The 124916-nt window shown below is 49.2% G+C and overlaps 2 protein-coding genes across 4 annotated transcripts; one reads left to right on the top strand and one right to left on the bottom strand.

Annotated features, from left to right (window-relative positions):
* Positions 1–8596: 8596 nt before the first annotated feature.
* ADORA1 (adenosine A1 receptor) lies at positions 8597–108532 on the bottom strand. Of its 3 annotated transcripts, XM_043500475.1 has the most exons (4): positions 108416–108532; positions 93242–93566; positions 85290–85670; positions 8597–10368 (listed from the first exon to the last, which is right to left on the bottom strand). In XM_043500475.1, exons 3-4 carry the CDS (start codon positions 85628–85630, stop codon positions 9669–9671), a joined length of 1041 nt encoding a protein of 346 aa, XP_043356410.1. In that variant the 5' UTR covers positions 85631–85670; positions 93242–93566; positions 108416–108532; the 3' UTR covers positions 8597–9668. The 3 variants fall into 3 exon arrangements, with proteins under 3 accessions (XP_043356410.1, XP_038235895.1, XP_038235896.1); XM_038379967.2 differs by lacking the exons at positions 93242–93566; positions 108416–108532 and adding an exon at positions 86621–87071 and having other exon boundaries at positions 8872–10368; XM_038379968.2 differs by lacking the exons at positions 93242–93566; positions 108416–108532 and adding an exon at positions 86086–86342 and having other exon boundaries at positions 8872–10368.
* Positions 82927–83297, top strand: LOC119846375 (metallothionein-like). The gene has a single exon (XM_038379969.2). It carries the CDS (start codon positions 82970–82972, stop codon positions 83150–83152), a length of 183 nt encoding a protein of 60 aa, XP_038235897.1. The 5' UTR covers positions 82927–82969; the 3' UTR covers positions 83153–83297.
* Positions 108533–124916: the final 16384 nt, after the last annotated feature.

Here is a 124916-nt window from a genome sequence, read left to right as displayed (position 1 = left end):
TCAGTGGTCACAGCCCTGCAGGCTGTATGTCAAGTCCCGGTTAACAATGGCTTGTGCCAGACACAAATCCCCCAGACAGCAAAGGGTGCATGCCAGTGAAGTGAGCTGTGGCTCGCGAAAGCTTGTGCTCTAATAAATTTGTTAGGCTCTCAGGTGCCATGAGTCCTCCTGTTCTTTTTTGCGGCTGCAGACTGTTACGGCTGCTACTCTGAAATCTTGCTTACAGGAGAGTCACTGAATGCAAGCAGACAAAAACACTGGCCCTTCAGCCTTCTCAGGATAACTAAGGGCTCAGGGAGGGCATCCGCTTGCATTGCCCCTGGTTCCCTGGGGCCTGGACCCTGAACGGGGCTGCTCAGTGTAAATCAGCAGCGTCAGCTGGCCAAACGGGCTCAGATAGTTCAAACAGCATTTGTAGCAAACCTTGGGTATTAGGTAATAATGTGGCAAAGCAGAGGAGCAATGCTCAGCATTTATAGACCACTACACATGTTCTGACATACCGAAGCCGCACCGTGCATCAGACAAGCTGGGTATTCGTTTGCCTTCCGCCTGCTAAAAGATTGTCTTGGTAGCAGGTTTGTACAATGGTGCCAACAACAAATCAAAGATCACCTGTGTAGAGACAGTCTGTCTGAGGCTGACGACAAATCACAAAGCAGCTCCCCCGCCCATCTCGGTCAGTTTTATACCCGTTCAAGGCACACTGCCCCTGCGTGGGCTAGGTCAGCTTTACAAGCTGCTTTAGCATGCACCCTTGCTGCCGTGGTCCCTACAGGCTGCCGCACTGCAGAAGAGCTGGGGTTTAGGCATGTCCCAGCCCGGTCCCCAGCACACCTCCTGCAGGGGATGTGAGGGACAGGTGGCATCAGCTCTGACCCTGGCAGAGAATCCATGCATGCGGGGAATCGCCCAGGGTGGGGGCAACTGGACAGTTGTTTTGGGGTTGCTTGGTGCTGGCATAGCTGCCATGAAGGGGCCGTGTGGCAGTGATGAATTCCCGCATCGGTGGGAGCACTGGGGAATTGGGCTGCAGGCTCTTTCTAATCCTGGGTGTGTGGGAATGGCTGAAAGGCTCAGCCTGAAGAGCTGGAAGATGTGTCTGAACAAGGGCCTTCCCCAGGGGCAAGTGCACTCGGGTGCCAGGTTGCTGGGCTGGACAGCTAGCCCTGACCCTGCCGCTCTGCCCCTGGCCTGCCACTGGAACGTGGCCTCCCCAGCCCCAGCTGCATCCCTGGGATACACACCAGGACAGGGTCACACCTTACAGCTAAGAGGGTCTCCTATTCCACTCCTATAGCCCTGCTGCCCTGGGAAGGGCTCGCAGTGGGACCCCAGCCAGGCAGAGTTGAAGACACCCCTCCCCGCCCCTGTGGTCCATCCCACCGTCCCTGCAGCCCACCCCCGATAGAGGGGACCCCGCCTCTGCTGCCCCTGCCTCCTGCTCCCTCCCCGCTGCCCCATTCCCAATGTCCACAGGCACCCTGGGAGCTGGTAACTAGCAGAGGCAGCCTCCAGCCCGAGCAGCCACCACCTTCACCAGCCCCACCCTGCACGCCCGAGCAGCTTTCACAGGGCAGCGCCCTCACACTATGTCCACCACCAGAGGGCGCCATTGCACCAATTTCCCTGCCCCCATCTCTGCAGGCAGGTGCATGAAGCAGCGGGGATGACTGCCCGCGAGCCGTGCCAGGGGAGCCGGGGGCTGCAGCCACCTGGGTGGCACGTTTGGGGGCCCAGCGCCAAAGGGCATGGAGCGCGCTCCTCTCCCTTGGCCATTTGTGCTCGGCCTCCCATGCTGAACAGGGGAGCCAGGCTGGGGAGAATCTCCCTAGCCCATAGGCACACAGTTCTGGGAGAAAAAAGAAAAGGAGGACTTGTGGCACCATAGAGACTAACAAATTTATTTGAGCATAAGCTTTCATGAGCTACAGCTCACTTCATCGGATGCATTCAGTGGCAAATACAGTGGGGAGATTTATATACACACACAGAGAACATGAAACAATGTATATAAATCTCCCCACTGCATTTTCCACTGAATGCATCCGATGAAGTGAGCTGTAGCTTACGAAAGCTTATGCTCAAATAAATTTGTTAGTCTCTAAGGTGCCACAAGTACTCCTTTTCTTTTTGCGAATACAGACTAACACGGCTGTTGCTCTGAAACCTAGCTCTTAGATGAGATCATTCCTGATGTTACAATTGAGAGCTGGGGGGGGGGGGGCGGAGGGGAATGGGGGTGTTGGATTCAGACTGGCGCCCTGCAGGTGAAAGTCTCACTAGCAACGCCCTGTGTAACCAGCCCCACCCCCGGTGCCTGTGTTGCACCTTCGGGAATGCAGCTCCTTTCGGGGAAAAGCAAGATGATTAATTCACGTCCTGCCCTTTTAGAACTTGCCTGGGCCGGGTCTCTTTTCTCCACTGCCCACGGGCTGCTCTCCATCTCCGGCTGCGGCCTCTTGTTGTTCATGGGGCAGCTCTGTTCAGCACATACAAGCACAGGAAATTCAACAGTAAAACCAGCCCCCTCCTCCCCCCCAGTTCTAAACACAATGTTTTTTACAGTGTAAAATCACCCCAGTAATTACACCAAGGTCTTTACCCTACTTTTGCTACAGGTCAGTATTCCCCATGGCACAGCTGTGTCCACGGATTGCCACTCGCACAAGAAAGAGGTGTACGGTGCTGAGTGTACGGGGCTGTGTGTGTAGGGTCACCAGAGAGCGAGTGTGAAAAATCGGGACGGGGTAATAGGAGCCCATATAAAAAAAGCCCCAAATATTGGGACTGTCCCTATAAAATGGGGACATCTGGTCATCCTAGTCATCATCACACACACCGCCAAAGCCCCCTCACCATCCCCAGGTGTTCAGGAGCTGGGTGACAGCGTATTTTGCATCCCGTCATGGTAGTGTTGCTGGCTCTCACATTGATTTTAGCACAAGTCTCCTGACATTAAAGCCCCAGCTCCTGGAGTCAGGGATTACATGGGAGGCTCAGATTTCAGTTGTAAAACATTTCTAACCCATGTGCCTGGTGGGGGGCGGAGGGGCAGAAAAGCTGGCAATTGTAATCCCAAAAGGCAAAAGAAGAACCCCCAATCGTTACTGTGTTTAATATACCATGATTTTTTTTGAACCAATCTTGTGGTTTTGGGGAGGGAGGGGCTGATTTATGATGTTTGAACATTATAATCCCTAACTTTTATACAGGACCTTTCTTCAGTATCTCTCTAAGCACTTTACCAGAGAGGGCAGTATCATTATTCCCATTTTACAGATGGGAAAACTGAGGCACAGAGAAAGGTGGTGATGCACCCAGGGTCACCCAGCAGCACAGCCAGGGATAGAATCAAGGACTCCTGAGTCCCATTTCACTGCTGTATCCACTGCACCACCCTGCTTCCTCATTGTGCTTTAAAGGCCAATACCACGTTTTACGAGCATAAATTACTATAAATTGCTATTATTGAAACCTGATGGGATGATTCCTATGACTGGTATCTTAAAATCAATGATTGTAACCTATTTGGGAAGGAGTGAGCAGGCAAAAGTGGCACGGGATGCCAAAAATGGCATTATCTGTTTCTGAGTCACTCATAGTTCAGAAAAAGATTATCCTGAATGCTTATGGATCAATGTCCTAAAGCACAAGATGGGATATAAGTTGGTGTTGGTACATGATCATCAAATCACAGTAGGGATCAGGATAACTGGCTCCTTAAGCACCTATCTATAATGTGCAGGGAAAAAAGGGGTACTTCATGGGGGACCTCAATTTGAGTGACATCTGCTGGAGGTCACATGCTGCCAGTACTCGAACAGCCTCGGAATTTCTAAAAATTATAGATGACAAATTTCTAACTCACAAAGTGTTGCATCCAATCTAGGGGGATGGATTATATATATATGGATTATATATTATATTATATTATATTATATATATGGATTATATATTATATATGGATTATGGATGGATTATATATATTATATTTATATTAGACTTCTCTTGACAAGTAAAGAGGAATTGATCACAGAACCAAAAATCAGTGATAGTTTAGGTATGAGCGATCAAGACTTGCTCATATTTATGTGCAAACAGAATAAAGTCCAAATCGGAAATATATATCTATATATATTTAGTGATTTTAAAGGGACAGTTGCAGAAAGTTGAAAATATTTATGAACCAAATCATCTAGGGGGGAAATGTAATAAGAAATATATGAAGGATAATTAGAAATTGTTTAAGATCACTTTACTAGATGCCCCAAAAACCCCAATCCCACAATCAAGGAAGAAGGTTGTACCAGTTTAAAAAAATGACCTGGTTTAGAGGGGAAGTGAAGACAGTTATAAAAAATAATATGTACAAATGGAAAAAAAGAGAAGTTGATGGTAATGATGGGGGACTCTCAAATAGGTGCTACCGCTGCTGGAATCCTATGTGCGGTTCTGGTGTCCACAATTCAAGATGGATGTTGATCAATTGGAGAGGGTTCAGAGACAAGCCAGGAGAATGATTAAAGGATTAGAAATCATGTCTCAGAGTGATAGACTCCAGGAGCTCAATCTATTCAGCTTAAAAGAGAGAAGGTTAAGGGGTATCTTGATCACTGTCTATAAGCACCTACATGGAGAACAAATATTTAATAATGGGCTCTTTAGACTAGCAGACAAAGGTCTAACATGACCCAATGGTTGGAAGTTGAAGTCAGACAAGTTCAGAGAAGAAACAAGGTGTAAATTGTTAACAGGGAGGGTAATTAACCATTGGAACAATTTACTAAGGGTTGAGGTGGATTCTCCATTGCTGACTATTTTTAAATCAAGACTAGATGTCTTTCTGAAAGATCTGCTCTAGGAATGATTATGGGGAAGTTCTCGGGCCTATGTTATGGAGGAGGTCAGACGACAATCAGAGTGGTGCTTTATGGCCTTGGAATCTATGACTATGAAGGGTAACTGGTACTATATGAGTTCGCTGCAATGTGAAGCCATGGGTGAGGGCACTAACCTGCCTCCTCAAATACCGAGTTCTCTCCAGAGGTCACAAAGTGGAAAATTTTTTGCAGAACTCTGCTGAGAACAATCATCAGAGAGGCTTTTAATTTATGAGCCTCCCACCCCAGGGCCTCTGGGCACCTTTGTAAGTCCCAGCTAAACATGTCGATTCCAGGAACCTGGCTGCTTGGCTGAATATGATTCAAAGTGGGAACGAGGCCCCATGATTTACAATGACATCAGCAATAAACTACAAACATCCTAGAGGCTGCCTGATGGAAATACGTCACCCAGGGCAGGTCATGTGCACTCATTCGTGTCACATTTTTGCCAAATTAAAGTCTTGGAAGACAGTTATAGAAGAGAATAAAAAGCGCTTGAGTTGAAACAATATTATCAGCATGGTGTTTTACAAACAAAAAGACGTGAAAATGAAGCGATTCTAAAACCAACCTCAAGTTTAACTCTAATTCTCAGTTTACCCACTTATCCTGAAGAAGAGCATGTTTGTAGTTTGTGTAAGGTTATCATTGAAAGTCAGCCATTTCAAATATTTCTAAAGCTGCAATGGTTTATGCCAGTTAACTCTCCCCCACCAATTAGACAGACAGTGTGCAGGATTATGGGGACAGAGTTAAGGTTAATTAACAAAGACATTTTTTAGGTCTGTGTATTTGTTTGCTTGGTTATAGAGGCTGCATGGACATTGAATGTTCTCCAGGTCACTGGAGATTTTAAAGCAAGTGAGAGCACCGGGAAATAGCACAATATTTGAAGTCTCTGTCAAATACTGTGCTTGTGGAAATGATCACTCCTGGCATCTATGCCAGTGGCGAATGCAGCTTCCATTAGGTCAGGCAAAGCCCATAACTACTTGGGGAGTTCTCCTATGGCTCAAATGGGGTAGGGGAGCAATTACAAGCCTAGGGAAATCTTATGTAACCCGTTGGTTCATGTGTTTTAGAGGTACCACTCTGTGCCGGATCCACAGAGGATGTGAGTTTGTCAGACAGGTTTGACCTTTTAACTCAAGGTGGAGCAGAGCATGCTTTTAGCTCTGGAGGTCCCTGGTGTGTCAGCCAAGATGATGTCACAAAACTGAAAATAACTATGAGCCAAAACAGTTGGGAGAAAAAATTTAAACAGAAAAATGTGAATGATAATTGAGAGCTGGTTAAGAACATTTTACTAAATGCCCCAAAAGCCATAATCTCACAATGGAGAAAGAAGTCTACATTGGTTGAAAAACCAATCTTCCTTAGAGGGGAAGTGAAAGCAACTATAATATCACAGGTTTCAGAGTAGCAGCCGTGTTAGTCTGTATTTGCAAAAAGAAAAGGAGTACTTGTGGCACCTTAGAGACTAACAAATTTATTAGAGCATAAGCTTTCGTGAGCTACAGCTCACTTCATCGGATGCATTACGATGAAGTGAGCTGTAGCTCACGAAAGCTTATGCTCTAATAAATTTGTTAGTCTCTAAGGTGCCACAAGTACTCCTTTTCTTTTTGCAACTATAAAATATTATATATTACGTATATAAACAAATGGAAAAAAGGGGAAGTTGATATATATATTGAATATAAATTAGAAGGAAGGAACTGTATAAAATTGATAAGGGAAGCAAAAAGATGCAAGGAGAAATCTATGGCCAATGGAGTTAAGGACAATAAGGAGTTTTTGAAATATATCAAGAACAAAAGGAATCCTAATCGTGGTACTGGTCCAGTACTAGATGAAAATGGTAGAATTGTTAATAATCATGCAGAAAAGGCATAAGTGTTCAATAAGTATTTCTGTTTTGTATTTGGGAAAAAGACAGAATCAAGTAGTCATATCATATAATGATAATGAAATACTTTCCATCCCAACAGTAACTCAGGAGGATGTTTAACAGCGGTTACTAAAGTTAGACATTTAAAAATCAGCAGGTCTGGATAACTTGAGGCCAAGCATTTTAAGACTTGTTTGAAGACTTCGCTGTAATGTTAATGTTGATTTTTTTCAACTTGTCTTGGAACTCTGGGGAAGTTCCGGAGGAGTAGAAGAAAGCTAGCATTGTGCCAATATTGAAAAAGTATAAATGGGACAACCTGCTTAATTATAGGCCTGTCAGTCTAATATTGATCCCAGGCAAGATAATGGGGTGGCTGATACAGGAGTTAATTAATAAAGAACTAAAGGAGGGGAATATAATTAGTACCAATAACCACGGGCTTATGGAAAACAGAGCCTGACAAAGTAATTGCATATCTTTTTTTCTGATAACATTATAAGTTTGCTGATAAAGGTAATAGTGTTAATGTAATATAATTAGACTTCTGTAAGGCATTTGACTTGGTACTGAATGCAATTTCAATTAAGAAACTAGAATGATACAAAATCAACATGGCACATATTAAATGGATTAAAAACTGACTCACAGCTGGCTCTCAAAATGTAATCGAGAGCAGGGACTCATCACTGAGCAGATCTGTTTCCAGTGGGGGTCCCACAGGGATCGGTTCTTGACCCTACACTATTTAACATCTTTACCAATGACCTGGAAGAAAACTTAATATAATGAGTGATAAAATTTGCACAAGATAAAGTGATAAAGGACAGGTCACTCAAATGGCACAATCTGGACCATCTGGTAAGCTGGGCGCAAGCAACAATGGCCGTGTCTACATTACACACCACCGGCTGTAGCGTGCATGTGGCTGCACGTCACAGTGAAAAGCAGGTTGTGTCCATGCTGCGGTGGGTAGCTACATGTCGGTGGAAGGCTCTAAAATGGTGAATCGTTTCCTGTGGCAGGGGCAAGGTTCCATCAGCGGGACACTACACTGGTAAAAATAGCAGTGTGATCGGAGGCACATCTTGGGTGAGTACAGAGCGTAGGTAACAGGGCCGTCCCTCGGGGGATGCAGAGCCCAGGGAGGAAGTGACTTCCCCCAGCCTCCCCAAACAGCCAGGTGTGGCCCAGTCCACACTCCACCTCCCAGAGCCCTGCTTCGTCAGTGCTGCTGGGTTCCAGGGAGCTGGGGCCATGCCGCCCGCCTTCCTGGGTTGGGGAGGTTGCAGCTCCGGGGCACACGCTTTCCCTCGGGTGGAAGACTTTCTAGGGGAGCTCAGTGTGCAGATCAGTGACTCACAACTCAGAGCATGTGAACAAAGAGGCTGCAGCCCCCATGATACAAGCTTCTACCACAATGGAGTCTGGGGGCAGATGGCTTTTGCTCTGGCCAGTGTCTCTAAAGGGCAGCCTGAATATCTGCCAGTCCAGAGATCATGGCCTGCTATGTCGTTAACCTGGCAGCGCTGGCTAAGGCTGTCTGTGTATTAACATCATTGTGGCATCTACATACAGGCGCCATCTGGCTCCAGAGCTTCCAGAGCAATCAACTCAGGCTAATGAACCTGAGGAAGCCAACCTCACTTACCTCGGGAAGGCCTCTGGCTCTGCAAGCACGCCAAGGCACGAGCGAGAGAAGCTGCAGCTAAAAGTAGCCCTGTGTCCCGTCAGGCTCTGTCTTAGCCTGGTTATGATGCACTGTTAAGGTCTGGGCTAGGCTCCACATCGGAGGCCTGTCTAGAAGCAAGTTGTGGGTTCAGTGTAGACAGAGAGACCACCTATTTGTAGTCCCCAAGGACTCATCCCCAGAGTCCCCGGCTGAGCATCTGCACTGGGAGTTTCAGGTGTCCCAACTCCACCAGTGGAAACTATAGTGCGGGCACGACAGGGTGGCCTCTGACACATTCCCAGAATACTGGGCATAACCCTACTGCCATGACCTGACATGAGCCATTGTGACCTTGCATGCATCATGCATATGAGGTCATTCTGCCGGGGGCAGAGCCATGACTGGTACTGGACAGGGACAAACCTTTCCAAAAAGAGAACAGTCCGGCTAAAATCCGGATGCCTGACCTGCTAGACTTGGGCAAACTTAGCCCTCATGTCATCAACGTAAATCTGGTTGGAAAATAAGGGTTTTTCCCCTCAGAAAATTAACTTTTCAGCAAAATAATTTGGTCAAATTTTGACATGTTTCTATTCAACATGGTGCCACGATGCCTCATGGGAGTAATAGTTTGGGTGCCTTATGCTCCCATTCTCCATTACAGGCTGGACTCCCTGGTAGGACTACATCTCCCATGATGCACCACTCTCCCCCCCTCGGTGTCACAGGAATCCTTATGGGAGATTTAGGAGAGAGGGACATGGGGACATTTACAACCTCATTTACAACACCCATTGTCCCACTCTGTGCCCCTCTCCCGTCTCATATCCCTTTTTGATTTGAGCAGCCTCTGGCTGTCCCAGTTCTAAGAGCGAGCACTGCAGTGAGACCCCGGGAGCGAGAACCCATCCGTAATGCTGCAGAGCTGCTGTCTTTCTTTTTTATTTGAGTTAAAGATAAATCACATCCTTGTCTGTACAATTCCCCTTTGAATACCTAGATACACTTCACCCTAAAAAAAATAAAATAAGAACAGTGCAGGCTACAATATCAGAACAGTACAATGGCTTTGAATAAATAATGCCCTATGCTAGCTCAGGTAAACGTCGGCTTAGTCTGACCATCTCAAGTCTCCTGGGCCATTGCTTCCCCCTTCCCTACCAGTCATTTACAATTGTGTGCATGTGGAAGGGGTGAAGCCAAGTTTGCTCTTTGGACATTAAAGGGACTTTTGTAAATCAAGGTACGGCATATCTGGGACAGTCCCTGCTCTCTCTAGCGGCCAGTTGCCTAGCTCATTGTTGTCCAGGTTGTTAGTGTTCTTATCGGTTTCACAGCAGATGTACTGGTGCCAGATTTGCAGGAACGTGGTCCTGAATTTTTTGATCCGGAAGGCGTAGACGATGGGGTTCATGGCCGAGTTGCCGTGAGTCAGGAAAATAGCGATGTATGTCAGGATGCTGGGAGTCTGGCAGGACGGGCAAAACAAGGTGATGCAGTTGAGCGTGTGCAGTGGGATCCAGCTCAGTGCAAACAGGAAGAGGACCAGTGCCAAGGACTTGGCGATCTTCAGCTCCTTCCCGTAATATTTCTGAGGATCCGATGAGTTGGATGAGACCTTCTTGTCGAGCTGCTTGCGGATCAGTTTGAAGACCTCCAGGTAGATGATGAGCATCAGCAACAAGGGAGGCAGCACCCAGACAAAGAAGTTGAAATAGACCATGTACTCCATGCTGATGACGTTCTCGAACTGGCACCTGATGATGAAAGCCGTGTGGCTGGCGTTCGCCTCCTGAGTCCTCCTCATCTTGTTCAGGTTGTTCCAGCCAAACATGGGGGTCAGTCCCACGAGCAGGGAAACGATCCAGCAGCAAGCAATGGCTGCAGCTGCTCGTTTGGGTGTCATTACACTCTTGTACCTGTGGAGGAGACAGAAAACACCACGCGGAGTTAGGTACAGGTGAAATCACAGCTTGGGTCACTTCTTAGCTCCATGCCCTGCAGCAAAAGGGGATTTTGAGAGAGCAGCTCCCACGGAGTCACCCAAACAAGTGGCCCCATCTGCAGAAGAGCCCATGATGGGCGCATGTGGGATACTGAGCTCTTTGGAAAATCTGGCCTCAGCATCACCCATAGAGTGAATGCCTGAGGAGGTTGGTGGGGGTGCACCGGGAGGGGTGCATGGATCAAGGAGCTGAGATGAAATAGAGAGGCAGAGAGGCACAGGCAGGCTGGTCAGAGGCTGGAGAGGAGAAAGCTCCTGCGCTAAGGGGGTGAGACTTTGTGGGGGCAGAGAAAGGAATGGGGACTTAATCTGGTCTTACAGCAGTTTTACATTGACCACAGAGGCCAGAGACAGTTTTAAGCCCAAAGAGGGTAGGGGGTCAGAGAATTGCTATGGCCCATTCACTTCTAGGTTACCGGTTCACAGTCCAGCCAAGTTAGCAGTGGGTGGAAGCAGAACACGCCCCTACCACCAGTGGGAGCATTTCACACTCACTTTGCACACGTGCAAATGACACACAAGGTGCAGGGCTGGGTCCTGAGATCCTGTGACAAAGTTATCCCCTTCCTGGCAGTCAGGAGGGATTTTAAAGGGCCAGGACTGTCACCACAGCACGATAGCCTGATGTTATTTTGCATCGCTGTGTGGCATAAATATTGGGGGACACTGACACAGCAAAGTCAGCGTGTCCAGCAGAATGACTTTCTGGCTTTCTGGGGCTCTGCCCAAGGGCGCTCTCTAGCTCTGTACGGCTGTGTTCAGCTGGAGTGGAGTGGCCTGGGAAGCCCCACAGAAAAGAGTCCTGACACCGAGACAGCAATCAGCAAAAAGCTTCCTCCCGTACCAGCTGGTGGCTGGAGGAGAAATCGATTCCGCCCCCCCCCACCCCCCACCAGTAAGAGAAGCTTCTGGGCAAGAGCTTTTTCGTTTCCTAATGTGTCAGTTCCTGAGGACCAGGCCTGCCTTCTCTGAGGCCTGAGCTAAGGAGCAGGAGAGACAGAGCATCGTCTAGTCTTAGGTGGTGCTCTGCACTGTTCAACTCTCCAACGCACCCACCTGCCACAGGAAAACCTTCTGGGGTTGTTCCCCTTTGAAAAATATCATCAAGACCAATAAATAAAGCCTGGAAGGTTTTATTTCACCCCCCACCCCCAACAAAAGTTTTACCATCAGAACAGCAAGTCTTACCTTCCCTGCTTTTGCAAAAAAATCTCCAGGGAGGGTGTAGAGGTGAGGAGCAAAAATTTTATTAGCGCTTAACTGAAAGGATGGAGGTGTTGAAACTTTAACCAAGAATGCCTTTCTACCAACTGTTTGTTGGGCATTTCAATTAGATAGGTGTGAACACCAACAAATTGGAATGTAGTAGTCGGACTAAACCTCCCTCCCTCACCTATTGCTCAGGGTTCACTTCTGTGGTGCTGGTGGTATCATAACCCTGCCAGGTCTCCAGAGAGTCTCCCAAGAAAAAACGAGGAGACAAGCTCAGTAGCTCTGATGCAAAAACCAAACCGAAAGGAGCGGTACCACCCCATCACTTCATGGGGTTTTATACACGAGTAAGCAAAGTAAGGGCTCAAACCCATTGCAGGGCACCTTGAATGTCAGCTGTCTGGACTTTTGCTGTCCTAATACGCAGGATGTCAGAGGGTGGAGTGAGCCTACTGGAGTGTGTCATGGTCCCCCAGAGCAGTGTGAGGAAGGGAGGTGCGGAAGGAAAGGCTGCCAAGCTCATTAGAGCACCGAGCATAAATTATTCAGTAACCATAAGCATGCTCTGATGTATCTACCATCAGAGAAGGGTTTGCTGCAGTCAGTCCCCATTTGTTTCCCCTGCTAACCACCTCGTCTGGGAAATGATTCCCATCAACCGGAGGGGCAGGCTGGCTCCCACGGGAAGGACGGCTGGCCTGAGAATTGCTCACTGTTCCCCTTGTGAGCTGAGCCTGTGTTCTGAATTTCTGATTTATACTCCGGAAAGGGAGCAGCCTCTGGGCAGCAGCGGGTGACTCAGGAGAAAGGCGCCGTGTGGCATGAACAGCGAGGCAGGGACCCTGGGAGTAGAGGAGACAAGGAAGGGCTGGCTGGTGGCAAGCACAGGGGAGCTTGGGCGGCATCGCTCTCTACTCGGGGTGGTCCTGTGAATTTGGACAGAACAGGGAAAAGGGGGATATTCCTCACTCGGAGCGATGGGAGGCAGGAACCTCCAGGGCTAGAGAGAACTCTGGAGGATGGGGAGCCCCTGGAAGGGCAATGGACTGGAGGGGCAGTGAAGCTGGGATAGAGAGCTCCTCCAGGGAACTAGACAGGGGGCTGGAAGGGGGAGCCCCTCAGGGGGAGCGGGGTGGGACATGCCCTGTATATGCCACATATTTTACTGATGTTTAAATACTGCCATTGGGCAGTACAATATTTCTTGTACCCCTCCGCCTGTGAAGGCCAGTGCCTTCGCCACCCTAAGTCCAGTGGCGCCAAACTCAGGGGAAAGGGGAATGATAACTGAGCGGTTTCAACCCCACTCACACAGACTTACCTAAAGCCATGCCCATAGGCAGCTATTCTCTCCGGCCCTCGCATGGCTAGGAGCGAGCCACTGGGAACCCCCAGTCCAACGGGCTGCAGCTCCCATTTCTGAATGTTAGTGGATTTGCTGGAAGTGGGGTGCACAGGCTCCCGGTGAGTTGAGTGGGAGCAGAGCAAGCTCCGTACCAATCCTTGGTGCAGGCCCCTCAGAGCAGCGTCACTTTGTGGGGAGGGAATGGTGGGAAGGGGCTGTATCTCATAGCTCAGAGAATGGAGCTGCTTGAATCTGCTGTGGGCATTGGGGGGCTGGAGGTAGTTGGGGAGCTGGGCCAGTGCGGAGAGCGGAGGGCGGGGGGTGGGCAGAGGGCGCGATGCATCCATCGCCTCTGTGTACTGCATTTTACAGCAGGGATTGGTGCTGTCTCGGTCTGAGGAATCTATCTCCAGTGCCCAGAGGCCCCTGGTGAAGAGCCCTTTCTGGGCTCGAGCTGCTCAGACAGCATCTCTGCCCTCTCCTGTTGAGATCCTAGATATTTACAGGTTTCAGAGTAGCAGCCGTGTGAGTCTGTATTCGCAAAAAGAAAAGGAGGACTCGTGGCACCTTAGAGACTAACAAATTTATTTGAGCATAAGCTTTCGTGAGCTACAGCTCACTTCAAGTGAGCTGTAGCTTACGAAAGCTTATGCTCAAATAAATTTGTTAGTCTCTAAGGTGCCACAAGTCCTCCTTTTCTTTTTAGATGTTTACAGCTTGTGCATTTGAACCCCAGCGGAGAGCGTGTCTGTGAAAGGGAGCTTTGGCTGTGTCACACCCACTTTCCACTAACCAGTGGCCATCTGGCGGGCATAGTATCCCAGAGGAGGGAGGGCGTTGCGGGGGCTGCAGGGAACTTGCCTTCCCCACCTGCACCAGGGCACTTCAGCCTGCTGGAAATGATAATCACCCTGCCAAGCTCCAGGGTGTGTGCAAGCCAGCGCTGCCCAGAAGCGATAGGCCTCCACCCCCCCAGAGTCCCCCTTGTAATGGTGAGCACAGCATGCACCCTGGCTGCACGCACAGACACCCACCCCTTCTTACCCCAACACCACCAATCCCCATTCCTTGTGCTCCCTAGTATGTCTGTATCCACTTGGTGTCTTGTCTTCTACTTAGACTGGAAGCTCCTTGTGATGGGGGCTTTTGTTTTGTTCTGTGTTTGAACAGCGCCTGGCACAACGGGGATGGGGCCATGACAGGGAGTTTTTATGGGCTATGGTAATGCAAATAACACCCACCACAGCCCCATGGTCCCCCCTGTACTCCACTACATCCTCCCAGTGCCCGCCCCGCCCCACTTCCCCACACGGCCCAGCCACATCACGCACAGCTTGCTACAACGATCCCCTCCACATCCCACATCCCATGGGCGACACCCTCAGCGCCCTCCCTACCTGGTAACACACATAGATCATACACGGCCTCTCCACCCCCACCAACACAAAGACCCCGCCACGCACACTACCTATGCCCCAGGGAGACACCCCACCATACACCTTCTCCTGCCTGCAGCCCCACACTCACACAGGTCCCTTATAGTCCTTGCACACCATCTCCCCTGACTACACACAGAGTGTACCCATTGCCCCATCACTACCCCCACCCAACCCTCCCAGAATCCTACCTTCAACCCCTCCTCCCACCCCACATACATCCTGTCCTAAAGCCACCATCAGCTCTCCACATAACCTGTCCGATCCGTCTCGGGCATTTGTAATGGCTACGCATCTGCATGTCACCCGCCATCCTGTCTGCTCCTCTGTCTCTGCACTCGCACACAATTCAGTTCCCAGTACTCGACAATTTCACAAGCCATATAGCACCCCTCCCTAAATTACACTGGGGGAGAACAGACCCCTGGCTCAGGGACCCTCAGACAGCTCCTCTCCACGGCCATGTCCAGTGCTTATTGGGCGGGAATACAAAACTGTCAGCAGTGGTCTATGTCAGAGATGGGATCAGACTGTACATGTTTCTGTGTCTGTGTGCACACGTGCATAGGCATGCGCATGCCTGAGCGTCGGTGTTTGTACACGCTTCCCTGCCCTTTGTTACCATTATTGCTTTGTGCCTGAGAATGACATGTTATAGCATGGATAATGGTGAGCATGCCTCCCGAAGAGCATGCAAGAAGAGGCAGGAGGAGTCAGCGACATTGGGAGAAGGGCTTAGAACAGCACTAGTGTGAGGTCACTTGGGAGGCACTACTGTGTGAGGCTGGAGGCAGTACAGGTTTTTTCCCCCATAAGAACGACACACCCCACCCAGGTACCCCCTTCTACCGAACCCCTGACTTATCCGGATAAATAAACAAAGTTAAATAGTGGAATTAATAACACCTAACCAAATCAAAACCAAACATCCTACTCCAAGGATTGATCCTGAAAACAGAGAAGCCTCAGAGATTCCAGAAAGTCCACTAGGGACTTGGCTATTTTACATGGAAGGTGCCCAGATCCTATGGTGATGGGCAGCAGCATAAAACTCTGACGGATAGAAAGGTGTCATCCCCTTTTATGTCATCCCCTCAAGCCCTCTCTGCTCTGCCAATGCCCCCTGGGTACCCCTTTTGTCTTCTTCCATCTCCACGCCACTCCCTCACCTCACTGAAATCCCACCCAACACTCAACTCCAGCCACGGAGCCCATGGAAAGTGAAGGACCATCGGCGTGTGAATGGACCCTCATCCTCCTCTGTCCTTCATCCATATCCAGGACTGTTTTTACCTTCATTTATGTCATGCTGAAATTAGTCCTCCTCAGGGCAGGACTGTGGGTTTATGTGGTACCCAACACTTGTTCAGGTGCTCGAAAAATCACATTAATGGCAAATACATTCATTATTGTTATGCCTCATGTTTAGAAGTGGAGAAAGGCAGAACAAGGAAAGATGGCTGGGAGTTAAAACCAGACTGATTCAAATTAGAAATCAGAGACAATTGTTTAATTGTGAGGATGATTGACCCTTGGAACAAACTCCCCAGGGAAGTGGCAGATTCTCCATCTCTTGATGTCTTCAGATCCAGACTAGAGCCTTTTTAGAAGAGAGACTTTAGCTAGACAGGTTTCAGAGTAGCAGCCGTGTTAGTGTGTATTCGCAAAAAGAAAAGGAGGACTTGTGGCACCTTAGAAACTAACAAATTTATTTGAGCATAAGCTTTCGTGAGTTACAGATCAAATGCATCTGATGAAGTGAGATGTAGCTCACGAAAGCTTATGCTCAAATAAATTTGTTAGTCTCTAAGGTGCCACAAATCCTCCTTCTCTTTTAGCTAGACACATGTTATTGGACTCAATACAGAGATAACTGGGTGAAATTTAATGGCCTGTGTTATGCAGGAAGCAAGACTAGCTGATGTAATGGTCCCTTCTGGCCTCCAACTCTATGAATTTACACTTTTATTACATCCCCCTTCTCTCATCATTGTGCTAATGGAGTTTTCTTCTCTCTTGGTTTTCAGCTCCACCTATCACCATGACAGCGAAGATTCACACTGAAGAGCACAACACTCAAGTTACAATTACAGTATTTTTTCAAAACAATGTCTGCTTTAAAGCTTAGCCTGATTCCATTTCCAGCAGCAGCCTCTTATTGTAAGTCGGAGTTGGTGGCTGAGCGTGGCCCTGTTCACATTAGAGAAATTTGTACTCATGTATTATCTATAATGATTCCATTCTCCAGGGAAAATCACAAATGGAACTAGAAGACATGTAATTTTCATCCAAAAGGGTTTTTTTCTTTTTACAAAAAATGTTTTTTGAGCAGTACAAATGTTTTTACAGAAAACGGCCAGGTCATTTGGAATTTTTCCATTTCATTTGGGTTTAATTTGAAACAAAATATTTTCAGATTTTGGGCCCCTCCCCCTCCTTTTTCCAGTGGAAAAAGGAGGGGGAGGGAGAGATGGGGGGAAATACCCTCAAAACTGCCCCCCCAATTATTCATTTAGATTCAAATCAAAATGAAATGTTTCCCTTTTGTTTGGACAAAAAATTAAAAATTTTGGAGAAAATTTTCACATGAAACAAATGTTTTTGGTTTCTTTGGATTTTTTGTGTGTAGAAAATAGCTATAATTTTCCAAGTAGCCCAAGCAGGTGCGTTGGACTCAAATAAAGTAATTCTTACAATGGTATATCTTATTCCAGTAAGAACCCCAGGGAAATAAATTAGTGAAAAGTTCTCTAATGAAGACAGGGCTCAGCTAATCACATGAAGCTGGACAAAGTGAATGGGGAAGAGAAAGTACAACTGAAATGCAGCTTATCTGAGTTATGATTACACAGAAATAAAAGCCGGAATGGCTTCTGATCTCATGGAAACCCCCCTGACAAAAAAGCTTTGATCCTTGGTAGTTTAGGTTTCTGTTCCTTTTTCCCTTGCCTATCTTTGCTTCAGATCTTGCAGACTCCTGAAGACCGCTGCACAGAGACATGGACTATGAAGAATTGTGAAGAACAGCTGTTTCTCCAGGAAGTGTTTAAAGGACACGTTGTAAAAAAGATAAACGTTTATGAGGCTGAAGCTGGATATTTATTCCCAGTGGCTTGCTCACTGACTGAAGATAATCACTTAACACCAGAGGGAGTCATAAAAGAAACTTGTTAATTTATCACTGTTCTTTATTTCTATGGTGGCAGCCCCCCAAAAGGTTACTGAGTGCAGTCCAAGTACGCTGGAAGTGAGCCCCGGGCCCAGGGCTGTGTCTCATGTTCCTACAAGCTCATGCTTCAAGGTTTCAACCAGCCACTTGCAGGGGTCAGAAAGCGATGTCTCCCCCGCAATGTGTTCTGGTTTTGGTTTTTTAAATCTCCTTCCTCTTAAGCATCTGGGATGGCCCCAGCTGGAGATGGGATGTAGGACCAGGTGCGCCAGGGCTCTGTGGTGGGCACTGAGCAGTTGCTCTCTCAGGTCCTTGGCTGGCTGTTTCTTGCTCACATGCTCCGGGTCTAACTGATCGCCATACGTGGGGTTGGCAAGAAATTTCCCCCCAGGTCAGATCGGCCAGGACCCTGGGTTTTTTTTGCCTTCCTCCACAGCTAAGGTTGCCAACTTTCTAATCACACAAAACCAAACACCTTTGCCCTTCCCCCTCCCTGCCCCTTCTCCGAGCCCCCGCCTCTATTCACTCCATCCCCCCTCCCTCTGTTGTTCGCTCTCCCCCACCCTCACTCGCTTTCACTGGGCTGGGGCAGGGGGTTGGGGTGCAGGAGGTGGTGAGGGCTCCAGCTGGGGATGCGGGCTCTGGGGTGGGACCAGAAACGAGGGGGTCAGCATGCAGGACGGGGCTCCAGGCTGGAGCAGGGGGTTGGGATGTGGGATGGGGTGAGGGTTCCGGCTGGGGGTTCAAGCTCTGGAGTGGGGCTGGGGATGAGGGGTTTGGGGTGCAGGAGAGGGCTCTGGGCTAGAGCCGAGGGGTGCGGGAGCAAGCTCAGGGCTGGGGCAGGAGGGTTGGTGTGCGGGAGGGGGCATGGGCTCTGGCTGGGGATGTGGGCTCTGGGGTGGGGCCGGGGATGAGGGGTTTGGGGTGCAGAAGGGGGGTCAGGGGTGAGGCAGGTGGTTGGGGTGTAGGAGGGGGTGCTGGGTGCTCTGGCTGGGCGGCACTTACCTCAGGTGGTTCCCAGTCGGCGGTGCAGGGACAGGCAGGCGGCTCTGTGCAGTGCGCACTGCCTATCCCTTCAGGCGGCGTCCCCGCAGCTCCCATTGGCCATGGGAGCCATGGCCAGTGGGATCTGCAGAGCCGGCACTCGGGGCGGGGGCAGTGCATGGAGCTTCCCTGATTGCCCCTGCGCCTAGAGGCTGCAGGGACATGCCGGCCACTTCCGGGAGCCATGTGGAACCGGGCAGGGAGCCTGCCTTAGCCCCACTGCGCTACTGACTGGACTTCTAGTCAAAAACCAGATGCCTGGCAACCTTATCTGCAGCATGTGGGGCAGGTCACTTGCCAGGATTATATGAGTCTCTCTCACGTAATCATTTCTCTACCATTGCAGGGGCTTCGGGCACTGGTGCACCTCAGACCCTCCTGTTCTCTGCCTGTGGCCCACAATAGTCTAGTCTCTTATGGGCTGTAAGACTTCGGTCTCATTTCAGTTATGTGGTTTAGTGTGTGGGTGCTGGGTGGGGCTGGTGTCCTGTGATACACGGGAGGGCATGCTGGATGATCTGCTGGTTCCTTCTGGCCTTACTCTGTAACTCCAGAAACCACAGCCCCTGCTCTAGAGAGCTCGTGTGATGGCTGCCATCTTGGCCAGACCCAGGGATTGACTCAGGGACCTTCACAGTTGATGAGCCAGCCCTCTAGCTTAGAGCTGTAACAGACTCGCACCCTCTGGGTCAGGCACTGAGGAGTACACAGCACACACCACCAGAGAGGTCAATACTTCCTCTGGGTCAAGGTCACTCATTTCAAATGTCTGAGAGCAGCAACCATTCTGATCCTGGCTGAAACCCCCTACATGAGAGCGCTCATCACGGCTAGCAGCCAGGGACCTCCAGAGCTAAAAGCACGAGCTGCTACAACTTGAGCTCCAGAGGCTACCTCACCAGGTGGGACTGTAACAGACTCCCAGCCCCTGCAGATCAGACACAGAAGGGGCTCTATAACCAGGGAGTCACCCTTACAGACCTATGGCAGATAACATAGGAAAGAAGAGAACTCAAGCTTGACTGATTCATAGATTCATAGATTCATAGATACTAAGGTCAGAAGGGACCATTCTGATCATCTAGTCTGACCTCCTGCACAATGCAGGCCACAAAATCTCACCCACTCACTCCTACGAAAAACCTCACCTATGTCTGAGCTATTGAAATCCTCAAATTGTGGTTTAAAGACTTCAAGGAGCAGAGAATCCTCCAGCAGTGACCCATGCCAAGTGACCCGTGACCCATGCTACAGAGGACAGTGGCGCAGCTTCATGGGTACAGCTGTGCCACTGTAAGCTCTGTCGTGTAGACACAGTCTTAGAGATCTGATTCTATTCCTGGGCCTACCACAAACTTTTTGTATTATGCTGGTCAAGTTGCTAAGATCATGTCTACAGTACAAGCGCTATAGCAGCCTAGCTATGGCACTGTAGCTATAGCAGCGTAGCTATGGCACTGAGACTGTAACCCTGTAGTGTATACAGAGACTACAGTGATAGAAGGGGTTTTTCCATAGCTGTAAGAACTCCACCTCCCCTAGCAATAGCAGGTATGTCACTGGAAGCATTCTTCTATATCCTAGCTGTGTGTTATCCAGGGATTAGGTTGGCATAGCTACAGGACTCAGGACGGGATGGACAAGACAGTCCAGTTCAGACAGTCTCTGAACTGACACCATTGCCAAGAAGGGTGGGAAGAGTTCCAACTTCTCTAACAGACAGGCTGCAAAAACACAACCCACAGAACTCTGCATAAACTCAGTCACAGAGTCCAGCACCTCCCGCTGTTTTCTCACTTTGTAGAGAAGATCTGTTACATCGGGGACAGCTGCATGGGCCACCGAGAGCAAGACCAGACGCACAGCACCCTCCTCTGAAGCATTCATCCCGGTCACGCAATGAGTCCTGGATGTACTGATGGCAACCCAGACCACAAGCTATGACGCTGACCCCAGGCATGTCTGCGTGGTATGGAGAACAGAGAATAGCTGGGACCCTGCCTCTAAAGAACCGTCAGCATCTTCCATGAGTGGAATCTACCACCTACGCTACAGCATGTGGAAACCTCACCTTAGACTTTGCAAATACCCGCGTCTAGGCTCCCTCTTCTAAGCAAGCTTATTGAAATCTAGCAAACAGTCTGCAGTGCTAACTGCCAATATCCTGGTTTCAGAGTAGCAGCCGTGTTAGTCTGTATTCGCAAAAAGAAAAGGAGTACGTGTGGCACCTTAGAGACTAACAAATTTATTAGAGCATAAGCTTTCGTGAGCTACAGCTCACTTCATCGGATGCATTTGGTGGAAAAAGCAGAGGAGAGATTTATATACACACACACACAGAGAACATGAAACAATGGGTTTATCATACACACTGTAAGGAGAGTGATCACTTAAGATGAGCCATCACCAGCAGCAGGGGGGGGAAGGAGGAAAACCTTTCATGGTGACAAGCAGGTAGGCTAATTCCAGCAGTTAACAAGAATATCAGAGGAACAGTGGGGGGTGGGGTGGGAGGGAGAAATACCATGGGGAAATAGTTTTACTTTGTGTAATGACTCATCCATTCCCAGTCTCTATTCAAGCCTAAGTTAATTGTATCCAGTTTGCAAATTAATTCCAATTCAGCAGTCTCTCGTTGGAGTCTGTTTTTGAAGCTTTTTTGTTGAAGTATAGCCACTCTTAGGTCTGTGATCGAGTGACCAGAGAGATTGAAGTGTTCTCCAACTGGTTTTTGAATGTTATAATTCTTGACGTCTGATTTGTGTCCATTCATTCTTTTACGTAGAGACTGTCCAGTTTGGCCAATGTACATGGCAGAGGGGCATTGCTGGCACATGATGGCATATATCACATTGGTAGATGCGCAGGTGAACGAGCCTCTGATGGTGTGGCTGATGTGATTAGGCCCTATGATGGTATCCCCTGAATAGATATGTGGACAGAGTTGGCAACGGGCTTTGTTGCAAGGATAGGTTCCTGGGTTAGTGGTTCTGTTGTGTGGTGTGTGGTTGCTGGTGAGTATTTGCTTCAGATTGGGGGGCTGTCTGTAAGCAAGGACTGGTCTGTCTCCCAAGATCTGAGAGAGCGATGGCTCGTCCTTCAGGATAGGTTGTAGATCCTCTCCAACGCATCATCAAGGATCTACAACCTATCCTGAAGGACGAGCCATCGCTCTCTCAGATCTTGGGAGACAGACCAGTCCTTGCTTACAGACAGCCCCCCAATCTGAAGCAAATACTCACCAGCAACCACACACCACACAACAGAACCACTAACCCAGGAACCTATCCTTGCAACAAAGCCCGTTGCCAACTCTGTCCACATATCTATTCAGGGGATACCATCATAGGGCCTAATCACATCAGCCACACTATCAGAGGCTCGTTCACCTGCGCATCTACCAATGTGATATATGCCATCATGTGCCAGCAATGCCCCTCTGCCATGTACATTGGCCAAACTGGACAGTCTCTACGTAAAAGAATGAATGGACACAAATCAGACGTCAAGAATTATAACATTCAAAAACCAGTTGGAGAACACTTCAATCTCTCTGGTCACTCGATCACAGACCTAAGAGTGGCTATACTTCAACAAAAAAGCTTCAAAAACAGACTCCAACGAGAGACTGCTGAATTGGAATTAATTTGCAAACTGGATACAATTAACTTAGGCTTGAATAGAGACTGGGAATGGATGAGTCATTACACAAAGTAAAACTATTTCCCCATGGTATTTCTCCCTCCCACCCCACCCCCCACTGTTCCTCTGATATTCTTGTTAACTGCTGGAATTAGCCTACCTGCTTGTCACCATGAAAGGTTTTCCTCCTTCCCCCCCCTGCTGCTGGTGATGGCTCATCTTAAGTGATCACTCTCCTTACAGTGTGTATGATAAACCCATTGTTTCATGTTCTCTGTGTGTGTGTGTATATAAATCTCTCCTCTGCTTTTTCCACCAAATGCATCCGATGAAGTGAGCTGTAGCTCACGAAAGCTTATGCTCTAATAAATTTGTTAGTCTCTAAGGTGCCACACGTACTCCTTTTCTTTTTGCCAATATCCTGGATCTCTGCCAGGCTTCAGGTCAGGGGATGGTATTGAGACAGCACCTGTTGCTCTGGTGGGTGGCCTCCTCCTGGCCGTAGGCATGGGATGTCTATCCACACCCATCCTGCTGAGCCCCTCTGCAGCTTTTGATTCTAAATCCTCCTGTCTCACCTGTGGAATGGAAACTCCCGGAAATGGCTCAGGTCCTTCTCTCAGGGTGAACCCGGACAGTGTAAGCGCTGCACAAGGTCCAGGGTGGTGAGCAGGGCTCAGTGGCGTGACTGGCAGTGGGAGTAACACAACTAAGTGGATAGCTCCCAGGCAGTCAAGTCAGCGCCACGGGGAAGCAGAAACATCCACAGATACAATTAGAGGTGTCGTTTCTTTTGTGTAAATGCCACAGTGCCTTTTTTTTCAAGGCCTGATCCAAAGCCCGTTGAAGGTAACGGGAGTCTGTGTATTGGGCCAGTAATGTGCACTGACCTCCCGGTGCAACCTGCGATAGAAAAGCGATGGGGTTAGCTGGTCACGGAAACTGCTCTTCTCCGCAGAAAGTCTCCCGTCAGCCTCCACCTGCCAGGAACCTTCGGTGTTATCCAGGGTCCACCCAATGTACCTGTGTGCAGGAGCCCCCTGGCTGCCACGGCTTCTCTGCTCCAAAGCAAAACATTTGCTTCTGAATTTGACCCATTCCCAGCAGCTCCAAGTAGCTGGTCTGAAGGGCTATGAACAAACAGGGCCGTTCTAGATACTGTTGTGACTGGAACTCCATCATGCCTGAGAGCGCTGTGAAAGGGCCACTGGTGGTTAAAGCACCTGGCACAGCAGGCTCCTGTTTCAGCCTCAGATGACTTGTGTGACTATGGGCAAGTCATTCAAACACCACTTGGGTCTTAGCCCTTGTTTGTTTCATCGCGGTGGGTGACGAGGCTAGGAAAGGACCCGGCACACGCACATACAATGTTTCTTCTCCTGCCTTTTTTGTACCTTAGGCCTGGCCTACACTCGAAAGGGCAACTGGGAGAACGCTGTCAGTTAGCGTGTGATTTTATTGACCAGTCTTGTCATGCCAGGACCAAGTCTACTATGGACGCAGTTACACCAGTGCCTTATCCTAGTACATGTGCCCTTCCCCTGCAGAACTGCTATACCAGTATAAAGCTTCTTTAGAAGTGAGCTCACACTAGGATGTAGGGGTGGGTGGTGGTACTACTTTAGCTATACCATGAGAGTTAACACAGTACAACTTACTAGCATAGACAAGGCCGTAGCGGTGCCAGGAAGGTCAGCCTGACCGTCCCCACTCTGTTGGATATGGAGGGGCTCCTGGCTGTTTAATCTTAAACACAAAAGCTTTCCCTTCAGCGCTTTATTCAGGCGTTTGAGCACTAACAAAAGCAACCTGAAATCACAGGCCCTGACCTCGGGCTGCATCCGAGCAGCTCCGGGGGGCTGCAGCAAAGGTGGCTTTCAGTTCTTTTGCAGCTCCTTGATTTGTGGGCTGTCCAGGGCCCAACTTGCTCCCTGATGTAAGCCAGAGCAGTCGAGGGGGAAAGGGCTCACCTGGTTTCTCTTACCTTAACCCCATCTCTGTTGCACAGAGTGTGCGAGGCTCTTTGAGATCCCCAGAGAGAAAAGCTCTCCGGCCTTGTCTACGCACAAGGGAGCAGTGCTGCTGTCTTTCAGGATCTCTGGGCATGTGCTCAAGTGGCTAGTCCAGGCTGCCATAGCTTCCCTTCTCCTACAAACTAGCCAGATTAAAGCTACCTCGAGTACATCTACCCATGCAGGGGCAGCCAGTGGAGAAGAATGCCCTGTGGTTGCTACTAAATATGAATCGTGAACACAGCAAATTGATAGCAGCCTGCCCTCTGTACCCAAGCCGCCATCTGCACATTGCTGCTATCACACCTTTAACTGCAGTGTAAACCTGGACACCAAGCAACATCCTGCCTCCTAGTCCTGCACTGCCCACTGATGCTGCACTGGCTTTACAGACACAAGCTGAACTAATTGAAAGCAACTGGAAACCAGGATTTTGTGTGTCCACCCTGGGTTTATTCTGGTTTAAATAAATTGTTTTTAAACCGATTCTAGCAAAGCCAATCCAAGTTTGGTGCATCTCCAGGGCCAGGAGTATAGCGTGTTATATTAACAAAGACACTCTGATCTTTACTGGTAGCTCTGCTGGCAGCAGTGCTCACGAGCCCCAGAAGTCACTGATGGCCAGTTTTGGTGGAAATGTCCTAGTGACAGCGATGAAGAGGAATACAAGGAGGAAAGAAATCAGGTTGCAGAAATTGACAAGTCCTTACTTTTCCTTTCAGCTTGTCATCTTGCTGATTGTGTGTTTTCTTAGGTTTCAGAGTAGCAGCCGTGTAAGTCTGTATTCGCAAAAAGAAAAGGAGTACTTGTGGCACCTTAGAGACTAACAAATTTATTAGAGCATAAGCTTTCGTGAGCTACAGCTCACTTCATCGGATGCATTTGGTGGATGCATTTGGCTGCATTTGTTTTTTTCCACCAAATGCATCCGATGAAGTGAGCTGTAGCTCACGAAAGCTTATGCGCTAATAAATTTGTTAGTCTCTAAGGTGCCACAAGTACTCCTTTTCTTTTTGTGTTTTCTTAGTGTTTCAATGAGTGGAGTCCGATCTGACTAGCATCATTGTTAGAAAAGCACTAAACGTTGGATAAACAACAAACAATGGCAAAAAATAAAAAATCAGCAGAAATGTGATGGGTTCTGTGCTTCCAGCCCTGCCAAAGTGAGGGGGAGAAGCTGGGTCCAGGGAAAGCAAAGTGCAAATGTGACGGCTGCATTTGCTTAGGCCTGACAATTGAAGGAGAATGACCCTTCAGGACACCTGTATGGAAATGACTATGCCCAGGGGAGGAGGAAAAGGCAGGTGTGAGAGGGAGAGAATTTATAGAGCAATTAAAGGCAGATGGGCCAAGACAGCTGAAGAATAAATCGGTACATGAATCTGTCCCTACTGTAGTGAGAGCAGGCAACGTAAGATGAGCAAGAAAATTACAGTTTTGCAGAAAGCGCCCAGTCAGGGTAAATTGGATGGCATAATGGGTAACATTTTCAAAGCATCTTGCCTACACATAGAAGTTATATCCCTTAACTATACCTGTACAGTAAAAGCTGGACAGCTTCCCTGGGGCGGATGAAGTTATCTGGGTATAAAAGCACTGACACCAGTGTAGATGATTCCCCTACAGGATGATCACATTTACACTAGCCAACACTAGGGGTTGTAACAGTGCCACTATATTGATAAAAAGTCACACACACACACGCACACTGACACTGATACAATATCTGTGTGTAGTCCTGGCCTGATTGAATCCCAGCTGGATTCTCAAACTACGTGTTCCCCACCTATCTCACTTGTGGGGCCCAAGCCAGCAGTAATGCTCAGAGCAAGCCTACTGGAGTTGGGTCCTGCACCAAAGGCTGCACAGGGGGACCAGGTCAGGAGTTTTTCGGTGTTGATTGCTCTGTATGTCCCATTATACCCGATAGTCCAGTGTTCTACCAAAAGCTGCACAAAATCCAGGAAAACAGGATACTTCAGAACTCATATTCCATACAAGAAGCCATTCCTACAATATTTAAGGTACATGCCCAAACTGCTCCAGCTTTCAGGCTTCAGGGGTCTGATTTTTCACCAGCTTTGCACCTTGTGTGTCATTTACAGGGTATGCTTACACTTCGAGCTGGAGATGTTGTTTCTCCCTCGTCTGGTACTGTGACAAAATCAGATGTGCTTTTGTCCAGAGTTAGGAGGGCGACACCATTTTTAAGAGCGCACCGCTCTTTCTCCTCTGGCATGACCTGGAAAGGACTATCTGTGTGAGGTCATGCTGCTGGGGGCTGGGCAGTGCGCTCTGAAAGATGGTGCCCCGCTCCGGTGGCATGTCGTCACACGCACTGTGCGTACGAGTCACGCCCGCGGGGGTGAAGCAGTGCACTCCTCAAAATGGCATCCCTTGTGGGGCGTGACCTCATACGCTCTGTGCATAAGAGGTCACGCCGGCGAGGGCCGGCCCACTCTGCTTCCGGAAGTAATGTCCGGTGTTCTGGGAATGTGTGTGAGGCTGCCATAGTGTAGATGTGTCCACAATGGTGCAAACCTTTCTGTTCTGATTTGGGTGCACTTCATATTCCGTTTGCACAGCTGTCAATGACATATGGCTCAGAGCAGGGTTGTCCCAGGCTCAATTGCCCAGGGAGGTTCAGCTGGACCTACTCTAGGACCTTCAGTCTCCAGCAGAGGCTTTCAAGTCAGCACTGAACCATGTATTAAGGTCCTTAATACAGAAAGCCTATTTCCTCATCCCCTGTATGGCTCAGAGTGGAGAGCCCTAGGAATTAGGACACACACACTGCCCTCATAGCCTGGATGGAGAGGAACCTGCCAGGCCTTCTCCTTGTTCCTTACATAGTTACACCTGCCCAGCTCTGGGCTCGGAGAGTGACAAGGACCAACGCAGGGACTCTGGCCCCTTGTACGGGCCTGTTGCCAAAGAAGAGCTTGCTGAGGATGTTAGAAAGTTCTCCTGGCTGTCTTTGCATTGCTGCCCGCACGGATATACGGCATTGATTCAAAGCCAGACCAAGCAGAACAAGGTCGAGCAAATCGAGGTGAATCCCATCATGCAAGGCCAACAGTCTCCCCTGATGGATAAATGAGAGCGACAACAAACAGGGAACCATCGACACGAATTCACTTTGTTCAACACTTGCTCCATCACTTTGCCTAAGGCTTGAAGATGAAGGGGATGAGAACGCTGCTCCCAGTGTTATCACAGCACAGAGTGTGTCATTTGCAAAGAGCAAGGCTGCCCGCAGGTGAAACGGAACCAGTGGGACTGTATGAAACCCTGTGCACTGTTCTATCCGTGTGGCTGAGCTGCTTCCAGTCGAACTCATCCGGTTCCTGGTGCATCTGGTGTCCCCACTTCCCCAGTAACAGGCCCTCCAGGGAACACGAGCCCTCTGACTCCAGTTCCACCGACACAGCCTCAGTGCAGGGACTGGGGAGAAATGGGTCAAACTGTCTGGGAAAAAATTCTGGGGCCAGGTCATGTTGTCAGTTGGGAACACTCCACTTGCAGCGTGACAGGGCCCAGGTTTAACTGGCTAGTCCAGAGTAGCCACATCCATGGCCTGGCTTGGCTTGGTTTCCTCTCCACACTGTGACTGGGGGTGCAGACACTTGTGTGGTAGAAAGGTGCCCCACTATATATCTGGAGGGTGTTTTACAACACCTGGCCTCCCTGTGTACAGAGTCACCGGACTCGTACAGAGTTGACACTGCTCCCTGATTGGTTAACTGGAGTTGTTCAATCCGCTAGGACAATGAATGAGTAGTGAATACAGATTGGGGACCACTCTGTGCAAACAAAAGCTCAGATGTCAACAAATAGAAACTAACAAGGGATATTGGCATAGTTAGACTGCACACCTGTTTGGATGCTGAACGGGCATTCACAAGTAGAGTGACTGCAGGCTCAGGCCAGTTCTAACGCATATTAAGTAGAAGACACATTTAGCCCAGAACCTTCATAGATTCCAAGGCCAGAAGGGACCAGTGTGATCATCTAGCTTGACCTCCTGCATAGCACAGGCCAGAGACCTGCCCTGAGTTAATTCCTGTTGGAACTAGAGCAGATCTTCTAGAAAAACACCCAGTCTTGATTTAAAATTTTCCAGCGATGGCAAATCCACCTCAGCCCTTGGCAAGTTGTTCCAATGATTAATTATCATTTGTTTAAAAACTGCATCTTACTTCTTGTCTAAACCAGTCCAGCCATTGGAACTTGTTATACCTTTTGTCTGCTAAACTGAAGAGCCCTCCCTTCGTACATTGCTATTCCTCAGGACCTTAGAAATTGTCACAACGATACTCTGATTGGGACGTGCTAATTGAGAGTTGATATTAGGCTCAATGTAGGGAAATAACTGGGTGGAATTCTATGGCCGGTGTTATATATGTAGTGCCCTACCAAATTCACAGCCATGAAAAATGTGTCACAGACTGTGGAATCTGGTCTTTTGTGTGCTTTTACCCTCTACTATACAGATTTCACAGGGGAGACCAGTGTTTCTCAAACTGGGGGTCCTGACCCAAAAGGGAGTTGTGTGGGGGGGTCACAAGGTTATTTTAGGGGTTGGGCATGGTATGGCCACCCTTACATGTGTGCTGCCTTCAGATCTGGGCAGCTGGAGAACGGTGGTTGCTGACAGTGGTGGCTGCTGACAGCTCTGCAGGCAGCAGTGCAGAAGTAAGGGTGGCAATCCCATACCAGGCCGTCCTTACTTCTGCACCGCTGCTGGCGGTGGCTCTGCCTTCAGGGTTGGGCTCCCAGCCAGCAGCCGCCACTCTCCGGCTGCCCAGCTCTGATGACAGCATCACCATCAGCAGCAGTACAGAAGTAAGGGAAGCAGTCCCACAACCCCCCCACAATAACCTTGCAACCCCCCCCCCCAGTCCTTTTTGGGTCAGGACCCCTACAATTACAATAACATGAAATTTCAGATTTAAATAGCTGAAATCATGAAATGTGCTCTTTTTAAAATACTATGACTGTGAAATTGACCAAAATGGACCATGAATTTGGGAGGGCCCTATATATAGGAAGTCAAACTAGATGATCTGATGGACTCTTTTGGCTTTAATCTAGGAATTTATGAAGAAAGGTTCACATTCCACCCTCCAGAAGCAAGCCACAGACTTCCAGGAATCTACAGATGCCCTGGTCGGTGCCCTGCCCTCATCCAATAAAACAACAAAGTAACATTAGCACTACAGACAACTTCCTACTCCCTGTGACAATTGAATGGAACAAACCAGCGAAAACAGAGAATAAAGAAGAAGTGCTGCAAATTAGCGAGGCCTTTAGGAAATAACTGCTGGAATGTGGGAAGTAAGGAGTAGGTGGGATTGCTATGTAAGATGTGTGGCATGCATGGCGACCTCACACCCCTTCTGCGTCCTTCATACCACACGGCATTGCACAGGATGTAATGGATGTTGTCCAAAGAAGGCAAAGAAATGGAACTCACCAGTGATGAGTGTGCGGTATGTTCACATTCTCACATATTTCATGAAGTGTCCTTCAGCCAAGCAGTAAAAAGAGTGATTTAATGTACACAAAGTTGATCCTCATCCTCTGTGAATGTTTTACCCACTGACTGACCCTCTTTGATTTGTAGCATTCACTCTGTTCCCAATGGGTTTAAAATAAACTCTCAAGATACAAGCAATGATACCTCATGAGGGCTGGGCTTACCATTGCCGACACGCAGCGCTTGGGTGCTGTGAGGCGCGGTTCCAAACAGAATGGGGACATTATCTCCGAGATATAATGTTTTTATTTAACAACGTGGATGTTGCAAATGAAACCCAGAAGGTCAGAAACGTACGGCTGGCATCAAGAAAGTGCCGTGTGCTTTTCAAACAGCCTGTTTGCAATCAAAACTATTATTATTATTATTACTACTAATTATTTTGTTTTAGTCCCGCAGCTCCTAGGAGCCACTGTTATGGACCGGGACTATGGGGTGAAAGGCACTGTACAACACACAGCAAAATGATGGTCCCTGGCTCAAAGAGCTTTTGTTGAACCCATCCACTCAAGCAAAACCATGCTAGGAGGCAGCAGGGGCCCCTTCTACCAAAGCCAGCTGCTGGTTTGGCATCAGCGGGAGGTCCCTAAACCCACGGGTTTGATCTGTTATGTCAGGCTGTGTCCAGACTTGGGCAGATGGCTCTGCATGGCTTCCAAAGAGACCTCTGGGGAAACAGCTAGGGACACGGTGTCACTGCCATGTGATTGTTCATGCAAATATTTTAGTGATCTAATTTGCATAGATGCATACACTGCATGTTTGCATCTGACCATAAACTTTAGTTTTAAAACACTGTGTCACGGATTTAAGGCAGGTGAAAGGTCTTGGATTGATATCCCTGGTGTTATACATTATCCATTTATCTACAGGGCAGCAGTAGGGGAAGCTACCCACATCTATGGCCCTGCCAGCAGGCATCAACCCTGATCTGGGGGATTCCTCAGAGATAGCTCAGTCTTTATGTCCCCTTCTAGTCTTGGCCTCTCTGCTGAGCCCACTCATTAGTGAATGCCTGCCTGGGTCAGAGCACTCCACGCTGCAGCATTTGTTCCCTGGAGTTTCAGGGTGCTGCACTGGCTTCTTCTGCCCCGAGACCACAAGACCTTGGCAAGGGACAATATCATCATATTGCCAACCCAGAGCATTCACAACTAATAGATGAGCCATGAAACAATGCAATTGGCTTAAAAATCTTAAAACAGTGAAAAATAAAAGCTGGGTTTTTTGTTTGTTTTCTGGTTTCTGAGACTTTGGGTTCCATCCCAGTCACATTTGCAAGCAATTATCTGCAACCACAAGGGTTAGAAACGTGCTTTCTTTAAAATGAAAGCTGAGGTTCTCACATAATAACATGACCCCAGGAGCTGGAGCGTTAAATAAAACACCAAATATCATGAGACTAGCAATTGGCTACACTGATTTTTCTCACCTAGCCCTTGTGCATTACAAGACAAAAGAAAATATCAAGATATTTATAAAAGCCATTTCCATCCTCACAACTGAACATTTGCTGTTTTGGTAAAGAATAGCACATTTTACTTACACTTTTGAGACTACAGACCAATATAGTGATGATCAGCCACCCTTCCTAGATTAAATCCGGACATGGGATGTTTTCTTTAAAATCTGTACTAAGGATGAATTGGGGAAGGTGACTCTCCTATGATCTCACTCAAGTCAAGCTTTTCATCACAGCCATGAAGGCTAAAAACATAATTTTTTAAACCGAAAACTGACATTCTGTTACCACCTCCTGACACCAGGATCTGGGACTAGAAACATCCCAGTGTTGCCAACTCTCACGGCTTTATCACAAGTCCCGTGAAACACTGCACTTTTCTTGAAGCCTCATCTCCTGGCTTCACGCGATTAGAGAAGAATCTCAGCTTTCCTTTAAGAAAGAAGGAAAGTTCCCAGCCCCCCTGGTTGTGGAGAAGAGCTGGAAAATGTGGCTTCTAACGATTCAGGACCCAGAAAACGAAGGACAAGAAGCCAACACTTATTATTTTTATAATCTCATGATTTATAAGTCAATTTTACCATTTTTTGGGAGGGTGACTCGTGATTGTGAATGTTTGCGAATGGTACAGCTGTATTTTCTAGGTTTAACACTAGTGAGGGGTCTGGTAAACTCCAACCTGAACATTGCTGTCACAGTTCCTGGGTGACCTACCCCTCCGACCCCCGCCTGCTCTCACCAAGAGCACCTTCATTCTCAGGTGTCTCCGGATGAACTCACGATTCTTCCACTCTCAGACTGGCTGGGACTCTACAGTCCCCTGGTCCTAACCCGAATTACCTCCACGGGGCTGACCTGGCTCAGAACCTGCAGTTGCGTTCCCTTCTCTTAGAGCAGTGCCAGAGTCTAGCAGGGACCAAAAAGCCTTCTTCGCGCAAAGTATTACTGATCAGACCCATACGCTCCTTCTGCAGTGTCTTCCTCTGTGTCAGCCTTTCAGAGTAGCAGCCGTGTTAGTCTGTATTCGCAAAAAGAAAAGGAGGACTTGTGGCACCTTAGAGACTAACAAATTTATTAGAGCATAAGCATTCGTGAGTTACAGCTGCATCCGATGAAGTGAGCTGTAGCTCACAAAAGCTTACGCTCTAATAAATTTGTTAGTCTCTAAGGTGCCACAAGTCCTCCTTTTCTTTTTGTGTCAGCCTGTCTCCCGAGCCAGCAGCTGACCCCTTTCCACTCCTGATAACAGTTGGTTAACCCTGGGGTGCCCTTTTGATCTCCAAGCTCCCAGCATTGGCAACACTTGCAGCTTGTTGAAGATAAGATACAGGCTCCTTAATACACTATCTTTCAAGTGTGTACTGGGGTGTCCTTATCTAAACCGTTTGTGTGGCTTTCCTGTTGCTATTTCCCTATAAAATCAAATGCCTACATTGATAGAGGACATTCTAATCACCCACCGACATTATACAATAACATGGCCTTGCTAGCCAGATCATAATAGTCATGCCAATATGACATAGATTAATACATAAGAGCTCCTTGTCTCTCACGTAATGATTAACTGGTAGATGATGACACCGGCATATCTCATCAGCCAATCCAACCACTCGACATTCAGCAACAAATTGTATAATAAGGGGAAATGTAGTTCTGTGACCAGGAAATACTAGACACCAGGGGTGAGATCAGGTGCTCTGAGTTACCCCAGTGTAAACCCACTGACTGCAGGGGAATTGCTCTGGATAATGGAGAGCAGAATCTTAGACCCCAAAGTGAGCGCAATGGGCTCCGGTGATTGAATGACGTTGTGTCATTCACTGTAAGCCATCCGCCTATTGATGATGCTGGCAATGAGCCCTGGACAAGGAACAATGGATGGACTAGACCTACAGGGGAAGGATTTCCTCCGAGATGTAGCTGCTGCCCCACACATTTCCCTGTGATGCTCACAGGGCTGCCAGGGCTGCAGGCAAAAGAAGACCTGAAGCAGGGCTGGTCTACAGGTAGAAATGGCACAACATTACTATATGGGTATAATCATACAGCTATAGAATAAGAGTGACCCCAGCAGGAGCAATACAAGTATAACCATAGCTGTCTAGTTATCCTGCAAGAGTAATGCCAGGGCATTTCCCTGTGTAGACCAGTTCTAAATCTGCTAGGGCTGCTCTTCACACTGCTGCTTCTGGACTGTGGGAAGGGAACATGTGGGGAAAAGCAGCAGGAAGAGGGGGAGGGCCACAGAGGTGTCCAGATAGTGATGGAGAAGAGGCGCAATGGGAGACAATAGGGCTGCCAATTCTCAACCCCTCCCGTTGTGGAAGCACTCCCACTGCTGCCACCACGCCGAGGAGAGAGAAAAGCAGGCGACGGCCCCTGGCACCGCTGGGCACCTGCCTCTGAACGCTGCCACTCATTCACCGGCAATGTTGATCCAAACCGAAGGCAGCGAGCAAGTCCTTGGGCAGATTCTCCAGCACCGGTCAGGCTGGTATCGGAGCAGAAAACCAACACTACGGAAATAAAACCAGTGCCAAAATGGTTCTGAAGTGTCTGCTCTGGAGAGAGCACAGGACAGGGCTGGGACTCCCAGGGACACAGGTGAGTCTCCACAGAGCCAGGACAGCTCTCCTCCGTCTCACTAGAGTACTGCTCTCTGGCAGCAAGGCGTTCGCTCAGACAGAGCTATCATCGGCGCAGATTGGGTCTGGTGCTGCACAGGTAACCAGCATGGGGAAAGGATATGGGGACAGGCATAGCATGCCCAGACTCTGAGCACTAGAACGTGATAGCCCCCCCATATGTGGGCCAGACAAAGAGACTCCTCAAGCTGGTGAAGCAGGGCTGGCCTGGGAAGAGTGCCCTCGAAGCCCCATTCACTCTGGTCCATGCCAGCCTTAGACACAAGGCGCTTCTCCTCTGTCCTGTGCTTTGGGTGGTGAGTCACATCAGGGCAGGGCAAGGGCTGGGTCAATAGGGGTAGGTACAATGGACTGTTCTGCCTGGGGAAGATTTTGCTCCAGATCACCCAACAAATCAAGATGAATCAAACCACAAGAATTCGTCTTACGTGACTCACTAGCATCTTCCTGGTTTAAATGCTCAGCCCACAAAATAGTCACAGTTTCTCCTTGAAGGAAAAGCAGATGTTGGCGCGGGCAAATATTCTCTCCCCAGAGCAGGCGCCAAAGAAGAATGCAAACAACAGTGAGAATCCTCACCGAAGCTGCACCCAGCTGGGAGCCCTGCAGGACACTTCTCCTTCACCACCTCTGTAGCTTCTATGCTCATTTAACCAAGATGACTTCAAAGCTCCCACTCAACCCACCATCACAATCCGTTGCCAAAACAGCCCGTATCTGCTCTGGTAATGCCAAAGAAAGGCTCTTTGTACAAGATTTGGAGTCACATGGGTGAAATTCACCCCTGAGCCAAGGTCTGCGCATTAGTGAAGGGCGTTTGCTGGCCCTCTGCATGGAGAGAATTCCACCCACACTAAACACTCTCTTTCTTTAATCTCTCCTCCTGTCACATTCACTAGTAAGTTTTGCTGCCCTTCTCAGACCTTTCCTCTTTCTGCTCGATCATGGATAAGATGAGGTCTCCAGTAGTTAGGCCGGATTGCCCAATGGCAAGAGCACTAGCCTAGGATTTGGAAGACCTGTGTTCAAATTCCTGCTCTACCAGACTTCCCGTGTGACCTTGGGCACATCACTTAGCCTCCCTAAAGTTCAGTTGCCATGTATCAGTCAGGGATAATAGCACTGCCTGGCCTCATGAGGGTGTGGTGAGGGTCAATCCATTGAAGACTGTGAGGTGCTTGGACAAAATGATAGGTGAGTACCTTAGACAGCAGTGGGGTCAGGTGCACCATTTGCTCTAGACTGACAGTGGCATTACCGTGCAGGCAAGCTACATATTTGCCCTGTGTATTTTTCTGTTCCAGTCAGGGTGTCACATCACACTCATTCCCTTGGTAGCTGAGCACATGTCTGTCTGGATCTTGCAGTTTACAGCTAGGAAGTCAACTTCGCCTGACAGCAGGAGACGCGGTTGGGGAAGATGGCTTTGGTTATCCTGAGAATAGACAGCAGCAGCCAGGGGGAGACTGGGGAAGAGGAGGTGACAACTTCAGAGAGTCAGGAGGAAGAGGAGGGGGTGGGCTTGTAGAGGAACAGGTGGTAGCTGAGGAGAAGCAGGAGACAGTGTAAACGTTTGAACTGGAGAACAAAAGCACTGCTCTGTGAGCTAAAGAACAAACTCCGTTAGCTGGTAGCAGTAGAAGGCTGTTGTACTCTCCTGGCCAGACACTAGAGGCAGACACAACACATGTTGCCTATGCTTTGCTGCAGCTCAAGATACTATGGGAAGATAGGTAGGAAGAGACAGGCCTGGGAGAGGAACTAGTTCCAGAAGAGCAGGGCTGGTGGGTGGGGCTCCAGTTAACGTTAGGCTAGAGAGAAGGCAATTTCCGCTGTTCATTCATTTATGCTGCAGGCTTCTCAAACCGGTGAATGCAGGGCATGTTAATGAGCACGGATTCACGGGCTGTGGGAATTTTCCACCTCCTTCTCCTGCTCCTATTTGCATAAAGATTTTCATTAAAATAATCAAAAGTGCCAGCCAGCTACAAAGAAACCGGCGCTGGGTGCAGCATGACCCACTTCTGTTAGCGGAGAGAATTGGGGCTCTTGTTTCACAGCTCACACCCTGGGAAACAAAAACTAAGGGAGAGAAAAGCGAAGAGGAAGAGCTGGTGGGAGGCAGGACAGATGCAGCAAGATGTCTGCATCTCGCATCACTACTAAGGATCCTGACCCCAAAGGCAAAAGTCCCATTAATTTCAATGGAATCAGGATTTCACCCTACATGTACTGTGCCATTGCAATTTCGTATACCTCTAAGGAGAAATCCGCTCCCATGCCAATGGCCAGAACCCAAAGCCACTCAAATCCCACCACTAGAGTCCCCTCCACTAAAATGGCACATAAGTAAGGCAACGAACCTGTCACGGATTCTGTGATTTTACGAGAACTCTGTGACTTCTTGAGAATTCCAGTAACTCAGCCCTGGGGAGCAGGGTTCAGGCTTGGGCCCCAATAAATCTGTGATTTATTATTGCCCCTATCCTGTCCTTTGCCAAAACTGTAGCCACACACATAAGTGATGCACGGACCATCTCTGCGCAAGGGAAATTTTTACTTCCTATGAGTGCATTTCAGCTCAGTGCCGATGATTTTGTTTTTAACCAGGATGCTGTCAGTTCAAAGCTGGCACTAGTATCTGAACACGGCTACGTGCCCCCAAGCAGGCGAAGGAGGGGGGTGGATGGGCTGGCTGGCTGGCTAGCATGGTGCAATTGGCTCACAGCTGCTTAGGAAGGGACCCTGAGTGCTGTGTGGCTCTTTGTGATTGCTCTGGACTTTGTCAATCGTTCTTTCTTGTGATCAGGTGTCTTGTGTGAGAGCCCGGGGCTCGCCAGAAACAGCTTGGAAGAGTCACCTTCCCTGCCAGCACCCAACAAGGATGCTCTGCACAATTAGCACGCTTGTTTCCAACCAGCTAGCCTCCTACTTTGGAACTCCGGTCCAAGTGATGCTCATCTCTGAGCACAGAGAAGGGAGTGGGCCGGGTGATAAGAAGACTCCAATTCAGTTAAAAGCCCATGTACCTTAGAAACCAGCCTGGGTGTACAGGGCGGTCTCCCGATCATCCTTCCTCAACTACAGTGCACCCCTCCCCACCCACATCCTCTCCACCTTGCTCCTCTTCAATTTATCCAATGAAATGTCAAGTTCCCCTCCCCCAAGCAGGATCCCTGGGGGTGCGGGGGGAAGACAACAGCTGTTTTCAGGGATAAATTGCTACTGTTGGTAGCAGCTCTGCTGTGCTGGCTGTCATTCCCACTGGAGATGCCATTCACTCCTGGGGATTTATCAGTGTTTAACCTCTCAGATTGTCCCATCATCTCTCTCACTCCAACACAGCTTGCTCTTTGCTACCTCTAATGAGTTACCCTGGGGGCGATGGTTCCCCAAGCATCCTCTGTGGTGAACGCTCATGCACGGTGCTCATTAAGCTGCTCTGCAATTGCTTTGACAGCCCTTTCACTCCCTGCCTGTCTAGTGGCTTTGATGTTTCTCCACTGGGATTCCTCCTTCTTACTGATCAGTTTTCAAAGGTTACAGTATTTGTCTTTTTACCTGATGTATCTACACAACAGACAAGAGTGGCTGTCATCCTGCTTCCTGTGAACTGCGCCTTTAAAAGCAGAGAAATTCCCCTGCTATGCTGTAGCTCATTTCAGATGCAGATTGTTACAGAGTGAATCACCCTGTGCTCTCTCTCAACCATAAGACATTATAGTGGTTCTTTCTTTCTCTGTGGTTTTCCTTAATTTGAACTAAAGGTCACCTCGAGTGACAGACACGTGATTTGCTCTTTGGGCATTGAAAAGACCGATTTTAAAAAAAAAAGCCTGGAAAAGCTATAATCCTTCAAGCTTCTAGGCAGAAAGCAAAGTTTCATTAGGCAGAAGCTTCCCCTGTAGGCAGGTTATTCCATAATTCCCACTAGGGGGTTCTTGTCTTGCACCTTCCCCGGGCCACTGCTGGAGGCAGTATACGTTGCTCTGATCTGTTATGGCAATTCCTATGATCCTAAGTTATACTGGTGTGAAGCAGGAGTAACTCCACCGCTCTCAGTTCACACTAGTGTACCTTCGATCAGCAGTTCTCAAACTGTGGGTCGCAACCCCAAAGTGGGTTGCAACCCCATTCTGGTGAGGTCACCAGGGCTGAGGTTAAACTGGCTGGGGGCGGAAGGGCCCAGGTTACAGGCCCCCCAGCCGGGGATGAAGCCCTTGGGCTTCGGCTTTGGCCCCCCATGCCCAAGGTGGTGGGGCTTGGGCGGGCTCAGGCTTCTGTCGCTTCCCCTCCTCCCCCCCCCCCAGAGCCATAGTAATTTTTCTTGTCAGAAGGGGGTGGCCATGCAATGAAGTTTGAGAACCGCTGCCTTACAGCAAGATCTGTCCATTTGTCCCTTATATTTCCTCATACAGCCACTTTGGCTGTCTCCATTTCTCAGGGCAGAGTTTCGTTTCCATTCCCATAAGCTGCACCGACAGAGTGCGCTCACTGCTGGGGCACCCTTGGCGGCTGGGCTGGCACAGCGGGAACTTCTCCTCTAGCGCCCCGTCGGAGTCAGTCCATTGAGCGTGTGACAATATCCTTTGCCTTTTGCTTTTGCTCTCATAACCCGCACTCCATTCCTGCTGCTCTGTGCATAATGCCAGGGCCATCCCTGCAGCGCTGTGGTTGGGCCAACCTGCCATATTTCTGACTTTCAGCCACTTTGCATTTGTCTCCGTTGATGCTCGTGTTAGTGCTCACTGTCGTACTAGGATTTTATGTTTTATGTATTTTGTAGAATTTAGAATGAAGGATAAAGAATAATGATGCAGCATGTATTAAATGTATTGAATAATTTGACCATATTCTGCCAGACACCCTTTCTGAAAGCAGAAGGGAATGGCCTCGTGTGCCATTGGTAAAGATGCATCAGCCAGAATCTTGTGTCTGAAGCTGATTTCAAGGCAGTAATAGACCTTTAGGATCACCGCTTTGTTGTAGGTTTAAAATTAGCATTTTGAAATAAGTAAAAGAATGCAATGATTGTTTTCTTCTCCATTGCAATTTAATGTTCCTGTTCAAATGTTGTACGTAAATCAATCAATGTTTTGTGCGTTCATGAGGAATGTGTATATTAGAAGATAAGTGTGAAGGCCATCACCGGACCAGATGTTCTAGGGAGGAACCAAGGACAGACGTAAAGACGCCAGGATTTTGCAACATGCCCCACTGAGATGTCAAAGGAGGGTAGATTGATGACTCTAAAAATGAGGGAGGCATCTATCAGTTGGGACAAGATAGCTGTGATTAAAACCAGCATGGGATAACTCCCCAAGAGACTGATGAAGGAACAAGATAGAGGATGAGAAAAACAATTTAAGAAAACAAGCACTCATCAAACAGCAATTGTTTACAACATGATGGTGCAAAACTCATTGGTCCCAAAGGAGGAAGATCACTATATAAACAGGGTGCCTTGCCATGAAACTTTGGGCTCGTCCTGCCAAGACTTCCCTGAAGCATCGTGTCGTGAGCAACAGAACCCGGCTCCTCCCTACCCGTGATCAACCTAGCTGGGCACTAGATTGCTCCGGACTCTGGACTGGTAACTATAAAATCGACTGGTGGGACAGTGCGTGTGTGTGTGTGTGATTGAATGCATATGCTAATTGCTGTATCTCCAATAAATGTGGTGTATTGCCTTTTCCCCTGAAAATGATCCCATGTGCTTCTTATGAGCATAACATCACTCACCAGCATCCTAATCTCAGTGAGTTTTCTTCTGCCTCAGTCTTCTTCTTCTGCAGGAGTTGCTAACAGAGCTAGTTGAAAATTTTCCAACAACACTTCTTCCCTGTTGGGAAATCCTGTTTCATCAAAACCAAACTGTTTCAGGGGAACATGTTGGTTTTGAGGGAAATTTGGTTGGGAAAAGGAAGTCGGGATGTCCAGAATATCCCAGTGGACGGAGCACTCCCCTGGGATAGGAAAGACAGGTTCAAGTCCCTACACTGCCTGCTTCAGTTATGTGGAATAGGGACTGGAACCCGGGTCTCCCCCATCCCACTGGGCTAATAGATATTCAAGCAGGAGGGGTCTCTCTCTGCATTCTGACAAGGGACAAAACAAAAGTCAAAATTTGTCGGAAAACAAAACTTTGGCTCTTCGGCCAGCCCTAGTTGCGAACCCTCCCAGCTCTCTATGACCTGGGTCATTGTCAGTCCCTCCTGGTAATTAACAGCCACATGAAACTGCCTTTGTTCTACCGTATTTCACACCTTTAATAATTAAACAGCTGCAATCAGCTCTTAACCGATTCCGTCCCTGTCTGACATTAGCCTAGGCGAGCCCCGATGCTGCAAGGGACCCGTACAAGGTGTCAAACTGCTTTTGAAAGAAACAAGATGCTTCTCGAGTTCCCATTGTCTAATGTCAAGTTTGACAGAGAAGCGACTGCAACGGGTTCGTTCCTCACATGCTCAGGCAGGTGGTGGTTTCACCTCACCCTTATTTTACAAGTGAGCTGCACTAAGACTTTTAAAACTATAATTCGTCAGAGGAGGAGCTGGCAAAGCCCCGGGGGATCCTGCTCTCTTGGCCAGCTGCCTTGGCTGCAGGACTGATTCATGGATGCGTGGCGCTGTTCTGATGGAAAGGGTTCTATACATGTGTCCAGGCTCATTTAAACTCTCCGGGCACTCAAGTTAACAGCACTTCACTTGAACTGAAGTCACAGACTGAGCTATGGTTTCTGGCATCACCTGCCTTTCCCCAGTCTCCAAGGGTTGCTCAGAGGAGACAGTGGCTGGTTCCTTCCCCACACCCAGGAGTGTTTCATTCTGCCAACTGATTCCAAAGGGTCAATTTGGCCCAGCAAGGAAGGGCTCTTGGAAAACACCACAGACCTAATTCTCTCCTGCTCACTATACTTGGGACTTATCACCAAAGGATCCAGGCACCTCCATGTGATGTATTTACCCTCACAATGTCCATGGGGATCCAGGCCCAGAGAGGCTAAGTGACTTGCCCCAGGTCATACAGAGAATCTGTGGCAGAGCAGGGACTTGAACCCACGTGTCCATAGACCAGGCTAGCTCCCTAACCCCTGGGCTACCTTCCTTTCAGCTGGTATGCCATGTGCAGAGTGTGTGTCCCATGCTGCCCCACATGAGTGGGAAATGTGGACATGGAGCACTTTACACCCACATTGCGCTGTCCTGTGGGGTGCCCCCACAGAACAGATTGTCCCAAAGGCCTCAGTGGCCTGCTATTGGCTTTGCTTTCCCCCATTGTGCTACAGGCCCACACCCAGTCCTAACGGGATTCAGGACCAGGATACGGTCCTAAGTGAACAGCTGCCAGCAGCTCCTTTTCCCGTCTTCCTTCAAACAAAGAGCCCTGAAAACTTCTTTCATGGATGCTCAGGCCTATTTATTATGCCACGTAGAACAGTGTATGAAAATAAAGTATAAAGTTACTGGGAAAGAGCTCTTGTGGGCTGTACAGTTATGGGTGAGCTGCGCTTTGCACCTAAACTCGGCAAGACGCTCAGATGCTGCGGGGACGAGTGCAGCATAAAAACCTATGTAGACTAGAACAGAGCAGGGATCCAAGCCCTCTGCTTTGTACATGTATATACAGGCTGATTACTTTTAACCACTTGTGCCTACAAGTTTACTGCCCCTTAGGGTTAACAGATATCAGTAGTGCAGAACAGAGCTGAGAGAATCGTTGATTTCTCAGTTCAGGGGCTGAATCACAAACTCTGAAAATAAAACCAAAGCTGATTTATTTTTTATAACCAAATTTGGGGGAGAGGGAAGGGGGAAGAAAAATTTCATTTCAACTCAAACAAAACGTATTGTTTAACCCAAAACATTTTTTTTCTTTTCATTTTTTGATTTATTTTGGGCCATTTTTCCGGGCGTTTTTCCACCTTTCTGTGATTGTGTGTGTGCACTTTAAAAAAAAATAAAATGAAAATTTGAAATGAAATGCTGTTTTGAAGCAAAAAATCAAAACATTTGAAGTGGCAGAAACAAAATGGTTCTAAATGAAAAACTGAAACAAAACATTTTGACTTTATATATATTTGTTTTGCTGAAACTATTTGCCATATTCAACTCCAGTTCACAAACAGTTTCTGTGCTCCGAAAAATGCATTTTCCAGTTAATTTACTAGTCAATGAAAAATTTCCTCTCTGCTTTGGTGCAGAATGAACTCTCTGGAAGTGGACCTTGCCTGGGAGTTCAGGCGTTGACTAAAGTAGGCAACGATTTCAGGGTAGCGTGCTAACTAAAGCTACTTCGGACTTCAAAACCCTGAACAGTTCGACAGAGAAAGCTTCAGACTCTGCCGGCATGAATGATCCAATATCTCCGCAGATTAATATTCTGGGGGCTGCTGTTTAATACCTATTAAAACAGGCTGATTTCAACATTAAAATTAATGAGAAATGCCAGTTCAGTGCAGAGTATGTTAAATTGCATTTCTGCCTAGATTTCCTTAGGTGCAGAAAATATTGTGTATTATTAATAATATAACAAAAGAAGGCTAATGCTTTCAGAAATGTCCCAGCTCTGCCACTGACCTGCAGGGTGCAAGTTACTTGGGCAGTTACTTCCCATCTCTGTGCCTCAGTTTCCCAATCTGTAAAATGGGGATAATGACACTGACCACCTTTGTAGAGCACTTGAAGATCTATGGATGGGAAGCACTGTGGCAAGGTATTATCATCTCACAGTATGCCCGATGAGTTATTTATAACCCAGTCTCATTGTCAAAGTATGACTCACATTGGGTTTCTCTGGGATTTGTCCCCTTTCTGGGTCTGACTGGGCCACTCTTACTTACACCGGGGAGCAGTTCCTTGTATGAGTGGTCGCACTGTGCCCAAGTCTCCTCTGTCAGAAGTCAGTGAGACACACTTAAGGGCTCTGCAACTGGACAGTCTGTGCCCCAGGACGGAAGTCACGCAAGCACAGTCGTGGGGTGCCCGCGGCTTCCATTGTGGGCAAACACCAAAGCAAGCGTTATGTAAGAGATGCGTCAGCGAGATGCAAACTCAGCACTGCTTTCCTGGGAGTCTCCAGCTCCTTGTAAAGGGTTTGGGCTGGTTCTGCTCTTCCTCCCTGACAGACACTGTTCAACAGCTGCAAAACCATAGACACTCTTCCACTGCCAGCGAGGCTCCTTGAAAGCTGGCCTTCAACGCTGGGCACACCAAGCCCTTCTTAAACACGACAACAACGTGAAAGTCACCCCACTTTCGGAGCACCCCTACTACACGCCCTTTGCACCAACTCCTGGGCTCTGCCGAGCCGTTCCTGTTCCCAGCTCTTTTAGCCAAGCCCACGGCTGTAGCTGTGAAGCCCTTTTCCCCAGCAGGTTCCCCCTGCCACCCCTCCTCCCCGGCAGCCTTTTCCAGGGGCCACCCTACTTCCTGTTCTCCCTCTCAAAGGAGGGCCCTGCTCTCTGTAGGAAACACCTGTTTCCTTCTGCATCTGATTAACTACCAGGGCAAGCTGGCCCCAGGCTCCAGGCCCTTGAACAGGGGCTGGGAGTTTGTGCTTTTGGCTTTCCCTGACTCCTCCTGTTTTCTTGCATCACTTTTCTGCTGGACAATCTCTTCCCAAATTCCAAGGAGCTTCCAGCTGGTTTTACTCCACAAACTCTTAGGAACCGGCATCTCCCACCCGCAAAATTACAGTGACCCCCTCGCTGTCCTTTTGTCCCTGCAAGGCCCATTACATCCCCTCTCAACAATCGTCACACACACAGTGGCTGCGGGTTTGGTGGCTTCATTTCTTTATAGGAGCACCAGGACTCCACAACTGACCGTCGCTTAGCGCGGGGCTGGATTTGCCACATGAGCTCTGCGCCCAACCTGCTGAGCGCTTTGGAAACCATGGCCCAGAGCGACCATGCTGGTGCTGACACTATTCCTGTCTGAGGCGTCTTACAGCTTCCTCTGAACCTTGCAGTGTATTTTCATAAGCATAGAAAAATGAATTTTCATGATCCCTCGGTCCTCGCGGATCATGCACCAGGCTGACAACGAGGGCTCGTTCCCTGGGACGGACTGATTTGGATTCACAGGTCAAAGCAGAGAACGTGACTCTTGCTGCAAAAAGCATAATCAGGAACACATTGATTCAATGATGTCTGATCTGCCTCTCATCTCTGAACTCTGCCAGACAGGTGACCCTGGACCCTGTGCTCCTGAGGAAATCTCCATTCCACCTCTAGCTCTCGGCTCCTCCTTGCTACCAAGCAGGGTTGGCATCTCGAACTTTGAAATCGGGACCGGGGCTCAGCCTGGCAGCTGTTTCCAAACACACCTCAGGCACATCCTGTCTTTGCCAACTCTCTTTTCGAGACCTCTGTGGGGCTTGAACTAAAAACAGGAACATTCTCCTCCTCCAACTCCTCTTTAAGGGCCTGAGCCAGCTTCCATTGAATTCAATGGGCCTTAACCCCACACAGATGGAAGTTTCGGTTTGTCCTCATGGCCAGAGCGTGCCCTCATGCCAGGATGTGGCATTGCAGGGGTACGTCTGGTCTACCACTCCCAGCTGTCAGACGTTTCCTCCCATCCCAGTGGGTCACTTTTCAGTTCCGTCCCTTCCAGGGGAACAGAAAAACCCAAAGTCTAATGGCCTTTATGTCATGCTGTTGGACCACCCTCTCAGACATGCCAGTCTCTGCCTCTTTGAGGGCTGAGACTTGTGTTTCCCATCATGCGGAAAACCCAGGTCTGCCTTCTCCCCTGGGTCCCAGCCCAAGGACTGTGTTGGGCAGCTAAGGACTGCGCTTTACACTCCCTCACCCCTTCCCTGGGCTGCTCCTACCCTTCCTGTTTGTGGCATCTCACAGCCCTGGTCTACACTAGGCGTTGAGGTCGAATTTAGCAGCATTAAATGGATGTAACCCTGCACCCATCCACTTGACGAAGCCCTTTTTTTTAAACTTAAAGGGCTCTTAAAATCGATTTCCTTACTCCACCCCCAGCAAGGGGATTAGCGCTGAAATCGGTTTTGCTGGGTCAAATTTGGAGTACTGTGGACGCAATTAGATGGTATTGGCCTCCGGGAGCTATCCCAGAGTGCTCCATTGTGACCGCTCTGGACAGTATTCTCAACTCAGATGCACCGACCAGGTAGACAGGAAAAGGCCCGCAAACTTTTGAATTTCAATTTCCTGTTTGGCCAGTGTGGCAAGCTGCAGGTGACCATACAGAGCTCATCAGCAGAGGTGACCATGAAGAGCTCATCAGCAGAGGTGACCATGATGTAGTCCCAGAATCGCAAAAGAGCTCCAGCATGGACCAAACGGCAGGTACGGGATCTGATCGCTGTATGGGGAGAGGAATCCGTGCTATCAGAACTACATTCCAGTTTTCGAAATGCCAAAACATTTGTGAAAATCTCCCAGGGCATGAAGGACAGAGGCCATAACAGGGATCCAAAGCAGTGCCATGTGAGACTTAAGGAGCTGAGGCAAGCCTACCAGAAAACCAGAGAGGCGAACGGCCGCTCCGGGTCAGAGCCCCAAACATGCCACTTCTATGATGAGCTGCATGCCATTTTAGGGGGTTCAGCCACCATTACCCCAGCCATGTTGTTTGACTCCTTCAATGGAGATGGAGGCAACATGGAAGCAGGTTTTGGGGACGAGGAAGAGGATGATGAGGAGGCTCTAGATAGCTCACAGCAAACAAGCAGAGAAACCGGTTTTCCCAACAGCCAGGAACTGTTTCTCACCCTGGACCTGGAGCCAGTAACCCCTCGAACCCACCCAAGGCTGCCTCCCGGACCCACCAGGTGGAGAAGGGACCTCTGGTGAGTGAACCTTTTAAAATACTATAGAAGGTTTAAAAGCCAGCATGTTTAATGATTAATTTGCCCTGGCATTCATGGCTCTCCTGGATATACTCCCAAAGCCTTTGAAAAAAAGTTTCTGGGGAGGGCAGCCTTATTCCATCCACCATGGTAGGACACTTTACCACTCCAGGCCAATAGCACATACTTGGGAATCATTGTAGAACAAAGCATTGCAGTATATGTTTGCTGGCGTTCAAACAACATCCATTCTTTATCTCTCTGTGTTATCCTCAGGAGAGTGATATCATTCATGGTCATCTGGTTGAAATAGGGTGCTTTTCTTAAGGGGACATTCAGAGGTGCCCGTTCCTGCTGGGTTGTTTGCCTATGGCTGAACAGAAATGTTCCCCGCTGTTAGCCACGCGACCTTGTAATGAAAGCACATGTACTATGTATGTAATGTTAACAGCAAGGTTTACCGTGAAAGAGAGGGTACCCATTGTTCTATAAAAATGTGTCTTTTTAAATACCACTGTCCTTTTTTTTTCTCCACCAGCTGTATGTGTTTCAAGGATCACAGGATCTTCTCCTTCCCAGAGGCTAGCGAAGATTAGAAGGCGAAAAAAATGCACTCGCGATGAAATGTTCTCTGAGCTCATGCTGTCCTCCCACACTGACAGAGCACAGACGAATGCATGGAGGCAGACAATGTCAGAGTGCAGGAAAGCACAAAATGACCGGGAGGAGAGGTGGCGGGCTGAAGGGAGTAAGTGGCAGGCTGAAGAGAGGGCTGAAGCTGAAAGGCGGTGGCAGCGTGATGAGAGGAGGCAGGATGCAATGCTGAGGCTGCTGGAGGATCAAAATAATATGCTCCAGCATATGGTTGAGCTGCAGGAAAGGCAGCAGGAGCACAGACCACTGCTACAGCCCCTGTGTAACCAACCACCCTCCTCCCCAAATTCCATAGCCTCCTCACCCAGATGCTTAAGAATGCAGTGGGAGGCCTCTGGCCACCCAGCCACTCCATCCCAGAGGATTGCCCAAGTAACAGAAGGCTGGCATTCAATAAGTTTTAAACTTTTAAAGTGCTGTGTGGCCTTGTCCTTCCCTCCTCCAAAACCCCTCCTGGGCTACCTTGGTAATTATCCCCCTATTTGTGTGATGAATTAATAAAGAATGCATGAATGTGAAGCAACAATACCTGGACTACAGGTATTGAAGGGTATGTGCTCTTTAGGAAAGACAGAAACAAAGGTAAAGGGGGTGGAGTAGCATTGTATATCAATGATGAGGTAGAATGTAAAGAAATAAGAAGCGATGCAATGGATAAGACAGAGTCCGTCTGGGCAAAAATTACATTGGGGAAGAAAACTAGTAAAGCCTCTCCTACGATAGTGCTTGGGGTGTGCTATAGACCTCCGGGATCTAATTTGGATATGGATAGAGCCCTTTTTAATGTCTTTAATAAAGTAAATACTAATGGAAACTGCGTGATCATGGGAGACTTTAACTTCCCAGATATAGACTGGAGGACCAGTGCTAGTAATAATAATAGGGCTCAGATTTTCCTAGATGCGATAGCTGATGGATTCCTTCATCAAGTAGTTGCTGAACCGACTAGAGGGGATGCCATTTTAGATTTAATTTTGGTGAGTAGCGAGGACCTCATAGAAGAAATGGTTGTAGGGGACAATCTTGGCTCAAGTGATCATGAGCTAATTCAGTTCAAACGAAATGGAAGGATTAACAAAAATAAATCTGCAAATAGGGTTTTTGATTTCAAAAGGGCTGACTTTCAAAAATTAAGGAAATTAGTTAGGGAAGTGGATTGGACTGAAGAACTTGTGGATCTAAAGGTAGAGGAGGCCTGGGATTACTTTAAATCAAAACTGCAGAAGCTATCAGAAGCCTGTATCCCAAGAAAGGGGAAAAAATTCATAGGAAGAAGTTGTAGACCAAGCTGGATGAGCAAGCATCTTAGAGAGGTGATTATGAAGAAGCAGAAAGCATACAGGGAGTGGAAGATGGGAGGGATCAGCAAGGAAAGCTACCTAATTGAGGTCAGAACATGTAGGGGTAAAGTGAGACGGGCTAAAAGTCGAGTAGAGTTGGACCTTGCAAAGGGAATTAAAACCAATAGTAAAAGGTTCTATAGCCATATAAATAAGAAGAAAACTAAGAAAGAAGAAGTGGGGCCGCTAAATACTGAGGATGGAGTGGAGGTTAAAGATAATCTAGGCATGGCCCAATATCTAAACAAATACTTTGCCTCAGTCTTTAATAAGGCTAAAGAGGATCTTGGGGATAATGGTAGCATGACAAATGGGAAGGAGGATATAGAGGTAGATATTACCATATCTGAGGTAGAAGCAAAACTGAAACAGCTTAATGGGACTAAATCGGGGGGCCCAGATAATCTTCATCCAAGAATATTAAAGGAATTGGCACCTGAAATTGCAAGCCCATTAGCAAGAATTTTTAATGAATCTGTAAACTCAGGAGTAGTACCGAATGATTGGAGAATTGCTAATATAGTTCCTATTTTTAAGAAAGGAAAAAAAAGTGATCCGGGTAACTACAGGCCAGTTAGTTTGACATCTATAGTATGCAAGATCCTGGAAAAATTTTTGAAAGAGAAATTAGTTAAGGACATTGAAGTCAATGGTAAATGGGACAAAATACAACATGGTTTTACAAAAGGTAGATCGTGCCAAACCAACCTAATCTCCTTTTTTGAAAAAGTAACAGATTTTTTAGATAAAGGAAATGCAGTTGATCTAATTTACCTAGATTTCAGTAAGGCATTTGATACCGTGCCACATGGGGAATTATTAGTTAAATTGGAGAAGATGGGGATCAATATGAACACCAAAAGATGGATAAGGAATTGGTTAAAGGGGAGACTGCAACGGGTCCTACTGAAAGGCGAACTGTCAGGCTGGAGGGAGGTTACCAGTGGAGTTCCTCAGGGATCGGTTTTGGGACCAATCTTATTTAATCTTTTTATTACTGACCTTGGCACAAAAAATGGGAGTGTGCTAATAAAGTTTGCAGATGATACAAAGCTGGGAGGTATTGCCAATTCGCAGAAGGATCGGGATATTATACAGGAGGATCTGGATGACCTTGTAAACTGGAGTAATAGTAATAGGATGAAATTTAATAGTGAGAAGTGTAAGGTTATGCATTTAGGGATTAATAACAAGAATTTTAGTTATAAATTGGGGACGCATCAATTAGAAGTAACGGAAGAGGAGAAGGACCTTGGAGTATTGGTTGATCATAGGATGACTATGAGCTGCCAATGTGATATGGCTGTGAAAAAAGCTAATGCGGTTTTGGGATGCATCAGGAGAGGCATTTCCAGTAGGGATAAGGAGGTTTTAGTACCATTATACAAGGCACTGGTGAGACCTCACCTAGAATACTGTGTGCAGTTCTGGTCTCCCATGTTTAAAAAGGATGAATTCAAGCTGGAGCAGGTGCAGAGAAGGGCTACTAGGATGATCCGAGGAATGGAAAACTTGTCTTATGAAAGGAGACTTAAGGAGCTTGGCTTGTTTAGCCTAACTAAAAGAAGGTTGAGGGGAGATATGATTGCTCTCTCTAAATATATCAGAGGGATAAATGCAGGAGAGGGAGAGGAATTATTTCAGCTCAGCACCAATGTGGACACAAGAACAAATGGGTATAAACTGGCCACCAGGAAGTTTAGACTTGAAATCAGACGAAGGTTTTTAACCATCAGAGGAGTGAAGTTTTGGAATAGCCTTCCAAGGGAAGCAGTGGGGGCAAAAGATCTATCTGGTTTTAAGATTCTACTTGATAAGTTTATGGAGGAGATGGTATGATGGGATAATGGGATTTTGGTAAGCAATTGATCTTTAAATATTCAGGGTAAATAGGTCAAATCCCCTGAGATGGGATATTAGATGGATGGGATCTGAGTTACCCAGGAAAGAATTTTCTGCAGTATGTGGCTGGTGAATCTTGCCCATATGCTCAGGGTTTAGCTGATTGCCATATTTGGGGTCGGGAAGGAATTTTCCTCCAGGGCAGATTGGAGAAGTCCTGGAGGTTTTTCACCTTCCTCTGTGGCATGGGGCATGGTTGACTTGAGGGAGGCTTCTCTGCTCCTTGAAGTCTTTAAACCATGATTTAAGGACTTCAATAGCTCAGACATGGGTGAGGTTTTCCATAGGAGTGGGTGGGTGAGATTCTGTGGCCTGCACTGTGCAGGAGGTCGGACTAGATGATCAGAATGGTCCCTTCTGACCTTAGTATCTATGAATCTATGAATCTATGAACAATGACTTTATTGCCTCTGCAAGCGGTGATCGAAGGGAGGTGGGGAGGGTGGTTAGCTTACAGGGAAGTAGAGTGAATCAAGGGGCGGGGGATTTCATCAAGGAAAAACAAACAGAACTTTCACACCATAGCCTGGCCAATCATGAAACTGGTTTTCAAAGCTTCTCTGATGCGCACCGCACCCTCCTGTGCTCTTCTAACTGCCCTGATATCTGGCTGTGCGTAACCAGCAGCCAGGCGATTTGCCTCAACCTCCCACCCCACCATAAACATCTCCCCCTTACTCTCACAGATATTGTGGAGCACACAGCAAGCAGTAATAACAGTGGGAATATTGGTTTTGCTGAGGTCTAACCGAGTCAGTAAACTGCGCCAGCGCGCTTTTAAACGTCCAAATGCACATTCTACCACCATTCTGCACTTGCTCAGCCTGTAGTTGAACAGCTCCTGACTACTCTACAGGGTGCCTATGTATGGCTTCATGAGGCATGGCATTAAGGGGTAGGCTGGGTCCCCAAGGATAACTATAGGCATTTCAACATCCCCAACGGTTATTTTCTGGTCTGGGAAGAAAGTCCCTTCCTGCAGCTTTTGAAACAGACCAGAGTTCCTGAAGATGCGAGCGTCATGTACCTTTCCCGGCCATCCCACATTGATGTTGGTGAAACGTCCCTTGTGATCCACCAGTGCTTGCAGCACTATTGAAAAGTATCCCTTGCAGTTTATGTACTCGCTGGCTTGGTGCTGCGGTGCCAAGATAGAGATATGGGTTCCGTCTATGGCCCCACCACAGTTAGGGAATCCCATTGCAGCAAAGCCATCCACTATGACCTGCACATTTCCCAGGGTCACTACCCTTGATATCAGCAGATCTTTGATTGCGTTGGCTACTTGCATCACAGTAGCCCCCACAATAGATTTGCCCACTCCAAATTGATTCCCGACTGACCGGTAGCTGTCTGGCGGTGCAAGCTTCCACAGGGTTATTGCCACTCGCCTCTCAACTGTGAGGGCTGCTCTCATCTTGGTATTCTTGCGCCTCAGGGCAGGGGAAAGCAAGTCACAAAGTTCCATGAAAGTGCCATTGTGCATGCAAAAGTTTCGCAGCCACTGGGAATCATCCCAGACCTGCAACACTATGCGGTCCCACCACTCTGTGCTTGTTTCCCGGGCCCAGAATCGGCATTCCACCGCATGAGCCTGCCCCATTAGCACCATGATGCCTACATTGGCAGGGCCCGTGCTTTGAGAGAAGTCTGTGTCCATGTACTCATCACTCTCATCACCACGCTGATGTCACCTACTCACCCGGTTTTGCTTTGCCAGGTTCTGGTGCTGCATATACTGCTGGATAATACATGTGGTGTTTAACGTGCTCCTAATTGCCAAAGTGATCTGAGCAGGCTCCATGCTTGCCGTGGTATGGTGTCTGCACAGAAAAAAGGCGTGGAACGATTGTCTGCTGTTGCCCTGACGGAGGGAGGGGCGACTGACGACATGGCTTACAGGGTTGGCTTACAGGGAATTAAAATCAACAAAGGGGATGGCTTTGCGAGAAACTGAATGGCCGCTTCAAGGATAGAACTGAAAACCTCAAGGATAGAACTCAAAACTGGTTTAGCAGGCCGTCGATTTCACAGAGGGAGGGAGGAGAAAATGAATACAAAACAAATCTGGTCTATTTCTTGTTTTGAGCCACTTCATCTATCTTTATACATCATGCTGGCAGCAGACTGTGCAGTACGACCACTAGTCATTTTCACCTCCTGGGTGTTCGGCAGAAGACGGTGCAGTATTACTATTGGCTATTGTCATCTGCTGGCTGCAAATTAAAAGACAGTGCACTGCCGATAGGACTCAGTCGCCATGAGACGAAACAAGGGAAATGACCTGGCTGAGTCACTCCCATGTTTGCCCAGGCGCCCGGTTAAAAGAGCACCCAAGACTACGTCGACGACGGCTACCAGTCATACTGCACTGTCTGCTGCCAAAAGGCAATAAACTGCTGCTGCGTAGCAATGCAATACCACGTCCGCCAGCACCCAGGAGACATACGGTGACGGTTAGCTGAGCGGGCTCGATGCTTGCCGTGGTATGGTGTCTGCACAGGTAACTCAAGAAAAAAGGTGCAAAACGATTGTCTGCCCTTGCTTTTACGGAGGGAGGGAGGGAGGGAATGGGGGCCTGATTATATGTATCCAGAACCACCGGCGACAATGTTTTAGCCCCATCAGGCACTGGGATTTCTACCCAGAATTCAAATGGGCGGTGAACTGTGGGATAGCTACCCACAGTGCAAAGCTCTGGAAGTCGACTGTTGCCTCAGTACCGTGGACACAGTCCACCGACTACATGCACTTAGAGCATTTGTGCACTTAGAGCTTTCTTTCGGAATGGCTCTCTCTGTTCGCCTGGATTTAGGGCTGATTGTTTGTGGGTGACTTTTCAACCTTAGAAACCGGCAGAAATTTCAGACACAACCGATGTTACAGTCCATATTCTTTATGGAAATATGCTTATGATATGGATTTGACAAAACTGAGATGTACTTTATGCACGGTGGTTCATGTAAGATATCATTGGACAGGTTCTGATTTACTGAATGCGGTTATCCAGTTTGTATGCCTGTATCACTTCTGTATCTGAAGTTAGGAATATTGGCCAGATATCTGTATTTCAAATGGGTTACTTTGAGTGTCACCCCCAACCAGCCCTTCAGCTACAACAATCATAGAATCATAGAATATCAGGGTTGGAAGGGACCTCAGGAGGTCATCTAGTCCAACCCCCTGCTCAAAGCAGGACCAACCCCAACTAAATCATCCCAGTCAGGGCTTTGTCAAGCCTGACCTTAAAAACCTCTCAGGATGGAGAGTCCACCACCTCCCTAGGTAACCATCCAGTGCTTCACCACCCTCCTAGTGAAATAGTGTTTCCTAATATCCAACCTAAACCTTCCCCACTGCAACTTGAGACCATTGCACCTTGTTCTGTCATCTGGTACCACTGAGAACAGTCTAGATCCATCCTCTTTGGAACCCCCTTTCAGGTAGTTGAAAGTAGCTATCAAATCCCCCCTCATTCTTCTCTTCTGCAGACTAAACAATCCCAGTTCCCTCAGCCTCTCATAAGTCATGTGTTCCAGACCCCTAATAATTTTTGTTGCCCTCCGCTGGACGTTTTCCAATTTTTCCACATCCTTCTTATAGTGTGGGGCCAAAAACTGGACACAGTACTCCAAATGAGGCCTCACCAATGCCGAATAGAGGGGAACAATCACGTCCCTCAATCTGCTGGCAGTGCCCCTAGTTATACAGCCCAAAATGCCGTTAGCCTTCTTGGCAACAAGGGCTCACTGTTGACTCAACGAGAAAGCCAGACAGTGCTAATGGGCCAGTAGCAGAGACAATGGTCTGTAAAAGAGCTTAGTCTTCCTGTGGATGCTCGAGACAGCCAACGAGCAATGGCTGCCACAGCCCTGCAAAGACACGGGTCCAAGTCACCAGGTACTGGACACCCCTCCTCCCCTTCTGGAATGGCAGAGCAGGTGGGCTTAGTGGTATCTCAGCACATCAGGTGGTATCTTCACCTGCCACAATAACAATGAAAATCTTTCCAATGAAATCTTCCCCCACTGTGCAACCTGAGGGGAATGGGGAGCAGAGCATTGTGCAAAGAGAGATTGTTAATGACTCACATGACCCTGAATGTGCAGAAGGGCGTAACCTCCCTCCCCCCCACTAGCAGGCCTCAGGAGGAGAATGACCCTAGGTGGACTTTATCCATAATTGCTTCGGCAGAGTTTCTGACGCCACCCTCTGCAGCTGGTGGGATCAGCCACTGTCAGCAAGAGGAGTCTGGTAAGGTGAGTCGCTGCTCTGAGCCACTCTGTCAGTGGGTACGTGGCTCAGGTCAAGGGGGCGAGCTGCGCCTGGTGCTGCAAATTGCCTCGTTTCCACAACCCTGTCTACTCTCTCTCGCCTGAGCACACTGTCTGCATTACGCTGTCATCCTGCCACCCTTGCTGATGCTTCACACAGGCTGCAGCCACCGTGAGCACCTCATGCACGGGGCTCTAGAGGCACAGCTCCTGTGCCTCGACACTCCTGCAAATGCCAGGAAGCCCCTTTATACCCCTCTGGGGAATGAGCAAGATTCAGGGCCCTTCCCCCTCCTTATTGCTGGGATGAAGTGCCCTGTTACCTGCCCTTGTGGGGGAAGAGGGGGCTTATGGACCCCCCCCTCACCCTGCTTCCATCACAGGGAGGGTTGCTGATGTCATGGGAAATCCAGGCACTTGCAACAGGGATATGGCAGCAGACACGCTGATAAGAGCCCAGGTTAATCCCTTTCTGACTGGCTTGGTGGATGCGTGGCTCATTGAAGTGACCTGATTGTGTATGTGATTGTTAACCAAAGACCCATGGCGGCGGAGTGGCAGCTGTGCGCCCTCCGAGAGTAGAATGTGTCGTGTAATCCAGATTTCCGCCTGCCCTACCAAGGGAAACCCCCTGCTGCCCAGAGCTAGCTTTGATATCTGGCTTAATGAACACGGAGCTAGGGAACGTCTGACTGGATCGCGATAGCCACACTTAGGGCTTGTTTACATGTGGAAATTTACTGGCAATACCATACCTATGTAGACAAACCTGGGACCCCAAGACACCTGTCCTCGTCAAAGGGCTTTGAATGAGTCCTCGACACTGATTCAGAGCAAACACTGTCTGTCATAAATAAAGGGAAAGGTAACCACCTTTCTGTATACAGTCCTATAAAATCCCTCCTGGCCAGAGGCAACATCCTGTTACCTGGAAAGGGTTAAGAAGCTCAGCTAACCTGGCTGGCACCTGACCCAAAGGACCAATAAGGGAACAAGATACTTTCAAATCTTGGGGGGGAAAGTCTTTTGTTTGTGCTCTTTGTTTACATGTTTGTTCTCTCTTGGGACTGAGAGAGGCCAGACAGAAATCCATCTTCTCCAACCCATCCCAATCCAAGTCTCCAAAATTGCAACCAGTATAGGTAAGCCAGGCAAGGCGGATTAGTTTATCTTTTGTTTTATGTGAATTTCCCCTGTGCTAAGAGGGAGGTTTATTCCTGTCTTCTGTAATTTTAAGGTTTTGTCCAGAGGGAGATACTCTGTATTTTGAATCTGAATACCCTGTAAAGTATTTTCCATTCTGATTTTACAGAGGTGATTCCTTCACCTTTTCTTTAATTAAAATTCTTCTTTTAAGAACCTGATTGATTTTTCATTGTTCTTAACATCCAAGGGTTTGGGTCTGTGTTCACCTGTACAAATTGGTGAGGATTATTATCAAGCCTTCCCCAGGAAAGGGGGTGTAGGGTTTGGGAGGATATTTTGGGGGAAGATGTCTCCAAGTGGGCTTTTTCCCTGTTCTTTGTTTAAAATGCTTGGTGGTGGCAGCATACGGTTCAAGGCCAAGGCAAAGTTTGTACCTTGGGGAAGTTTTTAACCTAAGCTGGTAAGAATAAGCTCAGGGGGTCTTTCATGCAAGTCCCCACATCTGTACCTTAGAGTTCAGAGTGGGGAAGGAACCCTGACACTGTCTAAATAAGCTTTCTCCTGAACTCTCGGGAGCAGAGTTGGATGAATTATTTGGGTGAATAGATTTTTCTCCAGAAAAATGCATTTTTTCAGGGCTCCAAAATTACTTGTGAATTCACATAGAATTCGGCATATCGTTTTGGCTGAAAAATACCACATTTTTTTTTATTTTCAATGTTTTTTTTCAACTATTTTGTTTTCAAAAACCAAATACAAAAAGAGGGTGAAAATGGCTGAATCTTAACCAAAATCTTGACCACAAAATTGTTTTGAGCCAACCAAAATGTTTTGGTCAATTCTGAACAAATTGAAAACCTGAAAAATATTTGTTGCTAACCAACCCAAAATGTTCAGGTCAATTTGAAACAAAATCTTTTTGATTTGATGAAAAATAATAAAAACAAGGTTTCAGTTTGAATCAAAACAGTTCTTGTACTGAAAAATACATTATTCACTCAACTCTGCTTCTGAGTCCCCTCTCATCCTCAAGTCCCGTCCCTGCTTCCTGAACTGGGATACAATCAGCTTCTTTTCCCTGGTGCCACCCATCAAGCACAGTGAGCTCACAGTGAGCCTAACATGGGGAAGCTCAGAGGGTCTGTCTACACTGCAGTGTAAGCCCAGGGGTAGTAGAACTCGAGTTAGCAGAGCGTCTACACTCGTTTGTAACCCCAGGTTGAAAATCATTGAACCCTGGGTCCCGATGTGGGGCTCCAGTATCTACACTGCATTATGTGGGTCCGAGTCCAACTTCCCAGTACCCCAGATTTCCTAGCTCCCTCCCAAAATGTGGCTGCTCTCGCCCTTCGTTCGAGGTGCAGTGTGGGAAAACATGACTGCTCAGAGGATGAAGAAAGCAGGCCTGGGGGATTGTGGGATACTTTTGTCTGATTCCTGGAGCACAAGTCCAGTGGGATTGTGTCTACACTGCAAAGCAACAGGATTTGAACCCTGGGTCCGGCTTGGACCCCACAACGTGGTGCGGTCTTGGAACCCTGGTCTGAGCCCCGGGTTAGCTTGATTTGTGTGTAAATAGAAGAGGGGTTAGGCTTGAGCCTGAGTTTGAACCCTTGGTTTACACTGCAATGTTGACATACCCTAGGAGACAAGGACGTGGCTGTAATAGAGAGAGAGAGAGAGAGTCTGGAGCACTGGGCCAAGTGCAAGCTTGAGGCCTTAACCAAAGTTAGCAAAAGCCATGCTCTGAGCAGAAGTCAGGCCCTGTCAGAAAGCAGGCACTTGTTTGCAAATTCCCTGTCCAGTACATGAACTTTGCAAAAGCACAGCTGGTGTTGCTTAAACACAGGCACTCCCAAGAAGTATGAGGCACAGGGTATTCATGTAAACACATTCCAGAAGGCTAGTACAGGTACGCATCAATACAGAGATATGGCATAAACACAATCCCAGGAAATGGTACAAGGACACACCGACCTCGAGCAAAGACAAAGACAGGGAGGACAGGATGAACAGGGATGTTTTGTTTGAACCTGCAGGTACAAGCGGTTGGTAACTACCCATGTCAGGAGTATCAATGTCTAAAAGAGAAATCCTAGGAAGGGCACCTTTGTCCAGCCTAGGGGGTAGCAGAAAGTCCCGCTGCTAACTATGCTGATCCTTGCCACTGCACGCTCTAACTCGTGGCGCTGTAGAGTCTATGGGCTGTTAGCACTGTGTGCTGAGGGTGATGAACCTGGGCCTGGTGCCTTTGCCACCAAACTGAGTCTGATCTTTCTGGGCAGTTCCCTCAAGATTGCTGAGCCAGCTACCTGCGCAGAGCTGAGACAGCACATGGAGAGAACACACACGCAGGCAAACTGACAACAGTGGCTAGCGGGACAGTGGATTATCCCAGTTCCCACTGAGCTCTCACAATCCAGGTATCTAGACAACTTGTTTGTTCCCAGGATTTGCAGAAATTACAATGGTACCCGGAGCCTTTGAGGATGGACCCAAACATCCGGGGTTGTACTCACGTAAATTGTCAGTGCGTTGGGACAGAGGCTGTCTTTTTGTTCTGTTTGAGCAGCATCCAGCTTAGCAATGTCCCAGTCCAGTACTGTGGCTCCTGGACATTACTGCAATACAAATAATATCTGGGTCTCCCTGAGGTCAAACTGCACCTGGGGAGCATCTGACCTTTGGCACCTGGGTAGTCAGATGCTCACAAATCATTATCCACCCTGAAGACTAAAAATCCCGGGCACCAGAGATGGAAAGAAGTTTTTCTAAAGAAAAGGGTTGTGGAGGTAGGTGCCTGAATGGCCCATCCACGGCTTTGAAACACTGAGAGCCAGGGTCTGAGAATCGCTGTCATCTCCTGTTGTGACACTTGTGGCTGGAATAAGCACCTAACGTGTTGAAGCCTGAAAACTCTGGAGTTGGAGCATTTAAAAATGTGACCTGGAGGGAGTCAAAAATTTCTGGCTGCAGCTTAACCAGATACTGGACTTTGATCCATTTCCTGATCTTTTATTCTTTGTCCTCAGTGACAATGGAGTTTTCAATGGATTTTACCTATTTCCTGGGAATAAAGGTGACCTCTGGGCACCCTCAGTTGCTAAAAATATAATTCTGCACCAGAAGGCAGCAAGAGAAGAGACTGAAATTACTCTGGGGGAAGGCCCACTGACAGAACAAGCAGGTTCTACAAGAGCCCCCCAGCTCTGGAAAAAGGAGATCTTCCTTAGAAGTACAGCCAGCCTTTTCAGACACACACAACTAAAGCTCCAGGAACTATAACTAGATACCAGCCTGGATTATAATTGGATTCATCATAGCAGCTTGCTTGCTTTCTTTTTTGCAGGTTTTGCTCTGCACTGCAGGAGAAATACAGCTCTATGCGATTTCTGGAGGGATCTAACTCCTTCAGTTTTCATCACTTTCCTCTTTTCAAACAGTATGGGAAATCAGTCCCCCTCCACCACCACCACCCCCGCCTTTGCTCACACGCCAGTAAGAATGGTGTGAGATTCTAATAATGGTATCGGGTACATTTTTCAAAAGCACATAATTAACATAAAGAAAAGGAGTACTTGTGACACCTTAGAGACTAACAAATTTATTAGAGCATAAGCTTTCGTGAGCTACAGCTCACTTCATCGGATGCATCCGATGAAGTGAGCTGTAGCTCACGAAAGCTTATGCTTTAATAAATTTGTTAGTCTCTAAGGTGCCACATGTACTCCTTTTCTTTTTGTGAATACAGACTAACACGGCTGCTACTCTGAAACCTGTCATAATTAACATAGGATCTTAAGTCCCATTGATTTCCAGGGAAATTAAGGCTCCTAAATGCCCAAATCACTTTTGGAAATGAGATTTAGGTGCTTAAGACCAGATTTTAAAAAGTGTTTAGGTGCGTAACTCCCCCTGATTTCAAACCTTTACAAATCTGGCCATTGGGCACTCTTGACAATTTTACCCATATACTAAACATAAGCAGTGAAAGAGCCATTCAGCCATTCATTTATTCAATTGGCTGAGCAGAATTGCTCCCAATTGCATTTGCATGGTATCTGGGGCTCTGTCCAGCCTACATGTCAATACCCTCAGTGTCTAGGCTTCCAGCCGTACCCATGGGGAATTCCCAGCAAGCTACAGCTCACTGAGAGGAAGACTTCCCTCATATTTGACATACAATTCCCTTTCTTAATGTCACCCCCTCATTCTTAGCTGAACCCTTGTGCCACCCTGACCAACTTCTCTTGATGGTTCCACCCTTCAGATATACACAGTGTGACAGGGTGGGCCAGATGGCTACAGGAGAGTGATAGAAGGCAGATATATTAGCCCCAGGTTAAGCAGGTCCCCTTTCCCTGGATAAGGTAACAGGGGCAGTTCCAGAACAATCAGAAACTTGCTGGAACCAGTTAAGGCAGCCAGGCTAATTAGGACACTAGAGCCAATTAAGAAGCTACTAGAATCAATTAAGGCAGGCTAATTAGGGCACCTGGTTTAAAAAGGACCTCACTTCAGTCAGGGAGGGGCGTGCAAGGAGCTGAGAGTGAGAGGGTGTGATGCTGGAGGACTGAGGAGTACAAACACTATCTGGCATCAGGAGGAAGGTCCTGTGGAGAGGATACAGAAGGTGTTGGGAGGAGGCCATGGGGAAGTAACCCAGGGAGTTGTAGCTATCACACAGGTATTACACGAAACACTACAGACAGCTGTGATCCATAGGGCCCTGGGCTGGAACCCGGAGTAGAGGGCGGGCTCAGGTTCCCCCCATCTCCCCAACTCCCTGTTGAATACAGGAGGAGCTGACCTGGACTGTGAGTCCCACCAGAGGGGAAGGTCTCTGTCCTTTCCCCCAACCCACTAGGTGGACCAGCAGACACTCTGGGGATTGTTCTCCTTCCTTTTCCCCATGCTGGCCAGTGATGAGGTTAGCTGAGTGAACAGCAGGTTTGAGCCACTAGCAAAAATGGCCAAACTGAGGGCTGCCGTGAACCTCTGAGGTGAGAAAATCTGCCAATAAGCGCAGGACCCCTCCCCCCTTCTCCTGCTGGTAATAGCTCACCTTACCTGATCACTCTTGTTACAGTGTGTATGGTAACACCCACTGTTTCATGTTCTCTGTGTATATAAAATCTCCCCACTGTATTTTCCACTGAATGCATCCGATGAAGTGAGCTGTAGCTCACAAAAGCTTATGCTCAAATAAATTTGTTAGTCTCTAAGCTGCCACAAGTCCTCCTTTTCTTTTTGTCACAACAGTTATTACAATTCCCCTTGCATCCATGCCCAGCTCACCCACTCTCTGCGGGGAGGGGGCCCCTCAGCCAAGCCACCCACACTTACTAATTTTAATTCTCTTCCTAACTCAACCCACTTGTTCTCTTGCAGCCAAAGATCACCCAGACAGATTTCCACACACTTAGCACCCAACACATCCACTGGAGGTAGGACAAGAAGTAATGTGCCTTAATCAGCAGCCAGGGAGATTTAGGTTAGATATTAGGGAAAACTAACTCTAAGGATAGTTAAGAGGTAGAACAGGTTTCCAAGGGAGGTTGTGGAACCCCTGGCAATGGAGGTTTTTAAGACCAGGCTGGACAAACACCTGGCAGGGATGATCTAGGTTTACTTGGTCCTGCCTCAGCAGAGGGCGCTAGACTAGATGATCTCTCGAGGGCCCTTCCTGCCCTACATTTCTATGATTCTATGTGCCCAGCTCTTTGAAAATTTGTCCACTAACTTTGGGAGTCAAGCCCTCCTGTAAATTGTGGAGCTAATGATTTTGGTCACTGCTTTCTGAACTCCTTCCACTTGATCTTTCTCTTCCTGGTGCAGAGGTGCTCTGAACAGATTGCAGGATTGTAGGCTTGGCCTCCTCAGGACTATGGGGACACTAGCACCCCCTAACCCCTCGCTCCATGACGTGATCCTTCTGCATGTGTGTTGCAAAAAAACCACAAGTCTCTTTTGCTGCCATATCACGTTGCAAACTCACGTCTAATTGGCTTCGGCCTCTCTGCCCTCGGTCTCTTTCGACATTACAGCTTCCTCCTCTGGTGCATTACCATCGCTTGCATCTGCCAGGTTGAATCGTCCCTCATGTCAAGCCCAGGTCTCAAACCTCTCTAGCAAGGATGGCCAGGCCTCTGGGTGTCTGTGCTTTCCCAAACTTTGCAAAGGACTTTATGGGTCTGCAGGAGTCCTAGAACTAGTTCCACCTGGGGAATTCCCCCCCGTTATTTGATTCCATGATTTTTCAAGGCAGATTCATAAGCCTCTTTCTACCTAAGGAGAAGCTTGTGCTGTGTATCGGAACAGGAGCTAGAATGGCCCTAGGGCCAGCCCTACATAGACCAGGAGTAATTGCTGTTACACAAGGGAAGTGCTACTAGAGAATGAGCGCCCTGACACCTGCCGTCAGGCTGGCTTTGACCTTGTTCATGGTGCTTTTTGGTCACTGGCAACAGGATGTGATGTCACTTAGCATTGTCCTCACAGGGAGCAATACATATTGGGTGTCAGTGTAACCCACCCCCATCAGTGTGATGCTCTGTCCCCCTCTAGTGCTGACTGGGCCACTTACAGATATCAATGATCCTGCTACATTCTTGGTTGACAAAGCCGGGCCTTTTTACCGCAAGCAGTGGAAGCTCATGCTTGAAGACCCAGAAGTCCCAGGTTCAATCCATACGGCTGATGATCCACCCAGGGGCTCAGCACGGCATTACCCTGCTTGTAAGAACACTTCCTGTTCATGGCGTAGCTGCTCTGATGCCCGGCTCTCAGGCATTGGTGAACTACTTGGAGTATCCACAGTAGAACTCATAGTGCAAAGCACTAGCGGGGCCAGGACACAAATAAAGCAGCACTCAGATTGTCAGGCAAAGCAGAAGGCAGTTTCTTCCCCTGCTACAGCCCATTTCAATGCCCACCATTTCCACAGCCGCAGACTGGTCGATGCACGTACAGCTAACTGGGGTGAGAGCTCCACTAGTCTTCAGGCTCATCACTGGCAGAGGGGTGTTGGAAAATCACCATGTGATGGTGACTATCTTACAGGAAAGTTACTCCAGAATAAGGCAGGCTGTGGATTTACAGTGCTATAGCTATTGCGGAATAGGTCCCTGTGTGGACACACTTATAGAATCAAAGAAATGGGGAGCTGGAAGGGCCCTTGAGAGGTCATCTAGCCCATCCCCCAGGGCCAAGTAAACCTAGATCAGCCCTGAAAGGTGTTTGTCCAACCAGTTCTTTAAAACCTCCAGGGATGGGGATTCCACAGCCTCCCTAAGTCACCTGATCCAGCCCTGAACTACCCTGAGAGTTAGAAAATTTTTCCTAAAAATCAAGCCAAATCTCTCTCTCTATAAACTAAGCTGATTCCTTCAGGTCTACCCTTGTGGCCATGGTGAACCACTGATCACTGTCCTCTTTCTAAGAACCTTTCTACATTAGAAGACTGTTACCATGTCACCCCTCAGCTTTCTCATCTCTAGACTAAGACCAAAGGGGATTAAGGTAAATCAGAAAAAGGCACTCTTGTTCTGGATTTCCCCAGGCTGGGTGCCCGTACAGTGGCGTAGTAGCAAGAGAAGAGCACACAAGTTCACACCAATAGAGTCTGTGCTGTGGGTCTGCAGTGGCTTCCCTGCCTCGGCACAAAATCCAAGGCTCAGCACCTCTTTATTATCTCAGTGAAAATACAGTTCTGGGGTTGTCCCATAGTGCTCACAGAGTGTGCAGTACTGGAGCAGCTACGGGTGAACCAGCCACCTTTGCCGTCACTAGACTTGCAGTGAAACTCCTCCCTCCACATGCCCCCAGGGCTGTCTTAAATTAGGTGTCTTTTTCCATGTGCTCTGCTATAGCTCAACCACAAGCTATGGGCTGGATGCAGGAGTCCCTGGGCAAGGTTCTCTGGCTTGTGTGATACAGGAGATCAGAATGGTCCCTTCTGGCCTCAACTATGAGGTTTCACCTTACCCCAAAGGGGCAGGCGTCAGCAGTATTGTGGCCACACCAACCATGCACCCAGCCTGTTCTGCTGTCACCTGCACCAATACACATCTCCTCCTTGGTCTTTAGGCCTCATCTTGTGTGCATCCGACCATTGTCCTGGGTGACACATCTCCCAGGACAGGGCATTTGACCAAAATCCCAGTTAAGGCTGAGGCTGCAGAAAGTTTTTAACCTTCTCTACATGTTTGGAGAGCTGAGGGGTTCTCGTTTTCTGAGGATGGTTGGGGAGCAGGAATTACCTCAGACTACAGTAGTCATCTTTAAAAAATGATTTATTTAAAAAAGAGGGAGAAAACATGGAAGAAATGGTTTTCTTCACATCTCTGGATTGACCCTTCTCTCACGCTAAACTAGATACAGCCTTGTTAACTTGTGGAAACATATCACGACTCTGACAATATTTGGTGTTTTTCTTAGAGCCCCACCTTCTGGAGTCATGTTATTGTGGGGAATCTCAGCTATCATGTAAAAAACAAAAAAAACCCAACACCCTAACAGTTTCTGGCCTTCATAGTTGCAGAGAAAAGCTGGAAAACATGACTCCTAAAGCTTCAAAACTCAGAAGGGAAGCAACGAAAACCAGAGAATTATTCATGGTTTAAATCTCATGATTTTGGGGGGATCCTAACTCATGATTTTTGAACACGTGAGGTTTTCAGTGCTGCTTCTATCTCCCGGCAATGTTGCCCTCTGATCATGCCCTGCTCAGTTTGCCATAGGCTCATAGACTTGAAGGCTGGAAGGAACCATCATGATCATCTAGTCTGACCTGCACGTCACAGACCTTAGAACCTCCCCTGGTTATCTCAGATAACACCTCAAAAGGGGTGGGGAGGAAGCGGAGCTCCAGCCTCATCAACCCCACCCCAGCTCCTGCAGCTCTCTCCTGCCTATCCCGGATTTTGGGGATCGCAGTGCCGCTCCTCATTCACCTGAGCTCCTGGGAACTACTGCTCAGAAGCAACTCCACATATTTTATTGCCCTTGAAGGCAACTAGGGTCTGCTGGCCCAAAGCCACAGACTGATTGGCTAGAATAATTCCCATGCCTTAGCTATTATGGGTGTCTTGTCAGAAGGATGTCTGGAATTCTCCCTACTTCTGGCTTTCGGAGGCCAGAAGCCTCCCTGTAGCCCATGACAGCTCTTATCAGGAAGATTTGTGCCCCTGGTTTAGCTCAGCTGTTTTATCTTGGAAGGCTCAGCTTAACGCGTCTGAAAGGTGCTAGCGTTACCATACATAGAGCTGTTCCTCTGCAGCCACCCTTGTATCCGTCACGTAGCGCCTGTATCACCAGCTCCCACATACTCCCTTCACTGAGCCGGACAGGCATGTACACCTTTCTCTTCCTCACGGAGCAGCTGTCCAGTTTGCACCTCCGAGCGACTTTTCAGCCTCGCTTGAGGCGATTGCATGAAATCGCTTGAGGCAATCATGAACTGTTCCCCCCCCACCCCGTCGCTACACCACAGGCTAGATGGCAAAAGCCTTGCCACTCACCCCCTCCCCCTGCCCCAAACTACAACCTAAAACTCCTTGTGAGATGCAAACTTTCAGGCTGGGAGGAAATAGTTTATGTGTCAGGGCTCTGGAGAATGAACCCGTCTGACTCCCTACAAATGCGTCTTCTCTTCTTCCATGTGCTCCGGCTGTTAGGAGAACAAGCACCCAGGGGAGACGCTCATAGAGCAACAATGATGTGCAGCGCTTTGCATTTTCAACCACCGGCCCGGGCTGCTCTGTCCCATGTTAATACCCACTGTAGCATCTTGGCTTCCCCTCCATGCAGCATCCCCTGGGGGCCTCCCTCTGACTCTGCACGTTGCATGGCCTCTGCTCAGGAGTAAATATTGCCTTAGCCTTCACCACACAGAGCTTCAATATACAGAACAACCTCCTCATCCTGCTTGGACTCCTGCCTGAAAACTCCCCTTGGTCATGATGCCTGCACGAAACATTGGCAAGGGCTAGCCTGCAGGTGTGCTGAGACCACGGCCTTTCATGCTGACCAGTATTCTCTCATTTTCTTCCTTGGGCTCCCCCGTCTGTCTGTGTCCACCTGTTGTCTCTTGTTTTATACTTGGACTGTAACCTCTCAGAAGGAGGGGCTGTTTTTGTTCTGTGTTTGTACAGCATCAAGCACAGTGCGGCCCTGATCCGGGACTAGGGCTGCTAGGTGCTGTGTGAATACAAATAATAATAGTACTAATATATGCAAAGAGTGGTGTGGGAAAGTCAACCAGGAGCTCCCAGTTACCCTTTCTCACGCTATAAGATTGACCTGTCAGATCAGAGCAGGGGGTCCCATCTGGTCCAGTGTCTCATCTCCAACAATGGCCAGTACTAGACATTGCAAAGGAAGGCGCAAGAAAGCCCCCAGTGGAATCAACTGCCCTCAAGGGAAAGTTCCTCCAATTTCTGTTACATAGTGATTGGTTTATAAGGGCTCACGCCCCGTATGTTATTTTCCCCCTCACTAGTGTGATTGGAGATGTTCTCATTATAATAATAGAGTATTTTAATTTCCCCCCCATAGATCTCAAAGTGATTTACAAAGGATGTCAGTATCATTATCCCCATTTTACAGCTGGGGGAAATTGAGGCACAAGGCAGTTATAAGTGACTTGCCTGAGGTCACCCAGCAGGCCAGTGGCAGAGCCAGGAATCCAACTCAGGTCTTCAGAGTCCCACTCTAGTACACGATCCACTAGGCCACTCTGCCTCCCCTATACATGTCTATTACTTTTTTAAACCAAGCTAAACTCCATGACATCCTGGGGGAGAGAGTTCCACTGGGTAACGATGCACTGTGTGAAAAAGTGTTTCCTTAAAGCCATTTTGAATTTTCTGTCCATTTCAAGAGATGTTCAGACCAAAAAGAGATTGATGTGACCACCCAGTCTGAGCTCCTGCACAGCACAGGCCAGAGAACCATCCACAGAGATTCTTGCATCCAACCCAGAGCTCACAGCTAAGATGAAGCAGAACTTTCAGAAAGACATTCCTCATGGTAGCAGGAAGGGTTGCGAAGCCCTGCCTCTGGCTTTCCTCTCTTTCGAAAGAACAAGGAGTAATGGTCTCAAGTTGCAGTGGGGGAGGTTTAGGTTGGATATTAGGAAACACTTTTTCACTAGGAGGGTGGTGAAGCACGGGAATGGGTTCCCTAGGGAGGTGGTGAAATCTCCTTCCTTTGAGGTTTTAAGGCCTGGCTTGACAAAGCCCTGGCTGGGATGATTTAGTTGGGGTTGGACTAGATGACCTCCTGAGGTCCCTTCCAACCCTGATACTCTATGATTCTATGAAGCCATCCAGAAGAGGACTTATGGCAGGTCTTACTGGCAGAAGCCCACCCTGACCATTTAGATCTCAGGTTTGCACTCATCACAGAGCAGGAGCTTTATTTTCCCTCTAAAAAGGGTTACCAGTCCCTGGTAGTTCACAGGCCCTGCCACCCCACCAAGCATATCCCTGCAGACTGCAAGTCTTAGAGGGAGGTGGGAAGACCCGATCAGACCAGATTCCTGAGCCATTTGGCCATTACCTTGTCTCTCACAGGGGCTAGCAGCAAAGTAAAGTGGGTATGAAAGAATTTAAAGGGGCACAAGGTTTGTAAGTGTCAATACATGGACGGCCCTGTAGGACAACAGTAAGATCCTTCAGGCTTTCCAGAGCTGGAGGGGTAATGGTTCTTCACTCTGCAGCGCTGGCTATGTGGCTTTGTTTGCTATTCACTCAGGATTCACCAGGTTCTGCCAGGGAGCAGCTTCCTCCATGAGTAGCCCCAGCAAAACCAATAGGACCATTTGCAGGGGAAGATAATAATCAGCATGAATAAAAGGCTGGCACGCGCTGGTCCTGCGGGGCTACTGTGGACACAGGAATTGAGGGAATCACTGCGGTTTTGGTTTGGTGGTTATACTGAAAAATCCCGCCAATTTCCATTTGCTTCGCACCACAACTGAATTTTTTCAGTTTTTGGTGCCAAAACCAAACCATCAAGAAGCTTTTGTTCGGGTCAAAGAGAAGGTTTTCAAACCTTGTTTCGAAACAACATTTTGAAAGCAAAAAGGCCAAACGATTTGTTCAAAAAATATCAGAATGAACCCTTTCAAAGTCCTTGAACCTATCCACCATGCTTGCAGATAATTTTGGTCACCCCAGAGCTGCATTTCCAGGTGAATTTCCTATTCGCCCAAAACATTTCAACTACCTCTACTGGCCTCTGCTGAGCAAAGGGGGGGATTCGCTAGCCAGCGGTGTCCAAAGAGCTTTTTGCCAATCCAGAGCTTGCGATGACAATTTACTATTTGCATTGCAGTTTCACCTAGGAGCCCCAGCCACAGACCAGGGCCTACGGTGCTAGGGGCTGTACAAACACAGAACCAAAAGACGATCCTTACCCCAAGGAATGTACAGTATCAGCAGTGCTTAATTTGTAATGAAAAAGGTGCTGGGGCTCAAGCAATTTTTTTACATTCGTAACCGATGCTGCAAGCCCAGAGGGGCCGGGGCTCTGAACTGCCGAGCCTAAAAGTACCGGGGCTCTGACTTGCCAAGCTAGGGTGCTGGGACGTAGCCCAAGCAAGCCCAGGCACAAATTAAGTGCCGAGTATTGGACAAGAGATAATAGCTGGATACAGACAGGTCGGGGAGCCCAACAGTGATGTTAGAAGACAAAGGAGCAGGTTGACCTAGAGGCGGATTTGAGTATGGGCTTCTTTATTGCAATACTTGTTCCCCTCGACCCAATTGTCGAGTAAGCACTGGATTAATTACAGCACACTCTTTTTATTTAAGTTAGTATGTAAATGCCTACATCCGTTACAACACCCCAAAACCCCTCATTAAGTAATAGAAACACCCATACTATTAGTATACCCACCCCTTTCTATTGTTCACAGCATTACGCATGTTATACAGGCATTTTTACCTTGAAAATACATTTCTTTCCAGTGATTTGTTGCTATAAATACCCTGAATCAGCACTTCTCAAGGGAGGGATGAAGGGGCCATGACCCAGGGCTCGCTTGTGTAGCTGGGAAAGAAGGGAGGGGGAGATCACACTTCTTTTACACAAAAGGTATTTTTTTTGGACAACAACATTTCTTATTCAGCTGCAACAGTTATTTATTCCCAACACGCTGAAGGGGAGGGTGAGGGATGACACTTGTCTATTAAGCGAAGAAACGGTGTCTGCCTGTGACTCTACTCCCTAATACCATCCCAGCACACCAGCGGTTTCCCAGGTCTCTACTTAGCCCTAACATCTTTCAACAAGTGAGACAACACTAATCCGCGCCTCCCTCCCAGGCTGATTGCAATTGCTGGTGTTGTTTATGAAAGTCCATCTCCCAGCAGTCTGCTGGGTCAGATGGGTCACGTCCCTGGTGGGCACTGACCCCTCCAGATCAAGGCTCACTCTGCAACAGGTGGCATGGGCCAGCAGCAACTTTGGGTGCTCACCTGGAGGACAACTTTATGGCAGCTGGCTGGCCTCAGAGCTCTGCCTTTGGGGCATTGTGCCATAAAAGCATCCGGCTTGAAGTAGTTTCTCAGATCAAAGATGCAGGCTCTCTGCATACAAGCCCTTCACAGCTTGCCTCCACCGTGTGATTTCCCCCCACAAGAATCTTGCAAGGAAGTCAAGACTTTGGTAAAGACCCAGAGGAGGGAGCCAGTCCCACCCGCCGATTCTCTCTGTTGATATCTCTACCAGCATCCTGGATACGGGAACCTATAGGTGGAAGTGGCCCTCGGCGGGATTCTGTTCCTGCCAGATGCTCCCTCTCATTCATTTCCAACCCCTTTGAACTTGTTCTGTCTTCCCAGTAGTTTGCACAGTGAGTCAAGAGTGTGGCTGCAAGACAGGAAGTCCAGGCCTGTGTGTCAGCAGTCGTATGCATTGCAGATGGGGCGGGGGAGAGTCCCAGCTCTGTTCTGCTTGGTACAGATGGGGGTCCTGAAGTGACCCTTGCTTCCATGCTGCTGTGGCGTGCGAGGCACAGTGTGGAAGCGAAAGGAGACATTTTCCCCACCCCTCGGCCCCCCATCTCCCACTTTTAGGAACATCACGATTTTCCTGCAAGATTCCTCCAGCAAACTCACATCACATGGTATCTCTCTGGCCTCCTTCATCATATAACAGGATCTGGGCAGTTCAGTCATTACCATTTTAACCCTCACCCCCCGCCCTCCAGAAGGCAGGACAGCGCTATTATCCCCATTGTACAGATGGGGAACTGAGACCCAGAGAAACTAAAGGACTTGCCCAAGTTATAAAGCCACCTGTGGCAGAGCAGGGAATTAAGCCCAGCTCTCCCAAAAACTAGGCTGGCACCCAACTACTGGACCATCCCTCCTCTCACACGTGACACACACTGAGCATCATCAACCACCCCATTTGACAGGCAATGAAGACTCAGACAGAGGAACTGACTTGCCCAAAAGCAGAGGAACTGACTTGCCCCTCCACCCTCCAGGCCATGCTGCCTACCTTCCCCTTACAGAATTACACCTCACACTTTCAGACAATATTGGGTGGTGTCGCCCAGGTTGCTGCTGTGGAGATGGTTGCGTGCATAGGGGAGGAATCTCTGAAAGAGAGAGAGGGGTGATGGGTATCAAGTCAGAGCAAATAAGAAACCTCGCACATCCCTAAAACCAGTAGCAAGCTGAGCCTGCTTGGAGATCAGAGACATTTCGTTAAAATCCTTTTGTGGTGCCTGCACTTTTGGTCCAAGGAGCCTGCAAAAGGCTTTCCCTGTGATATTTCCGGACCTGGCATCTCCTGGGTGCAGCTTGCACAGACAAGGGAGGGAAGCTCCATTTTCAGGCGCAGACCAGCTGAGCTCCTCATTCCACTGCTGTGAGGAAAAGGTTGGGTGGATGTGGGAGGCAGGAGCTGAGACATTGCACTCAGCAGTGCTAGGACCAGCAAACAAGCGGGCGGGATAAAAATCAATGATTTTTTGAAAAAAAAAGAAATTAAACTGGATTTTTTTTATTTAAATCAGCTTTTGGATTGTTATTTAAATGAGTAAACTTGTTCTAATGAAATCTGACATTCGTATAAAAGGTGTGACAATCGAGCTGTAATTTTTGCCTGCTTAGGAATTTACCATGGAAAGTAGGTCACATTATTTTCAATAAAGAACGTTATCAACAGCTGCAAGAGACCATCAACAAGAGAAGGCCTCCAGATATATTTCCAGGGCTGAACTAAAATCAGGTGTGGTGAAGCCGGAAGTTAATTAATCAAAATTGATGTGTCAGCCAGTAGGCCTAATTGTGGACAAAATAACAAGAGAATGGGCTATTTCACCCACTGTTCCCCTTTGTGGGTCTTTAAAGAAAGGAATTTTACTGAAGAACAGAGAGAAGGACAGGAGGGAGGAATAGACAGAGGCTACTAGAACAAAAGTTTCACCATCACAACTGCTGCCCGCACCCTTTCCCGACACCCAGGCCTTTGTTAACCTAATCTTGAGAAATGTCCTGACAAACCAGGCTAGAGAGAGGGACTCAGATGACACTGCCCCTCTACCAGCTCCGGCTTGATCCCAACCCCACCTGAGATGAGATGGAATCGGATTTTAACAACAGCTCCAGCCCAGCTCAACTAACTTCTTCTCTTTTCCCACAAACAACAATGATATCATCTTGGATACCAGCTAAGAGACTGTCAAACAAGGGCGGGTCTTCCCTCTAAAATCTCTCTCCAGCTAAAGGAAGCAAGGGATGTAGTTGGAATGAAAGCCTTATTTAATACTTTACATTGCAAAGGCTTTAACTGTTTTTCCTTCTTTTCTGTAATTTTAATAAAAGGTGAATAGGCTGTTTCATGGTGTGTTTGCCATGGCACTGAGCAGGCGGAGGTCCCTGTATACCAAACCCCAAACCTTGTTTAACACTATTTAATGTTGGAAAGTGACTTAGTTATGCTAACACTCTCGGCCCATATGTTCATAGATCCATAGATATTAAGACAATTGTGATCATCTAGTCTGAGCACAGGCCAGAGAACTTCCCTGATATGATTCCTAGAGCAGAGCTTTGAGAAAAACATCCAATCTTAGATTTAAAAATGATCAGTGATGGAGAATCCACCACGACCTTTGATAAACTGTTCCAGTGGTTGCTCTCACTGTTAAAGATGTATGCCTTATTTCCAGTCTGAATTTGTCTAGCTTCAGCTTCCAGCCATTGGATCGTGTTAGACCTTCCTCTGCTAGACTGAAGAGCCCATTATAAAATTTGTTCCCCATGTAAACACTTGTAGACTGTGATCAAGACTCCCTTTAACCTTTGCTTTGTTAAGATGAATAAATTGAGCTCTTGAGGCTATCACTCTAATCCTTCAATCATTCTTGTGACTCTTCTCTGACCCCTCTCCAATTTATCAACATCCTTCTGAATTATGGGCACCAGAACTGGACACAGTTTTCCAGCAGTGATCACACCAATGCCAGTGGGCCAGTTAAAGTTAGTTGGATATCTAAGTAAATTAGAAAAGTTTCTTTACCGAATAGCTGGCCAACCGTGTGTGTTCCATGGCTGTCCCAGTCTTTAAAGCTCTCTGGTTTGCAATTTGGGTTAAGAGCTGGATTATGTGCAATGGGTGTCACTGGTGAGGGAAAAGAACTGATCTTATCTCTAGTTCTATCCCAAAACCCTAGAGAAGCCTTTGCCAAAGGATTTGTGTAAATTTCTGGCAGGCGTGATTTTTTTTTATTAATCCATGGTAGCCTAGTGATGTTTACTCTGTAGCAATTTTCTTGTTCAACAGGACCCACTGTTGGGCTGGGTTACAGTGCCCCCAGTCCACTTCCGCTTTGAGTGGATTGGCTTGCTAGCACCATAGCATATTTGAAGAAGTTAGTCCACCCAGTTTACTGGGTCTGTACAAAGTATCTGCGCTCACTCTTGGTCTTTTTTTAATTCCATATAAATTCTAAGCAAGCACTTCTGTATTTCTGCTAGGGTTTTATCTGGGATAATCACAGAAAGATTTTGAAACAAGACAGAGATCCTTAGCAGAATATTCATTTTGACTGTGGCTATACTTCCCAACCAGGAAATTGCATGCTGCCCCCAACACGCCAGAGCTTGGTTCACTGGCTGACGGAGTGGTTTGACATTTAATCTTAGAGTTCTTCTAGGTTGTTTGAGATTTGAATTTGCAGATACCTTATAAAATTTGTTACCTGTTTGTATTCAAATGTTTTCTGGAGGAGTGACTTTTCAGAGTCTGGCAAATTTACAGCTAGCATTTCAGATTTGGCATAATTTATGATAAATCCGGGCACTTTCCCAAAGTCCTCATTTCTTCAGAAACTAATTTTAGGAAAATGTTTGGGTTAGATACAAATGATATTACATCATCCACATATAAGGCTCTTTTCTAGGGTGTCAAGACTGGGTTTTAATCAGAGCATCAGCAACAGCTGCTCTAGCGTATCTCAACTTCTCCTTTTTTCCCCGAAAGGACAATTACCATCATCTTGGATTCCAGCTAAAAGACTGTGAAACAAGAAGTGTTTTCCAAAACACTCTCTCCACCGAAAGGAAACAGGGGATGTTGTTAGAATGAAAGCCTGATGTAATCATTTACATTGCAAAGGCTTTAACCATTTTTCCTCCTTTTCTGTCTCTTTATTAGAAGGTTAAATGGAGTTTTCATGGTGTGTTTGCCATGGTACCAAGCAGGTGGAGGTCGCTATATGCCAAGCCTCATTTAACACTGTCTATTATTGGACAGCGGCTGGGTTATGTTAACGCTTTTAGCCCATATATTCCATATGAATTAATACAACAGGGCTAAACAGATTATAATCTATTACAATATTTAAATAAAAAAATAAATATTAGAACATAAGCATGGCTTACTGGGTCAGACCAAAGGTCCATCTAGTCCAGTATCCTGTCTTCCGATAATGGCCAGTGCCAGGTGCTTCAGAGGGAATGAACAGAACAGGTCATCATCAAATGATCTTTCCCCTGTCGACCATTCCCAGCTTCTGGCAAACAGAGGCAATGGACACCATCCCTGCCCATCGTGGCTAATAACCATTGATGGACCTGTCCTCCATGAATTTATCTAGTTTTTTTTGAACCCTGCCATAGCCTTGGCCTTCACAACATCCTCTGGCAAGGAAATCCACAGGTTCACTGTGCGTTGTGTGAAAAAAATACTTCCTTTGAATATGCTGAATCCAGGAGCCTCTAGCAAAAACTCTGCATTAAAGGCTGCTTTTCTATATAAAGAATCGGGCAAAACATCTAGCTTTTGAGGTCATGCTTTAGAAATATTGCAAAACAGCAATAAATAAGCAATGTATCATTCACCATTTTCTGCCACACTAAAAATGTACAATTAATAAGAATCTGAAAATATTAAGTTATATAATTGCTTAAATAAACAAATATAGTTATAGCGTTCCCTCCTCGGAAGCAAAAAAAAAAAAAAAAGAACTAAATCTAGTGTAAAGGCTTTATTTAGTTGTAAATCAACACATTTTAAATGGTTACATCAAGCAATAAAAAGGCATCATTCTTTAGAACGTAACTGACGTACAAATGGGGAAGTTGATTAAAACGCGTAATTTAAATCGAGGCTTTCCACTCGATGATTTAAATTGCGATTTAAATCACTGATTTAAAAGGGCCTTGATTTAATTCAATCTGGCCTGCAAGCGGGGATGCTGAGAGTCAGGACAGAAAACAGAAGGTTTTAAAAAGGAATGAAAGATTCGGAGATGAGATCGTTGTGGGAAGCTGCTGAAGCAAGAACAGATTTCTCCTTGCACGTACGTGTGTGTGTGTGTGTGTGTGCACGCACATGAGAGAGAGAGAGAGAGAGAGAGAGACCAGTGCAGCTGCCCCACCATTATTTCTGAGGTGACCCAGTGGAGGAAGGTGCCTGGTTTGGTACCTATTGGTTTTCAGTGGTGATGCCCCATACGCTATTCTCAGAAACAGAGAACAAATATACAGGGTGCTGCAGCACAACCCAGCCCAGTCCAGCTGTGCTCAGATTCTTATTTTTTTATTGTATTGTGATGGTAGCCCCTGCCCGAAAGAGCCTACAATCTTCTCTCTGCACGGACATCAAAGAAAGCCACTTACAGTCCATTTTATTTTTTTTTCCTTCTGCTTGTTGACATGTATTTATTTATTAACTGACAGCGTCAGTTATTTAAGCAGTTTACCCCCTCTTTCACTAGGAAGGTAGATGCAGAACAATTGGTGATGTAGCTTTAGACAAAACCAGGTACATTCATTCAGGGGAGTCCTAGGGCTGGTGTTAGACAGGAACTGCGGCTAGATTATCATAATGGTCCCTTCTGGCCTTAAACTCTATGAATGTAGGAAGGTCACTAAAAAGGCTAAATCTCCTGTTTGCTACAAAAAAACAAAGTAAAATGTCACCTGGGCCTGCTGGCATCTCGGCCTCCTGTGCATTAGAGCCCAAACACATCATCCAAAGAGTCACCATGCTCTCCCCAAACCAGGCACTCACTAGCATTGCTTGGCAGTCACTTTCCAAGACAGCCTGTTCTCAGTCAGACACCTCTACAAGCAGGACGAGCAGCCACTCAGCATGCTGGGTGCACATTGGGTGCTGAGTTCTTTGGAACATCTGGCCCTGGCTAAGCTTAGGAACCTTGCCCTGAGCTGTACTGAAAATCACGGTCAGATGAGTGCTTAAAAAGCACGAGGGAAGGTTAGTCCCCTGTTCTGAACCATGCATTCCATTCCCGAGCAAAAAGAGTTCTTCTCCACGCTGATTTGGCCTTGGATCTGTGAATGCGAACTTCAGAGTGAGACATGCACCCAGCCAAGCTGAGGCAGAAGCCGGGCAGCCAAGCTGCTGCTGCTATCTGCCTCCCAGCTCCGTGGGTCACCTCTGGCAGCATCCCAGAGCCTGTGCGTGCCGTGAGTATCCCCCGTTTGTCTTGCAGCCACGAGGTTCAGACCATTCCAAACGTTAACCAGATGCCTCAGCCGCTTTGCATCACTTCACGTGGCTTCTTACATAGCAAAAAAACGGGAGCCAGGCAAGGAAAGCACTCAGCACTCTGGGTTCCCTTACATCCGCTGCTCTGCAACCTGACTTAATTTCATCATGCAGGTTTCTGGGAAAGTGCACTGTGGGGAAAGGGGTGGGGGTGTAGGGACAGGACCCAGAGTTGAAGCAGGAGCTTTAGCTTTAATCATTGGGTTAATGCTCAGGAGTCTCTTGCTAGGATGCAAAACGAAGCATTTCCTAGTGCACCAGCCTGCCTATTTCCTAGCGGTAAACGCAAAGCCTGCTTGCCCTGGTAGGTGAGCACTAGACTGTGGACAAAATATTGGTCATTGTGGGTAGCAATAATACGCTGACCTGCCATGGGACTTGCATCGGAGGAGCCTTTGTGACATACTCTGTGAGCTAGCCAGGCGTTAGCCCCATTTTGCAGATGCGGATAACAGAGGCAGAGAAGGTCAAGTCAAATGGTTCAAACATGGGGCCAAATTCAGTCCACTCACATTGTTCTCTCATCTGGCCAGTGGTCCCTACTGGAGCAGAACTTCCCCGTGGCCAGTAAATGACTGAATGTGAAGAGCCCTCCTGAAGCCAAGTAACCCCACCACCCCGGGGTCTGAAAAACAAGCAGGACCCTGAGACAGAAGCCTCAAAACTCAGGCGGACGCTGATTTTGGGCTGAAGACCAGCATGGCTTCTTGCAAAGAGATGGAGCTGAGGTGCTGGCCAAGGACGCATTGCTCCTGCTCCATTCACAGGGAGCCCGCAGCATCAGACAAGCATTCCCCCATCTGCTACCGGCGCACCTGCCCTGCCAGCAAACACAGAGCCAATGCTCGCTGTGGGAGCTGCTGATAGGAGACAGGGCTCTGGGACAATTTAAGAGCAAACAGAACAGCCGAAAGGGTTGGCCTTATTGCCCTTCATAAGACAAGGTGGCAGCTATTTGTCAGAGCCTCACCTTGCCACTGGTCTCCACCATGCGACTGTCCTGCCTTGAGCGGTCAGTGACAGCGGTCCATGTCGGGAACTTCCCTTCCTGAGGGCTTCTCTGCTTAACTTATCTTCAGTACTTATATGCAGTGGCGGATTTAGAGTTAGTGGGGCCCTGTGCTCAGCTTCATTTTTGGGGCCTCTCCGTGGGACCCAGCCAAGAAAAAGAACATTCGCTCTTATCTTCCCCCAGCCCCTATTTTCATCATTTTTTTTCTTCATCCTTCTCCTATAAGTAATACGAAGTAAATTAAAATAAAGGGAGGTACCTTGATTGTTTTTGTAGTTTAACTTGTTTGTCCACAGACCACTTGAAAATCGTGGAGGGTCTCAGCAGACCATTTAATGATCTTTCCAAATATTGTTTGTATCGTTAGCAAATGATTGTAAAGTGCTTTGGATAAGAGTGCTTTGTTTAAAAATAAAATAAAATAAAATAAAACACACATTGGGGTGCAGGGTCTGGCCAGGAGTTAGGGCACGGGAGGGGGCTCAGGGCCAGGGGTGCAGGGTCTGGGAGGGAGTTAGGGTGCAGAAGCAGGCTAGGGGCTGGGGTGCAGAGTCTTGCCAGGAGTTAAGGTGTGGGAGGGGGCTCAGGGCTGGGGCAGGAGGTTGGGGTGTGGAGCGCTTACCTGGTGCAGCTCCCATTTGGTGCGAGGGGTGCAGGTGAGGATGTGGGGGGGGGTTGCGTGAGGGGGGTGCAGGAGTCAGGGCAGGGGATGGGGGTGTGGGCTGGGGTTGCGGGGTGCTCCTAGCCCCCTGCCCCACCCCTGCACCCTATGTGATTCACAGCAGGGGGCTGGGGGGGTTTATGTAGGGGGAGCGCGGGGGCTCTGCCTTTGCTCTGCCCTGCCCTGATCCCACCCCTTTCCCCAAGGCCCCGCCCCTGCCTCTTCTCTGCCTCCTGCCCCAAGTGCACTGTGGCCCCGCTCCTTCCGCTCCCTCCCAGAGCACTGGCAAACAGCTATTTGGCAGCGGGGGAAGTGCTGGGAGGGGCGGGAACACGGCACGTTCAGGGGACAAGGCGGGGAAGAGGCAGCTTGGCTGCCTGTGGGTGCGGAGCCTGCAGCAGAAGCCCCAGGACCAAGCTTCTGCCCCTGCAGCTGCCTGGCTTTGTGGCCCGCTGTTGTTGGGGGGCCCTGTGCCAGGGCAGCATGTGTTTTACTGTAAATCCACCTCTGTTTATATGCCCCCTACTACTGTAGTATCCGAGTCCCACCCAGTCTGTATCATGTACATGCATGGAACAATATTAGGTGCTATTATCCCCACTGTACAGAAGGGGAAGTGAGGCAGAGAGAAACTAAGTGACTTTCCCAAGGTCACCCAAGAAGGCTGTGGCACAGCAAAGAATTGAACCCAGGTCTCCACGTTCCCTGACTAGTTCCCATACCACTTGGCCATCCTTTCAGCACAGCCAACAGCATGATTGTGGCTAACGGCATGATCCAGTGGGGACTGGTTTGTCAGCCCCCTGTGCCATGCGCATGCTGGCAGACAGCCTGTTTTCTCCACCTGGAAGACCATGCCTGCTTGCGCTGCCTTGAGCTGTCACTCCCGAGTCCTCCCCAACCCAATGGGACGGAGGTGAAAGAGGCGAGAAGCGGCTGGTGCAGAGGTCAGAGCTGAGCCCCTTCTGCTGTGTGACAGGGTGGCAGCGTCTCTCTCTCTCTATGTGAAGCTCTGTTGCGGTTGCTGACAGATTCCAGCATCCTATCACAGCCTGGTTCTCTGCTCTCTAGTGTCTTGGTGCCTGAACTGCCAGACACAGGACCCTGGGCTAGCAGCCCTCCCTGGGGTTTCCCAAACACCAGCTGGGGCACACAGGCATGGGGCTTACGCTCTGGATGTCTCCAAACTGCCCTTCCTGACTCACCACCCCTTTAGAAGGCACCTATTCCTCTGCCCTATCCCATCAGCCAGTCACAGCCCGCTCATCCCCGGCACGCTGTCTGAGCCAGGCTACGCAGAGCAGGGACACTGCCCGGTACTTTATCACCATACTTCTCCCAAGCAGCCTGATGTGCAGCGATGCCGAGCACCCAGGTGTGGTGATCAACTCCTTTGACCCAGGTATCAAGCTGGGCAGCTGCGCGACTGTAGCCGCTCACTGCAGCGACGGGAAGGGTTCTCCCGTCAGCAGAGTTCATCCACCGCCCCGAGGGGCAGGAGAATTCTTCTGTCGACCGCATCCTGTCTGCACTGGGTTGGCTGAACTACATTGCTCAGGTGTGTGGATTTATCACATCCCGCCCTGAGCGCTGTAGCTGGGTCGACCTGGCCTTAGCGTCATCCTGATCAACGGTACAGTGACGCGGTGCTTAAAGCTGCAAGCTCCAGACCCGTAAGAATATTTTTGGAGTAATTTTAACACATGGGGGGGGGGTATACACAGTGATAAACCAGGTATAAAATGATACTGGTTATAGCTCGGAAAAATCCTTTACAAACATTGTCTGTCCCAGCCTTGAACTATGACATTGTATCACTGCAGCCTTAACTGCTACATTAAGAAGCTGTGTAGCAATGCGATTTGCTTTGCTACTAGTTTATTATGGCAAATACACTTAAAAGCAAAGAAATTCCCACAGCAACACATTTGTTAAAAATGTAAGGTTTAGTATGTAAAACAAGGGAAACACCAGGCAATTCTCAGTCAGGAGCCCGGCTAACTGTACTCACTTGTTGCCTCGCTAGCTGTGCCTATACAGTTGTGAGATTCCTGCAGGCTCCTGCCCCTCAATTCACCCTCTTGAGAAGGCCTAGAGATCTCTGAACGACTATCCTTCCCACACTCCTGGGTTGGGAGAGATGGTCTTTTAGTTCTGTATTTTTGAAGTGCCTTGCACAATGGACTCTTGATCCATAGAATCATAGAATATCAGGGTTGGAAGGGACCTCAGGATGTCATCTAGTCCAACCCCCTGCTCAAAGCAGCGCCAATCCCCAGCCTAAATCATCCCAACCAGGGTTTTGTCAAGCCTGACCTTAAAAACTTCTAAGGAAGGAGATTCCACCACCTCTCTAGATAACGCATTCCAATGCTTCACCACCCTCCTCGTGAAAAAGTTTTTCCTAATATCCAACCTAAACCTCCCCCACTGCAACTTGAGACCATTACTCCTCATTCTGTCACCTGCTACCACTGAGAACAGTCTAGATCCATCCTCTTTGGAACCCCCTTTCAGGTAGTTGAAAGCAGCTATCAAATCCCCCCTCTTTCTTCTCTTCCGCAGACTAAACAATCCCAGTTCCCTCAGCCTCTCCTCATAAGTCATGTGTTCGTCCCCTAATCATTTTTGTTGCCCTCCGCTGGACATTTTCCAATTTTTCCACATCCTTCTTGTAGTGTGGGGCCCAAAACTGGACACAGTGCTCCAGATGAGGCCTCACCAATGTCGAATAGAGGGGAATGATCACGTCCCTTGATCTGCTGGCAATGCCCCTACTTATACAGCCCAAAATGCCATTGGCCTTCTTGGCAACAAGGGCACACTGTTGACTCCTATCCAGCTTCTCGTCCACTGTAACCCCAGGTCCTTTTCTGCAGAACTGCTGCCTAGCCATTCGGCCCCTAGTCTGTACGGTACATGGGATTCTTCTGTCCTAAGTGCAGGACTCTGCACTTGTCCTTGTTGAACCTTATGAAAAACTGTGTAAGGGGGCTCAGACGTGAGGGTCCTGAGCTCCGAGACCCGTCGGGCTGAGGTAATTGCCACGAGGGACGCAACTTTGAATGAAAGATATAGCATGGAGCAGGTGGCCAGAGGTTCAAATGGTGGGCCTGTAATCCCTGAGAGGACTAAATTGAGGTCCCAGGCAGGGACAGGCTGATGCATGTGTGGAAAGAACCTATCCAAACCCTGGAGAAAACGATTGACCATAGGGTTTGCAAAGACCGAGAGACCGCCTGAACCTATGTGGAAGACGGAGGTAGCAGCCAAGTGGACCCTTATTGATGACCGGGACAAGTTCTGGTGCTTTAGGTGAAGGAGGTAGTCCAGTATAAATGGCACAGGGCGAGGAGCAGTGGCTGACTACGTTGCTCCGCCCAGATGGAGAACCTTTTCCACTTAGCCAGGTAAGTAGCCCTAGTGGAGGGCTTTCTACTACCCAGGAGGACTTGTCTGACTTGGTCCGACCAAGAGAGCTCTGTGGCACTTAGCCATGGAGCATCCAGGCTGTAAGGGGGAGTGACTCCTGATTTGGGTGCCGGAGACGGCCCTGGTCCTGTGTGATCAGGTCAGGAACCAGCGGTAAGGTGAGAGGGGCCGCTATGGACATTTTCAGGAACGAGGTGAACCAGTGCGGACGCGGCCATGCCGGCGCTATTAGTATGACTCGAGCCCGGTCCCTGTGGATCTTGAGAAGCACCCTGTGGACTAGGGGGATGGGTGGGAAAGAGTACAGCAGGCAGCCCTCCCACGAGAGGAGGAAGGCGTCCTCGATAGACCCTGCACCGTGGTTCCTGAGAGAACAGAATGTCTGGCATTTCTTGTTGTCCGGAGTGGCAAACAGGTCTATCTGGGGAGAGCCCCAAAACTGGAAAATTGAGCTCACCATGTCTGGCCGAAGGGACCACTCATGGCCATTGAATGTTCGGCTGAGGCTGTCGGCCAGTGTGTTTCGCACCCCTGGGAGGTACGAGGCCTGCAGGTGGATCGAGTGCTCTATGCAGAAATCCCACAGTGCAAGAGCTTCTCAGCACAGGGGAGAGGAGCGTGTATCCCCCCCCCCCCGTTTGTTGATATGACTGGGGTTCCTAAGTGCTACTACAATAGAAATGAATAATACAGAATAGTAATGGTCATATCATTATGTATCCAAAAGAGCGGTCAGAGCTCAGTTTGGTGGAGGGGGCGTACAGCTCTCAGGTGGGAGGGGTGCATGCATACTGCCTTAGGTTGGTAGATAGGAGATGGGCAGGCTGCAGGGACAAGCCTGGTGCTGGAATTTCAACTGTCTATTCCCCAGCTGCTGTGTTTAAATTCTTAACTCCTGGCCAAACTGGCACTGATATTTTTTCCCTGTGAGATAAATAGAATATTCTTAAAGGAGAAGGCCAGTCTGGGCTAATCAGGCCATCACACTCACCGCAAGAGCTGGGGGTCGCTCGCAGAAGGGACAGTAACCCTGCCAGGACACCCTGTCTAAACAGTCCAACATAGCAAACTCTGGCTGTTCAGCTGGGTTGTGGCCACAGCAGGTCCATGCAGTGTAGAGATAGGTTTGCAGAAGATTATAATTTAGAGACGCTCCCTTATAAAGGACAGTATGATGAACCTAGGAGTTTAGAGCTGTGCCCAGCAAGTGTGTGTGTGTGGGGGGGGGGGGGGAAGAGTGGAGAACCCAGCCTAACTGAGCAGAGCGGTTCACCACAGACACTCTCTGGTTTGTTTTATTAAAAGTTTTATTCCTTCCTCGTTCACCGCTTTGTTGGTTAATGAACTCCAAGACCATTACTTGCTGTCACAAGTGCTGAATGAGAAGGAAATCGCAATTAATAAGAGGAAAAACAGAGAAAGATGAATCATTGGGGATCCTTAAAGAAGTGATCATTAAAAGGTGGCCTGTAGAAAGAAGCAAGCTGCTGCCCAAGTATAAGAGACCATTGGAACTGCAGGCTGGCTGTGATAGATGGGGTGATTTTCATGGGCAGTAAGGCTGTCATTCCAATGAGCCTCCGAAAAGAAATGCCACAGAAGATCCACGAGGGTCATTTAGGAATTGAAAAGTGCAAACAACGAGCACGAGAGGTACTGTATTGGCCGCGGATCAACCACGACATTACTAATGTGTTAGGAAACTGCTTTTCATGCTTGAGATATAAGCCATGCCAACAGGCAGAGCTGCTGAGACCTCACCCACTTCCACAAAGGCCTTATGAGAAGGTTGGCCCAGACTTATTTACCTGGCAATCAAAGGATTCGTTAATAGCCACAGCTTCTTATTTCCTGTATCCAGAAATTTGCACACTGCACAGTACTAATAGCAAATCAGTGATAGCCGGCATGAAGGGAATCTTCTCCAGGCATGGAATGGCAGATGAAATCTTTAGTGTTAATGGGTCACAATTTTCCAGTGCAGATTTAGGCAATTTGCCATAGACTGGGATTTTCCTCACAAAATATCAAGCCCAAATTACCCCCAATTGAATGGGCTTGTGGAAAGGTCAATATGGACAGTAATGGACCCTTTAAAAAAGATTTTTTGACAGTGGGGGTGATTTGTATAAAGCATTAGTGGTTTACCAACGTATGCCCCTGGAGAATGGCTTTTCTCCAGCTCACCTGGTAAAGGGAAGGAGGATCAGATCTTATGTACCAATCACAGGTAACTTGCTGAAATCTCATGACAATGAAACCATGCAGAAGATGAAAGAAAATCAGAAGTGAAGCAGAATTATTTTGACAAAAGGGCTGGGATCTCCCCATCTCTTAACCCAGGTGATGGGGTGTGCCTGAGGAATCACACATCTCATATTCGGGGCCAAAGGGGTACCATTAAAGATCAGCTGCATCCAAGGGTTTATGTAGTCCAGACAGACAAGGGGGACACATCTGAATCAAAGGGATCTCTGAGTAATCCCAGAAAGTTTCAACACATTGACAGTTGATGTGGACTCTGGCATTTCTAAACTGACTAATCCTTAATCATCAACAGACAAAGGAGAAACTGGCAAGGAACAAGAGAACAGCTATTGAAAGGCGGATACCGAGAAGATCAGAGAGGGAGATAAAATGTCCTGAAAGACTCAGAGGACTTACTAACCTGCCTGGAGAAAAACCTCGTCTCTGAGCAGCTACCACAGCAACTCAGTGAGTGATGGATCCCCAGGACTGTCCTTGTGCTACCAGTGGCTCCTGTACCTGTGCTGACTCCAAAAATTGCAAGTGCACCTCTTGCAAAAAGAGTTGTTGCTCCTGTTGCCTAGCTAGATGCAATAATTGTGCCAAGGGCTGTGTCTGCAAAGATCCAGCATCCAGTAAATGCAGTTGCTGTCCCTAAAATGGCTATTTTCTGTTCTCCTGTAAATATTCTGTATGAAAGGAGAAATTAATTTTGTTTGTAATATAGCATTGACTATTTTGTACCTTTCACAGAAATATCGATTTGAGGTTGAATGAAAACAAAGGCCATGATTGGAGAAATGGAAAGGGAAAGTGAGTGGTAAAGACTCACTCCAGAGAGATGTGCTGGTAACCTCTCCTCTCTAGGTTTCAGAGTAGCAGTGGTGTTAGTCTATATTCGCAAAAAGAAAAGGAGGACTTGTGGCACCTTAGAGAAAGATTTATTTATTTGAGCATAAGCTTTCGTGAGCTACAACTCACTTCATCAGATGCATTCAGTGGAAAATGCAGTGGGGAGATTTATATACATTGTTGCATGTTCTCTGTGTGTGTATATAAATCTCCTCACTGTATTTTCCACTGAATGCATCCGATGAAGTGAGCTGTAGCTCATGAAAGCTTATGCTCAAATAAATTTGTTAGTCTCTAAGGTGCCACAAGTACTCCTTTTCTTTTCTCCTCTCTAGGTAGTTGACACATTGGGTTTGGAAATGTGCTGGAAACGGGTTGAGTATTTAACGTCCATGTTATTAGATGGTTGTTAGTTGTTTATTTATATATGTATGTATTTAAGAGCTAATTGGTTTCTCTTTAAGAGGGAAGATGCAGAGAGATGTTTGTGGAAGATTATAATGTAGAGATGCTCCCTCATGAGGGTCAGTATGATGAATCTAGGAGTTTAGAGATGTGCCCTGGAAGCTGGGTTGAGAACCCAGAGTAGCTGTGCAGGGCAGTTCATCACAGACGCTCTCTAGTTTGTTTTATTAAAAGTTTTATTCCTTCCTCAAGGACCCCCCAAGATCATTACGTGCAGCATGGTCTGGGGGTGCCGCCTCTCTCCTTCTGCCATGGAGCCCTGGGAAAAAACTGCAGAGGGGAGCCAGCCAGGGACTCCAGCCAGTAGGAGCAGAAGTAACCAAAGCAGGAACCTCAGAGAGCTTCTTGCAGTACATATGCATCTAGAAGCCACACAGTCCAGCACTGCCACATCTAGCAACCATGCAGCTCCCCGCCCTGCATACCCAGCGCCCACCATGGGTTTCAGGGTCTCTGCCGTGAAAAGGCCACTGAGCCGGGCAGCCCAGGAGCACCAGGGGAGCAGCGGAGAAGTGAAGGGGTTAAATATTTCCTATCAGCACTACAGAGTTCAAACAAAGGACATTCCCTGATTTATACCCAGGCACAATGTGATGGCAATTAGACATCACTTACTGTGGCTTGGCTTTGTCCACAGACATAATAGCAAGGAGGATAAAGGTTCCAGAATTTCCTAACTTCTGGAGCTTCTCCCTAGGCAGGCCTTCCTGGAGCATCTCCCTGGCAGGCAGTTCTGCTCCAGCACGGAGAGGGGTCAGGTGGCAAGCGCTGATTTGAACACTGGCTCTTTCTCTGCCCCAATGCAGCACCAGCACTGGACCCTCCGGAGTCCCCACATAGCAAGGGCACCAGACCGATGGGTGCTTTGAATGCCCCAGAGCCATTATAATCAGACGCTTGGCTTCCATGCCCCACTCTGAGCCAGGAGTCACACCGGGGCTGTCTTCACATTCCTGCCGTTGATGCATGCCACTGCCATTAATCCTCTCTCTAGTAGTGCTCAACTCCAGGGCATGCTTCCTTGTTCTGTGCTGGCCTCAGAGTGGGGGGGGGGGCAGTGGAGGGGGGTTACATAGCCACATGGCGCAAGGCACATGGCAAAGGAGCGCACTTCGCAGGCACATTCTAAAGAAACACATCCCAGGAGGAAGTGTTGAAGCAAAGTGCTAAGCATGTGGGCAAGCCAGAGTAGAGCAAGCAGCTCTGCATCAGGTACAGCTTCTGGGCCTCTTCTCTAGGGCAGCCGGGCACTATCAGCACCCCTTGTGGAACTGGACACATTCAGTGCTGTCACGATTGCTATGGGACGGCCTGTCAATGTGGCAGGTGTGTACCGCACGATGGATGGTGTGCCTGATCTCAGCCAGGATTTCAGATGGACCCGTCTTCATGCTGTTAGCAGCAGCGTCCTGGCTCTGTCACAAGGTGACTCTGAAAGATGACAGCAGAGGCTCTGCTGCGCCCAGGGGCTTTCCTACCTTAGGGGGATCTTCACACGCAGGTAGCGATCCACCGCGATGGCCAGCAGAGCCAGGATGGAGCTTTCGGTGAGGATGAGGACGGGGCAGGCCACCCACAGGCAGGTGTAGAACTCCATCCGCGGCCCAACGTTGATAATGATGGCGAGTGGGATGACCAGGGTGCCCACCGCCACGTCAGCCACGGCCAGCGAGACGATGAAGCTGAAGGTGGCGTCCTGCAGAGCCTGGTTCTTCTTGACAGCCCAGATCACCAGGACGTTCCCTGGCACGGACACCAAGGTAATCAGCACTTCAATGGTGATGTAGGCAGCCTGGAAGGCAGAGACGGACTGTGCCATAGTGCCCCGGTCCCCGCTGGTGACAGGGCTCGTCGGTCACCTGCAAACATGTGGGGAAGACAGTTACCCCTGGCACTGGCATTATGCTAGTCCACCAACTGGAGGGTAGCCGTGAGGACAACGACCCTCACCTGTCCGCCCCTTGCCGGCCTTCTCCCTCGCTGGCCCATCCCCGAACTGGCCACCTCCTTGCTGGCCACCCCTCCCCAAGCTGTACACCCACCCTCCAACCAGCCACCCCCTCTCCCACTTGTCCACCCCCCCATCCAGCCTACCTTCTCTCACCTGGCCACCCCTCCCCCACCTGGCCACCCCTCTCCCACTTGTCCACCCCCCTCAGCAGCCCACTCCCCCCATCACCTGGCCACCCCTCCCCCACCTGGCCACCCCCCTTCCACCTGGCCACCCAACCCCCCACGCCGGCCACCAACTCCCACCTGTGCACCCCCCCTCACCTAGGCAGGTCCCTGCCCCCCGGAGCAGCGGGCGCCTCCCAGCCGCGCCGGCCCGGCTCCGAAGTGGCTGCGACGCGCGGCCCCCGACGGGGGCAGCGGCGGACTCAGCCCGTCCGAGCGGCCGCCGGGGCTCCGGGGGTCTCCTCCATCCCGCTCCCCGGCACCCCGCGCCTGCCGCCGGCTCCTTGCCCTGGGCAGCCCGGGCGGGGGTGCCCCCGCGGCGCTCACCAGCCGTGCAGCCCGGCTCCGGCCCCGGCAATCACAGGCCCGCACGCTCCGCGCTCTCCCCCCCGCAACATTTTAAAGAGCTAGCGGCGTCTGGGGGCGCGGCGGCCGGGGGCTCGGGCGCCGGGCGGGGCGAAGAGGAAGCCGGGCCTGCAGGGCAAGGGTGTGCCCCGGCCCCAGAGCCAGAAGCAGACCCAGCTGTAGCTCCCCCCCCCCGTCCCACCCCCGCAGCCAGGCTCCAGCACGAGCTGCAGACTCGCGCCCCCCCCCCCCGCCCCCCAGCTCCAGGACAGCCCCACCCGGGCCTCACCGCTCGCCGCGGGGTTGGCTTTGCCGGGTGAGAGGTTTAGGTTCGCGCGTCCAACCGCGGAGTCTGCCCTCGGGCTCGGACGAAGTGCCAGGCACGGGCTGTGCCAGCATCACCCTCAGTCCTTGCCGCGGTGCAAAGTGCCTGCAGCTCCCGCTTGCCAAGGGACCCGGCGCAGCCCGAGAGTGGGACCGTCAGCCCGGGCAGAAGTCCCCGGAGGGCGGCATGTAAACACCGCCTGCGATCTGGGGATGAATTCCCCCAGCGCCGCCTGAGCCTTTCCCCACTCAAGCCCCCAAGCAGCTTGGCTGGAAGTGCCTGCGACCAGAAGAGATGCAGGAGACGCGCTAAAGGCCTCCCCTGCACACTTGTGTTTCATTCACCAGCGCCAGATTCGGAGCCCCCCTTACTCATGTTGGAAAGAGTCCAGCCGAAGGCAACAGAAATGATCAGGGGGCTGGAACACATCATTTAGGAGGAGAAGCTGAGGGAGCTGGGCTTGTTTAGTCTGCAGAAGAGAAGAGTGAGGGGCGGATTTGATAGCAGCCTTCAAGTAGCTGAAGGGGGTTTCCAAAGAGGATGGAGCTCGGCTGTTCTCAGTGGTCGCAGATGACAGAACAAGGAGCAATGGTCTCAAGTTGCAGTGGGGGAGGTCCAAGTTGGATATGAGGAAAAACTTTTTCAGTAGGAGGGTGGTGAAGCGTTGGAATGAAGCACTGGGATGGGTTCCCTAGGGAGGTGGTAAAATCTCCATCCTTAGAGGTTTTTAAGGCCCGGCTTGACAAAGCCCTGGCTGGGCTGATTTAGTTGGGGTTGGTCCTGCTTTGAGCAGGGGGTTGGACTAGATACCTCCTGAGGTCTCTTCCAACCCTGATATTCTATGTTTGGGAGCACCATTAAGAGATCCTGTGACATCAGCAGGGCTAGGCACAGACTCAGGGACTATTCCGTGTTAGGGGAATACGGTCAGGGCCTAGGTTTGGAGGCAGAGCTGGGTTTGAAGAGATGCCAACAACATTCAAGGCCACACCCTGTGCTATATGCCACAGAAGAAGATGGTTAGCTGTGCTATCCTGCTACCTGTGGAATTTCCTGGTCTTTCTCTCCCCCTCCTCCCCCCCCCCCCGTTGTATTCCCCAATAGCAATGCACTATCTGCATTTGCAAGGCTATGGAGTAACTATGAACCCCTGTCTGGACCAATTCCAGCCCCTACAGTCCTAAAATCAGCATGCACAATTATTAGAGACCAGAAAGTTTACCCAACTGGATTTGTCTTCAATTAATTATTAGGTGTAGTTCAAGCAAGAGTCTCAAAAATACCAGGGTGTAAACACCCATTGTGACTTGTGTAGCTATGAAACTGCACTGCCTTTCACTTTTGTGTCCCGAACCTTTAAACAGTGGAGCCACCATTATGTTCCCAGGATTCAGCAGGGTTACTCACTGTGCTCTCTCGGGGGAGCTGACTTTTGTTCCTTCTTGTTCAGCTGGTCTCATAAACCTAAATGAAAGGTCATTTGGATTTAAAACAGTGGTTTTCAACCGGTGGTCCAGGCACCCCTAGGGGTCCACAGACTATGTCTAAGATTTCCAAAGGGACTTGCATCTCCATTTGAAAGTTTTTAGGGGTCTGCAGCTGAAACCAGATTGAAAACCACTGATTTAGAAGACTTGTTTGCTCTTTGTGGACAACAAGTATAATAAGCATTGTAAGGAGGAAGGATGGGTTGGCAGAAACAATCTTTTGGTACTTCTCTGGCCCTCAGAATAGCTGAGAGCATCACAAGTTTTAAATGTATTTATCCTCACACACGCCTGTTAGGGAGGACAATGCTGTTATCCCAGTTGGACAGACAAGTAACTAAGGCTCAGAGGGACTCAGGGCTGCTGGGAGATGTAATTCCCAGCACAGGTAGACACATATGCTAGCTCTGCTCCAGCTAGCACCTAAGAATAGCAAAGTGGCTGTGGTGTGACCTTGGGCTAGCCACCCAAGTTCAGACGCCCTGACCCCTGGGTATGTATTCAGCAGGCAGCTAGCCCATGCCACTAGACTGTGGTTTTTAGATGCTAGCCCATGTGCTACCCATTCCGGGAATCAGCCCTTTCAGCTGCCATTTGCACCTACCTTCAGTGACTTGTCCGAGGTCATGCAGGCCATCTTTGGCAGAGCAGGGAATTGAACCAGCTCTCCAAAGGCCAGGCTAGCGCACTAACCACAGGTCAGCCTTCCTCCAAGGGAGGAACTCCAAGACAGCGAAGGAGCAAGAAACCTGCCTCCTGGTTAAAGAAAACCCAAACAAACAGAAAAGCTAAAAGGCTAACTATGGAAATATGGGACTGCTTCCAGTTTCACTAAAAGGAGGAACAAGGGGGATTTTATGTCTGCGGGTTCAAAGTGTATTTTTATGCAAATGTTGTGAAGGGTATTGATAAAAAAGACCATTTTTCTAATGTTGTGGGGCCAGCTAGCATTTGCAGCGTTTAAGTTTTCCATTGGGATTAGGTGACTTCCGGTAGAAAGTCTTGGAAGAGGTTCTTAAAAAGCGGGAGATGACCAAAACTAACCTTGTAGCGGAAAGATCCAAGTTCCGTCTAAGGGCACAAATGAAAGGATAAAATATCTCTGGATTTCTAGCCAGTCTGCCAAAGCTTTCACTGGGTTCTGGCAAAGACTGCACATTGATTTTGCAGAAAAGAGTAAGTTGTGATTAATGCTTAATACGAGGTGGCCATACGAAGAACACTCCTTTGGCCAGGCCCTGTGACGCATTGCATAATGTTTGCCATTTCTAGGTCACCTGACCAGATCACGTCAGATAATGATCCCCCGTTTGCGTCTGAGGAATTTCAAATATTCCTCAGGATAGTAAAGCACCCTGATTATCATCCAGCAGCAAATGGATGAGCAGAGAGCTGTGGGCAGACACTTGGATGAGGAAGGAAAAGTGTAACTAACATTAGAATGACAGGTTTCAGAGTAGCAGCCGTGTTAGTCTGTATTCTCAAAAAGAAAAGGAGTACTTGTGGCACCTTAGAGACTAACAAATTTATTAGAGCATAAGCTTTCGTGAGCTACAGCTCACTTCATCGGATGCATCCGATGAAGTGAGCTGTAGCTCACAAAAGCTTATGCTCTAATAAATTTGTTAGTCTCTAAGGTGCCACAAGTACTCCTTTTCTTTTTAACATTAGAATGGACCAACAAGTTCATGCAGAACAGTGTCAGAACGTTCAGGTGCCACCATCTTAGCGTGATCATTTACCATTGCTGGCTGGATCTACACAGAACATCTGGACCAAGGAAAATACAGACAACAAGACAGACAGGTGAAGCCCAGAGCAGTGGGACCATCTCTTGACAATGAAATGTGGGGGTTTGATCTCAGATGCTGACTTTCCAAAGTGGTGAGGGGTGCTTTGACCCCCTGTCTCTGCCCCAGGCCACACCTCCATCTACCCCTTCCCCCAAGGCCCCACCCCTGCCCTGCCTTTGCTCTCCCGCTTCCTTTCCCGCCCAGTTCCTCCCCCCTCCCCCGAGCGTGCCCTGTCCCCACTTCTCCCCCCTTGCCTCGTGGGAGGCACAAGGAGGGAGGGGGGATGCTGATCCGTGGGGCCCACCGGCCGGTGGGAGGTGTTCGGGGGGGAGCTGATGGGGGGCTGCCAGTGGGTGCTCAGCACCCACCATTCTTTCCCTGTGGGTGCTCCAGCCCCGGAGCACCCACGGAGTTGGCGCCTATGGTTTTGATAGATAAATAATAGAACTTAATTAAAGCCTGTCTCCGGAATGCGAGATGTCAGTGTGGCCGTATTATTTATTATTGATATTATGGTAGTGTAAGGGAGCAGGGCACCATTGTGCCAGGTGCTGTACAAACAGAACAAGGACGGCCCCTTCTCTGAAGAGCTCACAATTGACGTACAAGACAATGTAGGTACATGACAAGTGACTACAACACACAGACGGGGGGCAGGCGCAAGGTAATAATGAGGCTACTCTGAGCAGCATGACAAGCCGCACTCTCCGCACACCAGCTGCCATCCTGTCATCGAGTTCTTTGTCTGCATCCCAGTGGAGCGGAGTGTTAAGAGGCAGGTGACTAGTGGAGGTTTATGGAGCGCTACCCCCGCAGGGCGCCAGGGGAGGAAGCATGGAGGTGCTGGCTGGACAATTTGACCAACGGGTGCTGGAGGATGACGCCATTGGCAGAGCGGCGGCAGGAGTGGGCATCTCTGTAGTGTGTATGAGATAACAGATGGGGTGGAGATAGGCCATGATGAGCCTTAAAAGCGAAGATGAGTAGCTAGCATTTGATGTGGCAGGGAAGCGGGGGGCGGCCGAGGGACACACAGAGAGGGGGGATATGGCCAAAGCAGCAGCAAAGAGGGATTTATACAGGCTGGGAAGGGTGTGTGTGTGTGTGTGTGTGTGTGCGTGGGGGTGAGGGGTGGGGGTGCAGTAGTGAAGATGTGAGATGACAAGGGGTCTGGACGAGAGTTTTACCCATGTGGACAGAGGACCGGCCAATCTCACAGCTGTCCTGAAGGAAGAAGCGACAGGATTTTGATATGGCCATGGCAGAAAAGCCATTAGCTATCACATTCCGAGCCCCAGCTAAAGCAGAGGGAAACTCTGCTCTGGCAAAAAGAAAAGGAGTACTTGTGGCACCGTAGAGACTAACAAATTTATTTGAGCATAAGCTTTCGTGAGCTACAGCTCACTTCATCGGATGCTCACGAAAGCTTATGCTCAAATAAATTTGTTAGTCTCTAAGGTGCCACAAGTCCTCCTTTTCCTTTTGCGAATACAGATTAACACGGCTGCTACTCTGAAATCTGCTCTGGCAGCAGAGGACAATGGGGATGCTGTGTGCATGGAGGGAGGAATGTAAGTGAATCAGGAAATCCCCATGTTGCCTGTGAGAGGAAGTTTACATTAATTACAGGCAGCAAGCCTCTCCTTAAAGGTCTGGAGTTGAAAGTGGGACTACAGGGCTGCGTAATGGACTTGGGCCCTGATATTGATGTCTTATCACCCTGAGGGCCAGAGTGCACCCGCTGCATTTCGAAAGCACTCAGCTCCTGTTGAGAACTCCACTGAGAATAATGCGAGTTACTAGGTGCTGAGCTCTCTTGGAAAATCCAGCCCACGAGGTTGGGTAGAAGGCATCTGCTAACGCTCCGGCCTCATCGCCCACATATTAGAATGGGAATGTCCTTTTGGAGAACCTCTGTTTAGGAATGAACGTGAAGAAACCTCCACCAGAGAAAGATAAAACTGCCTGAACTCAGGCCTTGTGCAAGCCTTATAGATGATGAACTGACCCCAAGTGGAACCCCAGATCATGCTCTCGCAGCTGTATGCTGAAGCTAAATGTAGCAGCCTTCCAGTGCGTGACACCAGAAGCCGTGTGTGATGGGACCAGGAAGCAGTGATGTAGCCTCCCCCTGGGTAGGTCTACACTGAAATCACAGGGTATGATTGAAGGTCAGGATTTTCTCAGGTGAATGGCATTTTTTTGGGTCAGCTCACCCTTTTTGGACTGTTCTGTCTCAAGAACCATTCAAGAAAGTCCAAAGCCAGAACTGCCACTGCTAGGGTGACCAGACAGCAACTGTGAAAAAATAGGGACATGGGGTGGGGGGGTAATAGGCACCTATATAAGACAAAGCCCCAAATATCGGGACTATCACTATAAAATCGGGACATCTGGTCACCCTAGCCACTGCCAGGCATTCGAAAGCAATGAGAAAGGGCAGCCATTTTGGATAAGGGCAGACCTTCACCAAACTGGAAGATGAAATCAGAAATTCATGGGAACCCTCAAAGACCCACCGGACTCACGATGAAATCATGAAAGTTGGCAGCATGGATTTCATTCTCCGGTCCTCTAGGGGAGGCTAGTGCATGCCACGGTTATTGGGTGGGGGTTGTGTGACCTTTGAGGAACTTAGCATCTCCAAGGACACATGGGGGTCCCTGGGATGTCTGGTGAGGATGTCATATGGACACTGCATTAGCCATGCCCTCTCACATAGAGTATCAGGGTTGGAAGAGACCTCAGGAGGTCATCTAGTCCCACCCCTTGCTCAAAGCAGGACCATGACAGAGGGATCAGGGTGACACATGAACAGGGGCTTGGGAACAGTTCTGAGCCACCCAAAATACTGAGAAAGTCTGACATGAAACAGATGGTGCAGGGGCAGCAGAACTCCAACATGGAAAACTCTGCACCTCAAGTATAGGTGCTACACACCCAGCCAATCTCTCTGCTGTCTAGAAACTGCCCAGGAAGCTCTGCACAGGGGCTGAGAGTCAGCTGCCCTGTGGAGATATGAAGCAGCCCCCCAGAGGACTGGCTCACACTGCAGAAGCTGCATACATTCATTGCAATAACCAACCCAGAGCAATCAGGCTTCCCTCAGGACCTGAATCTCCACTGGCGCGGTGTTGCATTCATGATGGCTGTCATGTCGGCAGCCCTGCTACAGCTTGTGCTAAAAACTCCCCCATTAGCTGCATGACAGACTTATAGCCTCCACTGACTGGCAACAGAAGGGGGTCCTGAAACACACTCAGCAGAGAAGCAGGGAGATATGGGGCAAAATAAAGCAAGGATACCTTTGTGCCTCCTGGTGCTCAGGTCCCAGCCAGCTCCTGAAGTAAGTTAGAGCAACCCTCAGAGTGTTTCATTTTGTGTGTAGGCTGGCCAAGGCCCCTACGGGATGGTGAGCAGCTGAATATAACCACAGCACACCAGTGCTCTGACTCCACACCCTTTGCCCTGGGAGCTGGGAAAGAGGCTGGCTCTAATTGGCTGGCTGTGGGGCTTACTTTTTTTCTTTTTGGTCCACAGCTCAGGCTTCTTTCAGTTACTGTCAGCTTTCTGAGCCATCAGGTCACATTTCCAAGCTTTTCTCCTCTGCCATGTGGGCTATAAACTTAGCTTTCGTTAAAAAAAAAAAAAAAAAGGGTGAGATTCTCACATAATCACATGACTCCAGGAGCTAAGGCTGTAAGAAGAACACCAAATATCACAAGAATTGGTAACACGGCTTTCCTATTTATACAATGGGAACAATAATACCTAGTTTTTATCTAGCGCTTTTCATCCATAGATCCCGAAGCACTTTACAAAGGAAATCAGTATCATTTCCCCATTTTACAGATAGAGAAACTGAGGCACAGAGAAAAATGACTTGGCCAAACTCACTCAGCAGGCCAGTGTGAATGACAAGAATAGGATGCAGGTCTCCTGGGTCCCAGCCCAGTGCTCTAGCTAGTGGGCCACACTGCCTCCTGTAAGCACAATGATCGCTCTGCATGACAGGGATCTGGGAGGACGAGTTCCTTGTTACTGAATGCTATTTGTGGTTCCTTGGTGCAAGAGTCTTCCAGAGAGAAAGAACCCAAGTTCAGTATGGAGAGGAGTCTGAGTGGTGGAGTGAGGACCTGTCTGTGCCACTAGGTCAAATGTGTGGGCGGCCAAGAAACTAGCTGCAGTCAGCTAGGGCACGGCTTAGTCTAAATCTCAGGGTATGTCTACATTGCAATCGGGTCTGTGATGCGGCACATGTCTGATGGATCCAGGAGTACATCTTGCAAATACTAAGAGCAATGAAGCTGCAGCAACATGGACATCAGCATGGGCTGGCCACCCGAATAATTACCCAGGATCCCAGCTGGGCTTCCACACAACCATCACGCTCTCGGTCACTGAGCTAGCTGGATTAAATCACACCCCCTGATGGCACTGTAGACAGACCCTCAGCGTGGCAGCAGGCAGGCTGGGGCTGAAAGCCAAAAATCTTGTGTCTCTCTCCTGTTCAGTACTCAGAGTAGCAGCTGTGTTAGTCTATATTCGCAAAAAGAAAAGGAGGACTTGTGGTGCCACAAGTCCTCCTTTTCTGTTCAGTACTATGTTGCTCCCTGATTCCAAGGACTAACTTATAGTAGGGCAGGGCTGTGAGACACCCCTTTACATAGCCCTCTGGTGATGATGCATGACTAATTTTAAAGACGGTTGCAGTGTTATAGCCATGAGAATCCCAGGATATTTGAGACACAAGGAGGGTGAGGGAATATCTGTTATTGGCCAACTTTTGCTGGTGAGAGAGACAAGCTTTCAAACCACACAGAGCTTCTGAAGAGCTTGACTCTTTCCACAGTGGATACTGGTCATAAGAACATAAGAACGGCTATACTGGGTAGGACCAAAGGTCCATCAAGCCCAATATCCTATCTTCCTACAGTGGCCAATGGCAGTGCCCCAGAAGGAATGAACAGAACAGGTAATCATCAAGTGATCCATGCCCTGTCACCCAATCCCAGCTTCTGGCAAACAGAGGCTAGGGACACCATCCCTGCCCATCCTGGCTAATAGCCATTGATGGACCTATCCTCCGTGAATCTATCTAGCTCCCTTTTGAACCCCGTTATAGTATTGGCCTTCACAACACCCTCTGGCAAGGAGTTCCAGAGGTTAACAGTGCATTGCGTGAAAACATACTTTCTTGTGTTTGTTTTAAACCTACTACCTATTAATTTCATTTGGTGGCCCCTTGTTCTTGTATTATGAGAAGGAGTAGATAACACTTCCTTATTTACTTTCTCTACACCACTCATGATTTTATAGACCTCTAGCATATCCCCCCTTAGTCGCCTCTTTTCCAAGCTGAAAAGTTCAAGTCTTATTAATCTCTCCTTGTACAGAAGCCATTCTATACCCAAATCATTTTTGTTGTCCTTTCCTGAACCTTTTCCAATTCTAAAATATCTTTTTTGAGATGGGGTGACCAGATCTGCATGCAGTATTCAAGATGTGGGTATACCATGGATTTATATAGAGGCTATATGATATTTTCTGTCTTATTATCTATCCCTTTCTTGACGATTCCCAACATTCTGGTCGCTTTTTTGATGGCCGCTGCGCATTGAGTGGATGATTTCAGAAAACTCTCCACAGTGACTCCAAGATCTCTTCCTTGAGTGGTAATAGCTAATTTAGACCCCATCATTGTATATGTATAGTTGGGATTATGGTTTTCTAGTGTGCATTACTTTGCATTTATCAACATTCAATTTCATCTGCCATTTTGTTGCCCAGTCATCCAGTTTTGTGAGATCCTTTTGTAGCTCTTCGCAGTCTGCCTGGGACTTAATTATCTTGAGTAGTTTTGTATCATCTGCAAATTTTGACACCTCACTGTTTACCCTTTTTTCCAGATCGTTTATGAATATGTTAAATAGAACTGGGCCCAGTACAGATCCCTGGGGGATACCACTATTTACCTCTCTCCATTCTGAAAACTGACCATTTATTCCTACCCTCTGTTTCCTGTCTTTTAACCAGTTACCAATTTATGAGAGAACCTTCCCTCTTATCCCATGACTGCTTATTTTGCTTAAGAGCCTTTGGTGAGAGACCTTGTCAAAGGCTTTCTGAAAATCTAAGAAGAAAAGGAGTACTTGTGACACCTTAGAGACTAACAAATTTGTTAGTCTCTAAGGTGCCACAAGTCCTCCTTTTCTTTTTGTGAATACAGACTAACACGGCTGCTACTCTGAAACCTGAAAATCTAAGTACACTCTATCCACTGGATCTCCTTTGTCCACATGCTTGTTGATATTCCCTCACCCACCTTGTCTCTGTAATTTTAAAGTGACAGTACCAAAACATACCACAGCGAGCATGGACTCGTAAGGAATTATGCTTTGTTTATAGAAATCCAAGCCTCAACCACTGTACCTGCCAAGTGGGGAGAAACAGGAGGTTACAAGGTGCCCCCTGAGGAGCTGGTTGCAATGCACCTGGTCGCGATGCACCTTAGGATGTCTGAAACATCACTTGGTGGAAGGGAAAAGGGGAGCATTCCAAAGCTCCAGAAATGACATCTCTGCCAGCTTTGTCCTTGGCAAAGCTGATTTGCCTGAAGGAACAAATTCCTGACCCGCCCCTGAGCTTGGCAGGCTCCAGATGAGCGGGGTACGTCTCCCGAAACAGGCGAACATCAGCACTTTGTCATTAGGATCCAGATACAGAGTTTCTTTTCTTTTCATTCGTGAACACTTTTTCCACGGACAGAGCCTATTTTAATCCCAAACCAGCACTGGAAAGAGTTCGTATTAATGTTATCAATCTGGGAGCTAATCCAAGGGCAATTCCTAATAACCATTTATAATGAAGTTATGTTCAGGGCATTGCAGGAGCAAGCCAAATGTTTCCATTGGAAAAAAAAAAGCACATTGGTGATCATAGGACAAATAAGATCATTGCCCCCCCTCACTATGCCCATTTCTTCCAGAAGGAGAGAGCTGTAGAAACACAGAACATAAAACTGGTTATCCCGCTGTGGCTGATAGATCTGCAGGTTCAGACACAGTGCCCCAGGGGAGGCAATTCTTGTAAATGGAAGAGCTTGTCTACGCTTGAAATGCTACCGCGGAGCCACTGCACCTGCGCAGCTGTGGGGGTTCAGTATAGATACCCGAGCTGCTTAGTTAAGATGAACCATCCCCCTCCTTTGGGGAGGGGTTCTCCTGTTGGCATCAGTAATCCACTTTCCCAAGGGAGGGGGGATAGGTCAGCTTAATTATGTCCCTCAGGGATGTGGATTTTTCACACCCCTGAGCACGGTCATTAAGCCAGCCTAATTTTCTAGTGTAGACTAGGCCTCTGGATCTTCTAGATTTTGACTCCAGAAAAGGATGAATTTTCCTGGTGCAAGAGACCCAGGTGCACCAATCACATCAAGAAAAATAATAATAATAAAAAAATCTCACTAAAGGCTTTGCATGAATGCCCACGTGACGTGCTGTTTATTAGGGAAGATTCACAATAGGAGAAAACCTTTTTCCTTAATGGACCCAAGAGCCTGTTAAAGTGTTTTTAAGAAGATCATTAAATAAGAGCATGTGGAAGAGGAAGAAAGAGAGGAGCTAAGTAGGAGCAAAAAGTCAGTGGGAATTACAGAGTGGGCAGGTTGTTCTGGTGTACGGGAGTGATGGATGATGGAGGTATGGGTAGAAGACAACCATTACCCCTGTGCATGGCAGTGTGGCCTAGTGGGCACCACACTGGACTGAGGGTATGTCTACATTGGCTGAAAGGTTCAACTCCCAGCTTACGTAGATACACCCAATATCCAATGGAGTGAGCACGTTAAAGAGGCAGTAGAGAGCAGTGGTGCCAGGGACTAGCAGCCTGAGTACCTATCCAGGGTTTCAGAGGGGATCATTCTCAGGGCAGCCAGCCTCTCCTGCCACTCACCTCCAGCGTAGACACACCCCGGAGACCCCAGAGAGCCTACCTTTGCCATTGCCCTGGTGTGTGACCTTGGGCAAGCTGCTGCCCCTTCCCCGTGCCTCAGCTTCTGCATTTATCATATGGGGAAAAGGATACATTGGCAGAGCGCTTGGAGAGCGGCACAAGAAAATCGCAAAGGAAGAGGGGAGTTTTGCTGGGCAAGGCAGAAAGCAGGGTGACGTGAAGAGAGAGGTTGCAGGGTAGAAAGGACAGGGATGGAAGAGAACTGCAACTGAAAACAGCAGAGGAGAAGGGGAAAAAACCCAAACATTTAAAACAACCCAGTCCAGACACAGGGCAGAATATTCGACCTATTGCAACATTGTTCGTTATTTGCGGGACTGGGAGGCTCGCAGATTTTACAGGGTTTAAGGGCAGAAGAGAACACGAATGAGCATCTAGTTTGATCTCCTGCATAACACAGGCCATCTGGTGTCGGGTGAGGTTGCCAGGACCCCGCTAGCCATCCAGACAGGTTGATTTAAATACCCCTTCTCCTTTGCGCTTTTCCAGTTCCCATGGTCTGTTTTCAGTAACAATACACTGAACAGAACACAGGGCTCCATTACGGCTATTGTCTAGAGAACAAAGGATCCTCATAATACCGGTGACACATTTGTTTAGCTCATTGAAAGGACTGATTGTGTTCTGGGCAGTGAGTGGAGCCAGGTAAAACACTGAAGGCAGGATTCCTCAGTGACCTGATTTTCAAAGGGACCATTCTCCACCGGCATAGAGTCATAGAGTGTAAGGTCAGAAGGGACTAGGTCATCCTGTCTGATCTCTTGTATGTCACAGGCCACCAGTCCCTCCCAGCACCTGCTCACTGAGCCCAACAACTGAAATCAGACCCAAGTATCACAGTATTATGAAGTACCCAAATATTATGAAGGCTTCACACACTGGTGCACCTAGGTCCCTAGTCTATTTTCTGCCTGTGGCACATAATAGTGCTTATTGCGTGCCACAGGCAGAGAATAGACTAGGGACTGAGGTGCACCAGTGCGTGAAGACTTCCTAATGGCAGGGAAATGATTAAGTGAGATATACCCAGATAATCCTGGCAAGTCACCCTCCATGTTGCAGAGAAAAGCAAGAAAGCCCCAAAGTCCCTCTTAATCTGACCTGGAGGAAAATCCTTCCTGACCCCACATATGGCAATGCGAGACCCTGAGCATGTGAGCTCGCCAAGCCAAGCTCCTGAGAGAGCAATGCTGAGTGACACCTCAAAGCTCTGGCCCAACTTGAATAATATCCCACCTCCAGCCATGGCCATCTCTCATGCTTCAGTGGAAAGAGGCCAAAAAACAAAACCAACAATAACCTAGAATACATTAGAGAGGGAAAAATCCCATCCTGATCCCTGCCAGTAGCCGTCTGAAACCCTGAAGCATGAGCTTTTAGGAACGTAAGACAAACTGGAAGTGAGCCCCAGGGCAGCCGAGCCCTGCTCCCCACTGTCACACGCAACCCCGGCCAGGGGCGCTGGAACCATGTGTGAGAGCCAATGAACCAAACTGTCAACCCTGGATAGGATGGAAACCACTTCAAGCCAGGGGGTGCTGCAGCACCCGACCCCCACCCCTAGTTCCAGCACCTATGACCCCGGCAGGCAGCCACACTCATAAATTTGTCCAGCATCTTCAAAGGCAACTTTGTGTGGGGCCAGAGCTGTGAATTGGAGGAAACTGGTGACTTCTTTGGGTTCAGAAATGTCTTTGTGCTCTGTACAGGACATGGAGGTGATTTGGGCAGAGAGGAGGGCAGTGTAGCTAGGGAGGAAGGATGGGCCAGTGGGTAGGCACTAGCCTAGGACTTGAGACATGAGGTGAAGTCCCCACTCATCTACAGATTTCTTGGGTGAGTCACTTAGTCCCCCCATGCCTCATTTGCCCATCCGTCCAATGGGGATAATAGCACCGCCCCACCTTACAGAGGAGTGTGAGAATAAATACAGTGTGCGCATATTACAGTAATGGAAGCCGTAAAAGCCCCTGCAACTGATTGATACAGCAGGGCATGTTGCATCCCAATGCTTTGCGGCTTCTCCTTGATGTCCTCCATGCACTGACCTCTTCATGTTTGTCAGGATTCACCACTTTTAAATCCAGATGGGACCATTCGATCATCTAATCTGACCTTCTGTATACCATAGGCCAGAGAATTTAATCCAATTACCCCTGAACTGTGCTGGGTTTGGCTAAAGCTGCACCATCGCTTCCAGCCCTGATCTGAAGACACCAAGAGATGGAGGATACACCGCTTCCCTGGGGAATTTGTTAATCACCCTTCCTGTTGAAGATGTGCCTCATTTCTAATTTGAATTGATCTGCCTTTAAATTTTCAGCCATTGGTTCTTGCTCTGCTCTGCCTTTCTCCACTAGTTTAAAGAGCCTTTTAGTACACAGTGTTTTCTCCCCAAGAAGGTGCCTACACCCCATCATCAGGTCATCTTGAAAGCTTTTTGATTTTATTTGATTTAGAGTGTGCAGAGTCGTCTAGCCAAGCAATAGCCTCTTCAGGCGGGATGTAGTTATTTTAGGCCGCCACTGAACCTAGTCAGCAGGCATTCCTCGACAATGTGTGTCATGTTTTGTGTCACCCCACAACTGCACAATGGGCTGTCCCGAAGGCCCCAGCGACACTGGTTGGCTGCACAGAGACCTTGCCCGGTCCAGAACCTGTTCAACAGGGACCATTGGCGATGGGGCAGGTCCAAACCAGGCGGGCAGATTGTGGGGTTGGTGTCAAGGGACTGATTGGAGATGATAACAGATATCCATTCCTCTCACCAGAGTCTTTCCGCCCTACCATCCTGGCGTGGTGGATGAGACCATAATGGGCGACGTGACGGCAAACATGCAGCTGGTGATTTAGAAAAAGTCATTGTGCAGTGGCAGGCTTGGGTTGGTGTGTACTTTCTCCAGTAACTTGCCAGTTGCACCCTCTCGTCTGATATGAGGAGGAGCAATATTGCTCAGAACTGGGAGCCATGGGAGTGAAGTCGGACCCAGGGTGCCGGAGATGATGCGCATGGCGACATGTAACTGCGAATCTACCAGTTTGGTGTGTGACAATAGACTCCACACTGGTGCGCAGGACTCCACCACCGAATACAAGGTGACAAGAGCTGAGATCCGCAGAGTTGGAGCACGAGCACCCCATGACGAACCTGCCAGTCTGCTAAGAAGACAGTTGCACGTTTTGATTTTAGCTACTGTCTTCTTCAGGTGGGCATGGTAACTCCGTGTGTAGTTTAAGGTCACACCTAGATAGACCTGTTCTACTTCAAGCTTCACCTTCTGACCATTCAGATAAACATTCAGTTCTCAGGTTGCGCTGGCATGATGAAGATGGAACAAGCTGGAGACTGTTTTTATGACGCTTGGCTGGAGGCGCCAAGTCTTATAGCAATCAGGTAACTTTACCATGTCCCGGTTTAAGGTGGCATCAAGCTCGTGGAACATCCAGGCCTGGGTACCGCAACAGATGTCATCTGCGTAAGTGAATTATCATGACTCTGTTGTTGTTAGGTCACTGATGTAAAGGTTGAAGAGGGTGGGAGAAAGAACAGAGCCCTGGGGTAACCTGTTGCTCTGTCGTCTCCAAGCACTCATCTTCTCCCCCATATGGACTCCGGATTGCCTATTGCGGAGGAACAGTTCAACGACGCCTGTGACCCAAGGTAGCAGGACCCATGATACCTTCATGAGCAGGCCAGTGTGCCATGCCGTATTGTATGCCGCTGTTTGATGAAAACATCTCCTGTTTTCAAGCGTCTCTGGAAGCTATTTTCAACAAATGTGGTCAGCGTGAGAAGTTGGTCGCACGTGCTACGGTCTCAGTGAAAGCCAGCTTGGTCAGGGCTCAAAATTCTCTCCATGCTAGGTAATATGTGCTGTAGGATCAAGTGCTCTAGTGGCACACCAACAATAATGATATGGGACGATAGCTTGATGCTTGACTTGGGTCCTTTCCGGGCTTTAGGAGGCCAATGATTTTTGCAGTGAGCCATATCTTTGGTAGCCTTCCTTCACTGATGACCCTGGTGAAGAATTTCACATGCCAAAGCTGAGCACAGGGGCCAAGGTTTTTCAGGAAATATGTTGTCATAGCCCGCAGCTGTTCCACACTTGATGCTACCCAGTGTTTGTTCCAGCTCTGTTCCAGTGAATGGTTCTGGGCAGCTTCTGATCTGGTGTACATGTTTAAATGCACACCATTCATTCCTCACTTGTCTTCGCACCTGTTTCTCCAAAAGTGCTCTGGCCACTTTAAATAGGTGTCCAGCTACATGGCTAGGTGTCACTGAGGGTCGACAGAGTGCAGGTGGCTGCTGCACTGCTCCAAACCATCGGTGCAGACTCCAACACGTGCGACTGGAGCAGGTAAAGCTCATCCTCTTGGTCGTCTCCTCCCATCTGGCATGGAGAGCAGTGTCCAATGATTCTGTCAGATGGTCGGTGACATCTGGGACACCAGCTGCCTCATACTGCTTGAGCAAGGCAGCGCTCTCCGCGTCGAGACAGGGGATGTAGCAGGGGTGGCAACCACGTGGGATGGCTCTGCAGGCTGCTCTGTAGATAGCACCACAGAAGCGACGGTAGGTCTCATTTACTGAGAGATGCCGGGCTGGTATTGTCACCACACTCTTCTCCAGCACTTCCTGGTATTTTTCCCAGTCAGCCTTTCAGAAATTTCACTGCTTCTTTTGGAACTCTTGACAACTGGGAGCTGTAGCCCGATATGGATCAGCCATGGTCTGTGTTGACTGTGTGGAACATTGTCCCAGACTTGGCATGTTGCTGGCTGAGGATGGCCATCAACTGAACTGACCCAGCACAAGTCAGGAGAGTAGTCACAATCCCATCTAGAAGAATGGAATGTGCCTTACTTCTTAGCATCATGGACAAGGGCAAGGTCATTTCAAGATGCCCAGTCTGCAAGTTATTCACCATCGGTGTCAACCGCCTCATACCCCCAGTCTGTGTGATGGCTGTTGAAGTCTTTGATGGGTGACAGCTGGGTGTGGCAGGCTTGGTAGAACCTGTTGGCTCCAGCTGACACTTGGAGGCTTGTGAACATTTGCTAGCCAGAAACCGCCAACCTGTATGGTATCACGGAATTCAGTAGACGTCAGATGAATGGTATCTGCAATATCAGACCGAATGTATGCGACTCAGCTATGCTTTGGGTGTGCCACATGGCACTACAGGTTGAAGCCATCGATACTAGAATGCCCGGCTTTGGCAGTTGCCACGTGTGTATCTTGCAAGCAAATGATGTTGATAGTATGTCAATGAGCAAGAACGCTGGATAAATCGCGTTTGGCAGCCGACAAACCCTCCACACGGAGCTGGACCAAGCATAGAGCTGGACCAATGACATAGAAGTCACCGGGCTGCGCGTTGGGGTTGTCGGTGATGACAGTGCTGGGGTTCGCTGAGCTCGTGGAATTCGTCTCACTGGTTGGATCATTAGCTTCCCTGACTGCTGTCAGGTACTGGTGGGTGGTGTGATGAGGACGCAGATCCATTTCCCTCAAAAGCCCCATTAGCTTTTTGATAAATGAAACCGACTGAGCTCATTCGTTCACTCCCTGTAAGGCATTTTCTCCAGTCCTCATGCACTGACATTCTGCAGCAAAGAGACGCTGTTGTTAATAACAGAGCTTTCTGTGAATCCCTCTAAACTCTGCAATATCTGCGCAGCCAAGAAGTTGAGTCTGGGATTGAGTCTCTCATTGGCCCTGGCTAATTCCCCTGATTACAATCACGGGGTATTTCCAAACCCTGGCTGCATAACGAAAGGTATGAGTGAATTGGTTGTTACCAGAGGAACCTCCCCTTGCGCTTATCCTCATTTCTTATGCTGTCGATGTTCAGCTTTTGATGCTTTTCACATCTAAAAAGATCTTGGAATCAAAGTTACCAGAAACAGTTGATTCCAGCTCCAAAAGGTACTATAGCCTTTCCCCAACAGAGCCAACTTCTCCAGAGCTAGGACTCTGAACTCTGCTGCAGTGATGCAGCTTTGAGATTACATTGATTCGACACAAAAGCCAGAGACACTCAGCACTGAAGTTCCCACAGTACATTAACTTTGTCCCTTGCGTATGCTCCTGCAAATGGCCGGGCTCCAGAATTTACGAGCAATGATACAAAATGCTACATACCATAACAAACTTGCTGGCTCCTCCTGGATATCTCCCTGTGCCCCGGCTAAGCTGGAGGGAAAGGATCTGGCCAGTAGAGGGTGTTGTGCTACCAAAGTGAGCATCCATCCACAGCCCCGGGTGTATGGGAACAGGTGGTAGCATCCGGAGGATCCGAGGGGACCAGACTCAGGGCAGGGACAGAAGCTGTGTGAGCAGGAGCGCAGGCTGGGAAGTGGGGCTGGGAGCAAAGAGCTGGACAAGGAAGCAGCCCATTTCCTGTGGCTGGCAGGACAAAACAGGGCAGTGGCCTATTGGTGGGGCGAATATGGAGAGATTACGTGGGGATACACAATTGGAGTTGCAGCTAGCAAGGGATGCAAAGGGTAACAAGAAGGGTTTCTACAGATATGTTAGCAACAAGAAGGTGGTCAGGGAAAGGGTGGGACCCTTAATGAATGGGGGAGGCAACCTAGTGACAGATGATGTGGAAAAAGCTGAAAGTACGCAATGTTTTTTTTGCCTCGGTCTTCACAGACGAGGTTAGCTCCCAGACTGCTGCACTGGGCAGCACAGTATGGGGATGAGGTGAACAGCCCTCAGTGGTGAAAGAACAGATCAAGGACTATTTAGAAAAGCTGGACATGCACAAGTCTATGGGGCCAGATGCAATCATCCAAGGGTGCTGAGGGAGTTGGCTGATGTGATTGCAGAGCCATTGGCCATTATCTTTGTCAACTCATGTCGATCAGGGGAGGTCCCAGACAGTTGGAAAAAGGCAAATATAGTGCCCATCTTTAAAAAAGGGAAGAAGGAGAACCCAGGGAACTACGGACAGATCAGCCTCACCTCAGTCCCTGGAAAAATCATGGAGCAGGTCCTCAAGGAATCCATTTTGAAGCACTTGTAGGAGAGGAAGGTGATCAGAAACAGTCAACATGGATTCACGAAGGGCAAGTCATGCCTGACCAACCTGATTGCCTTCTATGAGGAGATAACTGGGTCTGTGGATATGGGGAAAGTGGTGGACATCATATACCTTGACTTTAGCAAAGCTTTGGATACAGTCTCCCACAGTATTCTTGCCAGCAAGTTAAAGAAGTATGGATTGGATGAATGGACTATAAGGTGAATAGAAAGCTGGCTGGATTGTGGGGCTCAATGGGTAGTGATCAACGGCTTGATGTCTAGTTGGCAGCTGGTATCAAGCAGAGCGCCCCAGGTATCGGTCCTAGGGCTGGTTTTTTCAACATCTTCATTAATGATCTGGATGATAGGATGGATTGCACCCTCAGCAAGTTTGAAGAGGACACTAAACTGGGAGGAGAAGTAGATAAGTGGGGTAGGGATAGGATTTAGAGGGGCCTAGACAAATTGGAAGATTGGGCCAAAAGAAATCTGATGAGGTTCAACAAGGACAAGTGCAAAGTCCTGCACTTAGGACGGAAGAATCCCATGCACTGCTACAGGCTAGGGACTGACTGGCTAAGCAGCAGTTCTGCAGAAAAGGACCTGAGGATTTCAATGGATGAGAAGCTGGATATGAGTCAGCAGTGTGCCCTTGTTGCCAAGAAAGCTAACACCATATTGGGCTGCATTAGTAGGAGCATTGCCAGCAGATTGAGGGAAGTGATTATTCCCCTCTGTTTGGCACTGGTGAGGTCACATCTGGAGTACTGTATCTAGTTTTGGTCTCCCCACTACAGAAGGGATGTGGACAAATAGGAGAGAGTCCAGCAGAGGGAAACAAAAATGATTAGGGGGCTGGGGCACATGACTTATGAGGCGAGGCGGAGGGAACTGGGCTTATTTAGTCTGCAGAAAAGAAGGGTGAGGGGGATTTGATACCAGAAGGGGGGTTCCAAGGAGGATGGAGCTGGGCTGTTCTCAGTGGTGGCAGATGATATAACAAGGAGCAATAGTCTCAAGTTGCAGTGGGGGGAGGTCTAGGTTGGATATTAGGAAACACTATTTCAGTAGGAGGGTGGTGAAGCACTGGAATGGGTTCCCTAGGGAGGTGGTGGAATCTCCATCCTTAGAGGTTTTTAAGGCCCGGCTTGACAAAACCCTGGCTGGGATCATTTAGTTGGGGGTTGGTCCTGCTTTGAGCAGGGGGTGTGACTAGATGACCTCCTGAGGTGTCTTCCAACCCTAATCTTCTATGATATGGTTCCCTTATAGCCGGGCACTGGGCTGGGCTAGGGACAGTTGTGCTGTTTTATTGTAACAAAGCCCTTGTGTGGGGGGGCATTCACAGCTTGTAGTGGCTGGCACCCAGTAGAGGAATCCTCTGTTACCCAGAATATGTGAGGGTCTGTGGGGGCCCGTAGACCCCAGTCCTAGCCTGGGAGTACTACAGTGCTTGCCTCCACAGCACACCCCTGGAGGGGAGTTGATGACGGAGAGAGAGGGATGAAAACTGGATCACGTTTCTTGCAAAGATCATCCCGAAAGATCCGTCCATTTTGTTGTAAGCCTATTTCACAAGTGGGCATTGTTCAGCTGCCCTCGCTCCCGTGGAGGAAGCCAGATCCAAGCCCCATGTATCAATGTTCCCAAGTCAGGCACACACGACGGACAGGCCATAAAGGCAACTCAAGAAGGATTCAGTGGCTTAAAACTCTCTCTTCTCTGACAACATTTCTACCTCCTGTGGTTCTGGAGGGCACCCAGGGTCACTCAGCCAGAAGGAGATTAGAGAGCAGCTTTGTTTTGCTCGGTTTGGCCCATTTCATTTCTTTGCCCATTTGCCAGCACTCTCCACAGCTAGGTTCCTGGGCTGAACGGCTCTTTTCCACAGCTTTAGGATTGCCTCCCTTTAATAGGTGCCGTAGTTTGGGTAGTTCCTGCGTCACAGCTCTCCTCTGTAGGGTATTCCTCTGCCTGCAGGTCCCCGAGCCAGGCACACAAACAGGACCAGGGCCCCATTGCGTGCGACGCTGCACTTGAGAGACTCCCGGTCTTCAAGAGTCTAGACAAAAGGGTGTCAGAGCCCAGGCTCCAACCTGAAGCAGGAATGTCTACACTGCTAGTTTGAGCCCTGTAGTGGGATCCGGAGTCAGTTGACCCAGGCTCTGAGACTCACTGCCTCGGGATTTTTTTGCAGTGTAGATGTACCTTAAGTGACTTGCCCATGGTCATGCAGCAGGGCTGTGGCAGAGTTGTGAATTGAACAGAGATTATGGGAGAGCCAGGTCAACGCTCTCCATCTTTCCTACGTCACCTCTCCCCTACCTGCTGCCCTGGGCAGCTTCCTCAGCATTCCTCTCTAGGTTAGGGGCTGGCAGTTTGTTCAGTGCGATGGATGCGGTATTGCCCTGAGGGAAAGCGAAAGCTGAGAGGAAGGGATGTGGGTTGCCTTGCTCTGAGGGTGGGGAGCATTTTTGGGCTGAGGGTGGCCTGGGGCCAGGGCCATTGCATCAGTCTAAACATTGGGGCCCTGGGATAGTTACTCAAAATGCATCTTGGAGGGGTCTGTTTAAGTGGAGAACCACCGAATGCTGTGTGTGTGTGTGTGTGTGTGTGTGTGTGTATTAGAGAATGCTGTGTGCACACGTGTATACCACGGAATGCTCTGCGTGTCTCTGCATGTGCATTGCAGAATGCAGTGGGTGTATGTGATGGCCCAGGGGTTGCTAGTTAAGCTTTATCCAGGGCCTTTCTCCTGTAGATCACCAGCTAACACCCACAGCTCTGCAGTAGCCCATGTCTGGCTGTGTGGAGAACTGTGAACAATACCTGGGTGGTCTCAACCCACTCCCTAGCAGACTCCCTAGCAGCTGTACATTAGGCTAGGCTAGGCCCCATCAAAGCTGTCCTTCCCAGGAGATGGAACTGCTTTGTCTTTGCCAGAAACAGTCCCTCCAGGTCAGGGCGGAGGCCTAGAGGCTGGGCAGGGGATGGAGGGCGTTTGCTCTGCTGCTGACGCTATAGACAAAAAGGAGCTTTAGCCTCGCCGGGGTCAATCCTGAACTTCTCCCCACAACTACATTTGCTCACAATAGACCCCAAAGGACCAATAACCCTGCCGCTCCCCTGCTTACCCCAGACACATCTGTTTCAACGGGGGAACTTGGACAGAACGTCTCCACAGAATTAGCCTTGCTAAAAAAGGCAAACCCAGCTGTACTCTGGTGGCTGCAGTAATGTCCAAGTCCTATCTTAGCCTAACAATGTACCACAGGGGATTAGCAGAGCAACCACCGGGGCCTCTGATTCCCGGATTTTACTCTCCAAGGAACGATTACCAATAAACCAGGTAATGAACCGTGAGCTTCTGTCTTACTGGAAGGAGGTGGCCTGAAGGCCTTTACCGAAAGACATGCATGTTAGTTACCTGTTTCAGTCTGAAGTGCTACATTGCCGAGCAGGCTGGTGTACGAAATGGTTCCTGGCACGTACTGAGCGCAAGGTTCTGAACTCATCCTGAGATGTCTTGAGAGACAGAGACTTCGACTGCCAAGAAATTCTGCTCACATCAGCCATTTCTTCACATGCAACGATTAATTAAATGACTCAAAAGTGACCAGCTGCGACAAAGGCACTGGGCAAGAGCATCCTGAGTACATGCTCATTTCCCAGAACCTTGCTAACTGGGTCTCTTCTGCACTCATGCTGAGAAACCGCTAGCTTGGAAGATAATTAGGGAATTTTTTTGCACTGGAGGGGTGGGATTATAGAGGGAAACAAAATCTTGGCATGTTTCTGTGAGAAACTCTCTAGCCTTTGTAACCAGGGGAAACCGGAAGTGCCAACAAGGGGAGGAGCATGCAGTGCCCACTTTGTCAGCATGGCTTGGTTGGTGATGCTCTACCTTGCCCACAGGATGCTAAAGGTACATAGCCCATCATTCAGGGGTAACAATCTCTATAGAATGGAATCACATCCCACAGCTTGGGCTCATGGAAGACAACAGCGCAGGGACGGCTGGGGCTGCTGTCCTTCACAAAAGCCGTCTGACTGAGCTCCTGTCTCCAGTGCCCACCCAGGCTGAAGTTCTCATCATCTTGGGGACAGGCGAGCGGAGAGGATCAGTAATGGGAGATGGCATCGTTCATCTCTAGGCCACCTAGATGCTTAGATGGTTCTTTAGTGACCTGCATCCTGTCATGGGAGCAGGGATCTCAATACACAGGTCTTCAGTAACATTCCCAGCAGGGAGGCTGAGGTTGGGCAGGGCATGAAGGCTAACACCCACCTCCTCCATGTGTCCCAAAGGTGCTGGTCCCACTGGGGCAGGATGGATGCTTGTGTAGCACCAATACTATGAATACACAGGGCATTTCCGGCACTGCCAGGCCAGCTGCAAGGCCACTGTTTTAAAACAGCTCCTGAGGCTTTTGAAAAGAGTCGGAGTTGAAGGCAGAGTCCTGGCCAGTGTACTTGGCACTCAGAAACAACTGCTGTCTGAGGCTGGATTCATCCTCGCTCTCTTACCCACAGCCTCCTCCTCCCACGTCCGACTGCGAGGCGCATCCCACTCTCCCCTCGCTCCCAGCTGCCCCAGCCTCTTCCTGCTGCCCACAAATACTCAGCCCTCCAGCCCACAGGTACTAGGGGCAGACCAGGATTTAGAGGGGGGAAGCTGTGAACCTGGGAGCACCTCAGGCAGCTCTCCTGGCCTCTCTCCTCAGCCCTCCCCTCTCCCTTACTCTCATCTTCTTTCTCTCTCCTTAGTCTTCCTCCCCCATCACAGGGGGAGCCTGCGTGAGCCCCAACTATGCCGGCTGGCTCTGGGCATCGCTCAGTGGCTCCTGCCCCTCTCTGCACCAGCCAGTGTAGGACGAGGAGCAGAGGGCTGACAGCTGAGCAGTGGGGCTAGGAGCTGCTGAGAGCAACTTACCCTTTCCCTAGAGTAACCCTTCTGCCAGGCGGAGCCAGCAGCAACCAGGGCCGGGTTCAATATCTCAGGGTTCCTTTTCAACAATATAACACAGAACCGGCTTCAGCCCCCACCCAGTAACCTGGGAAAATTACGCACCACCCCCGGGTGCCTCTGAGAGGCCGTACTTCCCCCCTCGCAAGCACAGAGTCTGAGTGGAGAAAAGAAACATTTAATGAAAGGAGGGCAGTCACCAGACGTTAATTAGGGAAAATGCCACACTCAGGATTCATAATCATAGAACCGTGAGGAGGACGCTCATGCCACGGGGCCTGGGGCAGAGCCGTCTGCCTCGTGTTCTACAACCAACAGTTCCTTTTCTGTGCCTGTGGCAGAGCGACGACCCACCGCTGCGGCACCTCCTGCTGGTCGTCTGGGAATTAGCTCTTTTCCAGCACACGGAGCATCCTCTGCAGGCCGGTGTCTCGCCTGCCACTGGCCCCGTGTCCCTCCCGGACCCCGATGCCTCTTTGCCTCAGGGTTCTGCCCCCAGCAGTACCCCCACGCTCTGGGTCTCCCCTCCCAGGGGAACCCCCAACTCTCTAAACCCACCTTGCCTCAGTGGCTACTGCCAGTCATCATCATCTAGCCCCCTTTCCCTGGGGCAGACTGCCGTCTATCAAGGCCACTCACCATTGGACCTGCTGCCTCTGCCTATTCCCAGGCTACACCTCTGTAGCCCCAGTATCTTTCCTGGCCTTTAGCAAGGCCTGCAGCCTGGGGATTTACCAGGCTGGAGCTCTCCAGCTCCCTTTGCCCTTCCCCAGCACTGCTCTGCTTCAGGTACCTTGCTCTCTGGCAGCCAGGCCCTTCCCACTCCAGGGCTAGAGCGAGACTCCTCCAGCTCCTGGCCCACAGCCCTCTTATCAGGGCCAGCTGGGCCCTAACTGAGCTGGCCACAGTGGTGGTCAGCTACGCCCTCAACTGCTTTCACTCTTTTTCCCCAGCCGCAACCCTCTCCAGGGCTGCTTTCAACTCCTGTTCTGTGAGAGTAGGGAATCTCCTCTCTGCTCCCTCATCCCACCCCACCCCACTCACAGTGGCTGTCCTTGGTCAGTGAGGACAGCCAGGGTTCAGAGGTGCAGCTGTGTGAGTTCACCTCCCACCCGGGGAAGAAGGCACTTGGCTTGCTGCATCATCTGAGCACTTGCTCTGGCTGGCCACCCCACCAGCCGCTGTTCCTCATTGCCTAGGCGCCCCACCAGCTACGGTTCTTTTCCTCCCACTGACTGACTGCTCACCACTTTTGCTGGCCGCTCCCACCGGCAACCCATCAGTTACCTTCTGCTGCCACCTGCCTCTCTGCTGTGACCTCTATAGGTCAGTCTTTTTGTGATTTTTAGCTCTCAGCAGAAACACGGCCCCACCAGAAGTGATTTCAGCATTTAAAATAAAAAAAGGCTCCTAATGAAGTCTGTTTAGCTCTATCTTTGAACAGTGGAAAGGAACAGGTTAAACCAGACCGGGGACCCTTAGGGAGCATCCACACTACCTGGCAGGGACACCTGTCCCCACCCTTCTCACTTTCACAGGATCTGGTATTTGAGCCCCTGGCTTAATGAGGTCCTTCAAGCTGAGGGTGGCCCCCTCATTTGGGACTGGTTAAGCACAGTTCTGCTCTCCTTTATTTATACAATAAAGACAACAACACTGATAACAGTATTTCACTCCCCCTGCATTGAGTACTACAGTGATTTGTAACCCAGCACCAGCCTTTGAGCACTTCATCACTTTGAGCATCACCTTGAGCACTATCTGCTGGATATCTAGGCAGAGTAGGTTTGTTCAGGTAAATACAGTTTGCTCCTGAAGTCTATCCCCATCCCAGCTAGTGGTCAGGGGTGAGTTCATTCAGACTCTACTTACACTAGAATGGGCAGGGCACCAGGGTTGGTAGAGAAAGAAACAAGTCACCCACCTCCCACAGCCCTAGGGCCCATCCTCACCCCACTTTCATCCTCCTGGCCCTGACCCCAGAGATGTGCACAGCTCCCTTCCTGCCCCCCAGGACTGTGCTCACAGCACACGTCAGGGCAGGCTGCACTACTTTGAGATGTAGCTAGCGAGTTTTGCTTCTCAGACCACTTGGTGCATTTTCAAACCCTTCAAACATTGTTATCGCTCTGCCTTTCTCCACTGGCGAGACACTCCTGCAAAACCAGCCTACCAGGGGAATGCAGGGAGGAGGCAGGGTCTGGTATGCCATTCTCCCTGCCCTTTATCCTGTCCCTGCAAGGAAGGTTTGACCAGACTACTGATTCTGAGCTAGTGCTGAGTCCAAAAAATCAGAATGGCCCATCTTCTGCCAAGAGCTGAAACACAGAGAAAAGGATCTCCTTGAAATCTCCTTCCCCCCATCCCGGAATGCCTCTCCCACCTCAGGGGACACCCCCGCCCCCAAAGAAATTTGAGAGACAATATGGGTATGCGGGAGTGGCATGGAAGGATCACAGCAATGCTAATTACATAGAGTTACACCCCGGAAGCTGTTCTCAGCTGGTATTCTGCCCTCAATGAGCAAAAGCACCCCGCCGTGTCAGTCAGCACTATAGATGGACAATGAGCTGGGACTAAGGTTTAGCCCATCGGGTTTGAAAACCTCGAGGCCAGACTCATCCCTGTTGTGACATCAGTGGATTCACGCAGGGTTACCCCAGGGATGCTTTTACCCTGGAGAACTCAGGAGAAGTAGCACTGGCAGTTCTCCAAACAGGGTGTAAATGGGCCCAGATGCACTGAGGCTATTGGAGATCCCAGTGCAGCCACTTACACCAGGACTGAATGGGGCTTAGTGAGTTCTTGGCAAGAGAAGGGCCTGACTCCCCCTGCCCTGCACCTGGAGTTCATTTACACCTGCTCCCAGTGGGCAGGAAATGCCCCCAGACTGGTAATATCTCACCTGCCTTGTCTCTCTAATATCCTGGGACCAACAAGGCTACAACTATACCCAATCCGGGAGGTTGGTCCTCTGGGACAGTCATGAATTGGGCTGAAATGCAGAGATACTGACCAATAGCTCTATAATTAGGCTGCAGCTGCCCTCTGGTGTTAGCACAGAATCACTGTAGGTGATTGCCCGTAGTCAGAGGTTTTGGAGAAGTCTGTTACCAGAACCTGGGGAAGACCCAATCCTCTGCTCCCTCCCCATACTGTGGCTGTCTTCTTGTTGGGGGGGGGCCCTGTACCTTCTCACTGCCCATCTCCCCCATGGCGGCATGAGGCTTCTGCACTTCCTCAGAAGGGGCTTGGTTTTTCCCCCAGGAAACCCCAGCTTCCATCAACTCAGGGAGATCCCCCCAGTTCCTCTCCCCGAGGTCTGCCCCTGCTGTGCCTGTCCCCCAGTATCCCATGGATCCTGCCTTCCCCACACACAGTGTCTCTGTCCCTCCTAGATCTGAGGGCATGGTGGGGTGTGGTGAGATGGGCCATGCATATCCTCAGCCTCCCCAGGGCGGGTTAAGCGGGAAGGACACCTCCCTTCCTCTGAGCTGGTCCACTCTGCACTCTCACACCTAGGAGCAGCTGAGGAAGGGGTGGGAGCAACCAGACATCGGCTGCCCTCCCTTGCTCTTAATCCGCTCTGCACAGCCCCCCATGGTGGCAAGAGGCTGGCGTTTCTTCCAGCAAACAGGCTGTATCAGCAGCCATTCGTCCCTAGGGCATTAGATTATTGAAACCAGGGCAAACCCCTGTGACCATGATCCCTTGGCAGGCCTGGCTCCCCCTTTTCACTCCTGTCCTGACTATAGCAATCACCAGCAGAGGGGCAGGTTGTGTGAAGGTGTCTAATCTAGCTAGGGTCGGCCATAGGCCCAGGCTGATGGAACAGCTGCAGTCTCTCTCTGAACTAGGCAGTGCGTTGGGGGCATTCGCAGACTGGGGGAAGTCACACCAGCCAGTGAGGGCCGAGAAATAAACCAACGGCCCTCAGGAGATTAGACACCAGGAGAGAAGCAATGGATGATGTGGGAGCAGAGGGTGGCACCTAGCCACAAGCTGGGCTGAATGAAAAGTGGTGAGCAGTTCCTAGAGGAGGAAGGGGAGCGACTGTATGGCTGGGTGTTTGGACTACTTGGGGCTCTCCACAGCTCTCTTGGTTTCACCGATGTACCTTCAGCTATTTAGTAGCACTGATGGACTTGCTGTCTGAATTGTTCTCCTAGGAGATCAGGGCCTCAGGTCTCACTTGTGTAGGAACATAGGTGCTGAGTGGAAGACACCTCAGGTGAACCCCAACAACCTGTATGGTCTCCCACGCTGAATGCTTCCAGCCACGTGATGAAGCCAGGGACAGAGGTCATGTTGGAGATCAGAGTGCCATTACTTAACCCTTCCGTAAACACCCCCTTGCCCTGTTTTCAGACAGTTTCATGATTCTGAGGCCAGAAGGAACTATTGTGATCATCTCTGACCTCCTGCATAGCGCCGGCCATAGGACTTTCGCATGAGGTCAACATACCTGCTGAGCGCGCTCTACCGCACGGGGAACTAGTCCTGAGAGGAACACCCAAGAGACACATTCTAACACCACCTCAACAACTGGAAGGGGCCTCGCCCTGATCTGCTAGATTTCTGTCAATAGCCCCAGCCTGCCCAACCCAAGTAAGAGGCTCCATTGTGTGGGACCTGTGTGAACCAGGAACACTCCTGACTTTCAGAGGTCCTCTCCATGCTGAGCTGGCCAGTGTCTCTGGCAGAATGAGGCAGTTCAGCCGCTGTTGTCCTCAGCACTGAGAGGTTGTCCTTCCTTCCCCTTGGATCCAGGCAGAAGCTGGTTTATTAGTCACTGGCTGCTTGACAGCTCTCGGTCACCTTCGCATTTGTTTTCCAAGCAGTTGGTCTGGGTTATCATTGTCCCTTTGTCCTCAGTTCTGTCGTGGCTACATCTGGGGAGAGGATCCAGGCTATGGGGAGTGGAAGAGGGAATGCTGTGTGGCCCCAGACACAGGAGATGGGGCCTAGTGGCAGCCAGGGAATGTGATGGGGTGGGTCCTGTCCCTGAGTCTGCCCAGGGACCCTGAAGGGAGGAGTGGGGCACAAAACCAGTTATGGTGAAGGTTTGAAGCCAGAGCTGGGAGAGTGGGAGTGGAGGGGGCTGAAAAGGGTGAGGTGTGGGGGGAATGGCCGATTCCAAGGGAGCAGGGGATGAGCTGGGCGTGACTGGGATTCCCCTGCATTGGGCCCTGACAGAAATGCCAGAGTGCTGCCAAGGGGGCAGGACTCTTCCCTGCACACACAGGCCACAGTATCGTTGCTTGGCCAGGATTATAGGGTCAGACACAGGTTTGCAGCCACTTGACCGGGCCTGACACCACATGCAGAAACACGCAACAGCTGAGCATTCACACATGACTCAGTGTGTTTGTAATGCTCCGTGTTATGAGAGACAGGGCTGGCTCCCCTCCAGGAACTCGGATATCCCCCTATCAACCCAAGGCTTGGAGCAAAGGTGGGGGCCTGGGGAAAGGAAGGAATTTAAACGTCTGGGGAAGGGGCAAGGTGCTGGGTGAAGCAGAGAGTGTGGCTGCCCCACCCTGTGGGATGAGGTGAGGGGATGGGTGGAGGACGGGGCATGGCCGGTTGTGGCCGTTGGGGCTGGGCAGAGCAAGGCCTATTGCGAAGGGTCTGGTCACTCTGGCCAGCTCTCAGCAGGGTCTCGTGGCTGCCAGACTCTTGCTGAGCCCCCAGCTCCTTTAATTCATTCAGGGCTTGGCCCCTTGAGGTCTGGGCTCTGTTAGAATCATAGAATATCAGGGTTGGAAGGAACCTCAGGAGGTCATATAGTCCAATCCCCTGCTCAAAGCAGGACCAATCCCCAAATAAATCATCCCAGTCAGGGCTTTGTCAAGCCAGGCCTTAAAAACCTCAAAGGAAGGAGATTCCACCACCTCCCTAGGTAACGCACTCCAGTGCTTCACCACCCTCCTAGTGAAAAAGTTTATCCTAATATCCAACCTAAACCTCCCCCACTGCAACTTGAGACCATTACTCCTCATTCTGTCATCTGCAACCACTGAGAACAGTCTAGATCCATCCTCTTTGGAACCCCCTTTCAGGTAGTTGAAAGCAGCTATCAAATCCCCCCTCTTTCTTCTCTTCTGCAGACTAAATAATCCCAGTTCCCTCAGCCTCTCCTCATAAATCATTAGTTCCAGTCCCCTAATCATTTTTGTTGCCCTCCGCTGGACGCTTTCTAATTTTTCCACATCCTTCTTGTAGTGTGGGGCCCAAAACTGGACACAGTACTCCAGATGAGGCCTCACCAATGTTGAATAGAGGGGAACTATCACGTCCCTCGATCTGCTGGCAATGCTCCTACTTATACAGCTCAAAATGCCAATGGCCTTCTTGGCAACAAGGGCACACTGTTGATTCATATCCAGCTTCTTGTCCACTGTAACCCCTAGGTCCTTTTCTGCAGAACTGCTGCCTAGCCATTTGATCACTAGTCTGTAGTAGTGCATGGGATTCTTCCGTCCTAAGTGCAGGACTCTGCACTTGTCTTTGTTGAACCTCATCAGATTTCTTTTGGCCCAATCCTCCAATTTGGTTAGGTCCCTCTGTATCCTATCCCTACCCTCCAGCATATTTACCACTGGGCCTGCTCAAGCTCCTGTTGAGTCAGGGGATATTGGGCTGGGCTGCACACATAGCACTTGTCCAGGACTTAGCCGGGGATGACTCTGCCTTAGAAGTTTTGCGTGATCTTTCACTGCAGCTGCCCCCCCCCCCAATTCCTTCACTAGGATAACACTTCCACCTTAAACACTTGCAGGCCAACCTCTCTCCCAGTCCCACGCTAAGTCTCCAGGGCTCATTTCTTTAACCATAGCTCCCTGTATCCCAATTCTCAGGTGCCCACTCCCATCTCCTAACTTACTTCAGAGAGCCAAATGATGCTGAACCCATATGTCCCACCTCCCTTTGCTGGCCCTTATATTGCCTTGGTGCCCAAACAGCTGTCTCCCCTCGGAATCTAACAGCCACCATGTGTCTGTGGCTCATGAATCCCTCACATTCATGGCTCTTCCTCCCCATACCCACCTGTTGTCCCGTTCCGACAGCCAGACTCTCTGGATCCTCCTAACACTAGGAAAATGGCCCATTGTTGACAATCGGAATCACGACTGGGTCCCTCCTCAACTGGTGTTGAAAACAGCTTGACTTGAAAACAGCTAGTGGAGCTGGAGTCTGGTTGTTTTCAACACCCATTCAGAGAGTTTATTAGCAACGGGGTCCAGCATGCTGTCTGCAGTGGGTGCTGGGCCCAGCCTGCACTCTTCTGCAGAGAACAGATCCTTATTTCCGATGGGTCTTTGATGACTCTTGCTAGGTTTGGGATTTTTCTGCTAACATGGGTGCATGTGCTTAGAACCGCAGGGTTAGAAGGGACCACAAGGATCGTCTAGTCCCAGGGTTCTCAAACTTCATTGCATTGTTTCCCCCTTCTGACAACAAAAATTATGACATGACCCCAGGAGCGGGAACCAAAGCCTGAGACTGCCTGAGCCCCACATGGGCGGTGGGGGGGGAGCCAAAGCCTGAGCCCCACCACGACGGGTGGAGGGGGGCAAAGCTGAAGTCCAAGGGCTTCAGCCCCAAGCAGGGGGCCTGTAACCTGAGCCCCACCACCCAGAGCTGAAGCCCTCAGACTTCGATCCCAGGCAGTGAGGCTCAGGCTTTGGCCCTGGACCCCAGCAAGTCTAAGCCAGCCCTGGCGACTCCATTAAAACAGGGCTGTGACCCACTTTGGGGTCCTGACCCACAGTTTGAGAACCGCTGATCTAGTCTAACCCCCTGCCAAGATGCAGGAGTTGTTGTGTCTAACCCACCCCAGACAGATGGCTCCAGCCTCCTTTTGAAAACCTCCAGTGAAGGAGCTTCCACTAACTCCTGAGGCATCTGTCCCATTGTCCCGCTGTTCTGATGGGCAGCTTTTCTGGAGATTAAATCTAAATCGGCAGTGCTGTAGTTTGACCCCATCGCCTCTTGTCCTGCCCTCTGTGGCAAAAGAGAACAGCTTTTCTCCATCTTTATTATGGCAGCCTTTCAAGTATCTGAAGACCATTATCATGTCCCCCCTTAATCTCCTCTTTTCCAAACTAAACAGCCAGTTCCTTCAGCCTTTGCTCGTAGGACTTGTGTTCCATCCCTCTGATCATCTTTGTCATTTGCCTCTGGATCCTTTCCAGTTTCTCCACATCCTTTCTAGATGGCGACCAAAACTGGACACCGTACTCCAGCTGAGGCCTAACCAGTGCCGAGCAGAGCGGTACTATCGCCTCCCATGACTTGTATGCTGTGCCTCTGTTAAATCAACCTAAAATTGCATTTGCTTTTTTTGCAATAGCATGGCACTGCTGACTCATGCTGAGGTTACGATCCACCACAGCTTCTCACCAGTGCTGTTGTCAAGCTGGTTATCCCCCATTCTGTATTTGTGCATTTGCTTTTTCTTCTTTAAGTGTAGCACCTCACAATTGTCTTTGTTGGATTTCATTTTGTTGTCTATAGCCCAGTTCTCCAATTCATCAAGATCCCTCTGAATCTTAGCTCTTTCCTTCAAAGTGTTGGCAACCCCAGCTTATGCTCAAATAAATTTGTTAGTCTCTAAGGTGCCACAAGTACTCCTTTTCTTTTTGCGAATACAGACTAACATGGCTGCTACTCTGAAACCGCCCAATAAATAAATCTCTCAGTCCAATATACATCATTGTCATGCCATTTTTTTCTGATAGGTAGCCTACATCTTCCTTCACTGCATTCCATCTCAATCATGCCGTCAGCATCTCCACTGGAGTCTGGATTGGCTGTGGTGGAAATGTCTGAAAGTGGCAACAGGTGTCATTTGGCTTCTTGCGCCAACATACAGGGGCACAATGAGTCTTGGGACCACAAATGGCCCAGGCTTTCCCATTTCTGAAGTCTCTTGATCCAGAATGGACAAAAAGTTAGACCTGAGTTCTAGCTCTGGTACCACGATTCACCTGTTGTGTGACCCTGGGCATGTCATTTTGCCTCCTTGGTAACAATGGAGATAATATTGTCTAACATTGTTTAGGACTTTGAGAGCTTTGGATGCTAACTACTATTTACATCCCAATGTCTTTGTTACCCATGGGGGACTGTGTGTTAAAAGTTCCCCTCTGTGCCACTGTATAGCGGACAAGTGCTGTAAGAGCCCTCAGCTGGAGCTGCTCATGCTTCATAGCTCTGGAGGTCACTGGTTCAGTCCCCAGTGTAAACCAAAATGGCGGCCATCGCAGTTTGACTCACTATTAGGCAGCTTTACAGCCCTAAAGACACACCTGGAAGCTAATGACCTGTACTTTGTGGCAAATTCTGAGGAGGGTTCTTTTTGACATTGTGTGCGTTTGACTTGCATCTTCTGGCATATACTGTCTCCGCTATCATTCTGGCTCTGCTGTGTGATTAATAGTAATAATCTCTTTTTGCTGCCATTGGAGGAAAAACTGTATAATGGATGCATTCCCCAAGCCACCCTAACTCAGGTGCAGCTGGTGCATGGAAGTTTCACAACAATGTGTCTCTCGTTTTGGCCGCGTACAGTAATATGCTTCCGCTGGCTCATCTGAGATAGAAATTGATGCTGAGGACAAATTCTCCTTGAGCCAGCAAGTTCCGGGAGGAATTTGCAAGGCCCTGGCCCTGTAAATGCTTACGCACATGCATGAATTTATGCACACTGGTGGATCCTTTGACTCCAACAGGGCTGCTCCGATGGTTGGCAGACCTGGGAGGAGGTATGCAGCTTTGCGACCAGCAGAGGGCAACATGACAGTTTCTTCTTTGCTGTGCGAGTCACTTGTGTCTGTGCTACACCGCAGCTGGGTGGTAAGTAGTTACCAGCTCAGCCTGTGACCTGGATGTGCCCTAAGTTAACTGGTTCTGTACGTGGGATCGTTTGGATTTTTCCTGTCCCCATGTAGGCCAATGGAAAAGCAGCTTTCTTGGGCGGGGGGAAGGGTTGTTTCATTCTAGCTGTTCTGATTTAAACATGGGATTCTCCAACCTACTTTTCGTGTGCTGATGACTTTATCAGAGACAGATCCTACCATGGACATGCTTCCTCATCCAGCCTCTCACGCTGTCTACTGCCGGGCTCTCGGAGTTCATTCTGCACCACCCCAGGGTGTATGTGTGTGAGTGAGACACAGTTTGAGCAGCTAGGGAAAAATAATCCATAACTCTTATGTAGCACTTTGCATCAGGAGAGCGCAATGTGCTTTACAAAGGAGGTCAGGATCATTAGCTCCTTCTACAGATGGGGAAACTGAGGCACAGAGTGAGGCAGTGACTTGCCCGAAGTCACCCAGCAGGCCAGTGGCAGAGCTGGGAATAGATCGCACTCCTGAGTCCCTATCCACTAGGTCAGCAAGAAGGTTGTGAGCCCCGCGGGGTCAGGAGGCACCAACAAAAGAAAAATTCATGCCCACACTCTTCGAGCTCCACTGGTCTCTGCCAGCCTCTCCCAGCACCCACACAAACATGAGATATAGGCTGAGCATTGTTATCATTGATACATTATGTACCCAAGGCGCATATGCTCCCCAGCTCCTCAGCCACCTGCCTGGCAGGGAGCTTGGCAGCTGGGGTCCCCATGCTTCCCAGTGGCCTGTCCAGTGGGGAGCTTGGGAGCCAGTGCTCCTCAGGTTCCTGGTTGCACTGGCTACCCAGCAGCCCACCTGGCCATCTCACAGGCGGTCCGCCACCTGCCAAGCAGGCAGCCAGCAAGACGAAACATTCTGTTCCCACTCCCCAGAAATGGGGGAAAACCAATTACATTTTTGACTTTTTGTCACAATTCAGGACAAAAACATTTCAAACCCATGGACTGTTTTGCAGGAAGAGATTTCAGTTTCCCAGCCAGCTCTACCCCTCACCGATGCGGCGGTTACGTGGCCCCATCTGCCATCTGTTACTAAACAGCGTCCTCTGACACTCACTAGCTTTCTGACCCTGCAGATGCTTCTTGTTAGAAAACAGTTTCTTCTGCTGTGGCCCAGTCAGATGCACTGCCTGGAGCAACTGTGCTGCCCTGGTGTTTCTGGGTGTCGATATGCTCTCTCTCTCCACACACAAGCATCAGCAGGAGCATCCTGGACATCCTCCAGAATCAGAGCTCCGGCACACCGCTGGGTTTTGTTTTGGTATCTCTCCACCCCAGTAGCTCTAATGTTAAGACCCTGGTGCGAATAACAGATTGGCAGGTTGCTGGGCATTTTCCCTTTGGGTTACAGCATGTCAGCAACATAGCCAGCAGTGCTCAGGGAGTGATGTGGCCAGCATCACATCTGACCACCTGTGATTGCCATAACCCAAGGGATCAGGTACCCAGCTTGCAGCTGGTTTGAACTGGAAGCGGCCTTTCAGTGTGAGAGTGAGCAAGACATAAACCCACGTCATTCAAGACTGTGTCAAGCACCTTAACCACGGAGCCACTGCACCTTGATCCCTTGAGGATGGGGGCAGGCATTGGAAAGGGGGATCTGCCCTGAGGTTATTACCTCCCTTCTGGATCCCACAAAGTTACTAGGTGCCTCAAAGGCCCTAGTAAATACACCAACTTCCACCTGAGGATCACACCCTGATCCCACCACAACCCTGGCTAAGGCAGGAACCTGGATGGTGCTGACCTCCAGACCTGCGTATTGTAACAGATATACCTGGAATTGCTCCAGCTATGAAACACAGCAACTCAAGCCACAGTCAACACGTCACCCCAGTGCTCTGCTCTCTGCACCGTCGCCCTGCCCAATACCGAGTTCAGTGCAAGGTCTCTGGCCTAGTGTTCAGATTCCTCCAGAGGACAGGCCCTCGCTTCATGAGAGACACCTCTCTCATTGCGGTCATCACCTCACATCAGCTACAACCCCAGGAGCCGTGACACGGCCAGCAAGCAGGGGGTGATTTGTTAGTGCAACAGGCAATTTCTGGGAGTCAGATCCAGACTGTGCAGCTATCTTCAGAATGACCATGGGCCTTACTGCTTTGAGAACTATGGGCAACCCTCACCATTTGGGTGTGGCTTTCCCTCAATAACTCCAGCCGACAGATACATGCAGGCACATGAACACAGACACACACACAAACAACCATGAGTCACACACAAAGCACACAGATCAAGTCTCCCAGTTACTGACAGCTCCTAGCTGTGGGGAAGGAACGGCATGGCAGCATTTCTGGCATTGCTGTTTGACCATTAGCAGGTGCCCAGATATTACAGAGGCAGCCTGTAAGAGAACCTGAAGAGAAAGACAGACAACCCATACTGATCTGCTGGTAGGACTTTAACCAGTGGCTCCCAGGGGCCCCATCCAAGACCTCACTGTCCTAGAAAAAGGGAAGAGCCTCCCCCCAACTCATTGCCAAGTCACAGGCCAGGCACAGCCCAGGCTGTGGGTTACATGGCAGTTACCCCAGATCCCAGCTTTCCAAGTCCATGCATGCTTGCGACATTGCCTCTTGGGGGCAAAGTGGTCTCTGAACAAGGGGCACTGGCTGCTGCTGCTGCCCCATCTCCGCCGAGCACCTGTTCCCATCACTACAGGCTGAAGCTCTATTGAGCAGGCATGTCGGAAATCCTGTGTTTCAGAGCATAGGGAGAGGGGCTGCTCCGCATTCCAGGGCAGGGGCGCGGGGGTGGCGGGAGCGGGCCTGGCATCTCGGCGCAAGGAGCAGCTGCTCCCAAATATGTTACAACTTGTCATTGTCAGAGCAGCAGGAATAGATGTCAGGCAGCCTGGAAAGCAGAGGGGACTTGGGGGTTGGGGGCAGGCAGAGGCATGGGGTCCCTGAGAGGAGAGGGAAGGGGGGGTTAACTCTCTGGGGAGAGGGCTTGGATCCCTGAGGGGAGCTGGAGAGGGCTGCGTATCTGGGGAGGGGGCTTAGGTCCCTGAGGGGAGCAAGGAGGGAGCTGGGTATCCAGGGAGGAGGGGGCCCCTGGGTCCCTGAGGGGAGCAGGAGGGAGCCTGGTATCTGAAGGGGGCTTAGGTCCCTGAGAGGAGTAGGAGAGGGCCTGGATCCCTGAGGGAAGCTGGAGGGGCCTGAGTTCCTGGAGGGGGCTGGGTACCTGGGGAGTGGGCCTGGATCCAAGGGGCTGTGACTCCCCAGGATTGTTGCCTGCCCTAGAGCACTGTTTCTAGTGTAGTTTTAACTATTCCAAGCTCAGAGGCTTTCACTGGAGTGTTGTTTCCTTCATTCGATTCATCCCATGTCCAGACATTCATCCCTCACATTCAGTTTAACTGTCTCTTTTCTCAAAAAGAAAAGGAGGACTTGTGGCACCTTAGAGACTAACAAATTTATTAGAGCATAAGCTTTCATGAGCTACAGCTCACTTGTAGCTCACGAAAGCTTATGCTCTAATAAATTTGTTAGTCTCTAAGGTGCCACAAGTCCTCCTTTTCTTTTTGCGAATACAGACTAACACGGCTGCTACTCTGAAACCTGTCTCTTTTCTGAATCCCATTTCATGGCTACAGCCCCAATGCCACCCTCACCCATCCCTCTCCATGCATTGGGCTCACTGCAATCCCCTTAGCCACTAGCCGCCTCACCCTGATGCGCGACGGTGTAGACAAGAAGCCCTTGTCTACACGGGAAAGATACACCTGGTTTAACAGGAGCTAAGTCTATGCCAGAAACACTACAGCAGCACAGCTATGGTGCTGCAGCTGTGCCACTGGAGTGTAGACACTCACAATAGCGAGGGAAGGGGTTCTTCCATCACTGTAGGAAACCACCACTTCCAGAGGCAGGAATGGTGTCTACACTGGGGCTTAGGTCAGCTTAGCTACATCGCACAGGGTGTGAAATTTTCCCAGCCCTGAGCAATGTCGTTAAGCTGACCTAACTTTGAAGTGTAGACCAGCCCTTTGAAATGTTTTTAAACTGATTTCCGTTAAAGTGGTGCAAAGCCCTGTGTGCCGCTTTGATTCCAGATGCCTTTGAAGGGGTGGGCTGGCTGGTAAGCTCACACTGGCACTCTGGATAGTTAGGTAAAGATGAAAAATTCTTTATTCTGCCTTTCCCAGATTGGGGGTGCAGGACGGGGCAGGACCTGTGCAACGAGAAACCTATAACAGACTGTCAGCCCTTTTTGTTCTGTGTTTGTACAGCACCTGGCACAATGGGGTCCTGGGCCATCACCGGGGCTCCTAAGTGATCCTGCAATACAAATACACCCGAATAGCAAGAGCTGACCACATTCACAGCTAGGATAGGCAGGTCCCAGATAGCATTGACTAATTAGCCCTGTATCTCCTCATTGACTTCTGGCCTCCTCTTTATCTAACGTATACAATTTCCAGTGACCTTAATGGGCGAAGCTACTGCATCTGCGACTCCCCGAGCTCCCCCTTGTAAACAGACCATGGGAGCAGCACCTTGTTCCCAGGCCTGCAGGCCCACAGTCCTGCAGGGAGAGAGGAAAGGACCAGGCAGCTTCCGGAGCCAATCACAGGGGGCTTATCTTGGGTTAGCTTCTGTTGATTCCTAGTTGTCTTATGCTGAACTGAAATGAGCCCGGTTTAAACCATAAAGAGTGCCCCACATAGCCTTTTGCGCTGGTTCAACGAAATCAGTTCAAAGTCACATTCATCCAGTGAAAGTTTCTTAGGTAGACAAGTGCTGAGCCAGACATAGCTCTTTGCACCTTTTCCCACAAGGCCCTGGATCATTTTTTGTTGCTCTTCACCCGAACTGCCCTTAGTTTCTTTCCAGTAAAGCAGTGACTTGAACTGAGCACATTATTGCTGGTCTGGTGACACCAGCGATATAGAGGGAGAAGCTGCTACCTCTCTACTCTGTGACGTGGTATCTCCGCACTCACAGCTCTACATCACTGGCCTCTAGCTGCGTATTCATTCACTGCAGATATATCACATGGCAAACTCATAGCTCATTTGTTGTGCGCCAACACCAAGCTCTCTGT

This window comes from Dermochelys coriacea, chromosome 21 (genome assembly GCF_009764565.3).
Source record: "Dermochelys coriacea isolate rDerCor1 chromosome 21, rDerCor1.pri.v4, whole genome shotgun sequence".
NCBI classification, from domain to species: Eukaryota; Metazoa; Chordata; order Testudines; family Dermochelyidae; genus Dermochelys; species Dermochelys coriacea.
Note: the sequence above shows the minus strand (reverse complement) of the source record. Positions and strands in the feature narration are given on the sequence as shown.

Coding starts and splice junctions, on each gene's coding strand:
- LOC119846375 (XM_038379969.2), top strand. CDS start 82,970: ATGGATCCCCAGGACTGTCCTTGTGCTACCAGTGGCTCCTGTACCTGT.
- ADORA1 (XM_043500475.1), bottom strand. CDS start 85,630: ATGGCACAGTCCGTCTCTGCCTTCCAGGCTGCCTACATCACCATTGAA. Junction 10,369..85,289: donor CGTGTGAAGATCCCCCTAAG/GTAGGAAAGCCC, acceptor TCTCCTCCACAG/GTACAAGAGTGTAATGACAC.